The sequence below is a fragment of the Bufo gargarizans genome, unplaced genomic scaffold (genome assembly GCF_014858855.1).
Source record: "Bufo gargarizans isolate SCDJY-AF-19 unplaced genomic scaffold, ASM1485885v1 fragScaff_scaffold_591_pilon, whole genome shotgun sequence".
NCBI lineage: Eukaryota > Metazoa > Chordata > Amphibia > Anura > Bufonidae > Bufo > Bufo gargarizans.
Window position 1 is genome coordinate 99,425 of NW_025334146.1, and position 144,179 is coordinate 243,603.

Sequence of the window (144,179 nt, forward strand, 5' to 3'; positions counted from 1 at the left end):
GAGAGCCGCTGGTCCCGGTATTCGGACCTCCGCTGATCAGATAGATCATCAGTTAGAAAATGGCGGACGACCCCTTTAAACCTTATTTATTGGAATAGAGCTTCTGACATTTCATGAATTTCTTCACGTGAATATTTATTGCTCTGTGTATTCAATAACTTAATCGTAAAAAATCTAGGAATCTGTCCTCACGAAGCGTTAGAGAAGCTCTGGATGTATGTACTGGAGATGCCGAGAATCCTGTGCAAGTCTAACTGGGTATAAAAGAAACCTGTGGCGCTGCCGTGTCCAGTGCTGGGAGTAGGTGACCGTATACAGCAGGCCTCTGCCACGGGAAGATCCATACTTACCTGCTATCCGCAGCCCTGATCCTGCGCCCCTGCTCCCGTCTGTCCATCTTTTGGTCCGCGGCTTGTTTACTTCATCTCCGGCATTATCATCCGCTCTGCTGCAGTCTATTGGTGTCCACAAGAGACACATCACCTCTGAAGCCAGTTATTGGCTGCAGTGGAGCAGAAGATCAGGGGGAATTAAACAAGCCGCGGACCGCAGGATGGACACATAGGAGTCAGCACGCAGGACTGGAGTGGCTGGAAGTAGGTAAAGAGGATTCTTTATCATAGCAGAGACAGGCTATGTTCTGTCTGCAGTTCCCAGATGACTGGAGGCATACCCAGTATTGACCAACCCCTGAGGAACTAGGGCAGATCTAAGCATGCGCAGCACAGGTTCAGACATTGTAACTAAGGTACTCGAGCAGCATGAAGTTACCTAGTATAAGGGACAGGAGAGGTGAGAACTGATTATCTATCATCACTAGAACACCCTGCTATCACTGTATATCAGGGGTCCTCAAACTTTTTAAGCAGGGGGCCAGTTCACTGTCCCTCAGACTGTTGGAGTGCCGGACTATAGTTTAAAGGGGTATTCCCATCTTGGACAATGGGGGCATATCGTTAGATGTGGGTCCCAGCGCTGGGACCCGCACCTATATAGAGAACGGAGCCCCGAAAGTGAATGGGAGCGTACCGCGCATGCACTGCCCATGCTCCCATTCATTTCTATGAGGCCGACGGGAATAGCCGAGGCTAGTTTTCGGCAGCCCCATAGAAATGAATGGAGGGCAGCTGCGCATGCGTAGTGCGCCCTCCTTCACTTTTGGGGCTCCGTTCTCTATGTAGGTGCGGGTCCCAGCGGTGGGACCTGCATCTATAGGACAATGGGGGCATATCCTAGCGATATGCCCCCATTGTCCAAGATGGGAAAACCCCTTTAACTATGAACAAATTCCTATGCACACTGCACATATCTTACTTTGAAGTGAAAAAACACATTTCCCTACCCCTGAACGTCTCCGTCTCCTTTCTTCTTCTCCGGACTTTCTGTGAGGTTCACAGGTCTGGAAGGAGGTGCGCCTGCGCGGCAAGGCGAATAGAACCAGTGGCGGATCCAGAGCTCCCCAATACTATACTGCAGAAACAGATAATACCACTGATAATATTAGTGCCACACAGAGCCCCCCATATAAAATACCCCTTCTTTGTGGCCTCAGTAAATGTCCCCATAGTGCCCCCCAATAATGTGCCAGCAAGAGGTGCCCCCATAGATGCCCCCCAATCATGTTCTAGTGAAAAGTGCCTCTCCCCCCACTCATGTAGCAGTAATAAGTGCCACTCTCCTCTCCCCCCCACTCATGTGCCAGTCTCCTCTATGCTGCCACCCTCCCATGTGCTAGTAATAAGTGCCAATTCTCCCCCCACCCATCATGTGCCAGTCTCATCTCTGCTGCCACCCCCCATGTGCCAGTAATAAGTGCCAATTCTACCCCATCATGTGCCAGTCTCCTCTCTGCTGCCACCCCCCCATGTGCCAGTAATACGTGCCAATTCCCCCCCCATCATGTGCCAGTCTCCTCTCTGCTGCCACCCCCCATGTGCCAGTAATACGTGCCAATTCCCCCCCCCATCATGTGCCAGTCTCCTCTCTGCTGCCACCCCCCCATGTGCCAGTAATAAGTGCCAATTCTCCCCCCATCATGTGCCAGTCTCCTCTCTGCTGCCACCCCCCCCATGTGCCAGTAATACGTGCCAATTCTCCCCGCATCATGTGCCAGTCTCCTCTCTGCTGCCACCCCCCCATGTGCCAGTAATACATGCCAATTCTCCCCCCCCCCCCCCATCGTGTGCCAGTCTCCTCTTTGCTGCCACCCCCCATGTGCCAGTAATAAGTGTGGCAGAATAATTGCCCGATTTAATAAAATATAAAAACCACTCATACTTTCTCCTGCGATGCGGTGCGATGCAGGCCGCTTCTGGCCTGTGTCCCGCTCAGTACTGCTCAGACGGCGGGGGTGATGTCATCGCACCGCCTGCACTGGCCTCTGATAGGCTGCCGCCACAAGGCCCGCAGCTTATCAGAGGAACAGGGAAGGGAGACGCATCTCCCTCCCCTGCCACAGCAATCTGTATCACTGTCCTGAGGACGGCGATACAGATCACTATGGAGATGAGCGCAATGGAAGCGTAGCGCTCATCTCCTGCTGTGCCCTGCAGCCGCCACCGCTGCCTACAGAACTGCTGAAACGGCCAAAACACCTGGCGGGCCGGATCAGTGTCCTCGGTGGGCTGCATGTGGCCCGCAGGCCGTAGTTTGAGGACCCCTGCTGTATATAGTATAAGGAAAGGAAAGAACACAGGAGAGGTGAGAACTGATTATCTATCATCACTAGAACACCCTGCTTATCACTGTATATAGTATAAGGACAGGAGAGAATACAGGAGAGGTAAGAACTGATTATCTATCATCACTAGAACACGCTGCTTATCACTGTATATAGTATAAGGAGAGGAGAGAACACAGGAGAGGTGAGAACTGATTATCATCACTAGAACACCCTGCTTATCACTGTATATAGTATAAGGAAAGGAGAGAACACAGGAGAGGTGAGGACTGATTATCATCACTACAACATCCTGCTTATCACTGTATATAGTATAAGGAGAGGAGAGAACACAGGAGAGGTGAGAACTGATTATCATCACTAGAACATCCTGCTTATCACTGTATATAGTATAAGGAAAGGAGAGAACACAGGAGAGGTGAGGACTGATTATCATCACTACAACATCCTGCTTATCACTGTATATAGTATAAGGAGAGGAGAGAACACAGGAGAGGTGAGAACTGATTATCATCACTAGAACATCCTGCTTATCACTGTATATAGTATAAGGAAAGGAGAGAACACAGGAGAGGTGAGAACTGATTATCATCACTACAACATCCTGCTTATCACTGTATATAGTATAAGGAGAGGAGAGAACACAGGAGAGGTGAGAACTGATTATCATCACTAGAACACCCTGCTTATCACTGTATATAGTATAAGGAAAGGTGAGGACTGATTATCATCACTAGAACATCCTGGTTATCACTGTATATAGTATAAGGAAAGGAGAGAACACAGGAGAGGTGAGAACTGATTATCATCACTAGAACACGCTGCTTATCACTGTATATAGTATAAGGAGAGGAGAGAACACAGGAGAGGTGAGGACTGATTATCATCACTACAACATCCTGCTTATCACTGTATATAGTATAAGGAGAGGAGAGAACACAGGAGAGGTGAGAACTGATTATCATCACTAGAACACCCTGCTTATCACTGTATATAGTATAAGGAAAGGAGAGAACACAGGAGAGGTGAGAACTGATTATCATCACTAGAACATCCTGCTTATCACTGTATATAGTATAAGGACAGGAGAGAACACAGGAGAGGTGAGAACTGATTATCATCACTAGAACATCCTGCTTATCACTGTATATAGTATAAGGAGAGGAGAGAACACAGGAGAGGTGAGGACTGATTATCATCACTAGAACATCCTGCTTATCACTGTATATAGTATAAGGAGAGGAGAGAACACAGGAGAGGTGAGAACTGATTATCATCACTAGAACATCCTGCTTATCACTGTATATAGTGTAAGGAAAGGAGAGAACACAGGAGAGGTGAGAACTGATTATCATCACTAGAACATCCTGCTTATCACTGTATATAGTATAAGGACAGGAGAGAACACAGGAGAGGTGAGAACTGATTATCATCACTAGAACATCCTGCTTATCACTGTATATAGTATAAGGAGAGGAGAGAACACAGGAGAGGTGAGAACTGATTATCATCACTAGAACATCCTGCTTATCACTGTATATAGTGTAAGGAAAGGAGAGAACACAGGAGAGGTGAGAACTGATTATCATCACTAGAACACCCTACTTATCACTGTATATAGTATAAGGAGAGGTGAGGACTGATCAACACTAGAACATCCTGCTTATCACTGTATATAGTATAAGGACAGGAGAGAACACAGGAGAGGTGAGGACTGATTATCATCACTAGAACACCCTGCTTATCACTGTATATAGTATAAGGAGAGGTGAGGACTGATTATCATCACTAGAACATCCTGCTTATCACTGTATATAGTAGGGCTGAAACACTTATTCGAATAACTCGATTAAATCGAGTCAAAAAATTCATCGATGCAGTTTCCCTGCATCGAGGAATCGTTTAGATCACGTGATCACGGAGCGGGAGTGAAATTAAGCGTCTCACTCACCGCTTCCGTGTCCTCCAGAGGCCAGAGAGGCAGGACTGAGCGGCCGGCACAGCTGAGGAGGAGGAGGGAGTCTCTCCCTCCCCACTGTGCGCGGCTGCCGCTGAAGACCAAGTAGGAGGAGGAGGGGAGGGACTGAGTAGGAGGAGGAGGAGGGGAGGGGAGGGACTGTGGCCACTGCGCCACCAATGACTGTGCCGGCCATATCCCACAGGGTCCCCCTCCTCCCCCCAATCATTGGTGGCAGTGTCAGTTCCGATCGGAGCCCCAGCAGTGTAATGCTGGGGCTCCGATCGGTTACCATGGCAGCCAGGAGTCACGCTACTGAAGTCCTGGCTGCCATGGTATGTTAGTGAGCAGAGAGCAGCGCATTATACTCACGTGCGCTGTGGCCGGCGGTCGCTCCTTCTCATAGGTCTGTGCGGCGGATTGCTAATGCTGTAAGCATTAGCAATGCGCCGCACAGACAGAAGAAGGAGCGACCGGCGGCCACAGCGCACGTGAGTATAATGCGCTGCTCTCTGCTCACTAACATACCATGGCAGCCAGGGCTTCAGTAGCGTCCTGGCTGCCATGGTAACCGATCGGAGCCCCAGCATTACACTGCTGGGGCTCCGATCGGAACTGACACTGCCACCAATGATGGGGGGAGGAGGGGGACCCTGTGGCCACTGCCACCAATGATTAATACTGGGGGGGGTTGCGTTACCAGAGGGGGCAGATCAGAGGCTGGGGGGAGGGGGGGGGGCAGATCAGAGGCTGGGGGGAGGGGGATGAGGCAGATCAGAGGCTGGGGGGGCAGATCAGAGGCTGGGGGGAGGGGGGGGCAGATCAAAGGCTGGGGGGAGGGGGGTGAGGCAGATCAGAGGCTGGGGGGAGGCAGATCAGAGGCTGGGGGGAGGCAGATCAGAGGCTGGGGGGAGGGGGGAGGCAGATCAGAGGCTGGGGGGAGGGGGGAGGCAGATCAGAGGCTGGGGGGGGAGGCAGATCAGAGGCTGGGGGGGGAGGCAGATCAGAGGCTGGGGGGGAGGCAGATCAGAGGCTGGGGGGGGAGGCAGATCAGAGGCTGGGGGGGAGGCAGATCAGAGGCTGGGGGGGAGGCAGATCAGAGGCTGGGGGGGGAGGCAGATCAGAGGCTGGGGGGGGAGGCAGATCAGAGGCTGGGGGGGGGAGGCAGATCAGAGGCTGGGGGGGGGAGGCAGATCAGAGGCTGGGGGGGGGAGGCAGATCAGAGGCTGGGGGGGGGGAGCCAGATCAGAGGCTGGGGGGGGGAGCCAGATCAGAGGCTGGGGGGGGGAGCCAGATCAGAGGCTGGGGGGGGGAGCCAGATCAGAGGCTGGGGGGGGAGCCAGATCAGAGGCTGGGGGCAAGCAGATCAGAGGCTGGGGGGAGGCAGATGGAGAGAGAGTGGTTAATGGAGGCTGCAAGCACCACCTTGGCATGTATAAAGTTATTGGTTTAGAGAGGGGTTAATGAAGGCACCTCCAAGGTGCTTTCATTAACCTCTTCAGACCAATAACTTTATACATGCCTAATGCCAAGGTGCTTCCATTAACCCCTCCAAACCCAATGGGCATGTATAAAGTTATTGGTTTGGAGGGGTTAATGGAAGCACCTTGGCATTAGGCATGTATAAAGTTATTAACCCCTTCAAACCAATAACTTTATACATACCTAATTACGTACGTTATTTTAAGTAGCTTTTTCTTATTAGATTACTCGATGAATCGAGAAATATAATCGATAGAATACTCGATTACAAAAATATTCGTTTACTGCAGCCCTAGTATATAGTATAAGGAAAGGAGAGAACACAGGAGAGGTGAGAACTGATTATCATCACTAGAACATCCTGCTTATCACTGTGTATAGTATAAGGAGAGGAGAGAACACAGGAGAGGTGAGAACTGATTATCATCACTAGAACATCCTGCTTATCACTGTATATAGTATAAGGAGAGGAGAGAACACAGGAGAGGTGAGAACTGATTATCATCACTAGAACACACTGCTTATCACTGTATATAGTATAAGGAGAGGTGAGGACTGATTATCATCACTAGAACATCCTGCTTATCACTGTATATAGTATAATGAGAGGAGAGAACACAGGAGAGGTGAGAACTGATTATCATCACTAGAACACCCTACTTATCACTGTATATAGTATAAGGAGAGGTGAGGACTGATTATCATCACTAGAACATCCTGCTTATCACTGTATATAGTATAAGGAGAGGAGAGAACACAGGAGAGGTGAGAACTGATTATCATCACTAGAACATCCTGCTTGTCACTGTTTATAGTATAAGGAAAGGAAAGAACATAGGAGAGGTGAGAACTGATTATCATCACTAGAACACCCTGCTTATCACTGTGTAAAGTATAATGAGAGGTGAGAACTGATTATCATCACTAGAACACCCTACTTATCACTGTATAGTATAAGGAGAGGTGAGGACTGATTATCATCACTAGAACATCCTGCTTATCACTGTTTATAGTATAAGGAAAGGAAAGAACATAGGAGAGGTGAGAACTGATTATCATCACTAGAACACCCTGCTTATCACTGTGTAAAGTATAATGAGAGGTGAGAACTGATTATCATCACTAGAACACCCTACTTATCACTGTATAGTATAAGGAGAGGTGAGGACTGATTATCATCACTAGAACATCCTGCTTATTACTGTATATAGTATAAGGAAAGGAGAGGACTGATTATCATCACTAGAACACCCTGCTTATCACTGTATAGTATAAGGAGAGGTGAGGACTGATTATCATTAGAACATCCTGCTTATCACTGTATATAGTATAAGGACAGGAGAGAACACAAGAGAGGTGAGAACTGATTATCTATCATCACTAGAACACCCTGCTTATCACTGTATAGTATAAGGAGAGGTGAGGACTGATTATCATCACTAGAACATCCTGCTTATCACTGTATATAGTATAAGGAAAGGAGAGAACACAGGAGAGGTGAGAACTGATTATCATCACTGGAACATCCTGCTTATCACTGTATATAGTGTAAGGAAAGGAGGGAAAACTGGAGAGGTGAGAACTGATTATCATCACTAGAACACCCTGCTTATCACTGTATATAGTATAAGGAAAGGAGAGAACACAGGAGAGGTGAGAACTGATTATCATCACTAGAACATCCTACTTATCACTGTATATAGTATAAGGAGAGGAGAGAACACAGGAGAGGTGAGAACTGATTATCATCACTAGAACATCCTGCTTATCACTGTATATAGTATAAGGAAAGGAGAGAACACAGGAGAGGTAAGAACTGATTATCATCACTAGAACATCCTGCTTATCACTGTGTATAGTATAAGGAGAGGTGAGAACTGATTATCATCACTAGAACATCCTGCTTATCACTGTATATAGTATAAGGAGAGGAGAGAATACAGGAGAGGTGAGAACTGATTATCATCACTAGAACATCCTACTTATCACTGTATATAGTATAAGGAGAGAACACAGGAGAGGTGAGAACTGATTATCATCACTAGAACATCCTGCTTATCACTGTATATAGTATAAGGAAAGGAGAGAACACAGGAGAGGTAAGAACTGATTATCATCACTAGAACATCCTGCTTATCACTGTGTATAGTATAAGGAGAGGTGAAAACTGATTATCATCACTAGAACATCCTGCTTATCACTGTATATAGTATAAGGAGAGGAGAGAACACAGGAGAGGTGAGAACTGATTATCATCACTAGAACATCCTGCTTATCACTGTATATAGTATAAGGAGAGGAGAGAATACAGGAGAGGTGAGAACTGATTATCATCACTAGAACATCCTACTTATCACTGTATATAGTATAAGGAGAGGAGAGAACACAGGAGAGGTGAGAACTGATTATCATCACTAGAACACACTGCTTATCACTGTGTATAGTATAAGGAAAGGAGAGAACACGAGAGGTAAGAACTGATTATCATCACTAGAACATCCTGCTTATCACTGTGTATAGTATAAGGAGAGGTGAGAACTGATTATCATCACTAGAACATCCTGCTTATCACTGTATATAGTATAAGGAGAGGAGAGAACACAGGAGAGGTGAGAACTGATTATCATCACTAGAACATCCTGCTTATCACTGTATATAGTATAAGGAGAGGAGAGAATACAGGAGAGGTGAGAACTGATTATCATCACTAGAACATCCTACTTATCACTGTATATAGTATAAGGAGAGGAGAGAACACAGGAGAGGTGAGAACTGATTATCATCACTAGAACATCCTGCTTATCACTGTATATAGTATAAGGAGAGGAGAGAACACAGGAGAGGTGAGAACTGATTATCATCACTAGAACATCCTGCTTATCACTGTATATAGTATAAGGAAAGGAGAGAACACAGGAGAGGTAAGAACTGATTATCATCACTAGAACATCCTGCTTATCACTGTGTATAGTATAAGGAGAGGTGAGAACTGATTATCATCACTAGAACATCCTGCTTATCACTGTATATAGTATAAGGAGAGGAGAGAACACAGGAGAGGTGAGAACTGATTATCATCACTAGAACATCCTGCTTATCACTGTATATAGTATAAGGAGAGGAGAGAATACAGGAGAGGTGAGAACTGATTATCATCACTAGAACATCCTACTTATCACTGTATATAGTATAAGGAGAGGAGAGAACACAGGAGAGGTGAGAACTGATTATCATCACTAGAACATCCTGCTTATCACTGTATATAGTATAAGGAAAGGAGAGAACACAGGAGAGGTAAGAACTGATTATCATCACTAGAACATCCTGCTTATCACTGTGTATAGTATAAGGAGAGGTGAGAACTGATTATCATCACTAGAACACCCTACTTATCACTGTATATAGTATAAGTAAAGGGGAGAACACAGGAGAGGTGAGAACTGATTATCTATCATCACTAGAACATCCTGCTTATCACTATATATTAATGTTTCTAAACTTTTCAAAATGTATATAAGTTAATAAGTAACACAATATTAATAATATTTTTTTTAACCTGGAGTCAGTCCATTTTTGCTGACTCCACCCAAAACTTAGTCTCCATAGCCCTGGTTGGAGCTGCTCTGTGCCCTGGGATGACGAGGGGTTGGCGCTATCTTGGGATTGTGAAGGTAGGAGCTATCCTGGGATGATTAGGGAGTAGGGTTTGCAGGCACCTGTATATTGCAGTGTTGTGTACCAGGCTGTCCTGCTCCCCGCCCGGGACCTGTGTACTTTACGTAGATAAGCTGATTACTGCGGGTTCAGAGGTCGCAGGTCTAGTTTGTCGGCGGATTATCATTATCCTCACGGCTGATATCCAGCTCCAGTGATCTGCAGGAAAAGTTTTTATACTTCCTTTACAGCTTTGGAATTTTTATTGTACAGAATTATTATCACAGAAACGTGTGCCATCACATTATGATCAGGGCATCCTGTCTGTTGGGAACAGCCTGACACCAGCTGCTGGGTCCTGGATGAGGAGGCTGCACGTCACGGGTAGGTGTTTTGGATGAGGAGGCTGCACGTCACGGTTGGGGGGCTTGGATTAGGAGGCTGCGCATCATGGGTAGTAGTCCTGGATGAGGAGGCTGCACATTGTGGGTGGGAGTCCTGGATAAGGGGGCAACATGTCACGGTTGGGGGTCCTGGCTGAGGAGCCTGCTCGTCATGGATAGAAGTCCTGGATGAGGAGGCTGCACATTGTGGGTGGGAGTCCTTTATAAGGAGGCTGCACGTCAGGGGTCAGGATTCTGGATGAGGAGGCTGCATGTGACAGATGGGGGTGTCCTGGATGAGGAGGGGGCTATTTCTGGTGCCATGATGGCTGAAGGGTCCATTCCTCTCAGCAGGGAGTCTTCTTCACATCAGCAGCTCTCTGCTCTGTCTCAACATGGCCATTTTTGGAGGGGGAATCGTTCATAGAACTTGCTATACATGTTATTCCTATGCTCTTCCTTTTCCTCTGTGTTCATAATGCAAATATCACACGCTTAGTACATGTGACAGTGGTTTATCCACTAGGACAGTACACGTTTACTACGTGTAATGGAAGTCTCCCTCCACAGGTCATGCTTACTACGTGTAACTAACAGATGTCTTCCTCCCCTCAGAAGGACATGTCTACTACATGTAATACAATTCTCCTTCTGCCTCCAGGACACAATGGCCGAGCCTCACAAATTACAGAGAAAGATGTCCCGGACAGGAACCTCCTTGTACAAGGTCCTGGGTTTGGAAAAGGGGGCGTCACAGGATGACATAAAGAAGGCTTACCGGTAAGACTTACCTGCGCTCTCCTCCCTCTGCCGGCCACGGTTTTGCAGCATTTTCGTCCTCATTCTACTGCACTGTGCTTTGGGGGATAGTCATTTTAGCTGGTCTGGCCCTCTCTAGTGTCCCCAGTGCCACCACTAATCTGCTCCACCTGCACAATACTGGTGATGTGAAGAATTCCAGAGTTCTCCCTCCTCATGGTGACCATTCAAAAAATGAAGGTGCCTGAGAGACTATGCTGATTGGCTGGGGAATATATGGGGCTCAGCATGCTAGTCCCTCATATTCTGGAGATGTCATTGGTGTGGTTCTCTCCCAATAGTGGCATGTAGCTGGTAGTAGGGTGAACACCACTCCATTATTGGGTGGACACCTTCTCGCTGATGACCCTCTGTTTTCTCAGGAAACTCGCATTACGGTACCATCCAGACAAGAACCCCGACAATCCTGAGGCTGCAGATAAATTCAAGGAAATCAATAACGCCAACACCACGCTGAGCGATGAAAACAAGCGCAAGATCTACGACGAATACGGCTCCATGGGCCTATATGTGGCCGAGCAGTTCGGGGAGGAAAGCGTCAAGTACTACTTCCTTATGTCCAAGTGCTGGTTCAAGGTGTGGGCAGTTATATGGAAACCTACGAATAACCCTGTGTGGCTGGGGCTCCTGTATATAATCCCAGCTATATAATGTTATATGATACAGGGCCTACAGAAAGTACTCACCCCCAACTGTGAAAATATGTGCATGGGGGTGAATGCTTTCTGTTTGACCAGGCAGGGATATGGGAAGGGGGTGTGATGTATTTCTATGGTCTGGTGGTATAGTCGGGATACAGCGAGGTTAATGCCCGTGTTGTATGTTCTAGGGCCTGGTCATCTGCTGCAGTATCTTCACATGTTGCTGTTGCTGCTGCTGTTGTGGTTTTTGCTGTGGTCGGTGTAAACCTTCTGAGGAAGAGGATGATTCTTACAAGTGTGTGAACCCCGAGGACCTGGAGGCCCAGATCAGGGAGGAGGACGGTGAGCAGCTCTTCACACCCTATTCTCACAAGCCCATGCGTTTCTGTTAACCTAATGAATGTGCTTGTCCTTTGGTAGGTGACGTAATCAACAAGCAGCCATGTCCAGGAGCCACCGTCTACCCCGAGAAGCAGGATTCATAGTGAAGTAAGTCTAGTTCATAAATGGTCCCCCTGTGCTTTCTGTAATTCTGCCTCTGTTCCTCAGTCATGCTGTTGTGTCTCTTCGCAGGTCCTTGTCCTTTGTAGAACAGCGGTTTTGGACAGGATTTCCCTTCTTCTGACTTCTGGGGACCCCAATTTAGTGCTCTTCTGGAAGGAGGAGAGAGGTGGTTCTACCTGACCCATAGCACTTTCTGCAGCATCGCCAGTTCTTCTCCTGGATGGACAGTCCCATCACCCTTCTGCTTCTTCCCCCAGACCGCAAGGAGGAAGAGATGACTTCTCACCAGGAATGGGAAGACCAAACATCTCTACCAAAGACTTGTCTGCCATCCTTCCATGAATGAAGCACAGAACTGCTGTGACTCGGGAGCCGGTCTTAGAGCTTTGGCTTCCTAATGGACATTTTCCTAGTAGCCCTTTCCGTCCCACCGATATGTTGAGAACTTCCTGCAGACTAGCTTGATAAGGGCTAATGTAGCAAACAAGGGGCATGAAATGATCCCACATCCCTGTTCCACAACGTGTCCCGCACCTCATTGGATCCAATTCTGGCTGAAGATTTGAGCAGTGGTTGAGGAGACCCACACGTGGCTGGGTCATTGTTTGCATTGAAGGGTTATAAACGTGATGCCAAACACTACTGTGGAACACTGGTGGTCGGAGGCCCTGTCCTCTTCATGTTCTGTGTGCAGCTGACCCCCACTACCAGCACACGACAACACTGCACACTGAATCTGTTCTTTAAAGTATTGGACTTTTTTTACAGGATCTTTCTGATGTTCGCACCTGTGTTTTTTCTTTTTCTTTTTTTTTTTTTTTTTTTTTAATCGGCACTTTTTATGTCGCCTGCACTGGGTGGTTCATGTCTTACCCGCTCCAGTATTGCAAGCGATGCAGCCGCTCATTCCCTCCCCCAGGATGACACTTGTGTTGTGTGGATTCCTGGGTGGCGCGGTGTACGGGAAACGGGAAAACACGTCCTTCACATTCTCATGGATCTGTGGTATTATCGTGTCCCGCACATGCGTTACGTCTCGTCTCCTTACCTTTTTATACACTTTCACTGTGACTGCGGCAATCATCGCTCGGCCGAGCCGGTGGTGATCTCCGTTCTGTACGGATGATTATAGAAAATCTTGTGTCGACTTTGCCAAATGTCTCATTTTGTCACCAGCACATGCTGTTGCCAATGAATCGGGTTCTTGGGCAGTCGTGCGCCGCTCTGGCTCCAGGTGGGAGAGGACCATCTCACTTATCATGAAGGTTTAATAAAAATGCAAGCGCCCCCTCACCCACCAGACTCCCATGTCTGTTCATTGATGACCTGTGGGTCAGTCGGCGGTATGTGAGGTGGTGACCGTCCGTCATCTGGATGACTTGGTGTGTAAGGAGTCTGGCACAGATGGGTTTACGACATTCACTCTTCTCCTTTTAGGTTGTATATTTGTGTCTGTTATTTTGTGTATCATTGTGTGACTCAGTGTCACCTGCTGTGTGTGACAGCTGCAGACCCCCCTGTCCCCTTGTCACCGTCTGTCCTCATCCAGCAGCTAAAAATACTCTTGGAATTCCTCGGCCCCCTCCCGGGTCTGATTATTAACACTGTCCATACTCCAAGTGGACGTTAGGTCTGGCAGATTGTATCTCTCTGGAAAGGAAGGGGTTGAAAGGGTCTCCTCCCGCCCCAGAGGGTACGATAAGAACATCTAAAGTTATTCTGTGTGCAGAGAGGTCTCATGAGAGAGAGCGCGGGTCTCGTGCAGCCGCCATCTGCCTTGTGTCTCGTCTGCCCAGCGTTACGTCCGGCAAAGGGATGAATTTTGCCGTAGGATTTAAGTCTTTGGGGGGGGACACTCAGACCATGGACAACCTGGAGAAGCAACTGATCTGCCCCATCTGCTTGGAGATGTTTACCAAGCCTGTGGTGATCCTGCCCTGCCAGCATAACCTGTGCCGCAAGTGTGCCAATGACATATTCCAGGTACTGACTGACGGCGTCCACGTTTGTCTGTTGCTATATGTTACACGTATGTGATCACGTGTTGAATGAGGCTTGTGGGGCGTCACTGGTCGTAGATGTATGTTCAGTGTCTAAAAGTGCTTGTGTAACCCGACATCTACATATCGCATGCAGACTGTAGGCTGTTGGGGTGTCCACACCCTATTGTATATGTAGGGTGTAGACTTTGGAGCCATTTATGAAGCCCTGTGATGTGTTTATGACAGGCCCATTATATATTAGTGCAGTGTCATCCTGGCGACATGTTTAGCGTGGAGCGATCTGAACAGAGCTCAGCCATTCTGTGCGAATCCCAGGCTAACAGCCATGGAACTGATTGGGTCAGGAGATATCCCCCCCACCATGTTTATTTTACATCAGCATTTCAGTTTTCCATCCGTTTCTTTGCACTAGTATTAGTCCTTTTATACTCTAGATGCAGACGGAGCATCCGACAATCTGTCATTGCTCTGCACACGTAGCTTTACCAGTATGCCCAACTTCAGGCGGAGAGTTTTCAGTCTTTTCCATCTGTGACACCAGTGGATTGACAGATTATACTTTTCATTTGTTGGTGTCATTGTGTTTCTTTTAACAGTCGGAGGGTAACAGTACAATCAGATATTAGAGTGACAAATTGCCAATTAAAACAGGGTCACAAGAGCTTACAGTCTGTCAGGAACCAGGGGAAACCCAAAAGGTAGAAGTGCTCTCTCCCCTTAATTGTCCAGCCACCTATTTGAGGTCAGGAGAAAGTTGCATGAGCCGGTTACAAGCCAGTGTCTCCAGAAAAGAAGTGTATTCGGGGCAAGGAGTGTGGAGAAAGAAGGGATGAACGTCTGAGGAATACTGGTGGAAAAATGTGATGGCCCTGATGTGTTTTTAAGCGTAAAAATGTCAGAAATGAATCTGGTCATCTTGTGGTGGTGTACAGCACGAGGAGAGGTTGGGATCATGAAATATCTTATATCATTGGCAGGCGAAGAACATTTGTAAGGTGATGGAGATGAGGGAGATGTTGGGGTGCAGCACTGGAGAGAGCTTTGTGGGTGAGAGTGATGAGTATAAATTGTATAGTGCATGGGCAACCAGTGCAGTGACTGGCAGAGGCATCTGCACTGTGGCTGGCACAAGGTGGATTCATTGGTGCAGCGCCTGGAGGCATCTGCATTCACTGGCACAGGGTGGAGGCATTGGCGCGGTCACTGGCACAGGGTGGAGGCATTGGCGCGGTCATTGGCACAGGGTGGAGGCATTGGCGCGGTCACTGGCACAGGGTGGAGGCATTGGCGCGGTCACTGGCACAGGCCGGAGGCATTGGCGCGGTCACGGGCATAGGGTGGGAGACATCGCTATTGGGCAGATAGTTGAGTCTCGTTGATGCGCTGAGATATATAGGGGCAGCATGAGTTTAGTGAGGGGAAGATTATTACGAATGAGTTACAGGAATCAAGACAGGAATGGATCAGAACAATGATGAGAGTTTTTGTTGTCTCCACAGTAAAAAAAAGCGGAGATTCCGGAGATTTTTCTGAGGTGTGGGTGACATGAGCGGGCGAGAGATTGAATGTAGAGGAAATCCCATTTGAATATAACACTATGACAGCAGGTGTGCTGCCTAGGCATGATGGTAGTGCCACACACTGAAAGGGAAATATCAGGGTTATGTAGGTTAGTAGATGGAGAAATGCCATCGTAGACGTGGTCCTGAGTCAAATCTTCTGGTTCTCTGTCCATTGAGGAGCTATGTAGGCCTAGGCCTAAACCCTGAGGAACCCCAACAGCAAGAGAGAGAGAGGAGAAGTAGAGCCAGTAAATTATGACACACTGAAAAAGCGACCAGAGACAGAGGATGGAAACCAGGAGGGACCAGTGTCCTTAAGGAGTTTGGGTTCATAGCTGAACCTGGACATATCTCAATTTTAACCCAAGCATAACCCCCCCCCCCCCCCCCTCCCCAGATATGAGCATCGGAGCATTTAATTTTTTTTTTTTTTAGATCTGGTGACATACGGGGCTCTCCATGGGGAAAGCCTGGCACTGAAACCGGTGACGTGACAGTCCCTAATGGGCGGCACCCCAACATCACTTTAGCGCCTATCCTGTAAAACGGCTAGGGCAGCACTAAAGCCCGCCCATCAGCCGGTGATGTAACCGTCAACACTGTTAGGTGGAAGCCTCCGCCTAGCAGTGTAAAAATATAAACAAAAAATCCCTTGCCCTGCACTGGATCCAGAAGAAACAGTTGAGATCCAGAAGACTGACTACATAGTAGTAGCCATCACATTTAGCGGTCGGATAAGGCTAGTTTCTGTATAGTGTGGAAACCAAATTATAAGGGGTTGAGAAGAGAGCTGTTATGGCAACAGTAGACCAGGGGTTCCAGGAGTTTATAGATGTTAGCAGTGCCGCACAAGTCAAAAGTGGGGTATCGGGGACATGCGGGCACTTCTTTTTTGGCTGTTATGACACTGTTGAAAGAGCCCCCTCTGCTCAGGATGTGGTCTTTACTGAGACTCTAGCAGCTCCAACTAAACTTCAGTTATCAATGTGTAGTTTAGTGGGTGCGGATTTCTAATCAATGATTTTTATTGTTATACTCATTCGCCTAATGAGTCACGTGATGGCACGGAGACCGAGTCTTGGAGTCCTCTCTGTTCTATGCTGGGCATGTGAGTATGAAGATAAAAATTATTTAACGGATTACTGTAGTTGAGTGGATGCTTCCAAGGTGATAAAGTCTCTAATACATAAAGAAACTGCCCCGGCACTGCAGCGGGCAGATACAGCCAACTTGCCTTGGTGATGATCTTCAGGGTCATGTGCCAACAATGTTGGTAGCAGAGTTCCTGCTGCCAGCATGACTGTGGCCACCTTGCTGCCAGCATGACTGTGGCCACCTTGCTGCCAGCATGACTGTGGCCACCTTGCTTCCTCGCTGTGCCATATATGCCATTAATCCCCTCCTGCACACAAAAAAAACAATGTATTGATCGTAATTGGTAATGTTTAACCAGCACATTGAGCCTAATTTTAGTTTTATGTAACACTGTCATGTTCTCATGCCTCACATCTGGACTGAATGCTGCTCCTGCTTACCAGGGAACCAGGGACAGGGTCCACCATGGGTAGAAGGAGCAGTGGTTGAGCAGTTAGTTTACAATCTTGAAGGGAGATGGACACAACTTGATTTTAATTTAGACAGAATCTTAATATTGAGAAATGAACAAAGGAGGAAAGATTTGGAGAAGGAAGGCGTTTGGGCAGGCAGAGAAGCAGATTGAGAGTGGAAGAAAGAGTCGATTGGAGAAATAAGAGCTGTAAAAGGGTCAAGGAACAGAAAACCTGAATGGACCACAACGTCACTCCTACACATCTCACTAAGACACAACGGCTCAGAGTCTGCCAGCTAACTTGGCCCAAAGAGTATAGAATTGTATAATGTTTACTTTACACTGGTTCCATCAGAAGACCGATGGCTGAAGTGAGAAGAAAAGCAGAAGTAGCTAACTTGTAGTAATAGTCATTCGGAGTACAAAGAATCTAGGCCCTTAAAATTCAAGCGACTGTGTTTTAGTATGGATTGGGCTTACTGCACTGTGGGTTTCAAAGGGTATGACTACTGTATGTAAAATGTGTGGAACCCCCCCCCCATGTTAGCTTTTGACGCTAATTCGGGTTTGTTGCCGATTTAACCCTATGCATGGCAAAGAATAAAATCTGTGGTGGAGATCCAAGGCAGAACTGGACATATTTAAAATCTGCACTGTAGGTCAATTTTCACTTCATGGCTACTGTCAGATGCTGTGGGTGTTCTGCCCTGCAAATTGTAGATGGAAAGATACAGATTCACATGAATTTGGGTCACTTTTACCTGCAGTGGGGCCGTGACATGCGACTAATATGGATGTAAAATACATCAGAAATAGTTGGCTCTGTAGAATAAGGATTGTTTTTATTTTTCCATCGATAGGATATGCAAAGATAAGAAACTGTATGATATATCTAGAAAAAAAACGCCTTTTTCCCCTCTTCTCCTCTAGCACTCAAATGCCGTGGGTAGTGGTGACCATGGAAAGGTGACCGTGCTCCAGAGGAATACATTGAATCTCCCATCGTCTGCATTCTTAAATGCAGCTTATGGGTGAAGCGATCAAATGAACGCATGTTAAAGTCCCTAGGGGAAATAAAAATAAATAAATATATGAAAAAAATATAAAAATTCATATCATCCCCTTTCCCCATATTAAAAAATATATAAACAAAAATAAAATGATCATTTGCACCCCCACATCCCAAAATACCTGTCCTATTAAAATATAAATGTATTTATCCCGTATGGTGAACGCCATAACGAAAAAAAAAAATCAAAATGGCCGATTTGCCATTTTTTTGTAACTTCACCTCCCCACGAAATTGAATAAACAGTGATCAAAAAGTCAAACAAACGTAAAAAAGGTATAAAAAGTACAGCTCGCCCGCCAAAATTGTGCCCATACACAGTTCTGTAAAAGTAACTATAAAAACATGGAGATCATAATTTAAAATGTATTTAAACTATAAAAATGATGTATAAATGTATCACTGTAATTGTACTGACCCGGAGAATGAAGAGAACAGGTCAGTTTTATCTCATAGGAAACGCTGTAAAAACAAACCCATAAAACTATATAAATGTGGTATCACTGTAATCGTACTGACCCAGAGAATGAAGAAAACAGGTCAGTTTTATCTCATAGGGAACGCTGTAAAACAAAACCCATAAAACGATATAAATGTGGTATCACTAATCGTACTGACCCAGAGAATGAAGAGAACAGATCAGTTTTATCTCATAGGGAACAATATAAAAACAAAACCCATAAAACTATATAAATGTGGTATCACTGTAATCGTACTGACCCAGAGAATGAAGAGAACAGATCAGTTTTATCTCATAGGGAACAATATAAAAACAAAACCCATAAAACTATATAAATGTGGTATCACTGTAACCGTACTGACCTGGAGAATGAAGAGAACAGATCCGTTTTATCCCATAGGAAACGCTGTAAAAACAAACCCATAAAACTATATAAATGTGGTATCGCTGTAATCGTACTGACCCGGAGAATGAAGAGAACAGATCAGTTTTATCTCATAGGGAACACTGTAAAAATAAAACCCATAAAACTATATAAATGTGGTATCACTGTAATCGTACTGACCTGGAGAATAAAGGGAACAGGTCAGTTTTATCTCATAGGGAACAATATAAAAACAAAACCCATAAAACGATATAAATGTGGTATCACTGTAATCGTACTGACCCAGAGAATGAAGAGAACAGATCAGTTTTATCTCATAGGGAACAATATAAAAACAAAACCCATAAAACTATATAAATGTGGTATCACTGTAACCGTACTGACCTGGAGAATGAAGAGAACAGATCCGTTTTATCTCATAGGAAACGCTGTAAAAACAAACCCATAAAACTATATAAATGTGGTATCACTGTAATCGTACTGACCCGGAGAATGAAGAGAACAGATCAGTTTTATCTCATAGGGAACACTGTAAAAATAAAACCCATAAAACTATATAAATGTGGTATCACTGTAATCGTACTGACCTGGAGAATAAAGGGAACAGGTCAGTTTTATCTCATAGGGAACAATATAAAAACAAAACCCATAAAACTATATAAATGTGGTATCACTGTAATCGTACTGACCTGGAGAATGAAGGGAACAGGTGCAGTGTCCATATATACAGAATAAGAGCAGATACTGAGGATTACACCCGGTATACAGGACAGGAGAAGTGGTACTGTGCAGTGTCCATATAGTGAAAATTGGTACCTGGAATTTTGCTTTCCATGAGTCCGAAGGCAGCACATGAAGGGTTAAGTCCGTCCCATTCCCGCCCTAGGACCGCCCAAGTAGATAATACAAACAAGGTAATTAGTTACTTAGGTTATATATATCTCCCCCTCTCCCAACCTCCGATGTGTTTTAAAAAATAGATTCAGACCAAATTGCAGTACAAAGAATTTTATTAGGGAGGGTAAGCATGTGCTGCCTTCAGACTCATGGAAAGCAAAATTCCAGGTACCAATTTTCACTTTCCCCTGACGTCCTCTGCAGCAAATGAAGGGATTTGCATAGATAATAAAGGGAGGGAACTAATGTAAGACTGCACTCAAAACCCCAGTGCCGAAGGCTGAGCTCTTAGCATCCATGTCCAGCCGGTAATGTTTCACGAAGGTTGATGGAGTGGACCAAGATGTTGCTCTACAAATGTCTTCCAGGGACACGTGCTTGTTCCACCCAGGATGCCGCTGTAGCCCTAGTAGAATGGGCTCTAATAGGAAACGGAGGAGACACGCCTTCCATGATGTAAGCTTCCATAATGACAGATTTTATCCATCTTGCCAATGAAATCTTAGACGCTTTGTGACCTTTATTCGGCCCAGAGTATAAAAGGAACACATTTTCATCCATCCTGAATTCTTCAGTTCTCTGCAGATAGATCTCTACTGCTCTTTTAACGTCCAAAGTGTGTAGACGAGACTGTTCCTCATCCGAAGGATCTGGAAAAAATATAGGAAGGAACGTTTCTCTGTTGACATTGACGGAGGAAGGTACTTTGGGAAAAAAGGCAGGTAGTGTGCGTAGAAGAACCCCGTCTGGAAGAATCCTTAAGTAAGGTGATCTAGCAGATAAAGCCTGCAATCCCCCGAGTCTTTTAGCCGTAGTGATGGCAATGATGAAGAGGACCTTGCAGGAGAGCCATTTCAGTTCCACATCCAATAAAGGTTCATGTCACGGCTGCGATGCCCGATGATGTTAACCTCTGCTTGGCCAGGACGACAGAATTAGGGAGCAGGTCACCTCCTAAACGCATCCCTAATCTGACCCTAACTCCTAGCTGCATAGGCCGACTTTTAAGGTAGGAGGACCCATGCTCAGGAACCTCGGATCCCTACTCACCCTCCGACCGGTCCCTGAACTAGGAGTGAAGGGTAAGACGACCTGTTCCTTCTGGACACGGAGGAACAGGAGTCTCACTGGCCAAGCTGCAGGGAAAAGGGGAAATACAAACAGATCTATGGATATGGCAGGTGAACTGAACCAGTTCCACCTACCTGCCACAGCCTTGCTGACTGGATCCCTGTGCTGGCAAGCTGAAGATCACAACGCATCCACACACAGGGACCCAGATCCATAGCTGCACAGAAAAACAAGGAAAACATCAAATAGACATCACACATAAACTTGACATAAACTTAAGAATGACAATTTGTTTTATGACCACAAGGGTGGCCCCCACTGGCAGATGGAGTTCACAGGAGGCTGCTCCAGCTAAGCATGGCTGAAGCTACCCACTGAGCCATGCCAAACACAGAGGCTTTATAGGCCTAAGTGGCCACACAGACACACCCAGTGTCTAACACACACAGAAAGGGAGTTAACCCTTCCACCACCAGGGAAGGGAAAACACCACTAAAAGGGGAAGTGCACACAATACATAAAACACAGTGCACACCATACACACACACCTAACATAGAGTTAGTCAGGTGTAACCGCATGCCACTGCAGCAAGCTGCCTAGCACCGCTCAGGCTGCTCTGCTGACACATACTCAACACAACTAGTTGCCCGCGGCAACCACAAGTGAGGCCACAAACCAGCGGCCCTCACCTGTGGTTGAACACCCAAACCAAACCGCAGGCAACCGCATGCGGTTAAGGAGTCACGGTCATGGCCGTGACACTCCCACCCCTCAAATCCCCCCCACCAAAAAAAAGGAAACTGGTGAGAGACACATAAAAGGGGATAGGAGAAGGGAACATCCACTCTCAAGAAATGGTTCCCAGAAAGTCGCTGCCAGCTGCATCCTCTCCCAGCACACACTAAGCCAGTCCAACGACGCCTGCAGCCAGCCACACCAACACGGGAGAGAACCACTGAGAGGTGGACGAGGGGACTCTCCACTCACGTCTCCACTCCAGTCGCTGCCAGCAGACACTCCTAACCAGCACGCAGCCGGACCACTAACGGAATGCTGCCAGCAAACGACCAGAGATGGGAACATGGAGAGGGACGAGGGATCACCAACACGGACGGTAAGGTGGCGGGGAATAAGCCACCAACCGTGCCGTTAGCGGTGATCCCCCTTAACGCTCTCCCTCCGGAGAACACGCATGCAGGCCACAAGCAGATGTCACTGCATGCTGCACCCTCTTACGAAGGTGTGCGCCCGCACACCAAACACCACGGTGCAATAAAAAATCAGGGGACACCAAGACAGAGCAGGGTGAAGGGATGGCGGGGAAAAGCCACTCACCGCGCCGTCAGCGGCGAAACCCCCACAACGCTCTCCCTCCGGAGAACGCGCATGCAGCCCATCAGGATATGGCGATGCATGCTTCACCCTCTTTCGAGGGATACACAAACAGATCTATCAAACAGATATGGCAGGTGAACTGATCCAGTTCCATCTACCTGCCACAGCCGTGCTGACTGGATCCCTGTGCTGGCAAGCTGAAGATCACAACGCATCCACACACAGGGACCCAGATCCATAGCTGCACAGAAAAACAAGGAAAACATCAAATAGACATCACACATAAACTTGACATAAACTTAAGAATGACAATTTGTTTTATGACCACAAGGGTGGCCCCCACTGGCAGATGGAGTTCACAGGAGGCTGCTCCAGCTAAGCATGGCTGAAGCAACCCACTGAGCAATGCCAAACACAGAGGCTTTATAGGCCTAAGTGGCCACACCCACACAGACACACCCAGTGTCTAACACACACAGAAAGGGAGTTAACCCTTCCACTACCAGGGAAGGGAAAACACCCCTAAAAGGGGAAGTGCACACAATACATAAAACACAGTGCACACCATACACACACACCTAACATAGAGGTAGTCAGGTGTAACCGCATGCCACTGCAGCAAGCTGCCTAGCACCGCTCAGGCTGCTCTGATGACACATACACAACACAACTAGTTGCCCGCGGCAACCACAAGTGAGGCCACAAACCAGCGGCCCTCACCTGTGGTTGAACATCCAAACCAAACCGCAGGCAACCGCATGCGGTTAAGGAGTCACGGTCATAGCCATGGCCGTGACAGTTCAAAGGGAGGTTCAGTCAATCTTCTCAGGACTAGTGATAAATCCCAAACAGGCATAGGATGTCTAAGAACTGGTCTTAGTTTTTTTACGGCTTTAAAGAAGCGATTTATTAAAGGATGATTTCCATACTTGCTTTCTGTCATGGCATTTATAGCTGTCATATGTACTTTTAATGTCAAACCCTTCTGAAATCCATCCTGAAGGAACTGAATAATTGCGGGAACCGTAATATTCGGACAATTAGTTTCCAACATCCAAGATGTAAACTTCCTCCATATTTTCTCATATTTGATATTGGTAGAAAATTTACGGGAGGAAAGCAAAGTATTGATGACCGGGCCGGAGAGACCCTTGCCCTCTAATCTGGACCTCTCAGACTCCAAGCTGTGAGATGAAGTCTCTTTAGATTCTGATGATACAGGCCGTTCTGTAAGAGTAGATCAGGGTGAGGAGGAAGTTTCCAGTCCTCTCGACAATTGGAGTAGAAGTGAGAACCAAGGCCTTTGCGGCCAGAAGGGAGTGATCAATATCGCTTGAGGCCTCTCCAGTAGAATTTTCTGTAGGACCTTCAGAATGAGAGGGACAGGCGGAAAAATTTAAACGTACTGGTCCTTCCAGCTTATTGAGAAAGCATCTATCGCTGTTGGTTTGTCGAATTTGTTCATTGAACAGAACATGGGTAGTTTTCTGTTCTGTCTGGAAGCCATCAGATCCAATGTTGGTGTCCCCCACCTGGCTGTAATCTGTAGAAAGTAATTCGGATTTAGTTCCCACTCTGCCTGATTCTCTTCCGGCTCAGAAGATCCGCTTGTATATTCAAAGAGCCTTTGATATGCACTGCTCTCAAATTTTGTAGGTACAGTTCTGCCCATGCAAATATCTTCTTGCATAATGAGAGGAGGGGAAGGCTCCTTGTGCCTCCCTGCTTGTTTATATAAAACACAGCGGGGAGATTGTCCGACTGTACCAGGACCGACTGGCCTTTTAGATCCGGTAGGAGGCCACAGCAGCATATCCACGAAATCCTCTTTATTCAAACGAGCGCCTCACGACAAGGCATAAAATTGACAGCGACGTTTCGGCTATGACTAGCCTTTATCAAACATGTGGCCTTTTAGATCCGTCTGGAAATGTTGCAATGCCAGCTCGATCGCCTTCAATTCCCTGAAATTCGAGGATAGTTGCCGTTCTGCGTAGGACCATGCACCTTGAACCCATTTGTTTTAAAGATGGGCTCCCCAGCCCAGGGCAGGCGCATCTGTGGTAATAATTACTGGAGGTGTAAACAGGAAGGATTTCCCTTTGGATAAATATCTCTCTTTCAACCACCATTTTAGATCCGCAATTGTGGATGGTCTCAACTTGATTCGAGCCGCAAGACTGTGACCGTGTTTCCAGACCCGTAACAGGTCCTGTTGTAATTCTCGGATATGGATCCGCGCCCATGGCACTGCATCTATTACCGAAGTCATATGACCCAGTGTTTTCATTACTCTGCGGACTATAGGCCTTTTGCAAGCAATTAACGTCCTTACTTCTGATGTTACTGTAGTTATCTTGGAGGGGGGAAGATAAAGGGTCATAGTGCACATGTTTATCCGGAACCCCAAAAATATTTTCAACGTTGATGGTTGAATGTCGGACTTCTCCCAATTGATCAGGAAGCCTAAGGTATGAAGAAGATTGATGACTCTCTGGAGATGTGAAGTCTGCAAGTCTCTGGTAGGTGCCACTATCAGCCAGTCGTCTAGATAAGGGAACACTACAGCAATAATCGCTATCTTCGTAAAGACCCTGGGTGCAGATGAGAGGCCGAAGGGCAGAGCTCTGAATTGTAGATGTTTTATTTTCCCCCCTGTGACAATAGCTATTCTCAGGAACCGTCTTAATGATCTTTTTATCGGGATGTGGAGATACGCATCTCTCAAATCTAAGGATGCCATTAAGTGCCCTTCCTAAAGCAGGGACGTGATTGACCTTATGTTCTCCATCTTGAAATGTATCTTCCTGATGTAATGATTCACATAACGGAGGTCTATAATCAGTCACCACTTTCCTTCTGATTTGGGGACTGGAAACACCCGGGAATATACTCCTGTTCCTTCTTGATGTTTTGGCACAGGTTCCAATGCACCTTTTTGAAGAAATTCCTCTACCAGACTTATGACACGAGGGTCTTCTCTTTGATTTAGAAGGAAACGGTCTCTCAGATGGTGAACAAATTCCAGCGAGTATCCTTCTCTCACAATCTCCAGAGCCCAGCTGTCTGAGGTAATCTCCTGCCAGGCTGTGTAAAACTGAGTAAGGCGAGCCCCTACTCTTCGGCTCTGGTGTCAGAAATCTTCCTTGGTGGATTTTTCCCTCCGGTCTCCTTTTGCCTTGTTCGGATGAACTGCCAAGGTATTTACGGTCAGATCTTCCTCTGCCCGAGAAAGTCTGATCTTTGAAAACGCTGTCTTCTATAAGGCCGAAATCCCCTTGACTGGACTCTACGCTTTGATAGAGGAAAATCCAGAGCCTTATCTTCCTTATTAGCTTCGAGAAGACTATCCAGCTGAGAGCCAAATAATCTACCAGGTTCAAACGGAAGAGAACATAGATTATTCTTGGAGGAGATGTCACCAGACCATAACTTCAACCAGATCAACCTTCTAATGGAGTTTGAGAGTGCCATATTCTTTGCTAGGCCTCTTAAAGTATCGACCGGGAAGTCGCAGAGAAACTCAGGCACAAGCTTCAAGGTTTGCAGCTGCTGAAGTAACTCATCTCTAGGGATGCCGTCTTCAATATCCCTTCCGAGTTGACTTAAGCATACTCTTAGAGCGCGGGTTACAGGAACTGCAGCCATAGAGGCTTTTTTAAGAGAGGCTAAATAGGTGTGGAGTCTCTTTAGAAGGTTGTCTGCCTTCCTGTCCATCGGATCCTTCAGTAATGTGGAATCATCAGATGGAAAAAAGGACCTTTTAGCCAGTCTAGCCACAGCAGGATTAAACCTGGAAGGTGTTTCCCACTTCTCCGATTCTGCCGGGTCTATTTTATACATGGCTCTGAACCTTCTGCCTGAATCCAACTTTCTCATAGGATGTTTCCATTTCTTCTGGATAATGGATTCTAGTACCGGGTGACTTGGAAGTATGCGAGCTTTTTTCCTCGGAAAATAAAATAAACTTCCTTCATCCTGATCAGCCGACGTCTCCTTTTTGGATTCAATTATGTGTTTTACATCTTTAATGAGACAGTTGACATCCTCTTTTCTAAATAAAAAATTATCTTCAGTGGCTAGTTCAGTTTCTGAGTTAGGGTCTGAGGAAATTTCGCCTTCTGAGCGTGATGACCCCTCCACTGATGTAGATGGGCTAGGATCAGCTTGCTTCTTTTTATGAGTCTTATGTTTCTTGGATTGAGACAAAACGGACTCAAGTAACGAGATAAGTTTCTTAGTATTTTCTTCGGACACGACTTCAGGTTGAGTACAGTCTGCACAGATATTGGAAGTGTAATTATCAGGAAGAGGCTTAATGCAAGATATGCACAGGGACTGCTTCTTCCATCTCTTTAAACGTCTGGGTGAGGATTCTGGAGAATGTGAAGACACCTTTAATTTACAGATCCCACAGTAATCATCAGGGAGAGGCTGGTTGCAGGATTGACACAGTCTGTGCCTGTGCTTTCTGGCTCTCTTCCCCCCATTGACTAGAATGGCTGGACATCTGTAGGGAGGACATGAATACATATAATTATATTATACATAATTATATCCTAGATGCTTCAACTGTAAGCCAGGGTAAGAGAACAACCTGGCCCAGGAGAAATACCTTGTGGATGAAGAGCTCGGCTGCCAAGGCACCAGGGCAGCCGAGCATACACACATACCGCTTAAATATTAGAATTTGCTGCAAAAACTGGGAGGGAGGGCGCTCGCTGATGACGTCAGACGCAGAGCGCTGCGTTCCACGGTGCGTTCCATTGCCTGCCTGAGCCGCCATTGCAGCGCAGCGATGTGCGGCAGAACTACTCCCTCGGGCAGCATGGCTAGCGGGCGGCACGCCAAACAGAGCAGCGCCAAGGAGCCCCCATGGCAAGCTGGACTCTGAGCCTTAAGCCTGGGACACCCCCCACGGCACGACGGCTCCAACGATCCGGTGGGCCTGTCCTTTCAGAATGAGGACAAATAAAAAACACATCGGAGGTGGGAGAGCGGGAGATATATATAACCTAAGTAACTAATTACCTTGTTTGTATTATCTAGGTGGGCGGTCATAGGGCGAGAATGGGACGGACTTAACCCTTCATGTGCTGCCGAGGACGTCAGGGGAAAAATAGAATATGAGCAGATACAGAGGATTACACCCAGTATACAGGATAGGAGGTGGTACTGTGCAGTGTCCATATATACAGAATAAGAGCAGATACTGAGGATTACACCCAGTATACAGGACAGGAAAAGTGGTACTGTGCAGTGTCCATATATACAGACTAAGAGCAGATCCTGAGGATTACATCCAGTATACAGGACAGGAGAAGTGGTACTGTGCAGTGTCCATATATACAGAATAAGAGCAGATCCTGAGGATTACACCCAGTATACATGACAGGAGACATGGTACTGTGCAGTGTACAGTACAGACCAAAAGTTTGGACACACCTTCTCATTCAAAGAGTTTTCTTTATTTTCATGACTATGAAAAATGTAGATTCACATTGAAGGCATCAAAACTATGAATTAACACATGTGGAACAACTGAAAATATGTCATATTCTAGGTTCTTCAAAGTAGCCACCTTTTGCTTTGATTACTGCTTTGCACACTCTTGGCATTCTCTTGATGAGCTTCACGAGGTAGTCACCTGAAATGGTCTTCCAACAGTCTTGAAGGAGTTCCCAGAGATGCTTAGCACTTGTTGGCCCTTTTGCCTTCACTCTGCGGTCCAGCTCACCCCAAACCATCTCGATTGGGTTCAGGTCTGGTGACTGTGGAGGCCAGGTCATCTGGCGCAGCACCCCATCACTCTCCTTCATGGTCAAATAGCCCTTACACAGCCTGGAGGTGTGTTTTGGGTCATTGTCCTGTTGAAAAATAAATGATGGTCCAACTAAACGCAAACCGGATGGAATAGCATGCCGCTGCAAGATGCTGTGGTAGCCATGCTGGTTCAGTATGCCTTCAATTTTGAATAAATCCCCAACAGTGTCACCAGCAAAGCACCCCCACACCATCACACCTCCTCCTCCATGCTTCACGGTGGGAACCAGGCATGTAGAGTCCATCCGTTCACCTTTTCTGTGTCGCACAAAGACTCGGTGGTTGGAACCAAAGATCTCAAATTTGGACTCATCAGACCAAAGCACAGATTTCCACTGGTCTAATGTCCATTCCTTGTGTTCTTTAGCCCAAACAAGTCTCTTCTGCTTGTTGCCTGTCCTTAGCAGTGGTTTCCTAGCAGATATTCTACCATGAAGGCCTGATTCACACAGTCTCCTCTTAACAGTTGTTCTAGAGATGTGTCTGCTGCTAGAACTCTGGGTGGCATTGACCTGGTCTCTAATCTGAGCTGCTGTTAACCTGCGATTTCTGAGGCTGGTGACTCGGATGAACTTATCCTCTGCAGCAGAGGTGACTCTTGGTCTTCCTTTCCTCCGCATGTGAGCCAGTTTCTTTGTAGCGCTTGATGGTTTTTGTGACTGCACTTGGGGACACTTTCAAAGTTTTCCCAATTTTTCGGACTGACTGACCTTAATTTCTTAAATTAATGATGGCCACTGGTTTTTCTTTACTTAGCTGCTTTTTTCTTGACATAATACAAATTCTAACAGTCTATTCAGTAGGACTATCAGCTGTGTATCCACCTGACTTCTCCACAACGCAACTGATGGTCCCAACCCCATTTATAAGGCAAGAAACCCCACTTATTAAACCTGACAGGGCACACCTGTGAAGTGAAGACCATTTCAGGTGACTAACTCTTGAAGCTCATCAAGAGAATGCCAAGAGTGTGCAAAGCAGTAATCAAAGCAAAAGGTGGCTACTTTGAAGAACCTAGAATATGACATATTTTCAGAATAAGAGCAGATACTGAGGATTACACCCGGTATACAGGACAGGAGAAGTGGTACTGTGCAGTGTTCACACTGTGTATACAGGACAGGATAAGTGGTTCTGTCCAATTGTTCAGAGAATGTTCCTGCAAGTTTTCATGTTTCCTGACACAATCCCCGATTCTCTCTATAGGCTTCAAATCCCCTCTGGCAGTCCCGCGGTTCCAGCACTGTATCTTCAGGAGGACGATTCCGGTGCCCTTCATGCCGACATGAGGTTGTCCTCGATAGACATGGAGTGTACGGGCTGCAAAGGAATCTACTGGTGGAAAATATCATCGATATCTACAAGCAGGAGTCTAGTAGGTAGGTGCCCCACCAGCGAGGGGTCACTATAGTGATAAGGTCAGTATTAGGCTACTTTCGCATTAGCGTTTTCAATTGAGATCCGTCATAGGATCTCAATAGCGGAAGAAAACGCTTGAGTTTTGTCCCCATTGCTTGTCAATAGGGACAAAACTGAACTGAATGAAACTGAATGCACCAAAATGCATTCCATTCCGTTAGGTTGTGTCCCCATCGCGGACAGAATAACGCTGCGTTTTTCTGTCTGCAATGTGGTGCGGAGTAAGACGTCCTGGCACACAATGTAAGTCAATGGGGACGGATCCGTTTTCTCTGACACAATAGAAACTGATCCGTCATGGCTATAGAGAACATAATACAACTGGATCTGTTCATGACAGATGCATGCGGTTGTATTATTGTAACGGAAGCGTTTTTGCAGATCCGTGACTGATCCGCAAAAAACGCTACTGTGAAAGTAGCCTTAGCTATATGCATCACACCTGTGCCCCTAGTTGTGGCTGCAGATATCAGTACTGGTTTTATACAACGGTATGCACTGAGCGTCCCCTAGTGGTGGCTGTGTACATTTCTGTGCAGTGAGCTGAGCGTCCCCTAGTGGTGGCTGTGTACATCTCTGTGCAGTGAGCTGAGCTCCCCCTAGTGGTGGCTGTGTACATCTCTGTGCAGTGAGCTGAGCGTCCCCTAGTGGTGGCTGTGTACATCTCTGTGCAGTGAGCTGAGCGTCCCCTAGAGGTGGCTGTGTTCATCTCTGTGCAGTGAGCTGAGCGCCCCCTAGTAGTGGCTGTGTACATCTCTGTGCAGTGAGCTGAGCTCCCCCTAGTGGTGGCTGTGTACATCTCTGTGCAGTGAGCTGAGCGTCCCCTAGTGGTGGCTGTGTACATCTCTGTGCAGTGAGCTGAGCGTCCCCTAGAGGTGGCTGTGTACATCTCTGTGCAGTGAGCTGAGCGCCCCCTAGTAGTGGCTGTGTACATCTCTGTGCAGTGAGCTGAGCGTCCCCTAGTGGTGGCTGTGTACATCTCTGTGCAGTGAGCTGAGCGTCCCCTAGTGGTGGCTGTGTACATCTCTGTGCAGTGAGCTGAGCGTCCCCTAGTGGTGGCTGTGTACATCTCTGTGCAGTGAGCTGAGCTCCCCCTAGTGGTGGCTGTGTACATCTCTGTGCAGTGAGCTGAGCTCCCCCTAGTGGTGGCTGTGTACATCTCTCTGCAGTCAACTGAGCTCCCCCTAGTGGTGGCTGTGTACATCTCTGTGCAGTGAGCTGAGCGTCCCCTAGTGGTGGCTGTGTACATCTCTGTGCAGTGAGCTGAGCGTCCCCTAGTGGTGGCTGTGTACATCTCTGTGCAGTCAGCTGAGCGTCCCCTAGTGGTGGCTGTGTACATCTCTGTGCAGTCAGCTGAGCGTCCCCTAGTGGTGGCTGTGTACATCTCTGTGCAGTGAGCTGAGCTCCCCCTAGTGGTGGCTGTGTACATCTCTGTGCAGTGAGCTGAGCTCCCACTAGTGGTGGCTGTGTACATCTCTGTGCAGTGAGCTGAGCGTCCCCTAGTGGTGGCTGTGTACATCTCTGTGCAGTGAGCTGAGCTCCCCCTAGTGGTGGCTGTGTACATCTCTGTGCAGTGAGCTGAGCGTCCCCTAGTGGTGGCTGTGTACATCTCTGTGCAGTAAGCTGAGCGTCCCCTAGTGGTGGCTGTGTACATCTCTGTGCAGTGAGCTGAGCGTCCCCTAGTGGTGGCTGTGTACATCTCTGTGCAGTGAGCTGAGCGTCCCCTAGTGGTGGCTGTGTACATCTCTGTGCAGTGAGCTGAGCTCCCCCTAGTGGTGGCTGTGTACATCTCTGTGCAGTGAGCTGAGCGTCCCCTAGTGGTGGCTGTGTACATCTCTGTGCAGTGAGCTGAGCTCCCCCTAGTGGTGGCTGTGTACATCTCTGTGCAGTGAGCTGAGTGTCCCCTAGTGGTGGCTGTGTACATCTCTGTGCAGTGAGCTGAGCGTCCCCTAGTGGTGGCTGTGTACATCTCTGTGCAGTGAGCTGAGCGTCCCCTAGTGGTGGCTGTGTACATCTCTGTGCAGTCAGCTGAGCGTCCCCTAGTGGTGGCTGTGTACATCTCTGTGCAGTGAGCTGAGCGTCCCCTAGTGGTGGCTGTGTACATCTCTGTGCAGTGAGCTGAGCTCCCCCTAGTGGTGGCTGTGTACATCTCTGTGCAGTGAGCTGAGCTCCCACTAGTGGTGGCTGTGTACATCTCTGTGCAGTGAGCTGAGCGTCCCCTAGTGGTGGCTGTGTACATCTCTGTGCAGTGAGCTGAGCTCCCCCTAGTGGTGGCTGTGTACATCTCTGTGCAGTGAGCTGAGCGTCCCCTAGTGGTGACTGTGTACATCTCTGTGCAGTAAGCTGAGCGTCCCCTAGTGGTGGCTGTGTACATCTCTGTGCAGTGAGCTGAGCTCCCCCTAGTGGTGGCTGTGTACATCTCTGTGCAGTGAGCTGAGCGTCCCCTAGTGGTGGCTGTGTACATCTCTGTGCAGTGAGCTGAGCTCCCCCTAGTGGTGGCTGTGTACATCTCTGTGCAGTGAGCTGAGCGTCCCCTAGTGGTGGCTGTGTACATCTCTGTGCAGTGAGCTGAGCGTCCCCTAGTGGTGGCTGTGTACATCTCTGTGCAGTGAGCTGAGCGTCCCCTAGTGGTGGCTGTGTACATCTCTGTGCAGTCAGCTGAGCGTCCCCTAGTGGTGGCTGTGTACATCTCTGTGCAGTGAGCTGAGCTCCCCCTAGTGGTGGCTGTGTACATCTCTGTGCAGTGAGCTGAGCTCCCACTAGTGGTGGCTGTGTACATCTCTGTGCAGTGAGCTGAGCGTCCCCTAGTGGTGGCTGTGTACATCTCTGTGCAGTAAGCTGAGTTCCCCCTAGGGGTGGCTGTGTACATCTCTGTGCAGTGAGCTGAGCGTCCCCTAGTGGTGACTGTGTACATCTCTGTGCAGTGAGCTGAGCGTCCCCTAGTGGTGGCTGTGTACATCTCTGTGCAGTGAGCTGAGCGTCCCCTAGTGGTGGCTGTGTACATCTCTGTGCAGTGAGCTGAGCGTCCCCTAGTGGTGGCTGTGTACATCTCTGTGCAGTGAGCTGAGCTCCCCCTAGTGGTGGCTGTGTACATCTCTGTGCAGTGAGCTGAGCTCCCACTAGTGGTGGCTGTGTACATCTCTGTGCAGTGAGCTGAGCGTCCCCTAGTGGTGGCTGTGTACATCTCTGTGCAGTGAGCTGAGCGCAGGGGCGGATTAAGTGCATGATAGGCCCGGGGCTGTCTACCCAACTTGGGCCCCCCCCCCCCCATACCTGTTACATCCAGTGACATCTCCTGTCATGTAGACCTTCTCTTTCCTCTTCTCCTCCGTTAGACCCAGACCACCATGGCAAAATCTTTTAGCTGCATCTCGTCTCTACAGTTTGTAACACAGACCCGTTAGACTTCTCAGTTTTTCCATCAACCTCCTCATCCTGGTGTCCCCACAGTGTCATCCTGCTGCCACCCCCAATACTGTGCCCGTTGTGCTCCCCGATGCCCCAGGAACTATACTGCTGAAAAAATAGTGACCCTTATAGATATAATTGGGGTAATTTATCAAACTGGTGTAAAGTAGAACTGGATTTCCAAAAGAGCTGTCAAATATGAAAGGTGGAATCTGATTGGCTGCTATGGGCAACTAAGCCAGTTCTGCATTACACCAGTTTGATGAATTACCCCAAATGTTCCTATAGTGTCCACAGCAGCTATAATGTCCACTAGAAACCCCCAGTAATAATACCACCCTCTATTGTGCTCCAGGCAATAATCCCTGTATAGTGTCCCCAGAAATAATAGAATTGCCCCTATAGTGCCTCCCCAATAGCAACACCCCCATATAGTAATTTCCACCACACTGCCCCCACATAGTAATCCCCCCATAGTAATTTGCCCCCACACAGTAATTTCCCCCAAACTGCCCCCATATAGTAGTTTGCCCCCACACAGTAATTTGCCCCACACTGCCCCATATAGTAATTTGCCCCACATAGTAATTTGCCCCACACTGCCCCCACATAGTAATTTGCCCCACACTGCCCCCACATAGTAATTTGCCCCACACTGCCCCCACATAGTAATTTCCTCCACACTGCCCCCACATAGTAATTTGCCCACACATAGCAATTACCCCACACTTTCCCCACATTGCAATTTCCCCCACACAATAGTTTCCCCCACATAGTAATTTGCCCCCACACTGCCCCATATAGTAATTTGTCCCCACATAGCAATTTGCCCCCACACTGCCCCATCTAGTATTTTGCCCACACACTGCCCCATCTAGTAATTTGCCCCCACATAGTAGTCCCTCTCATAATAATTTGCCCCCACATAGTAATTTGCCCCCACATAGTATTCCCTCTCATAATAATTTGCCCCCACACAATAGTTTTCCCCACACTGCCCCCACATAGAAATTTGCCCCCACATAGAAATTACCCCACACTGTCCCCACATAGAAATTACCCCACACTGTCCCCACATAGAAATTACCCCACACTGTCCCCACATAGAAATTACCCCACACTGTCCCCACATGGCAATTTCCCCCACACTGCCCCCACACAATAGTTTCCCCCACATAGTAATTTGCCCCCACATAGTCCCCACATAGCAATTACCCCCACACAATAGTTTCCCCCACACTGCCCCCAGATAGAAATTTGCCCCCACATAGTAGTCCCTCCCATAATAATTTGCCCCCACACAGCAATTTGCCCCCACACAATAGTTTCCCCCACACTGCCCCATCTAGTAATTTGCCCCCACATAGTAGTCCCTCTCATAATAATTTGCCCCCACATAGTAATTTGCCCCCACATAGTATTCCCTCATAATAATTTGCCCCCACACTGCCCCCACATAGCAATTTGCCCCCACACTGCCCCATCTAGTAATTTGCCCCCACATAGTATTCCCTCCCATAATAATTTGGCCCCATACAGCCCCCACATTCCCCCCCCCCCCATGTAATCGATTTATCTTCCCTAATAGGTCCTCCTGTGTCCCCCCCAAGTAGGCAAATGAAATAAAAAAAAAAAAATGAACAAAAAATGAAAAAATAAATACTCACCTATGTCCAGGGCCAGGCGCTTGCTCGCAGAGGAAGGCGGGCGGGATGAGTCAGGCGCGTCACAGTGCTGCGTCCCGACACAGGCGCGCGATGACGTCATCACGCACGCCTGCGCCGGGATTTCACTACCGCATAGGCCTCAGGCCTACAAGGCCTGAGGCCTATGCGCTGAATGCCGGTGATCGGCGACGGGACAGGGAGCTATGCGCTCCCGTGCCCCGTCGCAGTATGTGGGCGCTCGGGTCAGCGTTGGGCCCCCCAGCGGTGCTGGGCTCGGGGCTGCCGACCCGAACGTCCCTATTGTAATCCGCCACTGGCTGAGCGTCCCCTAGTGGTGGCTGTGTACATCTCTGTGCAGTGAGCTGAGCGTCCCCTAGTGGTGGCTGTATTAGGAGTACACATCTGTGTGTGCTGAGCTTCACCTAGTGGTGTCTGTATACATCTGTATGTATTATTCTCCTGAGCTCCCGCTATTAGTGGCTGTATATATCTTTACTAAGCTCCCCCTAGTGGTAGCTGTATACATCTCTGTGCAGCGAGTGCCCACTATTGGTGGCTGTATACATCTCTGAGCATTGAGCGCCCCCCTAGCGGTGCCAGTATTCATATGTGTGTGCTTAGCTTCCCCTTCTAGTGTCTGTACATATCTGTGTACGCTGAGCTCCCCCTAGTGGTGGTTCTATATATCTGTGTCTAGTAATCTCCTGAGATCTTTCTAGTGATGGCTGTATACATCTATGTGCACTGACCTTCTCTTAATGGTGGCTGTATACAGTTGTGTGCAGTAGGCTCCCTCTAGTGGTGGTTGTATACATCTCTATACAGTGAGCTCCCTCTAGTGGTGGTTCTATATATTTGTGTCTAGTAATCTCCTGAGATCTTTCTAGTAATGGCTGTATACATCTGTATACACTGAGCTCCCCCTAGTGGTGGTTGTATATATTTGTGTCTAGTAATCTCCTGAGATCTTTCTAGTGATGGCTGTATGCATCTGTGTACACTGAGCTCCCCCTAGTGGTGGTTGTATATATTTGTGTCTAGTAATCTCCTGAGATCTTTCTAGTGATGGCTGTACACATCTGTGTACACTGAGCTCCCCCTAGTGGTGGTTGTATATATTTGTGTCTAGTAATCTCCTGAGATCTTCTAGTGATGGCCGTATACATCTGTGTACACTGAGCTCCCTCTAGTGGTGGTTGTATATATTTGTGTCTAGTAATCTCCTGAGATCTTCTAGTGATGGCTGTATACATCTGTGTACACTGAGCTCCCCCTAGTGGTGGTTGTATATATTTGTGTCTAGTAATCTCCTGAGATCTTTCTAGTGATGGCTGTACACATCTGTGTACACTGAGCTCCCCCTAGTGGTGGTTGTATATATTTGTGTCTAGTAATCTCCTGAGATCTTCTAGTGATGGCCGTATACATCTGTGTACACTGAGCTCCCTCTAGTGGTGGTTGTATATATTTGTCTCTAGTAATCTCCTGAGATCTTCTAGTGATGGCTGTATACATCTGTGTACACTGAGCTCCCCCTAGTGGTGGTTGTATATATTTGTGTCTAGTAATCTCCTGAGATCTTCTAGTGATGGCTGTATACATCTGTGTACACTGAGCTCCCTCTAGTGGTGGTTGTATATATTTGTCTCTAGTAATCTCCTGAGATCTTCTAGTGATGGCTGTATACATCTGTGTACACTGAGCTCCCTCTAGTGGTGGTTGTATATATTTGTCTCTAGTAATCTCCTGAGATCTTTCTAGTGACGACTGTATACATCTGTGTACACTGAGCTCCCCCTAGTGGTGGTTGTATATATTTGTGTCTAGTAATCTCCTGAGATCTTTCTAGTGATGGCTGTATACATCTGTATACACTGAGCTCCCCCTAGTGGTGGTTGTATATATTTGTGTCTAGTAATCTCCTGAGATCTTCTAGTGATGGCTGTATACATCTGTGTACACTGAGCTCCCCCTAGCGGTGGTTGTATATATGTGTGTCTAGTAATCTCCTGAGATCTTTCTAGTGATGGCTGTATACATCTGTGTACACTGAGCTCCCCCTAGTGGTGGTTGTATATATGTGTCTAGTAATCTCCTGAGATCTTCTAGTGATGACTGTATACATCTGTGTACACTGAGCTCCCCCTAGTGGTGGTTGTATATATTTGTGTCTAGTAATCTCCTGAGATCTTCTAGTGATGGCTGTATACATCTGTATACACTGAGCTCCCTCTAGTGGTGGTTGTATATATTTGTGTCTAGTAATCTCCTGAGATCTTTCTAGTGATGACTGTATACATCTGTGTACACTGAGCTCCCCCTAGTGGTGGTTGTATATATTTGTGTCTAGTAATCTCCTGAGATCTTTCTAGTGATGGCTGTATACATCTGTGTACACTGAGCTCCCCCTAGTGGTGGTTGTATATATTTGTGTCTAGTAATCTCCTGAGATCTTTCTAGTGATGGCTGTATACATCTGTGTACACTGAGCTCCCCCTAGTGGTGGTTGTATATATTTGTATCTAGTAATCTCCTGAGATCTTTCTAGTGATGGCTGTATACATCTGTGTACACTGAGCTCCCCCTAGTGGTGGTTGTATATATGTGTGTCTAGCAATCTCCTGAGATCTTCTAGTGATGGCTGTATACATCTGTGTACACTGAGCTCCCCCTAGTGGTGGTTGTATATATTTGTATCTAGTAATCTCCTGAGATCTTCTAGTGATGGCTGTATACATCTGTGTACACTGAGCTCCCCCTAGTGGTGGTTGTATATATTTGTGTCTAGTAATCTCCTGAGATCTTCTAGTGATGGCTGTATACATCTGTGTACACTGAGCTCCCCCTAGTGGTGGTTGTATATATCTGTGTCTAGTAATCTCCTGAGATCTTTCTAGTGATGACTGTATACATCTGTGTACACTGAGCTCCCCCTAGTGGTGGTTGTATATATTTGTGTCTAGTAATCTCCTGAGATCTTTCTAGTGATGGCTGTATACATCTGTGTACACTGAGCTCCCCCTAGTGGTGGTTGTATATATTTGTGTCTAGTAATCTCCTGAGATCTTCTAGTGATGGCTGTATACATCTGTGTACACTGAGCTCCCCCTAGTGGTGGTTGTATATATTTGTGTCTAGTAATCTCCTGAGATCTTCTAGTGATGGCTGTATACATCTGTGTACACTGAGCTCCCCCTAGTGGTGGTTGTATATATCTGTGTCTAGTAATCTCCTGAGATCTTTCTAGTGATGACTGTATACATCTGTGTACACTGAGCTCCCCCTAGTGGAGGTTGTATATATTTGTGTCTAGTAATCTCCTGAGATCTTTCTAGTGATGGCTGTATACATCTGTGTACACTGAGCTCCCCCTAGTGGTGGTTGTATATATTTGTGTCTAGTAATCTCCTGAGATCTTCTAGTGATGGCTGTATACATCTGTGTACACTGAGCTCCCCCTAGTGGTGGTTGTATATATTTGTGTCTAGTAATCTCCTGAGATCTTCTAGTGATGGCTGTATACATCTGTGTACACTGAGCTCCCCCTAGTGGTGGTTGTATATATTTGTGTCTAGTAATCTCCTGAGATCTTTCTAGTGATGGCTGTATACATCTGTGTACACTGAGCTCCCCCTAGTGGTGGTTGTATATATTTGTGTCTAGTAATCTCCTGAGATCTTTCTAGTGATGGCTGTATGCATCTGTGTACACTGAGCTCCCCCTAGTGGTGGTTGTATATATTTGTGTCTAGCAATCTCCTGAGATCTTCTAGTGATGGCTGTATACATCTGTGTACACTGAGCTCCCCCTAGTGGTGGTTGTATATATGTGTGTCTAGTAATCTCCTGAGATCTTTCTAGTGATGGCTGTATACATCTGTGTACACTGAGCTCCCCCTAGTGGTGGTTGTATATATTTGTGTCTAGTAATCTCCTGAGATCTTTCTAGTGATGGCTGTATACATCTGTGTACACTGAGCTCCCCCTAGTGGTGGTTGCAGTTGAACAGAATATATAATCAGTGAGATTTCCTGTGGGCCCCTGAGATTTTCATAGTGGCCCCGATGAGTGATGCTATGCTCCTGACCTCTCATTGTTGTCTTCTAGACCTCTTAACACCAAAACAGAGCAGCACTTAATGTGTGAGGAGCACGAGGATGAGAAGATTAACATCTACTGCCTGACGTGTGAGACCCCGACCTGCTCCATGTGTAAAGTGTTTGGGGCCCACAAAGACTGTGAGGTGGCCCCACTCTCCAGCATCTACAAGAGACAGAAGGTACAGTCACCCCATCACTGAGAGCAGCAGGTACCCCACTCCTACCCGGTTTCCAGGCCATATCCTGACGACGAGGTCCTCGGTCAGTACATTACCTGGAGAAACCTTTTTGCCTCTAATTCCTTGCAATTTGTTAAAAGTGAGTCTGAAAAATCCATTCCTCTGATGTGTGCTAATAGCTGGGGGTCCTGGGCTCAGTATGTCCCCTGCAGGGTCCTAGCCTTATGTTGTATATATGTCCGCTCTGTGTCGCCCCACATTAACAAAGACTTGCTGCTCCATCCGTGTTTCTACAGAGCGACATCAGTGACGGCATCGCCATAATGGTGGCCGGGAATGACCGTATCCAGGCGATCATCACACAGATGGAGGAGATCTGCAAAAGCATCGAAGTAAGTGTTAAAATCCCCCCCCCCACCCCGGGTGTACTGACTGTGTGTATATGTGTGTGAGTATACAGTGTGCGTATATGTGTGCGAGTATATAGTGTGTGAGTATACAGTGTGTGTGAGTATACAGTGTGCGTATATGTGTGCGAGTATATAGTGTGTGAGTATACAGTGTGTGTATATGTGTGCGAGTGAGTATATAGTGTGTGTATATGTGTGCGAGTGAGTATATAGTGTGTGTATATGTGTGTGAGTATACAGTGTGTGTATATGTGTGTGAGTATATGTGTGTGAGTATACAGTGTGTGTGAGTATACAGTGTGCGTATATGTGTGCGAGTGAGTATATAGTGTGTGTATATGTGTGCGAGTATATAGTGTGTGAGTATACAGTGTGTGTGTATGTGTACGAGTATATAGTGTGTGAGTATACAGTGTGTGTATATGTGTGCGAGTATATAGTGTGTGAGTATACAGTGTGTGTGAGTATACAGTGTGCGTATATGTGTGTGTGAGTATACAGTGTGTGTGAGTATACAGTGTGTGTATATGTGTGCGAGTGAGTATATAGTGTGCGTATATGTGTGTGTGTATATGTGTGTGAGTATACAGTGTGTGTATATGTGTGCGAGTGAGTATATAGTGTGTGTATGTGTGTGTGAGTATACAGTGTGCGTATATGTGTGCGAGTGAGTATATAGTGTGTGTATATGTGTGAGTATACAGTGTGTGTGAGTATACAGTGTGCGTATATGTGTGCGAGTATATAGTGTGTGAGTATACAGTGTGTGTATATGTGTGCGAGTATATAGTGTGTGAGTATACATTGTGTGTGTATATGTGTGTGAGTATATAGTGTGTGTATATGTGTGCGAGTATACAGTGTCCGTATATGTGTATGAGTATATAGTGTGTGAGTATATAGTGTGTGAGTATACAGCGTGAGTATACAGTGTGCGTATATGTGTATGAGTATATAGTGTGAGTATATAGTGTATGTGTGAGTATATAGTGTGTGTATATGTGTGTGAGTATACAGTGTGTGTATATGTGTGTGAGTATACAGTGTGTGTATATGTGTGTGAGTATACAGTGTGCTTATATGTGTGTGAGTATACAGTGTGCGTATATGTGTATGAGTATATAGTGTATGTGAGTATATAGTGTGTGTGTGAGTATACAGTGTGCGTATATGTGTGTGAGTATATAGTGTGAGTATATAGTGTGTGAGTATACAGTGTGAGTATACAGTGTGCTTGTATGAGTATATAGTGTGTGTGTGAGTATACAGTGTATGTATATGTGTATGAGTATATAGTGTATGTGAGTATATAGTGTATGTATATGTGTGTGAGTATATAGTGTATGTGAGTATATATTGTATGTATATGTGTATGAGTATATAGTGTATGTGAGTATATAGTGTATATAGTGTATGTGAGTATATAGTGTATGTGTGAGTATACAGTGTGCTTGTATGAGTATATAGTGTATGTGAGTATATAATGTATGTATATGTGTGTGAGTATACAGTGTGCGTATATGTGTATGAGTATATAGTGTGTGAGTATATAGTGTGTGAGTATACAGCGTGAGTATACAGTGTGCGTATATGTGTATGAGTATATAGTGTGAGTATACAGTGTGAGTATATAGTGTATGTGTGAGTATATAGTGTGTGTATATGTGTGTGGGTATACAGTGTGCGTATATGTGTACGAGTATATAGTGTGTGAGTATACAGTGTGTGTATATGTGTGTGAGTATATAGTGTATGTGTGAGTATACAGTGTGCGTATATGTGTATGAGTATATAGTGTGTGAGTATACAGTGTGAGTATACAGTGTGCTTATATGTGTATGAGTATATAGTGTATGTGTGAGTATACAGTGTGCGTATATGTGTATGAGTATATAGTGTATGTGTGAGTATACAGTGTGTGTATATGTGTGTGAGTATACAGTGTGCGTATATGTGTATGAGTATATAGTGTGTGAGTATACAGTGTGAGTATACAGTGTGCTTATATGTGTATGAGTATATAGTGTATGTGTGAGTATACAGTGTGCGTATATGTGTATGAGTATATAGTGTATGTGTGAGTATACAGTGTGCGTATATGTGTATGAGTATATAGTGTGTGAGTATACAGTGTGAGTATACAGTGTGCGTATATGTGTAAGAGTATACAGTGTGCGTATATAGTGTGTGAGTATACAGTGTGAGTATACAGTGTGAGTATACAGTGTGCTTGTATGAGTATATAGTGTGTGTGAGTATACAGTGTGCGTATATGTGTATGAGTATACAGTGTGAGTATACAGTGTGCTTGTATGAGTATATAGTGTGTGTGTGAGTATACAGTGTATGTATATGTGTGTGAGTATATAGTGTATGTGAGTATATAGTGTATGTGTGAGTATACAGTGTGCGTATATGTGTATGAGTATATAGTGTGAGTATACAGTGTGAGTATATAGTGTATGTGTGAGTATATAGTGTGTGTATATGTGTGTGGGTATACAGTGTGCGTATATGTGTACGAGTATATAGTGTGTGAGTATACAGTGTGTGTATATGTGTGTGAGTATATAGTGTATGTGTGAGTATACAGTGTGTGTATATGTGTGTGAGTATATAGTGTATGTGTGAGTATACAGTGTGCGTATATGTGTATGAGTATATAGTGTGTGAGTATACAGTGTGAGTATACAGTGTGCGTATATGTGTATGAGTATATAGTGTGTGAGTATACAGTGTGAGTATACAGTGTGCTTATATGTGTATGAGTATATAGTGTATGTGTGAGTATACAGTGTGCTTGTATGAGTATATAGTGTATGTGAGTATATAATGTATGTATATGTGTGTGAGTATACAGTGTGCGTATATGTGTATGAGTATATAGTGTGTGAGTATATAGTGTGTGAGTATACAGCGTGAGTATACAGTGTGCGTATATGTGTATGAGTATATAGTGTGAGTATACAGTGTGAGTATATAGTGTATGTGTGAGTATATAGTGTGTGTATATGTGTGTGGGTATACAGTGTGCGTATATGTGTACGAGTATATAGTGTGTGAGTATACAGTGTGTGTATATGTGTGTGAGTATATAGTGTATGTGTGAGTATACAGTGTGCGTATATGTGTATGAGTATATAGTGTGTGAGTATACAGTGTGAGTATACAGTGTGCTTATATGTGTATGAGTATATAGTGTATGTGTGAGTATACAGTGTGCGTATATGTGTATGAGTATATAGTGTATGTGTGAGTATACAGTGTGTGTATATGTGTGTGAGTATACAGTGTGCGTATATGTGTATGAGTATATAGTGTGTGAGTATACAGTGTGAGTATACAGTGTGCTTATATGTGTATGAGTATATAGTGTATGTGTGAGTATACAGTGTGCGTATATGTGTATGAGTATATAGTGTATGTGTGAGTATACAGTGTGCGTATATGTGTATGAGTATATAGTGTGTGAGTATACAGTGTGAGTATACAGTGTGCGTATATGTGTAAGAGTATACAGTGTGCGTATATAGTGTGTGAGTATACAGTGTGAGTATACAGTGTGCTTGTATGAGTATATAGTGTGTGTGAGTATACAGTGTGCGTATATGTGTATGAGTATACAGTGTGAGTATACAGTGTGCTTGTATGAGTATATAGTGTGTGTGTGAGTATACAGTGTATGTATATGTGTGTGAGTATATAGTGTATGTGAGTATATAGTGTATGTGTGAGTATACAGTGTGCGTATATGTGTATGAGTATATAGTGTGAGTATACAGTGTGAGTATATAGTGTATGTGTGAGTATACAGTGTGCGTATATGTGTATGAGTATATAGTTTGTGAGTATACAGTGTGCGTATATGTGTATGAGTATACAGTGTGCGTATATAGTGTGTGAGTATACAGTGTGAGTATATAGTGTGTGTGTGAGTATACAGTGTGCGTATATGTGTATGAGTATATAGTGTGAGTATACAGTGTGAGTATACAGTGTGAGTATACAGTGTGCTTGTATGAGTATATAGTGTGTGTGAGTATACAGTGTGCGTATATGTGTATGAGTATATAGTGTGAGTATACAGTGTGCTTGTATGAGTATATAGTGTGTGTGTGAGTATACAGTGTATGTATATGTGTGTGAGTATATAGTGTATGTGAGTATATAGTGTATGTGTGAGTATACAGTGTGCGTATATGTGTATGAGTATACAGTGTGTGTGTGTGAGTATACAGTGTGTGTGTGTGAGTATACAGTGTGTGTGTGTGAGTATACAGTGTGTGTGTGTGTGAGTATACAGTGTGAGTATATAGTGTATGTATATTTATACAGCAGGGGCGTTGCTAGGGTCTCAAAAGATCCGGGGCCCAAGCACCCAATTCTCTAAGTTGAACTACCTGTCACATGCAGGGCCTCCAGGTGACGTCTCCTCGGATGTAGATCTTCTCTCTCTCATCTTCTCCATTCGGTCCGGACACTTCTCTCGGCCGCCTCGTCTCTACAGAGTGTGACACACAGACATCTTAGCTTCCTCACTTTTCTGTACCACCAAATACTATCCTGAAGAAGAATGAGTGCCCCCATAGTAATAGTGCTCCTCATAGTCCAACCAATAGTAATTCCCTTCTAGAATGCTCTCATTAGTAATACTGCCCCCTACTGGACCCAACAGTGATAATGCTCCACTAGTGCCTCCATTAGTAGAAGAGCCTTCCAGTATTAATACCCTCACAGAGCCCCCAGTAGAACAGGCCCCCTATTGTTTCCCCAGTGTTAATAAAGCTCTCTACAGGCCCCTCAGTAGTAATAAGGCCCCCATAGTGCTCTTAGTAGAAATAATGCGGATCCCTCCTATAGAGCTCCCAGTAGTAATAAGAACGCCTAATGTCCCCAGTATTTATACTGCCCCAAAAGTGCCCCCAGTACTTATATTGCCCCCTACTGTTATAATGCTCGGCCTGAAACGCCCCAAGTATTTATAATGCCTCCTGCAGTGCCCCCAGTATTTATACTGCCCCCTACTGTTATAATGCTCGCCCTGAAGCGCGCCCAGTATTTATAATGCCGCCTGCAGTGCCCCCAGTATTTATACTGCCCCCCTACTGTTATAATGCTCGGCCTGAAACGCCCCAAGTATTTATAGTGCCGCCTGCAGTGCCCCCAGTATTTATACTGCCCCCCTACTGTTATAATGCTCGCCCTGAAGCGCGCCCAGTATTTATAATGCCGCCTGCAGTGCCCCCAGTATTTATACTGCCCCCTACTGTTATAATGCTCGCCCTGAAGCGCGCCCAGTATTTATAATGCCGCCTGCAGTGCTCTCTGTAGTTATATTCCTCAGTTTAGTGTCCTCATAAATTATAATTCCTCAGCACCTCCGCCATACAGTCCCATGTAAATAACGCTATTTCCCTTCCTCCGCCATAGAGTCCCATATACACTTACCTAAAGAATTATTAGGAACACCTGCTCTATTTCTCATTAATGCGATTATCTAGTCAACCAATCACATGGCAGTTGCTTCAATGCATGTAGGGTTGTGGTCCTGGTCAAGACAATCTCCTGAACTCCAAACTGAATGTCAGAATGGGAAAGAAAGGTGGGCTACAACAGCAGAAGACCCCACCGGGTACCACTCATCTCCACTACAAACAGGAAAAAGAGGCTACAATTTGCACGAGCTCACCAAAATTGGACTGTTGAAGACTGGAAAAATGTTGTCTGGTCTGATGAGTCTCGATTTCTGTTGAGACATTCAAATGGTAGAGTCCGAATTTGGCGTAAACAGAATGAGAACATGTATCCATCATGCCTTGTTACCACTGTGCAGGCTGGTGGTGGTGGTGTAATGGTGTGCGGGATGTTTTCTGGGCACACTTTAGGCCCCTCAGTGCCAATTGGCCATCGTTTAAATGCCACGGGCTACCTGAGCATTGTTTCTGACCATGTCCATCCCTTCATGACCACCATGTACCCATCCTCTGATGGCTACTTGCAGCAGGATAATGCACCATGTCACAAAGCTCGAATCATTTCAGATTGGTTTCTTGAACATGACAATGAGGTCACTGTACTAAAATGGCCCCCAAAGTCACCAGATCTCAACCCAATAGAGCATCTTTGGGATGTGGTGGAACGGGAGCTTCGTGCCCTGGATGTGCATCCCTCAAATCTCCATCAACCGCAAGATGCTATCCTATCAATATGGGCCAACATTTCTAAAGATGCTATCAGCACCTTGTGGAATCAATGCCACGTAGAATTAAGGCAGTTCTGAAGGCAAAAGGGGGTCCAACACCGTATTAGTATGGTGTTCCTAATAATTCTTTAGGTGAGTGTAAATACCATCACACCATCTCTCCTGCCCCTTCCAACATACAGTCCCATGTAAATAACATCACTCCTCCCCAGCTACCTTGAACATACAGTCCCATGTAAATAACACCACCTCCTCAATATTCAGTCCCATGGAAATAAAATCACCCCCTCCCACAGCTGCCTTCAACATGCAGTCCCATATAAATAACATTACCCCTCAACATACAGTCCCATGTAAATAACATCACCCTACCCCAGCCACTTCCAAATTTCAGTCCCATGTAATTAACATCACTCCACCTCACTGTCCCATGTAAATAACTTCCCTCCCTTGAACCCTAACATACAGTCCCAGTTAAATAACTACAACTCCCAACATTGCTCTGCCTCTCACACTGAGTAATCTTCACTTAGGGTACTTTCACACTAGCGGCAGGACGGATCCGACAGGCTGTTCACCCTGTCGGATCGGTCCTGCAGCTATTTCGCTGTGACGCCGCTCTGTTCCTATTAACTATAATGGGGACGGGGGCGAAGCTCTGGCGCAGCACGGCAGTGCACGGCGGAAAGCCACCGGACTAAAAAGTCGGACATGCAGTACCTTTATTCAGGCGGCCTCTCACCGCGCACTGCCATGCTGCCCCGGAGCTCTGCCCCCATCGCCATTATAGTCAATGGGGATGGAGCGGTGGTCCGGCGAAATAGCGGCAGGACGGATGCGACAGGGTGAACAGCCTGTCGGATCCGTCCTGCCGCTAGTGTGAAAGTAGCCTTACCTCTCCTCATGTAGCAGGCCTCACCTCAGCCTCTTCCCAGGACTTCTCTTCACTGCTGAGCCATCCTCTCCTGCACTGGTCACATGATGGTGACATCATCGCAGGTCCTTTTCAGCTACTGCATTTAGAACTGGTCACATGACCTGTGAGGTCATCACAGGTCCTTCAGCTCTTGCAGGGCATTCGATTCAATTGTATTGCCGTCCTGAGGATGGCAATACAGTTATATCTAACAGGCAGGCAGGACATTCGGGGCCTGGGACAAAACATCCGGGGCCCAGGCCTCGAATGTTTTGACCTAGCAACGCCCCTAGTATATAGTGTGTGTGAGTTTACAGTGTGGGCTTCTTCATCGTCATCAGAAGAGGGTAGCAGCTTGCGCGTGAGGCAGCGGCTGAGCCAGCAGGGTGGTAGTGTGGCCGTGAGTCAGCAGGGTGGCAGCAGTGGGAGGTCGGGAGCCAAAGGTGCCCGGGGTAGACCACCCGCTACGCAGGAGCCGACCTGGCCGGAGAGAAGTAGCGGTGCAGGGGTTCCTGGAGGCAGCGGTAGCAAGCAGTCAGCACGGAGTGGTGGGGGAAAAATGCCATACTCTGCGTTGTGGCAATTTTTCATCAAGCCATTTGCAGAATCTGTGTCTGCTAATGTTCACTGCAGCGCCGACGTGTGGAGCTGTAACTACGGTCAAGGACAATATATGTCCTTTACGGCCCACTGGGTAAATGTGGTTTCTGCCCAGCCACACCAGCAACTTGGCCAGGTGACCGCACTGCCGCCATCACGGTCTCAAGCTTTGGGTCCTGCGCCAATGTCCTCTGCTGCCTCCTCATCCTCCACATTGTCCTCAACCTACTCTGCAGGCACAATTCGGAGTGCTCCTCCAGCATACCTTATGTGCAGGGCACAGAGGTGCCACGCTGTTCTGCACCTAGTTTGCCTGGGCGAGCAGAGTCACAAAGGGAAGGAACTGCTACGCTTCCTCCATCAAGAAATCGAATCCTGGCTGTCTTCTCGAGAACTAAATATCGGAACCATGGTCACCGACAACGGGAAGAACATCGCGTCGGCGCTGCGTCAAGGAGGGCTGAGCTATGTGCCCTGCATGGTGCACATGGTTAATCTGGTTGTAAAGTGGTTCCTAAAGTCTTCCACCCATCTGCAAGACATTCTGCAAAGCACACTCTCCTTGAGCTGCAAAGGCAGAATGGCGTTGCCCAACATCACCTTATATGCGACGTTTCCACCCGTTGGAACTCCAGCATCCACATGTTGGGCCGACTATATGAACAGAGGAACGCCATAAATGATTTCTTGATGATACAGGCGGACAGGAGCACTCCCCTGTGTAACTTTGACGTTAGCCAGTGGCAGCTCATGCGTGACACTTGCCGTTTCCTCAGGCCCTATGAGGAGGCTACTTTATTTGTCAGTCACCAGGACTACAGGATGAATAACATCATTCCACTGCTTCATGTCCTGGAACAGATGCTGCTAAATCTGGCTGGCCAGAGGACAGGAGACGTGGGGCCTACATATCACGGCCACCTGAGCCCTTTGGGGGATGAACTGGAGGACATTCACGCACAAGCGATGTATACAGAAATGGGTGGTTTTTCTGCAAAATTGACAGGAGAGGAGGGGCTATAGGGTGACGAGGAAGACCAGGCAGATGATCCTGAGACACAGTGAGAGTATGCAGTGGAGATGTATGCCCAGTTGCTTTCGTTGTGACAGCTGAATTGTCACAATTCGGCAGAGGGATGACTACTGGCTTTCCACCATGTTAGACCCTCGCTACCGGTCCAAAATGGGGGCCTTTTCTACATCTGCCGAGAGGGAGGATAAACTTAATTACTATCGAGACATCCTATGTAGTCAGTTGGCCGCTGCCTATGTGCGTCATTGCCCATCTTCACAAATGTCTGATGGGGGGCCCTCTGCGCTGACATTCCACTGCCATGGCTGCTGATGCCACACACCTGCTGCCATTTGCTCCTACTGCCACCCACCATCTTGTGTGTTGTGCAAGCGGGTGTGGACCCACTGCACCACTGACTGGCTATACTCCGAAGGAACTTGACTAAGCAACTACCTGGTCTTCACTAAAGCCTCTGATGGTCAGGATAGGCTTGGGCTCTTATGGTAGTTGCCAGGTGCTACTCCAGAGCAGTCCCCGAGTCAGTGGCAGCTGACCAGGGGGTCAGAGATACTGGTGCAAGCACCAAGGGGAAGTATGTGGTCAGGAAGTCCGGGGTCAGGGCAGGCAGCGATCAAGCAAGGTCTATAAACGAAGTCCGAGGTCAGAGGCAGGCGGCAAACAGGCAAAATACTATAATTCCAAAAGCAGGGTCCGGTACACAGCAAAGCAGAACTTGAAAAACACCTCTTCACACTTGGAACTACACAAGCTAGTGACCATGAGTTGCTCAGGCAACTTCCTGTGGTAGGAAGCGCCTTTAAATACTTCCTGCAATCCAGCCATAGTCTGGTGAGATAAAGGGCATGTATGTGCTGCCTCACAAGGGAGGAGAGACGCACCCATGCAAGCCCTAACAAACAGTATAGGTCTCCAGCAGGAGGTAAACTCTGGCATGGAGCTCAGATGCAACAGTTAAGCTACCTGCACTTGTCAGCACGGCGCATGGCAGCAAGAGGGAAAGAGGGAGCCCGGCGGCTAGGCCTGCGGGTAGGGGCAGCATCGCCACTATGTGACTGGGCCACTGTGTTGACTCCGCATTCTGTTGCCACCCTCAACACTCTGTGACTGGGCCACTGTGTTGACCCCTCATCCGGTTGCCACCTCACCACTCTATGACTGGGCCATTGTGTTGACTCCTCATGCAGTTGCCACCTCACCACTCTATGACTGGGCCATAGTGTTGACTCCTCATGCAGTTGCCACCCTCCCCATAATGTAACTGGGCCACTGTTTTGACTTCTCATGCGGTTGGCACCCTCCCCACTCTATGACGGGGCCGCTATTGTCCCTGTTTGGCTGTGTTGACATCACCATTTTTTTTACCCTTCTTCTGATCTGTCAGAAGGACGGAAAAATGAAACACAACGGATCCTGTGTTTGGAGCAGCTGTAAGGCCTGTATCGTACGGTCCCTAGATTGCATCAGGATTGGATCATCATTTGGAAGCCAAAAGCAGGAGTGGGTACAAAACACAGAAGATACGCAAACATTCCATTCAAGTGTCATCTCTGCTTTGGATCAATCCTGTGTATTTTTGGCCTTAGCAATATTGATGGATTACTGACCAAATGCTGACCATGTGAAGGAGGATGCTCAAAAGACAGGATCCGTTTTTTGGGGTTGTTCTTATGACGGATCAGAAAAAGGGCAAAATTAACAGTGCCGGCAAATTAAAATTACTGCTGACACCCTCCCCACTCTGTCAGGGGGACATATCTATACTGCGTATACTTTACCCGCTCTATATCTACACTGCGTATACTGTACCCACTCTATATCTACACTATACTGTACCCACTCTATATCTACACTATACTGTACCCGCTCTATATCTATACTGTGTATACTTTACCCACTCTATATCTACACTATACTGTACCCGCTCTATATCTATACTGCGTATACTGTACCCGCTCTATATCTACACTTTACTGTACCCGCTCTATATCTACACTGCATATACTGTACCCGCTCTAAATCTATACTGCGTATACTGTACCCGCTCTATATCTACACTGCGTATACTGTACCTGTTCTATATACTGCATATACTGTACCCGCTCTATATCTATACTGCATATACTGTACCGGCTCTATATCTACACTGCGTATACTGTACCCGCTCTATATCTACACTGCGTATACTGTACCCGCTCTATATCTACACTGCGTATACTGTACCTGTTCTATATACTGCATATACTTTACCCGCTCTATATCTATACTGCGTATACTGTACCCGCTCTATATCTACACTGCGTATACTGTACCCGCTCTATATCTATACTGCGTATACTTTACCTGTTCTATATACTGCATATACTGTACCCGCTCTATATCTATACTGCATATACTGTACCCGCTCTATATCTACACTGCGTATACTGTACCCGCTCTATATCTACACTGCGTATACTGTACCCGCTCTATATCTATACTGCGTATACTTTACCTGTTCTATATACTGCATATACTGTACCCGCTCTATATCTACACTGCGTATACTGTACCCGCTCTATATCTACACTGCGTATACTGTACCCGCTCTATATCTATACTGCATATACTGTACCCGCTCTATATCTACACTGCGTATACTGTACCCGCTCTATATCTACACTGCGTATACTGTACCCGCTCTAAATCTATACTGCGTATACTGTACCCGCTGTATATCTACACTGCGTATACTGTACCTGTTCTATATACTGCATATACTTTACCCGCTCTATATCTATACTGCGTATACTGTACCCGCTCTATATCTATACTGCATATACTGTACCTGTTCTATATCTACACTGCGTATTCAGTACCCACTCTGTATGCTGCATATACTGTACCCACTATATATATATATATATATACTGTCCCCATTCTATATCTACACTGCGTATACTGTACCGGCTCTATATCTACACTGCGTATACTGCACCCGCTCTATAGCTATACTGCATATACTGTACCCGGTCTATATCTACACTGCATATACTGTACCCGCTCTATATTTATACTGCATATACTGTACCCGCTCTATACTGGGTATACTGTACCCGCTCTATATTTATACTGTGTATACTGTACCCGCTCTATATTTATACTGCATATACTGTACCCGCTCTATACTGCGTATACTGTACCCGCTCTATATTTATACTGTGTATACTGTACCCGCTCTATATTTATACTGTGTATACTGTACCCCCTCTATATCTATACTGGGTATACTGTACCCGCTCTATATCTATACTGCGTATACTGTACCCCCTCTATATCTATACTGCGTATACTGCACCCGCTCTATATTTATACTGCGTATACTGTACCTGCCCTATAGCTATACTGCGTATACTGTACCCGCTCTATATATATATATATACTGTGTATACTGTACATCCTCTATATCTATACTGAGAATACTGTACCTCCTCTATATCTATACTGAGAATACTGTACCTCCGCTGTATCTATACTGAGTATACTGTACCCACTCTATATCTATACTGCGTATACTGTACCCGCTCTATGCAGGTGCGCTGTTGTAATGGGGTGGGGTGTTGTAGTAATGGGGTGGGAGGCTGTAGTAATGAGGTAGGGCGCTGTAGTGATGGGATGTGGTGCTGGAGCCAGTAAAGATACTAATGAGAAGAATGGGGCGCCGCATTTGCAGTATCAGTAGTAAACTAATGGGTTTTAGAAACACGCAATTGTGCTTACCAGGCGATGATGTGAAAAGTCACTGTAGATCGCTTTACCAGTTATTTGCAATCCCGACCAGTGGGCGGTTATCCTGGGCTGCAGCCGTGGTCCTCTGTGTTGCCCCCAGGGCAAACGGCAGGTATATATTGAAAAAAAGGTCAGGATCACTGAAGCAAGGGGAGGTGGGCTGCTGTAGTAATGAGGTGTGCTGCTGTAGTAATGGAGGTTGTCGCTGTAGTAATGGGGTGGGGCGTTGTTATAATAGAGGTTGGCGCTGTATTAATGGGTTGGGGGGCTGTAGTAATGGGGGTTTGCACTGTAAAGGGGTGTGGTGCTGTAGTAATGGGGTGTAGTGATGTAGTAATGGGGTGTTGTGCTGTAGTAATGGGGTGTAGTGATGTAGTAATGGGGTGTTGTGCTGTAGTAATGGAGTGTAGTGATGTAGTAATGGGGTGTTGTGCTGCAGTAATGGGGTTTGCACTGTAAAGGGGTGTGGTTCTGTAGTACAGAGGTGTAGTGATGTAGTAATGGGGTGTTGTGCTGTAGTAATGTAGTCTGGCGCTGTAGTAATGGGGTGGGGTGCTGTAGTAATGGGGGTTGATGCTGTAAAAGGGTGTGGTGCTGTAGTAATGGGGTTTAGTGATGTAGTAATGCGGTGGGGCGCTGTAGTAATGGGATGGGGCGCTGTAGTAATGGGGGTTGACGCTGTAAAAGGGTGTGGTGCTGTAGTAATGGGGTTTAGTAATGTAGTAATGGGGTCTGGCGCTGTAGTAATGGGGTAGGGCGCTGCAGTAATAGGGGTTGGTGCTGTAAAGGTGTGTGGCTCTGTAGTACAGAGGTGTAGTGATGTAGTAATGGGGTGTTGTGCTGTAGTAATGTAGTAATGGGGTCTGGCGCTGTAGTAATGGGGTGGGGCGCTGTAGTAATGGGGGTTGACGCTGTAAAAGGGTGTGGTGCTGTAGTAATGGGGTGTAGTGATGTAGTAATGGGGTGGGGCGCTGCAGTAATGGGGGTTGGTGCTGTAAAGGTGTGTGGCTCTGTAGTACAGAGGTGTAGTGATGTAGTAATGCGGTGGGGTGCTGCAGTAATGGGGGTTGGCGCTGTAAAAGGGTGTGGTGCTGTAGTAATGGGGTGTAGTGATGTAGTAATGGGGTGGGATGCTGCAGTAATGGGGGTTGGCGCTGTAAAGAGGTGTGGCGCTGTTGTAAATGGGTGTGGCACTGTAGTAATGGGGTGTAATGATGTAGTAATGGGGTGTGGCTCTGTAGTAATGGGGTGGGGCACTGTAGTGATGGGGTGGGGTCTAATAAAATGAGTTTGTCAATAGCAGAAAAATAAAAGTTGCTACTGTTACATACTGGTAAATCTAATTTCCTGACAGGTGATACTGGCACTGGTGTATCTAAGCTTCTCACATGGATACTGCCTGCTAAGCCTATGTAGAAGAAGCTTCTGCCTTTATAACCCGCCTTTCTCCCTCCCGTCCATCTCTCGGTGACAGGACAGCAGCCGCCGGCAGAAGCAGCTCCTCAGTCAGCGCTTTGACTCCTTATACAACATCTTGGAGGAGAGGAAGAAGGAGCTTCTGCAGATGATCACCCGAGAGCAGGAGGAGAAGCTGCTGTACGTCAGGGGTCTGATCCGCCAACATGGAGACCACCTGGAGGTCACATCTAAGCTAGTAGAGACAGCCATACAGTCTATGGATGAACCACAGATGGCACAGTTCCTGCAGGTGAGATTTTGGCAGAGGAGCCTCGGTGGAGGGGTCGCCATATACCATGTCTCATGTGTCCTCTCTCTTCTTACAGCACGCAAAGGAACTGATCAAGAAGTGAGTATTAGCCTGGGAGAAGCAAGATGTCTCCAATGGACAGTCATGTTCTGTGATGTTATGTCTCCTCATGTGCAGCCGTGTCCCATCCTGTCTGGTCACGTCCCTTCCATGTTCCTCTGTCATGTCTCATCATCTTCTTCTAGATCCCATCATGTCTTTTTAGGATCCATCATACCCAAAATCTCAGCATTAGTTATGGACGAACATCGTCCGGGACAATTCGCGAACGCGATCGAGCGATTAAATGTTCACGAACATCAAGTTCGCTGCGGGCCCCATTCACTTTAATGGCAGGCGAACCTAAAAAACCTTGAGGTCAAATTTGCAGCCACCAAACACTTAGTAAAAGTGCACAAATAGTCCTACAACATGGACAGTGACATACCAGAGGGGGATCAATGGCAAAAATTCCCCCCAAAAATAGGGGGGGGGGGGGCATTTTTATGCGTCTTAAAGGGAAATTCTCAGAAATGTGCCCTGCTGGAGCCTAGAAATTTTTTATTTTAGGCCACGGGAGTACAGGCCCCAAAAATTTGGCATTCACCTGACGGAAAACATCAAGTAATTATGTGGCTGGAGGTACAGTACAGACCAATAGTTTGGACACACCTTCTCATTCAAAGAGTTTTCTTTATTTTCATGACTATGAAAATTGTAGATTCACACTGAAGGCATCAAAACTATGAATTATCACATGTGGAATTATATACATAACAAAAAAGTGTGAAACAACTGAATATATGTCATATTCTAGGTTCTTCAAAGTAGCCACCTTTTGCTTTGATTACTGCTTTGCACACTCTTGGCATTCTCTTGATGAGCTTCAAGAGGTAGTCTCCTGAAATGGTCTTCCAACAGTCTTAAAGGAGTTCCCAGAGATGCTTAGCACTTGTTGGCCCTTTTGCCTTCACTCTGCGGTCCAGCTCACCCCAAACCATCTCGATTGGGTTCAGGTCCGGTGACTGTGGAGGCCAGGTCATCTGGCGCAGCACCCCATCACTCTCCTTCATGGTCAAATAGCCCTTACACAGCCTGGAGGTGTGTTTGGGGTCATTGTCCTGATGGAATAGCATGCCGCTGCAAGATGCTGTGGTAGCCATGCTGGTTCAGTATGCCTTCAATTTTGAATAAGTCCCCAACAGTGTCTCCAGCAAAGCCCCCCCACACCATCACACCTCCTCCTCCATGCTTCACGGTGGGAACCAGGCATGTAGAGTCCACCCGTTCACCTTTTCTGCGTCGCACAAAGACACGGTGGTTGGAACCAACGATCTCAAATTTGGACTCATCAGACCAAAGCACAGATTTCCACTGGTCTAATGTCCATTCCTTGTGTTCTTTAGCCTAAACAAGTCTCTTCTGCTTGTTGCCCGTCCTTAGCAGTGGTTTCCTAGCAGATATTCTACCATGAAGGCCTGATTCACACAGTCTCCTCTTAGCAGTTGTTCTAGAGATGTGTCTGCTGCTAGAACTCTGGGTGGCATTGACCTGGTCTCTAATCTGAGCTGCTGTTAACCTGCGATTTCTGAGGCTGATGACTCGGATGAACTTATCCTCCGCAGCAGAGGTGACTCTTGGTCTTCCTTTCCTGGGGCGGTCCGCATGTGAGCCAGTTTCTTTGTAGTGATTGATGGTTTTTGTGACTGCAAAGTTTTCCCAATTTTTCGGACTGACTGACCTTCATTTCTTAAAGTAATGATGGCCACTCGTTTTTCTTTACTTAGCTGCTTTTTTCTTGCCATAATACAAATTCTAACAGTCTATTCAGTAGGACTATCAGCTGTGTATCCACCTGACTTCTCCACAACGCAACTGATGGTCCCAACCCCATTTATAAGGCATGAAATCCCACTTATTAAACCTGACAGGGCACACCTGTGAAGTGAAGACCATTTCAGGTGACTACCTCTTGGAGCTCATCAAGAGAATGCCAAGAGTGTGCAAAGCAGTAATCAAAGCAAAAGGTGGCTACTTTGAAGAACCTAGAATATGACATATTTTCAGTTGTTTCACACTTGTTTGTTATGTATATAATTCCACATGTGTTAATTCATAGTTTTGATGCCTTCAGTGTGAATCTACAATTTTCATAGTCATGAAAATAAAGAAAACTCTTTGAATGAGAAGGTGTGTCCAAACTTTTGGTCTGTACTGTATATTAGACAGTCATTGGATATACATTTTACTGCAGGCCAGTACAAATAGATGTCAAATACATATGTTTAAAAGAGCAAAAAATATAAAATTGGATTAAGAACATGGCTAACGTAATCCCCCCTCTTGAAAAAACCCCAAATGATAATAGTTGAAATTCGATAACACGTGGTCATCGTCAACAGGTGTTGAATTCCTCAGAGGTCCCAAACATTAGGCATTCACCGGACAGAAAAGAATAAGTAATAATGTGGCTGGAGGTATTTTAGAAGGTCATTCAATATCAATTTTACTGCAGGCCAGTGTAGTACAAGCCACAAACATTAGGCATTCACTGGACAGAAAAGAACAATTGATAATGTGGCTGGAGGTATTAGGCGATCACCATATAACAATTTTACTGTTGGCCAGTTAGATTACAGGCCCCAAAAACTATGCATTTAACTTACATAAATGATCAAGTGATTATGTGGCCGGAGGTATATTAGACGGTCAATGGATATCAATTTTACTGCAGGCCAGTGGACTACAGGCCCCAAAAATTATTCATTCACCGTACAGAAAAGCACAATTGATAATGTAGCTGGAGGTACATTAGGCGGTCACCGTATAACAATTTTACCGTTGGCCAGTTAGATTACAGGCCCCAAAAATTATGCATTCACCGTACATAAATGATCAAGTGATTATGTGGCTGGAGGTATATTAGACGGCCATTCAATATAAATTTTACTGCAGGCCAGTGTAGTATAGGCCCCAAATATTAGGCATTCACCGGACATAAAAAGAACAAGTGATTATGTGGCTGGAGGTATATTAGACAGTCATTAGATATCAATTTTACTGTAGGCCAGTACAAATACATGTCAAATACATGTTTAGAAGAACAAAAAAATATAAAATTGGATTAAAAACATGGCTACCTAAATCCCCCCTCTTGAAAAAAACCCAAATGATAATAGTTGAAATTCAATAAGACGTGGTCATCACAGGTGTTAAATTCCTCTGAGATCCATGCCTCATAAATTTTTAGAAATGTGAGGTAGTCCATACTGTTGTGAGCTAGGCGAGTGCGCTTATCGGTCACAATCCCCCATGCTGCGCTGAACGTCCTTTTGGACAGGACACTCGACGAGGGGCAAGCCAAGAGTTCCATGGCAAATTGTGCAAGCTCTGGCCAGAGGTGAAGCCTGCCCACCCAGTAGTCAAGGGGTTCCTCGCTTCTCAGAGTGTTAACATCGGCCGTTAACCCGATGTAGTCCGCACCTGTCGGTCTAGGCGTTTCCTGAGGCTGGATCCGGAGGGTGGCTGTCAATGGGTTGGCTGCAAGAATGATCTCATATCCGAAGTGACCAACACATCTTCAAATCGCCCTCTTCTTGCATGCGCTGTAGGATTGGTACCTGCACCTGTTTCTATGTGAGTGGAAATTCCTCTGCCAGCGCCCGCAAAAGCAGAAATGCAGCAAGGCCTGGAAATGCTGCATTCTGACAGCCCTCTGTGATGGTGGTAACATGTCCGCCATTCTGTGTTTGTTTTGGTCTAAGTACGTTGCCACCCAGTACTGGTCCTTTTACAGAGTTCGTACAGGTAGTCATTAATGGCACGTTTCTGCTGGAGCAGCCTATCAAGCAGATAAAAGGTGGAGTTCCAGCGCGTCGGGCAGTCACAAATCCGACGTCTGATGGGCAGGTGGTATCGCCGCTGAACGTCAGCAAGGCGAGCCATGGTCGTATAAGATCTTCTAAAATGGCCAGAGATTTTCCTGGCCTGCCGCAAGACGTCCTGGACCCCAGGGTATTTGGCAATCTATCGCTGCACGACTACGTTCAGGACGTGTGGCATTTTGCCCCGTTTCAGCGTGCTCAGAAGATTGGCACCGTTGTCGCACACCACTTTACCAACTGTCAAATTGAGCGGGGTTAGCCACTGATCGGCCTGTGACCGCAGAGCTGAAAGGAGTGCAGGACCGGTGTGGCTCTTGGCTTCCAGGCACAACAGCCGCAGAACAGCATGGCAATGTCTCACCTGGCATGTCAAATAGGTTCTGGGGAGCTTGAGGGGTGCAGCGGAAGAGGCGGTAGCAGTGGAAAAGGAGGAGTCAGCCAAGGAGGAGAGGGAGAAGGAGGAGAAGAAGAGGCAGGCCTGCATTCAATCCATCACGGTAACACCAAATCCACACGGGTTACATGCTTGACGGCCGTAAGCACCTAGTGGGTAGTAAAAGTTATTTTTTACCTTCCCTGCCCGTGTTTGTGGTCAGATGTATCTTGGCACTGACACTGTGTGCCAGAGATATATTAACTTGCCGCTGAACGTGGCCATATAGTTCAGGGATGCCCTTCTGGGAAAAAATATTTCCTCCCGGGGACCTTCCATTGTGGTGTTCCAATGGCCACAAAGGCCTCCGAGTCCACCAATTTATATGGCAATAGTTGGCGGGCTAGCAGTTCTGACAAGCCAGCGGCCAGCCGTTGGGCAAGAGGATTATCCGGTGTCATCATTTTTTTTACACTCATTTGGGCTAGGGAAACCTGCCTTGTGCCAGATAAACGCGACGCACGGTGGAAGGTGGAGTGGAGGACAAATGGGAGGAGAGACGAGAAGGAGAAGAGACAGAACATTGAGCGCCAAAAGTGTGGCTTTGTGGGTTCTGACGGCGTTGCTCCCACTGGGCTTGGTGATGGGAGGCTAGGTTCCTTCTTAAGGTGGTCGTTTTCAGTAGTATTGAACCACCATTCATAACCGATAACTCTAAACTTGCTATTGTGCCTTTGATTTAGGACAGCCCCAAGTCCTTCTTGAGATGCATCACAGTGAAGTATAAATGGGTTGGTATCCGGATACCCCATCACTGGTGGCTTAACTAACAAATCAATCTGTCTCTCCAGTATTTTTGATGATGGGCAGTCCCGTTGATGGGCTGATGTGCAGGAAGTTAACTTTTGCCCTTCTGTTTAGATTTATCTCTTTTTGATTTCTTTTCTGTGGTTGATGGTGAACTTGTAGATCATACTGTGGAGCGCCAATCCCAGAGAAATTCTGAATATATGTCCGGTAGTAGGACAGAAGACCTAGTCTTTTTTTCTAAGCTCTCCCACTGTTGATGGAGGTTAGTTTTTCAACGCCATTACTGGATCAATTTCAGCTGGATCCATAGTGTAGCCATCACCAGACACAATCTTACCTAAGAAACAGACTTGTCTTTTGAACAGCTCACATTTCTGTTGGTGTTAGCTTGATTCCATGCTGTTGATAGCGCCGAAGCACAGTCTGTACATGTTCTACATGTTCAGTGAAAGACTTACTATGAACCAGGTTGTCATCAAGATATGGTTGACAGATAGTATCTCTCAAGCCTTCCAAGCATTCATCCATGTTTCTCTGAAATTCTGCAAGGAGCTGAGCAGAGCCCAAAAGGAATACAGATCCATTCATATAATCCCCAAGGTATTATGAAGGCTGTCAAAGGCCTACTGGATCCCTCCATAAATCCTTGGTGGTAGGCTGTTCCTTGATCAAACACAGAAAACCAAGAACGTCCTGATAAGCTATTCAGTATATCTTGGATTCTAGATATAGGATGACGGTCAGGAACGGACTTCTAGAGTCACAGCAGTTCAGATCTTTATGAAGTGGTTTAGGCATAGCAGTATATGTCTTTGTAACAGGCGTGGTATCTTTTAGATTAGTCTTTAATTGTAATGAAGGAATATCAGACTGATCTCTGGAGAACGCATGACATTCTTCTCTTAACATCTGCTCTACTATGCACTGTTCTTCTGCATCAAGATGGTCTATAGGAACCGGAGGAACCCGTTCCTCTTTAACTGAAGACACTCTCTGGTTTGTCAACATTTTCCAATGATTGAATGGTTGTGCTGAAAGAAGAAACCTGAACAGATTTTATGCCAGCTCAGTATACTGCACTGACTGTTTCCATGTGACCCAACACAGTATTTGGATCTGTGTTGGGGTGTGGCTTAAATTGGCCGGTATTTTTTGTTGGGAAAGATGGCGACCCTACTTGAGATAGATGGTCCCACTCTAGTGTCATATTACAGGACCTCGCTTCTCCTAGTAAACTGGTGTGTACTACAGTAAGTGTCCCCCAGAAACACTCCCCTGAAGATAGATGGTCCCCCTCTGGTGTCATATTACAGGACCTCCCTTCTCCTAGTAAACTGGTGTGCACTACAGTAAGTGTCCCCCAGAAACACACCCCTGAATTAGATGGCCCCGCTCTAGTGTCATATTACAGTACCTTGCTTCTTCTAGTAACCTGGTGTGCTCTACAATAAGTGTCCCCCAGAAACTCTCCCCTGAAGTAGATGGTCCACTCTAGTGTCATATTACAGGACCTCCCTTCTCCTAGTAAACTGGTGTGTACTACAGTAAGTGTCCCCCAGAAACACTCCCCTCAAGATAGATGGTCCCCCTCTGGTGTCATATTACAGGACCTCCCTTCTCCTAGTAAACTGGTGTGTACTACAGTAAGTGTCCCCCAGAAACACTCCCCTGAAGATAGATGGTCCCCCTCTGGTGTCATATTACAGGACCTCCCTTCTCCTAGTAAACTGGTGTGCACTACAGTAAGTGTCCCCCAGAAACACACCCCTGAATTAGATGGCCCCGCTCTAGTGTCATATTACAGTACCTTGCTTCTTCTAGTAACCTGGTGTGCTCTACAATAAGTGTCCCCCAGAAACTCTCCCCTGAAGTAGATGGTCCACTCTAGTGTCATATTACAGGACCTCCCTTCTCCTAGTAAACTGGTGTGTACTACAATAAGTGTCCCCAGAAACACTCCCCTGAAGTAAATGGTCCACTCTAGTGTCATATTACAGGACCTCCCTTCTCCTAGTAAACTGGTGTGTACTACAATAAGTGCCCCCAGAAACACTCCCCTGAAGTAAATGGTCTACTCTAGTGTCATATTACAGGACCTCCCTTCTCCTAGTAAACTGGTGTGCACTACAGTAAGTGTCCCCCAGAAACACTCCCCTGAATTAGATGGCCCGCTCTAGTGTCATATTACAGTACCTTGCTTCTCCTAGTAACCTGGTGTGCTCTACAATAAGTGTCCCCCAGAAACTCTCCCCTGAAGTAGATGGTCCACTCTAGTGTCATATTACAGGACCTGTATATTGCTATTCTGGCACCTGTTCACATTACCATTTTATGAGGGAGGGTCTCTTCACATATCTCACACGTTTCATCCTGTTCCATTGCATCTTGTAGAGTGAGCCAAGCTCCATTGTGTGGTCTGTCTTCTCCCATCTCCGCCATGTTTCATCCTCTCCCCCATGTTTTGAGTGTATTCATCCATATTGTTTCCACAGGATCACAGATATGTCCAAGGTTTCCACGATAGACCGTCCAGACCCCGGCTATGAGAACATGGATCACTTCTGTGTTAATGTGGATCTTGTGTCCGAGATGCTTAGGACCATCGATTTCCACCCCGGTGAGGGCAGTCTGCACCGACAACATGATTTACTGTGGAGGCAAAATACACCGCGGTCCTGTGCTGATATCCAGTCCTGAGATCCCCGTGTAATATCACACATGTAATACACACCTCCCCGTGTAATATCACACATGTAATACAGACATCCTCGTGTAATATCACACATGTAATACAGACATCCCAGTGTAATATCGCATATGTAATACACACATCCCTGTGTAATATCACATATGTAATACACACATCCCTGTGTAATATCACACATGTAATACAGACATCCCCGTGTAATACAGACATCCCTGTGTAATATCACATATGTAATACACACATCCCTGTGTAATATCACACATGTAATACAGACATCCCCGTGTAATACAGACATCCCCGTGTAATATCACACATGTAATACACACATCCTTGTGTAATATCACACATGTAATACAGACATCCCAGTGTAATATCACATATGTAATACACACATCCCCGTGTAATATCACATATGTAATACACACATCCCTGTGTAATATCACACATGTAATACAGACATCCCCGTGTAATACAGACATCCCTGTGTAATATCGCACATGTAATACACACATCCCCATATAATATCAGACATGTAATACAGACATCCCCGTGTAATATCAGACATGTAATACAGACATCCCCGGGTAATATCACATATGTAATACAGACATCCCCATGTAATACAGACATCCCTGTGTAATATCACACATGTAATACAGACATCCCCGTGTAATATCAGACATGTAATACACACATCCCCATGTAATATCACATATGTAATACAGACATCCCCGTGTAATATCACACATGTAATACAGACATCCCAGTGTAATATCACACATGTAATACAGACATCCCAGTGTAATATCACACATGTAATACAGACATCCCCGTGTAATATCACATATGTAATACAGACATCCCCGTGTAATATCAGACATGTAATACAGACATCCCAGTGTAATATCACACATGTAATACAGACATCCCCGTGTAATATCAGACATGTAATACACACATCCCCATGTAATATCACATATGTAATACAGACATCCCCGTGTAATATCACATATGTAATACAGACATCCCCGTGTAATATCACACATGTAATACAGACATCCCAGTGTAATATCACACATGTAATACAGACATCCCCGTGTAATATCACATATGTAATACAGACATCCCCGTGTAATATCAGACATGTAATACAGACATCCCAGTGTAATATCACACATGTAATACAGACATCCCCGTGTAATATGACACATCTAATACAGACATCCCTGTGTAATATCAGACATGTAATACAGACATCCCCGTGTAATATCACACATGTAATACAGACATCCCCGTGTAATATCACATATGTAATACAGACATCCCCGTGTAATATCAGAAATGTAATACAGACATCCCAGTGTAATATCACACATGTAATACAGACATCCCCGTGTAATATGACACATCTAATACAGACATCCCCGTGTAATATCAGACATGTAATACAGACATCCCCGTGTAATATCAGATATGCATTACAGACATCCCCGTGTAATATCAGACATGTAATACAGACATCCCTGTGTAATATCAGACATGTAATACAGACATCCCTGTGTAATATCAGACATGTAATACAGACATCCCCATGTAATATCACATATGTAATACAGACATCCCCGTGTAATATCACACATGTAATACAGACATCCCCGTGTAATATCACACATGTAATACAGACATCCCCGTGTAATATCACACATGTAATACAGACATCCCCGTGTAATATCACACATCTAATACAGGCATCCCTGTGTAATATCAGACATCTAATACAGGCATCCCTGTGTAATATCAGACATGTAATACACACATCCCCATGTAATATCACATATGTAATACAGACATCCCCGTGTAATATCAGACATGTAATACAGACATCCCCGTGTAATATCACACATGTAATACAGACATTCCCGTGTAATATCACACATCTAATACAGACATCCCTGTGTAATATCACACATGTAATACAGACATCCCCGTGTAATATCAGACATGTAATACAGACATCCCTGTGTAATATCACACATGTAATACAGACATCCCCGTGTAATACAGACATCCCTGTGTAATATAGCACATGTAATACACACATCCCCATATAATATCAGACATGTAATACAGACATCTCCGTGTAATATCAGACATGTAATACAGACATACCTGTGTAATATCACACATGTAATACAGACATCCCCGTGTAATATCAGACATGTAATACACACATCCCCATGTAATATCACACATCTAATACAGACATCCCTGTGTAATATCAGACATGTAATACAGACATAAGCAAAAAAATCCAAGTGGAAGGGGTATATATATATAAAAATATCACTTTATTCTCAAATAATAATTACGGAAAAAGACAGGATGGAAAACAGTATTCAGAGAGCCATAGGGACGTACACAAAAATGGAATCATGTACAATCATGCAATTAAGCATGGATAATCTACAGGTGCAGATAATATTGGCACATGGATGATCGGAATCCTATGTACTAGCATATGGGAAGCAGCACCCAAGTGAGTATGCAGCCCACCATAAGACTGCATCCCATATTACAATAACAAGGGGACTACCGATCATACATGAACCTCACATCAGCAAGGAAAACATAATAATATATACACTTGCAAGGATTCAGTATGGGTAATATAATAAATAGGATCACTATGTATCACTATAAAACCCCCCCACAACTAGTATTGTGGATCTAGTGTGGATGCCAACTGGAACCAAAACGTGAGTACGCCCAGTGATATACTACTAAGCGAAAACTGTACCTGAGGACATGGTGACCATGATTGTGAGCCCCTAGAGCGCAAACCTCGACGCGCGTTTCGCCTGAGCGGCTTCGTCAGGAGGTGTCAAGAAACAAATTAGCAGGGTATATATAGTCTATGTGACTGTCCAATTAGGGTACCTGGATTGTGTGCACCTGCGGTCCAATGTAGTGGGCGTGGAAACATCATGATGCGCGGCGCCATCTTTCAGCGCATCACCGTCCACCCGCCGCGCATGCGCGGCGCGTGTGGACGTCACGGAGCGCGTTCAGATGACGTCGCACGGCGCATGTATGGACCGCGACCCGTTGGAACGCAGGTGAACCGCAAATAGGCGGGAGGCGGATCCTTTAACTACAGAATAGCTATGGTCGATAGGTAACCTATACGACTATGTTAATCTAAAGGAAGGTAATAGCACGTGATCCAGCTTACATCCACACCAGATCCACAAACCACCATGGTGTGACAGTGAAATGACAATTACAAAACATCTAAGAAGACATTGCGTCATAATAAGTAAAACGCAATGATAATGGCATGAGCCCATAAGTCATTGTAGTCATACATAGGACAAGCTTAATATATAACATTTATAAATAAGTGAAAAAAACACCACACTAAGACAGTGTAGTATAAAATAACATTGATCTTGTGGCAGCACCCACATCATGTACAAGGCATCAATTATATATAACCACACGTTAGAAATAGTGAAGGTAAAAAATAATACATGAATAAAAAATTAATTAATCATCTGTGTTATTCATATAATAATATCATGGTAAAATTATCACCAAGTGAATGATCGAAGACAAAGGGGAGAATTACACCCCTATGGCCCGAATTGCGATATCATCTGCACCCTATACGGGTGCTAGTATATATATAAAATCGTGACCTATGTGAGTCACCAACATATGTGGGGGTGGGATATCGCGGATGACCATGTAGGCAACAAAGAAATGCCCAAAGGGTCACACGGGATATCCCCACCCCACTCGAAATAACCTCAAAAGGTCGTGTATATGAGAAACTAACAAGTGCAATAGGGTATGATGGCTACAGCCTAGGATGCTGGAGTCTCCCGGTTCGATCCCTGACACAGTCTTCATGTCATAGCAGAGAATCAGGCTTCACGTCAGCCAAAACTGTAACAGTCCATTGGCATATATTTAGGCCCAGCACCCAGGCAGAGGAGGGAGGTCCCGTAACAGAGAATCTGGCTTCATGTCAGCAGAGAATCAGTCTGCATGTCATAGCAGAGAATGAGGCTTCACGTCAGCCAAAACTGGTACAGTCCATTGTCATATATTTAGGCCCCGGCACCCAGACAGAGGAGAGAGGTCCCATAACAGAGATTCAGGCTTCACGTCACCCAACACTGGAACAGGCCACTGTCAGATATTTTAAAACCGGCATCATACCCTATTGCACTTGTTAGTTTCTCATATACACGACCTTTTGAGGTTATTTCGAGTGGGGTGGGGATATCCCGTGTGACCCTTTGGGCATTTCTTTGTTGCCTACATGGTCATCCGCGATATCCCACCCCCACATATGTTGGTGACTCACATAGGTCACGATTTTATATATATACTAGCACCCGTATAGGGTGCAGATGATATCGCAATTCGGGCCATAGGGGTGTAATTCTCCCCTTTGTCTTCGATCATTCACTTGGTGATAATTTTACCATGATATTATTATATGAATAACACAGATGATTAATTAATTTTTTATTCATGTATTATTTTTTACCTTCACTATTTCTAACGTGTGGTTATATATAATTGATGCCTTGTACATGATGTGGGTGCTGCCACAAGATCAATGTTATTTTATACTACACTGTCTTAGTGTGGTGCTTTTTTCACTTATTTATAAATGTTATATATTAAGCTTGTCCTATGTATGACTACAATGACTTATGGGCTTATGCCATTATCATTGCGTTTTACTTATTACGACGCAATGTCTTCTTAGATGTTTTGTAATTGTCATTTCACTGTCATACCATGGTGGTTTGTGGATCTGGTGTGGATGTAAGCTGGATCACGTGCTATTACCTTCCTTTAGATTAACATAGTCGTATAGGCTACCTATCGACCATAGCTATTCTGTAGTTAAAGGATCCGCCTCCCGCCTATTTGCGGTTCACCTGCGTTCCAACGGGTCGCGGTCCATACATGCGCCGTGCGACGTCATCTGAACGCGCTCCGTGACGTCCACACGCGCCGCGCATGCGCGGCGGGTGGACGGTGATGCGCTGAAAGATGGCGCCGCGCATCATGATGTTTCCGCGCCCACTACATTGGACCGCAGGTGCACACAATCCAGGTACCCTAATTGGACAGTCACATAGACTATATATACCCTGCTAATTTGTTTCTTGACACCTCCTGACGAAGCCGCTCAGGCGAAACGCGCGTCGAGGTTTGCGCTCTAGGGGCTCACAATCATGGTCACCATGTCCTCAGGTACAGTTTTCGCTTAGTAGTATATCACTGGGCGTACTCACGTTTTGGTTCCAGTTGGCATCCACACTAGATCCACAATACTAGTTGTGGGGGGGTTTTATAGTGATACATAGTGATCCTATTTATTATATTACCCATACTGAATCCTTGCAAGTGTATATATTATTATGTTTTCCTTGCTGATGTGAGGTTCATGTATGATCGGTAGTCCCCTTGTTATTGTAATATGGGATGCAGTCTTATGGTGGGCTGCATACTCACTTGGGTGCTGCTTCCCATGTGCTAGTACACAGGATTCCGATCATCCATGTGCCAATATTATCTGCACCTGTAGATTATCCATGCTTAATTGCATGATTGTACATGATTCCATTTTTGTGTACGTCCCTATGGCTCTCTGAATACTGTTTTCCATCCTGTCTTTTTCCGTAATTATTATTTGAGAATAAAGTGATATTTTTATATATATACCCCTTCCACTTGAATTTTTTTGCTTATAGATTGGATGATATCAAGTGATGTGTTCTGTTTAGACTAGACAGAGAGGTTTTTCTTTTGTAGGTTTAAATGTAATACAGACATCCCCGTGTAATATCACAAATATCTGATGATTTACCCTCCGGTGAGAACTCGTTTGTCACATGTTTCTGTTACGTGTTTTGTAGCTGCTCAGGGGGATGAAGAAGAAGAGATATTTGATGTGGATGAGGTGGAAACTGAAGAGGAGAGGCCTGTATCTACAGAGGGTGAGAGCTGAGGACACCTCACTTATCTCCTGCTTCAGATGTGTCACTCCTCATGTAAAAATAAATGGCGGTGTGCCCAAGTCCTCATGCATCCCTGGCCGTTGTGCCGTTTTCAGTTTTTTTTCGCTGACCCATTGACTTTCAATGGGTCCGTGGAAAAATCGGAAAATGCACCGTTTTGCAGCCGAGACCGTGATCCGTGTTTCCTGTCCGTCAAAAAAATATGACCTGTCCTATTTTTTTAACGGACAACGGTTCACGGACCCATTCAAGTCAATGGGTCCGTGAAAGAACACGGATGCACACAAGAGTGGCATCCGCGTCCGTGATCGGTAGGTTACTTTCATACAGACGGATCCGAAGATCCGTCTGCATAAAAGCTTTTTCAGAGCTGAGTTTTCACTTCGTGAAAACTCAGATCCGACAGTATATTCTAACACAGAGGCGTTCCCATGGTGATGGGGTCGCTTCAGGTTAGAATATACAACGAACTGTGTACAAGACTGCCCCCTGCTGCCTGGCAGCACCCGATCTCTTACAGGGGGCTGTGATCCGTCCAATTAACCCCTCAGGTGCTGCACCTGAGGGGTTAATTGTGCGTATCATAGCCCCCGATCGGTAACCATGGCAACCAGGACGCTACTGCAGTCCCGGTTGCCATGGTTACTTAGCAATTTGTAGAAGCATCATACTTACCTGCGAGCTGCGATGTCTGTGTCCGGCCGGGAGCTCCTCCTACTGGTGACAGGTCTGTGCGGCGCATTGCTTAATGATCTGTCACTTACCAGTAGGAGGAGCTCACGGCCAGACACAGACATCGCAGCTCGCAGGTAAGTATAATGCTTCTACAAATTGCTAAGTAACCATGGCAACCGGGACTGCAGTAGCGTCCTGGTTGCCATGGTTACCGATTGGAGCCCCTGCGATTAATCTGGGACTCCGATCGGAACTACGCTGCCACCAATGATAGGGGGGAGATTTTAATTAGGAGGGGGAGGGAGGGGGGGCCCACTGGCCACCAATGAATCTACAGTACTACAGGGGAGGGAGGGGGGGCAGGCCGCACTGGCCACCAATGTGTTAACTACAGGGGAGGGAGGGGGGGCCGGCCGCACTGGCCACCAATGTGTTAACTACAGGGGAGGGAGGGGGGACAGGCCGCACTGGCCACCAATGTGTTAACTACAGGGGAGGGAGGGGGGCCCACTGGCCACCAATGTGTTAAATACAGGGGGGGTCTGCCCCCTGCTGCCTGGAAGCACCTGCCAGGCAGCAGGGGGCAGTCATGTACACAGTTCTCAGTATATTCTAACTTGAAGCGTCCCCATCACCATGGGAACGCCTCCGTGTTAGAATATACTGTCGGATCTGAGTTTCACGATCTAACTCAAATCCGATGGTATATTCTAACATAGAGGCGTTCCCATGGTGATGGGGACGCTTCAAGTTAAAATATACCATCGGATTGGAGAAAACGCCGATCCGATGGTATAAAAGGGACTCCTGACTTTACATTGAAAGTCAATGGGGGACGGATCCGTTTGCAATTGGACAATATTGTGTCAACGTCAAACGGATCCGTCCCCATTGACTTGCATTGTAATTCAGGACGGATCCGTTTGGCTCCGCACGGCCAGGCGGACACCAAAACGGACCCCGTTTTTGCGGACCTTCAAAAAGAAACGGTTGTGTGCATGAGGCCTAAAGGACAGAGCAGTGATGTCATCAGTGCTTCCTGGAGGGTCCCCATGTGCTGGAGATAGGCCCCGCCCCTCATTCATTATCTCTGTATTATAATACACTGTATATGGAGCAGAGGTAAGTGACTCTCACATGAGACTAACTGACTGTTTTCTCATCTGCTTCCAGACTCTGGTCCCAGGCAGAAGACAGCGACCCCTCAGCATGGCGGGGTGTAGGGTGTCGGGGGTGACCGTGGATAATTCTGTAATAACATTATAATAGAGTGAAATAAATCTCAAAACCTGTGACTATGAAGTCTCTGCTGTCACCGCCACATCACACAGGGGTCATGTGACATCTTCTGTGCTGACCATTCACACGTCTGGCCTCCAACACGTTACACGGGGGTCATGTGACATCTTCTGTGCTGACCATTCACACGTCTGGCCTCCACCACGTTACACGGGGGTCATGTGACATCTTCTGTGCTGACCATTCACACGTCTGGCCTCCACCACGTTACACAGGGGTCATGTGACATCTTCTGTGCTGACCATTCACACGTCTGGCCTCCAACACGTTACACGGGGGTCATGTGACATCTTTGGTGTTAACCATTCACACGTCTGGCCCCGACCATGTTACACAGGGGTCATGTGACATCTTCTGTGGTGACCATTCACACGTCTGGCCTCCACCATGTTACAGGGGGCCCCAGTAGCTTCTAGTTGTGTGTTCCTGGATGAAGATGCCATCTTCTAGAAATCAGAGCCAGCGTCAGTCCACATGCCACCCACTCGTCTTCCCCGCCCCATGTAGCCTTCCTCTGTTGGCATTCCTATTACCCATAGATTAGCTCCACCATATGGATGACGGTCATCTTCCTACAGCCATCGATGAAGAGCAGCGGACGACCTCTGGATCACTGCATGTTATATAGATGTGCAGTGACCCCTGAAGAGCCGGTGCAGAGGGTGGGAGTAGTAGTGGCCCTTATGAGGTGTTGTGTCACGGTGTACTCCCTCAGGCCGTTGCACCCTGGGGATTGGTGCAGTATAAAGGTAGTTTGAAGAATCAGGCCAGAAGTAAACGTATAGCAGTCTCTGTTTAACACCCAGCAGTATAAAGTACAAAGTGCAGTTTCTGGCACCAGCTGAGGAGGTATGGTAAAAGGTTGGATGGCTATTTAGTGGCACTTGCAGATATAGGTGTCCACTGTGTGATTCAGGCTTGATGTTAGCCTGGCCTAGTGGTGGTTTGAGTGATGGGTGTCTGAGCCACGGTCTATCACATGCAGCAGTGTCTGTTATGCTGTAATTTCACTGATCACTCTGCAGTCTTCAAGCACTGTTGCTTTTGGAAGCTGTGTTCTGAATAATGAAGATGTCATAGGAGAATTGGATAAGGCTCCCAGAAGTAGGAGCTCTGACATGTGCTTCCTCTCCCTTTACTAGCAGGACTAGAACTCCCCCTCCTGGCAGGAAGTAGGAGCAGCCCACTCCTACCAAGAGGGGAACAACAGGGTGGTTATCCCTGTTCCTGCCAACCATTACCTCCTCTGCTGGGTATGAACAGCCAAAACATAACAATACATAATAAAACACAATAATTGCAGATACTCCCAGGTCTGGGGTACTGCATACCCCCTGGATGAAAGGCATGCCATCCTCGGGCTGTGCTTGTGGTACCTCCCAGCAACAGGTGACCAAGCTGGCTCCCTCGTTCCCAATACTTTGGAAAGAAAAGGTTAAAGCATAAGTGCATACATATATACAAAACAAGGACTAGGCTAAGAACTCTAGCTACCAGGGGAATGTGAGAGTACTACAGTCCTAAGGGGCAGTCCATGTTGGTACCAAGGAGGTGGAATTTCTAACCTAACTTCCCTTGCTGCAGGGCTCAGACTTGTTAGAGTCCTGTTAGCTGCAGCAGGGTAGCAGCAATCTTAGGTTTGCAGCACTTGGTGAGAGTCCCGGTAACGCAAACTACAGGCACGCCACTGCTCATATATGAAAGCCCACGTGGCAGGTACAGTCCTGAAATGTTACATAAACCGGGTGGTTTCCCCACTTGCGGTTAGGCCAACAAGTGTCTCGTAAACACAAATTGCGTTCAAGGAGCTCTGGTACTTTAAAGTCTATTCCTTGGGTAGATTACTTGAATGTTGCAACACCCCCAATGATAAGATGATGACAATAACCTGAGAAAGTGTTGGTGTGGCACAATTTGGACTTCTGTAGTAGGAGTCCTTCAAGACATGAAGCCGGAGAGCAGTGGTTCAGAGCCCAACAAGAAAAAACACACACAAACAGAGGCCAGTTCCAATCTTCTCACCCTCCTGGTGCTCTTAGGGCTCCTATATCTTCAAATCACGGAGAAGAATTCTTAAGGAAGGAACCCACCGCAGCTGGCTTGTCATCCTCTGGATACTTGATGCAGGTCCTGTAAGGCTGGGTTATCCTGGTCAGCTGTACCTCTGGCGACCTCCAGTGGTGGAATCTGGAAATGCAGGATCTACATTTTCTGGAAGGTCCTCTATAGATCTTTCCTCATAGGTAACAGATTCTCTGGACAGCAGAAGGAGGTGGCGCGTAGATTTCTCCTAGCAAGGAGCTCATCGATTGATGGTGGCTCCAGAGTACATGGAGCCGTATCTGTTGATTCATCACTAGTGGATTGGTCACTTTCGGAAGTTAAAAGGTCTGGTAGTGTCCACGTGTTGGATCCACACTGACCCCAGCGGTACTCACACTTGACATAGTAGAGCTGGACTGTGCAGCAGCGAGGCGCAATCACTTCCAAGATGGCGGCCTCCTTGTGGGAGCATTGATCTCTCCGTCCATCCCGCTTCTTTCTTGAGAGCCTTTGAGGCTTGATGTTAGTCTGGCCTAGTGTTGGTATCTGAGCTGTGGTCCCTCACATGTAGGTGATGGGTGTCTGAGCCTTAGTCCCTCACCTTCCCAGTGTCTGTAAAGCTGTATTTCGCTGATAACTGTGTTCTTGATGCTGATGATCTCTCTGGACTGTTGGTCTCACAGGAGAATACGATCTGGCTCTGAGGAGCAGGAGCTCTGACATGTGCTTTCTCTCCCATTGCTTTCTGAACAGGAACTCCCCCTCCTGGCAGGAAGCTGGACCAGCCCACTCCTACCAAGAGGGGGGAACAGGGTGGTTAGCCTTGTTTCTTCCAACCATATCTTCCCTAGCTGGAATACTCGGCCAAACCGTGAAAAATACATAACAGGAACATGACCATACATAATGAAACACAATCAGGGGCAGCGCTAAAGGCTCATGGGCCCTGGTGCAAGAGTTTAGCATGGGCCCCCCTTCCCTCAGTGCTTTGTGGCCCGGGAAGCACATAGCCTTCAAGCTACCTGAGGTAAAACTTGAAACGACACCTCCGGGTGTCTTAATATGCACCACAAGGGTTGATACGGCACCACGGCTGCTGATATAGAGCACAGCCACCAGGGGGCAGCAGTACGACTGCTGATATAGAGCACAGCCACCAGGAGGCAGCAGTACGGCTGCTGATATAGAGCACAGCCACCAGGAGGCAGCAGTACGGCTGCTGATATAGAGCACAGCCACCAGGGGGCAGCGGTATGACTGCTGATATAGATCACAGCCACCAGGAGGCAGCAGTACGACTGCTGATATAGAGCACAGCCACCAGGAGGCAGCAGTACGGCTGCTGATATAGAACACAGCCACCAGGGGGCAGCAGTACGACTGCTGATATAGAGCACAGCCACCAGGAGGCAGCAGTACGGCTGCTGATATAGAGCACAGCCACCAGGAGGCAGCAGTACGGCTGCTGATATAGAGCACAGCCACCAGGAGGCAGCAGCACGGCTGCTGATATAGAGCACAGCCACCAGAGGGCAGCAGTGCGACTGCTGATATAGAGCACAGCCACCAGGGGGCAGCAGTACGGCTGCTGATATAGAGCACAGCCACCAGGAGGCAGCAGTACGACTGCTGATATAGAGCACAGCCACCAGGAGGCAGCAGTACGACTGCTGATATAGAGCACAGCCACCAGGAGGCAGCAGTACGACTGCTGATATAGAGCACAGCCACCAGGAGGCTGCAGTACGACTGCTGATATAGAGCACAGCCACCAGGGGGCAGCAGTACGACTGCTGATATAGAGCACAGCCACCAGAGGGCAGCAGTACGACTGCTGATATAGAGCACAGCCACCAGGAGGCAGCAGTACGGCTGCTGATATAGAGCACAGCCACCAGGAGGCAGCAGTACGGCTGCTGATATAGAGCACAACCACCAGGGGGCAGCAGTACGACTGCTGATATAGAGCACAGCCACCAGGAGGCAGCAGTACGACTGCTGATATAGAGCACAGCCACCAGAGGGCAGCAGTACGACTGCTGATATAGAGCACAGCCACCAGGAGGCAGCAGTACGGCTGCTGATATAGAGCACAGCCACCAGGAGGCAGCAGTACGACTGCTGATATAGAGCACAGCCACCAGGAGGCAGCAGCATGGCTGCTGATATAGAGCACAGCCACCAGGAGGCAGCAGTACGGCTGCTGATATAGAGCACAGCCACCAAGAGGCAGCAGTACGGCTGCTGATATAGAGCACAGCCACCAGGAGGCAGCAGCACGGCTGCTGATATAGAGCACAGCCACCAGAGGGCAGCAGTGCGACTGCTGATATAGAGCACAGCCACCAGGGGGCAGCAGTACGGCTGCTGATATAGAGCACAGCCACCAGGAGGCAGCAGTACGACTGCTGATATAGAGCACAGCCACCAGGAGGCTGCAGTACGACTGCTGATATAGAGCACAGCCACCAGGGGGCAGCAGTACGACTGCTGATATAGAGCACAGCCACCAGGGGGCAGCAGTACGGCTGCTGATATAGAGCACAGCCACCAGAGGGCAGCAGTACGACTGCTGATATAGAGCACAGCCACCAGGAGGCAGCAGTACGGCTGCTGATATAGAGCACAGCCACCAGGAGGCAGCAGTACGGCTGCTGATATAGAGCACAGCCACCAGGAGGCAGCAGTACGACTGCTGATATAGAGCACAGCCACCAGGGGGCAGCAGCACGGCTGCTGATATAGAGCACAGCCACCAGAGGGCAGCAGTACGACTGCTGATATAGAGCACAGCCACCAGGAGGCAGCAGTACGACTGCTGATATAGAGCACAGCCACCAGGAGGCAGCAGTACGGCTGCTGATATAGAGCACAGCCACCAGGGGGCAGCAGTACGACTGCTGATATAGAGCACAGCCACCAGGGGGCAGCAGTACGACTGCTGATATAGAGCACAGCCACCAGGGGGCAGCAGCACGGCTGCTGATATAGAGCACAGCCACCAGGGGGCAGCAGTACGGCTGCTGATATAGAGCACAGCCACCAGAGGGCAGCAGTACGACTGCTGATATAGAACACAGCCACCAGGGGGCAGCAGTACGACTGCTGATATAGAGCACAGCCACCAGGGGGCAGCAGCACGGCTGCTGATATAGAGCACAGCCACCAGGGGGCAGCAGTACGGCTACTGATATAGAGCACAGCCACCAGGAGGCAGCAGTACGACTGCTGATATAGAGCACAGCCACCAGAGGGCAGCAGTACGGCTGCTGATATAGAGCACAGCCACCAGGAGGCAGCAGTACGGCTGCTGATATAGAACACAGCCACCAGGGGGCAGCAGTACGGCTGCTGATATAGAGCAGAGCCAACAGGAGGCAGCAGTACGACTGCTGATATAGAGCACAGCCACCAGGGGGCAGCAGTACGACTGCTGATATAGAACACAGCCACCAGGAGGCAGCAGTACGACTGCTGATATAGAGCACAGCCACCAGGAGGTAGCAGTACGACTGCTGATATAGAGCACAGCCACCAGGAGGCAGCAGTACGGCTGCTGATATAGAGCAGAGCCACCAGGGGGCAGCAGTACGGCTGCTGATATAGAGCACAGCCACCAGGAGGCAGCAGTACGACTGCTGATATAGAACACAGCCACCAGGAGGCAGCAGTACGACTGCTGATATAGATCACAGCCACCAGGAGGCAGCAGTACGGCTGCTGATATAGAGCACAGCCACCAGGAGGCAGCAGTACGGCTGCTGATATAGAGCACAGCCACCAGGAGGCAGCAGTACGGCTGCTGATATAGAACACAGCCACCAGGGGGCAGCAGTACGACTGCTGATATAGAGCACAGCCACCAGGAGGCAGCAGTACGACTGCTGATATAGAACACAGCCACCAGGGGGCAGCAGTACGGCTGCTGATATAGAGCACAGCCACCAGGAGGCAGCAGTACGACTGCTGATATAGAGCACAGCCACCAGGGGGCAGCAGTACGACTGCTGATATAGAGCACAGCCACCAGGAAGTAGCAGTACGACTGCTGATATAGAGCACAGCCACCAGGGGGCAGCAGTACGACTGCTGATATAGAGCACAGCCACCAGGGGGCAGCAGTACGACTGCTGATATAGAGCACAGCCACCAGAGGACAGCAGTACGACTGCTGATATAGAGCACAGCCACCAGGGGGCAGCAGTACGACTGCTGATATAGAGCACAACCACCAGGGGGCAGCAGTACGACTGCTGATATAGAGCACAGCCACCAGAGGGCAGCAGTACGACTGCTGATATAGAGCACAGCCACCAGGAGGCAGCAGTACGACTGCTGATATAGAGCACAGCCACCAGGGGGCAGCAGTACGACTGCTGATATAGAGCACAGCCACCAGGAGGCAGCAGTACGGCTGCTGATATAGAGCACAGCCACCAGGGGGCAGCAGTACGACTGCTGATATAGAGCACAGCCACCAGGAGGCAGCAGTACGGCTGCTGATATAGAGCACAGTCACCAGGAGGCAGCAGTACGACTGCTGATATAGAGCACAGCCACCAGGGGGCAGCAGTACGACTGCTGATATAGAGCACAGCCACCAGGGGGCAGCAGTACGACTGCTGATATAGAGCACAGCCACCAGGAAGTAGCAGTACGACTGCTGATATAGAGCACAGCCACCAGGGGGCAGCAGTACGACTGCTGATATAAAGCACAGCCACCAGGGGACAGCAGTACGACTGCTGATATAGAGCACAGCCACCAGAGGGCAGCAGTACGACTGCTGATATAGAGCACAACCACCAGGGGGCAGCAGTACGACTGCTGATATAGAGCACAGCCACCAGAGGGCAGCAGTACGACTGCTGATATAGAGCACAGCCACCAGAGGGCAGCAGTACGACTGCTGATATAGAGCACAGCCACCAGGAGGCAGCAGTACGACTGCTGATATAGAGCACAGCCACCAGGGGGCAGCAGTACGACTGCTGATATAAAGCACAACCCTCAGGAGGCAGCAGTACGACTGCTGATATAGAGCACAACCACCAGGGGACAGCAGTACGACTGCTGATATAGAGCACAACCACCAGGGGGCAGCAGTACGACTGCTGATATAGAGCACAGCCACCAGGGGGCAGCAGTACGAATGCTGATATAGAGCACAGCCACCAGGGGGCAGCAGTACGAATGCTGATATAGAGCACAGCCACCAGAGGGCAGCAGTACGACTGCTGATATAGAGCACAGCCACCAGGAGGCAGCAGTACGACTGCTGATATAGAGCACAGCCACCAGGGGGCAGCAGTACGACTGCTGATATAGAGCAAAGCCACCAGGGGGCAGCAGTACGACTGCTGATATAGAGCAAAGCCACCAGAGGGCAGCAGTACGGCTGATATAGAGCACAGCCACCATGAGGCAGCAGTACGACTGCTGATATAGAGCACAGCCACCAGGAGGCAGCAGTACGACTGCTGATATAGAGCACAGCCACCAGGGGGCAGCAGTACGGCTGCTGATATAGAGCACAGCCACCAGGGGGCAGCAGTACGACTGCTGATATAGAGCACAGCCACCAGGAGATAGCAGTACGACTGCTGATATAGAGCACGGCCACCAGAGGGCAGCAGTACGACTGCTGATATAGAGCACAGCCACCAGGGGGCAGCAGTACGACTGCTGATATAGAGCACAGCCACCAGGAGGCAGCAGTACGACTGCTGATATAGAGCACAGCCACCAGGGGCAGCAGTGCGGCTGCTGAAATAGAACACAGCCACCAGAGGGCAGCAGTACGATTTAGCGCAGGGCAAAGGAGAGCATTGGAGCATGAACTGCTCCGATGCTCAAGTCAGGGGGGCTGCCTGGGTGAAATGATGGGTATATTTGGGTTTAGCGTTGGACAACCCCTTTAAGTCGGGACTCACATTGGGACGTCACTTTAAATCTTTATAACAGGGGGCAGACCCTGGCAGCACGTCTGGAGCGCTGTATGGCGTGACGTCACGTCATCAGCACTGCTGCATGAGTGAGTGCCGACTGTTATAACTGCAGCATCCTCAGCCCCGGAGCTCCTCATCCAACCCAACATGGCCACACCATCTCCCCGCGGGAAAATTACTATTTTCCAGTATTTGCGGTAAGAGGGTCTGGGAAGGTGTGATGGTGACGGTGTGCTCTACGAGCTGCCTCACACACAGTTCCGGGGCGCGGGGCTTGCGCAGTGCTTTATCTCCATGATGTGCTGTCTCCACAGGTGTGCTCAACGAGCTGCCTCACACACAGGCCCGGGGCGCGGGGTTTGCGCAGTGCTTTATCTCTATGATGTGCTGTCTCCACAGGTGTGCTCTACGAGCTGCTTCACATACAGGCCGGGGCGCGGGGTATGCGCAGTGCTTTATCTCCATGATGTGCTGTCTCCACAGGTGTGCTCTACGAGCTGCCTCACACACAGGCCCGGGGCGCGGGGTTTGCGCAGCGCTTTATCTCTATGATGTGCTGTCTCCACAGTTGTGCTCTACGAGCTGCCTCACACACAGGCCGGGGCGTGGGGTTTGCGCAGTGCTTTATCTCTATGATGTGCTGTCTCCACAGGTGTGCTCTACGAGCTGCCTCACACACAGGCCCGGGGCGCGGGGTTTGCGCAGCGCTTTATCTCTATGATGTGCTGTCTCCACAGGTGTGCTCTACGAGCTGCCTCACACACAGGCCGGGGCGCAGGGTTTGCGCAGTGCTTTATCTCCATGATGTGCTGTCTCCACAGGTGTGCTCTACGAGCTGCCTCACATACAGGCCGGGGCGCGGGGTTTGCGCAGCGCTTTATCTCTATGATGTGCTGTCTCCACAGGTGTGCTCTACGAGCTGCTTCACACACAGGCCCGGGGCGCGGGGTTTGCGCAGCGCTTTATCTCTATGATGTGCTGTCTCCACAGGTGTGCTCTACGAGCTGCCTCACACACAGGCCGGGGCGCAGGGTTTGCGCAGTGCTTTATCTCCATGATGTGCTGTCTCCACAGGTGTGCTCTACGAGCTGCTTCACATACAGGCCCATGGCGGGGGGTTTGTGCAGTGCTTTATCTCCATGATGTGCTGTCTCCACAGGTGTGCTCTACGAGCTGCCTCACACACAGGCCCGGGGCGCGGGGTTTGCGCAGCGCTTTATCTCTATGATGTGCTGTCTCCACAGGTGTGCTCTACGAGCTGCCTCACACACAGGCCGGGGCGCAGGGTTTGCGCAGTGCTTTATCTCCATGATGTGCTGTCTCCACAGGTGTGCTCTACGAGCTGCCTCACACACAGGCCGGGGCGCGGGGTTTGCGCAGTGCTTTATCTCCATGATGTGTGCTATCCCCATGTGTAACAGTGAGTTACCGTTAGGATGCCTCATTCATTGTGAGTCACTTGACAATATAAGTCTTTGCTCACATTATGTATTTTATGCATTATAGATAAGGAAAACTGGATGGAAAGGTGTCGTATACAGCGCATTTCCATCCCACAGAGACCAGTAAAAAAAAGACTCTGTATTGACATATTTTTTCTTTTGCCGGGCACTTACTGGGAGAGGGGCGTGGTTTAGCAGGTTCGGGGTGTCATAGGGCGTCATCTCATGGAATCCTATAGTTCCCTCCATCCCGTGTCGCCCTGCAGTGGGCGGAGCTGACTTCTGCAGTGCCCTAAGTCACGGTGTGCCCTGGAAGCTTTGATTTTGGAAGGACACTTTGTAGGACATCCTGACCTCAGTAGTGGAGGCTGATGACATATGGAGATAAGTTGCAGTAAATGGATGTGTCGTCTGGGTGCCGGGACACAGATAAAATGGGCGATGATTCGGGAGAGTGGACATCAGCCGTGTCCGCTGTACTGAGACTCATCAATCTGTGTCAGAGGTCTGTGGATAGAGATGTGATGAGGAGGCCGGAATGCGTCAGCTGTAATCCACTTATCCAGAGCCTTCCTCGGTCACAGCTCAGTCTAACTCCATTATCCCTGTGACCGAGAAGTCCTCATCCATTACACCTCGTCCTCACCCGCACAACGCCCCCTGCTGGAGAAGGAGAAGGTCAGCAGCCCGAGAGGTACAGGAGATCCAGTGAACATTGTTTCAGAAGTCCTGCTGTGTCCCAAGTGTTCATCTGTAATCTGTAGCCTTCCTCTGATGTTCCTTCTGGCACCTCCATGTACATTGTATGGAGAAAAGTATCATGGCCACATGTCGTTATCATTGACTTCACATTTACCACATCCAGCCCCATTACCACAGTGTATAACATCCAGCCTCTAGCCGTGCAGTCTACCATTACCACAGTGTATAACATCCAGCCTCTAGCCATACAGTCTAACATTACTACAGTGTATCACATCCTGTGGGAGGAGCTGTGTTTCTTCCTCTGTGCTGCACTGTGAGAGGATCGAGAGCCTGACATCGTGTGCTGGGGGATACGCTGCCCTTTCCCCAGGGGGTGGCGTGTTCTCCCGGTATGGATCCTCGAGCCCCTGACTGCCGCCGTTTATCTACACGTGCCGGCAGCCATAGTGGAACCCCGCGTGCGGCAGGAAGACCTCCTGAAACTGGAGACTTACCTCCTGATTCTCCAGCATCGAGAAACAGCGGCAAGGTGACACCGGCGGCCGGTGGTAAGCCTCAGAGAACCCCGCAGCGTGCGGCTGCAAAGCCGCAGGGAGCAGATGACAGCCCCGCTCAGACTGCGGGCAGGAGAGGAGCAGCAACCAGGAGCAGCAGAGATCCACTGCAGGAATCCCTGTGTGACTCCAGCAATGCACCGGGTGTGGTCAGGAGATGTCCTGGGAGGAAAACAAGCCTGGGATCCTCTCTGAGCTCCTCTTCAGAGCAGATAACTCTGCACCCGGGAAAGCTGGATGGGAAAGAAAGGCCGGCTGCTAAGCAGGCAGCGGGTGAACAGAGAGCAGAGCCGGCGGGTCAGGTTGCTGAACAAGCAGCCTGTGAAGTCTCTGGACCAAGGAAAGCTGCAGGAATGGAGCCTGGAACCCCAGAGGGTGAGGTATGTGAGGCTGGGAGTAGTGATTCTGTGCCTCAGCCCAGAGGGGGGGCTTCAGGTGTAACTAGCAGTGACTTAGCTCCTGGTGTGGTTGCTGGTGTTTCTGGTTCTCCTGGTATCTCCTCTGGTGTACAAGCTGCAGAGGCCAGGAGACTGTTTAATTGGGGGGTCATGAGCCCCACTGAAACCCCCTCATTGTACTCATCAAGGGTGGCGTATTTTCTAAATCAGCTTGAGGAAGTAAAGAAGAAATTAAAACAATTTAAATTGGAACAGAGGAATGTGAAAGCTCAGGCCATGTTACCAAAAAGTAAAAGAGCGGTCCTCTCCTCCAGGCTGGAGAAGCTGGAGGAGGAGATTGCGACTTTGGAGGAAAAGAGGGCCTCCATAGTGAAAAATGGAGGGCCGTTTATGGAGAAATTCAAGAATGACTGTCGCTTTGAAAGCATGTCTGGCTCCAGTCCGTCAGGGCTGCGGTCTGGAAGCCAGAGGAAGGTGAAGGAGTTGGCGGTGGAATCAGAGGTGGACTCATTACCGGGTGGCCAAGGGGACCCCTCTGAACCAGTTATGTCATCCTCTGGGGATGAAGGCAGGTCTGGGGGGAGACTAATGGTGGAGATCAGACAGCTGGAATCCCCAGTGGGCAAATTGTATTTCGGTGACGAGGAGGTCCCAGAAGATGAGGTGGTAAGAGAAAAGAAAAAGAAGATCATAAAGGAAGAAGTGTTACGTTTTGTGCCTTCTGAACCCATTGCTGAGCCCAGCGCGGTTCCTGTAGTGGAATCGGGCCAAACAGCATGGGAGAATGAATCTGAGATGGTGGCAGCAGGTGTCCCCCTTTCCTGCAGTGGAAAGGAGAACACAGGGGCAGACAGGGTTAAAACCCCTGACAGTGTTGCGGACAAGGTGAAAGATGGAATGGCTGCGGACAAGGCTCAGAAAAAGACAGTTGAAAGGACCAGAGCAAAATCTGGAAGGTTTATAAAGAAACCAGCAAATAAACCATTAAAGTCTGTGGATGTTGCAGAATCTTCAGGGACTGTGCGGGCTGCAGAGAGGGTGAGGGGTGTGGGGGATAGGAAGTCCTCCGCAGTTCCTGAAATGGGGGGCCCTTCAGACCCTGCCCCCAATGACTCCAGTACTCCTCTAGGGAACCCGACCAGTCTGAGGGGAGTGAAGAGCGATGGGATTGTAAGTATGGTAAATGATGTTGCGAGTGGTAACTTAGGAAGAGACGCAAATGAGAGTATGAATGAGAGTATGAATGAGAGCATGAATGAGGACGTTGTTACAAATAAGGATGTAAATAGGGAAATGAATGGTGAGGCAAATGAAGATATAACTGGTGAGAGTATGAATGAGGAATTGGTAGTTGCTTATGCAGCAGATACGGAAGTCGAGGAGGAAGAGGCTGATGGGAGGAGGCAGGTTGCAAGGGAAGCAGGGGATTGTGTAAATAGGAGATCATATGCTAGTGTGGCTGCAGGTGACTCTTTGCCCAGGGAATCAGGTAATGGTAACTTGCAACGGCGCCTCTTGGAGGCTCTGAGGAAGGGGAAAGAGACTTCCATGCAGGTGGAGGGTGAACCGGTTAAACTGTCTTTTTGGACAGAGAGACATGGTCTGAGAACCTTCCGAGAGGAAAGAGCGGGAGAGACCGTTTGGTCTCTCCCTACATCCGGGGGGAGCCGTAGGAATGTGGCCCGTCTCTCTTGGAGGAGTGAAGAAGCAACGCCTTCTAGGAAAGACGTTGTGGAGCTTCTCCTGGGGATGGGCTTTGTGGCAAATGACATCTTTGCCCTAATCCATCCCTACGGCACCAAGAGTTTCGATGTTAGTTTTGTTAGACCAGAGGGGCTTGAGCTCTTCTGGTCTAAATATGAACTGGCAAAGAACACCCCGGCCTGGCGGGGATTTTCTGTCCAGGCTATAACCCGCCAGACGATGGTCAAGAAAGTGACGGTATTAACCTGTAACGAATCACTTTCTAGTGTGGACATTATGACATGGCTCAGTCGTTATGGCGAGGTTGGACAATTCCCCGCCAAAGTTTTGGATGATCACGGCATCTGGTCAGGTGCCTGGACCTTCAGCGTAAAGCTGAGGGCACAGGGCAACTCAGTTGCTCATATCCCCTCCTCTGCTTTCTTGGGTCGAGATAGAATTATGGTTTTCTATCAGGGACAGCCGAAGGTCTGCTATAGGTGTGGTAGTCCCACTCACTTTAGCGCACAATGCGATGTTCGCAAGTGTGCAAAGTGTGGTGACATTGGCCATCTTGCCGCATCCTGTAGGCGGATTCGGTGTAACCTGTGTGGGGACCTGGGTCATCCCTTCAGTCGTTATCCGCTTGCCTTTTCCAACAAGGCTCAGGGCCGGGCCCGGACTCAAGCGGATGCTAGCCATGAAGCTGGGTCTGTTGTTGAAGAAGGGCCTGCTGCCGGGACTGGGCCGGTTGGTGAAGGGACGAGTGCCGGTGATACCAGCACTGGAAGAAGCAGACAGGGTACAGTTAAGAACTTAAGGCCTTCCAGGATTAAACGGCAAGAAAAACGCCGTAGGGATAGGGAGCAGGCGGCAGCTGGTCCCTTAGTTGATTCTCCGGCAGGCCTTTTAGTTGGGGATCCAGGTTGTAGCGACCCAGGGTACAGCGATGAGGAGGGAGGACCTGGGGTTCAGCCTGAGGAAGCCAACCCCTCTGCTACATCCGCATCCTCGTACGGCGAAAGCATGGACGAGGATTACAGGAGGTGGTTGGGGGATAGGAGGAACAAACGGAGCAGGAGGAAAAAGAAAGGAGAGGGTCGCAAGCCCTCTCTGGAGTGGGATTCATCTGTCCCACTCACCCTTGACCAGATGCCAGAGGAAGAATTAGTCGGGGCCCCTCCTGTGGATCTCTCCAACCGGTATCAGGTCCTTGACGAGGATCCCCCAACTCCAGTTGGGGAGGAGGAGGATGTGGTACCAGAGGGCGCAAAGGCCTCCTCGCAGGTTGCCGGGCCCTGCCCTCCTTCTTCTGGAGGGGGGGCTAAGCCTGATTCCGTGGGTAAACAGAACGGTATGGATGTATCAGTGTGTCTGAAAAGGCAAAAGGAAAATGAAGGATCAGGAGATAATGATGAGGAGAGTGGTGGTGGAGGGGGGAAAAAGAAAGCTATCCAACTCGATCATGTATGATGGCGGAACTCACCCTGTTGACGCTGGCAAGTATTAATGTTGCTAGCATTAAGTCAGACGTGGCCCGTTTTATGGCCTTTGATTTTTTCAGCCGTATTGATGCTGATATTTTATTTTTGCAAGAGACCTGGTTAACAAGTGTTGAGTTGCTGGCGAAAGCCAAGCAGGAATGGCGGCTCGGTCCGTCATTCTGGTCTCTTGCGGCCGAGCCACGTAGCGGGGTGGCGGTCCTTTTTAAAACCGCCGAAAGAGTAGAATGCAGGAGGATTATCGAGTTGGAAATGGGAAGGTGCCTGATTCTAGATGTCCTCATGGGAAGACAAGAATTAAGATTAATCAACATCTATGGACCACAAAGTAGGTGGGACCGTAAATGTCTTCTTATGAGGATTAAGCCTTTTCTTTTTACCAGCCGACAAGTGATCTTTGGAGGAGACTTTAACAATGTGACTAGAGTCTGTGATAGGGGGGTCCCCAGAGGTGGGCTGGATACTGATGGCATCGTCTTGAGTAGAATAGTTGAGGAAGCTCGTCTGGTGGATGCTCATTTACGGCACAAACCGGATCACGTGGATTTCACCTTTAATAAGGGAAATCGTAGGTCTAGAATAGATAGGTTTTATTTGAAGGAGGAGGCTGTTTTTTCGGCTTTACAAGCTGAGGAAGTGGAATTCTCCGATCACTGTTTAATTAGTTTCTCTCTGAATGTTACAGAGACTCCCCGCATGGGAAAAGGAATATGGAAGTTGAATTCGTCTCTCCTGGAAGAAGCGATGGTAAGACAATCCTTTGAGGATTTCCTTCAGAGCCAGGAACCTTTGGTGGACATGTGCAACAGTAAGTCGGAGTGGTGGGAGATGTTTAAAAAAAGGACGGCGAGGTTTTTCCGAAAGCTCTCTAACCTCAGGAGCTGGGACAGATACCGTCTGTACCAGGAACTGAGGAAGAAACTTGAAAGACTTGTGTCGACGGGAGATAGCCGCGAGGATATCTCTCGTGTAAAATCCTTGCTCAAGAGGTGTCAGTATGATAGGTACGCCTCTTTGGTTGCCGAGAGGGATTTCGGGAAATACCGCTCGCCCGACCCTTACGGGAACTGTAAGATGGCAGTAAGAAGTAAACTAGTGATGGGCCTGGTTGACAGTACAGGCTCCCTGAATAGGTCCAAATCAGGGATCCTGGAGGTCGTTAGGTCCTTCTACTCTCACCTCTTTGGTAGGAAAGAACTGAATCGGGACAGTCTTTCAGCTTTCTTGGCTGGGGCGATTCCCGGGGCGGGAATGGACCCCTCTCTTGATATTTTGACAGAACCTATCAGGGAAGAGGAAGTGAGACTGGCCATTGATGGGCTCAGGCCCAAAAAATCGCCAGGTCCGGATGGCTTAACATCCGAGTGGTATAAGACTTTTAGGGAACAATTAGTTCCTCTCTTGACCGAGGTGTATAACGAGTGTCTTTCCTCGGGCAATCTGCCAAGGTCAATGGGAAAGTCCGCCCTGATTCTTCTGACAAAGGGTAGGGATCCATCCCGCATTGAGAATTGGAGACCCATATCGCTTCTCAATGTGGACAGAAAGATTTTGGCAAAAATACTCTTCTGCAGACTGGCGAAATTTGCGCCGAAGCTCCTTTCGGGGTCCCAGCATTGTTCAGTTCCCGGGCGGAGCGCTTTTAGCGCCGTTCTCAGTGTCCGGGAGGCCGTGGAACGGGGCAGGGCGGGTCTTTGGAAGGGGCTTTTGTTATCCCTGGATCAGGCTAAGGCTTTTGACCGAGTGAATCACGAATACCTGTGGTCTGTCCTCTTGTGGTATGGTCTACCCGGGAGGTTTGTAGATTGGCTAAAAACCTTGTACAAAGGGGCCGAGAGTTTCCCGTTGGTTAATGGTTGGCTGGGTCGTCCTTTTGAGGTGGCTTCCGGTGTCCGCCAGGGATGTCCTTTAAGCCCTCTGCTGTACGTGTTTGCGATCGATCCTTTCATCAGAAGTGTAGATCGCGGACCGTTGGCGGGGGTGAGGATGGAACTGGCGGTGGGGGGGCCATCTCTGAAGGTGGTAGCGTACGCTGATGATGTCTATATTTTTACCTCTTCGGAAGAGGAGGTGGGATGGGTGATGTCGGAGGTGAATCGCTATTCGGAAGTTTCCGGGTCCCAGATTAACCGGGACAAATGTGAGACTCTCTGGCTGGGGGAAGGGGATCCTGTCTTCGATCTCCAGGGCACTCTTCCAGAACCCCAGAAATCAGTAAAGATCTTAGGCATCAACTTTGGCCAAGATGAGGATTATCATCAACAAAATTGGGAGGGTAGACTGAAAGATGTCGCCCAAAGGGTGGACCGCTGGAAGGGGTGGTCTTTATCCCTCAGGGAAAGGGTTCACTTGTGCAAAGCTTACCTGATTCCTGTGCTTTTATATCTGAGCAGTGTTTGTGTCTTGCCAGGCTCTCTCTGGGCAACGGTCTACAGCCTCTTTTTCCAGATGTTATGGGGAAATAGGCTGAACCTAATCAGGAGAGAGGTGACTTACCGCACAAGGAGACTAGGCGGGTTGGATATGGTCAACCCAGTGGTATTTTTTAACAAATACCTTCTTGAAAATAAACATTGCAAACCTCTGGAAAGAGAGGGCTCCTTTGTGGGTAATTTCCTGTAGGGAATGGTTCCGGCCCTTCTTCCAGGAATGGGAGACAGGAGGGCGTGTGAAAGACCTGCGTGCGTCACATGGACATCTCCCGGCTTACGTTGCTCCGGTTCTGAAGATCATAAGGCGGTGGGGCCTGAGAAGGACTGAGATAGAGACCATGTCGAGGGGTTCCCTTGACAGGGGGGTCCTGTCTTCTTTCTTCCAGGCGCCGCTGGCCTTGAAGGATTGCCCAAGTCAGGATCTGGAGGGTGGGCTACTTTTGCTTAATTTAGAAAGGATCCCTAAGAAGGTTTGGGATGTGACTTGGCGCTGCTTTCATGGAAAGCTATATGTAAGGGATAATATGAAGTGCAGGAACTCCGAGGAAAGGGGTTGTCCCCGGGAGGAGTGTGGGGGCGTGCTAGAAAGCATGGACCACTTCCTGCTTCACTGTCCCTTTAATATAGAGGTGTACAAAAAGGTGGGGTCTTCCATCGGTTGGCCCAGGCTGGCCACCTTGTCTTATGCGGAATGGGCCTATGGCGCATTCAAAGACCTTGGTGGCAGGGACCGTCGCACTTTTTTTTTAGTTAGTGCAGTGGTTAGGCATCACATCTGGTGTGCACGGTGTCTAGTTTCGACGAGTCGTAAAATCCTCCCAGTGGAAACGGTACATAGGAACATTATGGGTGACCTGGTGAAGGTGCGCTCTCTGGAGTATGAAAAGTGGGGGGACCCCAAGGCCTCTCGCCTGTGGAGGGGCTTTTGTTTTGGGGTTCCCTGACTGAGTAATACTCCTTGTCCTGGTGGTGGGCTGATCTAGAAGACACAGTTAGAGGTTTTGTTTTGTTTTGTATAAGAATAGGATGAAAAGGCTTACGGGCTACTGAACCATAGCCGACAAGTTGTGGGAAGTGTTCGGTGTTGTAGATTTTGGAAAGTAGTTAATTTGTACTGTATTATATCATATTATATTATGTTATGTTGTATTATATTAGTAGAGGTGTAGTGGGGCTTAGTTAGGTTGGGAGGGGGGGGTGTGGGGGGAGGAGGGGGGATATATATATATATATATATATATAAAAAAAGTTAAATAAAAGGAAAATATATAAAAAAAATTTTTGGGGTGTGATACAAACTGATCGACCCCAGTCCAACTGGGAATGAACTTACGGACTGACAGAGCTCAGGGTTTTCTTTTCCCTTTGAACTTTGAGGGTGATCAGTTTGTCTGTTTGCAGTGGGGGTTGGTAAAGGGTTTAATAGTTAGTATTTAAGTTAAGGTTTCTGCTTGTGTTTTATATATTTGTTTGGCATATAATTATTACATTTGTATATATGTTTTGTATAAATGGATTTTAGATGAGCATGAAAGCATTTTAATATGTAAATATGTAAAATAGGGGGTTTTGGGGTGGGAGACTGGTCGGGTAAGGGAATAGTATTTTTGCTAGACTCTGTGTTATGTCACTTGTTTTGGTTTATTGCTATGTTTGGATACGTTTTCCATTATGTAAGTTATTTATTTATATTTTAATAAAAAAGTCCAGCCTCTAGCCATGCAGTCTACCATTACCACAGTGTATAACATCCAGCCTCTAGCCGTGCAGTCTACCATTACCACAGTGTATAACATCCAGCCTCTAGCCGTGCAGTCTACCATTACCACAGTGTATAACATCCAGCCTCTAGCCATGCAGTCTATCATTACCACAGTGTATAACATCCAGCCTCTAGCCATGCAGTCTACTATTACCACAGTGTATAACATCCAGCCTCTAGCCATGTAGTCTACCATTACCACAGTGTATAACATCCAGCCTCTAGCCATGCAGTCTACCATTACCACAGTGTATAACATCCAGCCTCTAGCCATGCAGTCTACTATTACCACAGTGCAAAAACAGGTATGTTTGCAGCTCTCACCTGTGTTCCTTTGCAATGAGCACGAACACAGCCCCTGGAAAGTGCTGGCAATCACAAATTCAACAACTTGAAAAAGTCCAGCTTCAATTGCCAAAGTAGAGAAAAATATCTTTATTTCAGCGACTTTGTAAAAATAACAGGACAAATTGTTACGCGTTTCGGACCAGTTTAGTGGGGGTCCTTCTTCATAACAATACAAAACTTAACTGACCATGTTATATATATATATATATACCATCCCCCCAAATCCACACCAATAAGGCTCCTGATTAGGAACAGGTGTAGGGAGAGGCACAAACAGCATGGGTTAAAATCACATGTAATACTGGAGAAAATTATACAAGTAGATGTGCTTCATTTAGACCTCATAAAAATACATATAAGTAAAAAAAAAAATCTATATAATTAAAGCAGCACAATGCATTGGCACAGCCCAAAGGTGGATTACATAAATATAATATGCTATTAATATTGCAGAATACGACCGCATCTCCTGTTTAAACCCTGCGGATAGCGAGTGGCCAACTGGGACATCCGGTAAGCCTCCCTGTTCAATAGTTTCCTTCTAGGATCGCCTCCGCTGATGGGGGCCATCACTCTTTCTATACCCTGTGCACACAATCCGGATGTGTCTGTCACGGCTGAGAATGGGGAAAACCCTCAGCCGTGCGGTATCAGCAGATGGATGGTCAGAGCATGGCCAGGACAGGAATCAGTTCACCTCCTAACAATCCCTAATTCTGACCCTGTCTCCTAGCCTGTATGAGCCAACCCTGATGGTAGGAGGGCTCATACTCCGGAACCTGATATTCCTGCTAGCCCTCAGGGTGGCCCTGGACTAGGAGCAGGGTAAGACGACCTGTTCCTCCTAGACACAGAGGAACAGGAGTCTCACTGGCCAAGCTACATAGAAAGGGGAACATAAACAGACATATGGCAATGACAGGTAAGTGAGACTAGTACCACACCTACCTGCCACAGACACACAACCTGGAACCCACGTACAAGTGCTGCTGTCCACAACAACACAAAGGACACAGCACACACCAGACATCACACGGGAAACCAGGAAACCATATGCTGCAATAAATAAAGACCAAAGAAACATCTACTAAACACCATACATAAGGCTTATGACCACAAGGGTGGCCCCCACTGGCAGATGGTAACACACAGGCGGATGACTCCAGCAACCATGGCTGAAGTACCCCACAATCTACTGCTCTCAGCAAAGGCTAAATAGCCCATGTAGCCACACCCACACAGACACACCCAGTGATCACACACACAGAAGGGAGTTAACCCTTCCAACACAAGACAAGGGAAGACGGCCACTTAAAGGGGAAGTACACACATAAACACACACTTCACCTGTTGCCGCGAGCAACGGCATGCGTGGCTTCCATGTCCTGGGGATCAGCCATAGGGCTGAGACACTGCCACCACATGCACACAACACCACACGTTGCCACGGGCAACCAAGCGAAGGAAAGTGTCACAAAACACACCATAGGCCGTGACAGTGTCCTCACCATGACAAAACGCAAAGTGCATGCTGACGACCGCAGACACGTTGCGGTTCTCATGATGGGGCACATCCGAAATGTGCTTGCGGTCCTTGCGGACCCTGGATTTGAGTTGGCAGAAGTACAGCCGACGTATTGTACAGGTGATCAAATAAATTACGTGTTTAGTGTTGCAGTTTAAATAAGATTTCATCTCAAATTCTTTATTATTGTCAAACATAAAAAAAAAATTGTCTTGGTTTTTAGACACATATAGTGACTACACAAGGGAGCTCTAGGGGTATATGGGCACGGTCACTGACTTCCTCCTCCTTTACAGGTGTCGGGGTGTCGATGGAGGCTAAGTTCTCTTCCTTTATAGCTAATATATTCATGGCGTGGTGAGAGAGAAGCTTCCTCCTCATCGACACCCACCCATTCTATGATTGCGTGCAGTGGTATGGTCGCTACATGGATGACCTGCTGATCCTATGGTCTGGTGATGTGGCGGCCATACCGAACTTTCAGACGGGAAGGTGATCTGGGGCAGCCCGGGGTGCTTCTTTCCCCCTCAGTAAGCCACAGGGAGCCATGTCTGTGGGTTCTAGTGACTGACTGGAGGTGAGAGAAGCCTCAGTCAGTGAGTTTGTGCCGGCAGCTCACTCTCAGACAGCACAGTGCTGCTGTCTGAGAGTGAGCTACTGAAAAGGACATCCCTGCGTCCGCCCAGGCCCTGCGCCGGACGGAGAACAGGGAGTCTGAAAGGCGGACTGTCCGGCCTAAAACCAGACACAAACAACAAATCCAGCTCACCCTATATGTCGAATTCCCAGTGCACGGATCCAACCAGGTCGGTCTTGGATTCACAACAAAAAGGAAAATTGATCCAGCACTTGTGGTATAGGTGCTCCCACTTTATTGGCGGATTGTCAATCACATACAGTGGACCCCTCTGCACGCCGACACCCCTTCAGTTTACGCGTTTCGACCACTCCTCGGTCTTAATCATAACTCATCTGGCCACTCTACTTGAGCCTGTTAGTGCCTAACCTGAACCTATTAGTGCCTAACCTGAACCTATTAGTGCCTCACCTGAGCCTGTTAGTGCCTCACCTGAGCCTGTAAGTGCCTCACCTGAGCCTGTTAGTACCTCACCTGTGCCTGTTAGTCCCTCACATATGCCTGATTGTGCCTTACCTGAGCCTGTTAGCGCCTCACTTGATCCTGTTAGTGCCTCACCTGATCCTGTTAGTGCCTCACCTGATCCTGTTAGTGCCTCACCTGAGCCTGTTAGTGCCTCACCTGAGCCTGTTAGTGCCTCACCTGATCCTGTTAGTGCCTCACCTGATCCTGTTAGTGCCTCACCTGATCCTGTTAGTGCCTCACCTGAGCCTGTTAGTGCCTCACCTGAGCCTGTTAGTGCCTCACCTGAGCCTGTTAGTGCCTCACCTGAGCCTGTTAGTGCCTCACCTGAGCCTGTTAGTGCCTCACCTGAGCCTGTTAGTGCCTCACCTGAGCCTGTTAGTGCCTCACCTGATCCTGTTAGTGCCTCACCTGATCCTGTTAGTGCCTCACCTGATCCTGTTAGTGCCTCACCTGATCCTGTTAGTGCCTCACCTGATCCTGTTAGTGCCTCACCTGAGCCTGTTAGTGCCTCACCTGATCCTGTTAGTGCCTCACCTGATCCTGTTAGTGCCTCACCTGAGCCTGTTAGTGCCTCACCTGAGCCTGTTAGTGCCTCACCTGAGCCTGTTAGTACCTCACCTGAGCCTGTTAGTCCCTCACCTGAGCCTGTTAGTGCCTCACCTGATCCTGTTAGTGCCTCTCCTGATCCTGTTAGTGCCTCACCTGAGCCTGTTAGTGCCTCACCTGAGCCTGTTAGTGCCTCACCTGAGCCTGTTAGTGCCTCACCTGAGCCTGTTAGTGCCTCACCTGCGCCTGTTAGTACCTCTCCTAAGCCTGTTAACAGGAATTGCAATTGATCTGAAGTAAATGTGCTTTATATGGATTATAACTACCTCTGCCATGTACATGAACTTGCACATCTACCTCAAGGGAACTGATTATCAGTGAAAGTTCCTGTTATTTATACGAACTGACTCCTCTTCATTTCTACACCTTCTTTGCACCCAAAGATGCTGGCGTCACGAACACCAGGGACTAGGGTTGTCACAATACCAACATTTTGATTCGATTTCGATACCATAAAAAGTATTGCGATACTCGATACCACGTGAAAAAAATAAAACACCAAAAATGCTGCGTGCATTCCGCATTTTATGGAACGTCTGGCCCATAAAAGGACAGTCCAATACTATTTTTTTGGGGGACAAGGTGACAAAAAAATGGCGATTCGCGCGGTTTTTATAAAAAATAATTTCTGTTATGGCATTCACCGCATAGGAGATATTTTTTTATATTTTATTAGTTCACACTTTTTCGGGCGTGGTGATATGTAATATGTTTATTTATTTATTGTTTATATATTTTATATGTAAAATTGGGAAAGGGGTGATTTAACCGCCTCCGGACCGCCTAATGCAGGATTGCGGTCCGGAGGCGGTCGACTCAGGCACCTTCACGCGCCGGCGAGTCATCTCGCGAGAGGCGAGAATTCCTGTGAACGCGCGCACACAGGCACTGCAGGTAAACGGGCTGATCTCCAGCCTGCCAGCGGCGATCGTTCGCTGGCAGGCTGTAGATGCGATTTTTTTTAACCCCTAAAAGGTATATTAGACGCTGTTTTGATAACAGCGTCTAATATACCTGCTACCTGGTCCTCTGGTGGTCCCTTTTGCTTGGATCGACCACCAGAGGACACAGGTAGCTCTGTAAAGTAGCACCAAACACCACTACACTACACCCCCCCCCTGTCACTTATTAACCCCTTATGAACCCCTGATCACCCCATATACACTCCCTGATTACCCCCTGTAATTGATCACCCCCCTGTAAGGCTCCATTCAGACGTCCGTATGTGTTTTGCGGATCCGCGGTGTCCGTGTTTTACGGATACGCAAAACACATACGGACGTCTGAATGGAGCCTTACAGGGGGTGATCACCCCATATACACTCCCTGATCACCCCCCTGTCATTGATCACCCTCCTGTAAGGCTCCATTCAGACATTTTTTGGGCACAAGTTAGCCAAAAAGTTGGGAAAAGTTGACTTTTAGAGAGATATTTCTCTCACCCAGCATGGGTATATGTAAAAAGACACCCCAAAATACATTGCCCAACTTCTCCTGAGTACGGCGATACCACATGTGTGACACTTTTTTGCAGCCTAGGTGGGCAAAGCGGCCCAAATTCCAAAGAGCACCTTTCGGATTTCACAGGCCATTTTTAACACATTTGGATTTCAAACTACTTCTCACACATTAGGGCCCCTAAAATGCCAGGGCAGTATAACTACCCCACAAGTGACCCCATTTTGGAAAGAAGACACCCCAAGGTATTTCGTGATGGGCATAGTGAGTTCATGGAAGTTTTTTTTTTTGTCACAAGTTAGTGGAATATGAGACTTTGTAAGGGAAAAAAAACAAAAAAAAAACATCATTTTTTGCTAACTTGTGACAAAAAAATAAAAAGTTCTATGAGCTCACTATGCCCATCAGCGAATACCTTAGGGTGTCTACTTTCCTAAATTGGGTCATTTGTGGGGTTTTTCTACTGTCTGGGCATTGTAGAACCTCAGGAAACATGACAGGTGCTCAGAAAGTCAGAGCTGCTTCAAAATGCGGAAATTCACATTTTTGTACCATAGTTTGTAAACGCTATAACTTTTGCGCAAACCAATAAATATACACTTATTGCATTTTTTTTTATCAAAGACATGAAGAACAATAAATTTATATAGAAATGTAGTTTAGTTTGAAAAATTTTACAACTGAAAGTGAAAAATTTCATTTTTTGGAAAATATTTTGGTAAATTTCGATTATTAACAAAAAAAAAAGTAAAAATGTCAGCAGCAATGAAATACCACCAAATGAAAGCTCTATTAGTGAGACGAAAAGGAGGTAAAATTCATTTGGGTGGTAAGTTGCATGACCGAGAAATAAACGGTGAAAGTAGTGTAGTGCAGAAGTGTAAAAAGTGGTCTGGTCATTAAGGGGGTTTAAGCTAGCGGGGCTGAAGTGGTTAAACGTAATATTTTGGTGGTTTTTTTTTATTTATTTTTTTTACTTTTATTTAAATAACTATTAGCCCCCTTAGGGGCTAGAACTTGGGATATTTAAATCCCTTGTCCTATTGGGGGGTGAATAGGACCTCACACTGTCCCTGCTGCCCTGGGCTTTGTACACACGGCAGCAGGGAGCTTACCATGGAAGGCTTCAGCAGCATCCTGGCTTCCATGGTAACTGATCGGAGCCCTACGGTTACACTGCTGGGGCTCCGATCAGAAGCTACCACTGCACCCCCAATGAAGAGGAGGGGACCCTGTGGCCACTGCCACCAATGATTATAATACTGGGGGGTTGGGGGGGAGGGTGCACTGCGCCACCAATGAAGATAACTAACCTTTTAATACAAATACAGGCGGCGGGCACCGGCGGCAGAATCACATAGCCCGCACCCGACCTCTATGACAGGGCTCTGCGATCTACGGCAGTTAATCCCTGCTGAACAGCAGAACAGTGTAACACAACTAAATTTTCCTGAAGGTCCTTTGCAGTCAAGTGGGGGTTTTGATTTGCCTTTCTAGCAATCCTATGAGCAACTGAAAATATTTCTTAGTCTTCCAGACCTTCCCTTGACCTTTTTTTTTATTTTTATTATATGCAAAATATTACTGTTAATATTGTTTGTAATGTTTATTATACGTTTTCATCATTTTTATTATGTTTATTGTATAATATGGTATATTAAACACAAATGTGGTACTATATAGTGTGAATATCACATAATAGAGTATGAAACAGTCACCGTCCACTCCAGCTTTCGCATCCATCATTAGCCCTATATAAGACGTGAAGTGTCCCTCTTTTTAACATACATAGCTACTGAGAAAGAAACCGCACGGTTTCGAAACGCGTCTGGCGTTAATAGCTGCGACTTAATAAAATTATCCTGCAACATCACGGGAGTCTATCATAAGATACATAGAATTACGTTGAAGTCCTTTTCCACCTCTGTAATTGCTGACATCACAGCTCTACCACGCACTACAGCTCGTTACCGTCACATTTGTCCTGCCCTCTTCTCAGGCATGCCTCGCAGGGGCTGAGCTGGAACTTACCACAACCGCCTCATCACTAGTACTGTATATCTTGTTGCAGCTGTGGCACGCTTTACAGACTTCTTTGAGGTTCCTTCTTCTTCACACCATGTGGCCTCAGCCACACACTGACTCACATCCTGCCAGCAGCACCTTCTATAACCTCTTAGTTTCTGTAGCAATAGCGACATCTAGTGTCAACAGTTACCATTACAATGTATGCAGGTATACACTGATTACAGACAGACAAGGTGATAGCACAATAGAGTATAACATGTTATACACATGAAAGCAGCAAAATAACATTAGTGGGTATGCTAAAAAGGATATGCATGCAGTTTTTAGGTAAGGGGAGCATATGAAGTTTATCTCCTTTACAAATGCCTGCATAAGTGATGGAAACTACACAGTCAAGTCACATTATTCTGAGCAGCAGGTAATCTCCAGAGTAACCACCATGTGCAGCACGGACAGCAGAGAAATCTGAGCCCAGTGCTCAAGTGTCTCTGACAGCCCCATAGAGTTGAACGGAGCAGCAGTGTACATGCTCGAGCATTGCTCCTGGAGTCTGGGACCCCATTTGTGTTCTAAGTATGGGTGAGACACCCATCAATCAGAATGTTATCAATATTGCACCAACCCAGGGCTAATAAGGTCTTAAAATATCTTAAGGGTGGACCAGGAAGAACCAGTTGTCAGCCAGTCGCGCACATCCTGGACCTGGGTTTCAGAGGGATCAGTGCGGGGCTCAGAAGAATAAGTGTAGGCACGCTTGTCCAACACGGTGCAGACCAGATTATCTCATCCGGTTACTGCGCTCCTCTTCAATCCCCATTCCAGGAAATTTCTAAGAAGGTTGAAAATGTCACGTCCCCTCTTACAAGGAAATGTGTGCACCACTGAGTATTCATGCCGTGTCTAAGATGTATATTGTGAGGAGAGAAGTCACTGGTGGCCTCCGAAAAGAGGATAACGCCCTCAGGGAGGATGTTGATGGATGCTGCAAATTTTTATGTGAAACGGCAGTGTGATTAATGTAAATCGCACATGAATACGGAGAAACTGTAACCGCACTGCAATGCCAGGGCCAAACCTAAGGGCGTCCTGTGGTATTAACCCTTTAACCTGCTTACGTGGATCTGAACTTTGCTGCCCTGGAACTACCAGGCTGCTACCTCCAGGGATAATCCTGATGTGGTTGACAGCTGACCCACGGGGGTCAGAGACACAGGTGCTGGGGACACAGAACCAAAGGAGGGTTAACCTTTGTAATACTGCAGAATGAAGTGAGGTTCACTGAAGAAAGTCTGCAATAGACACATAGGACACGGGCACCTGGACCCACTGCCAGAGTGCTGGAACTGACACAAACACAGGGTGAGTGGAGCAGCAGCCATGCCCACCCGAAGTAGTTGGGCAGAGGCAGACACTGGTCACCAACGTAGCAAAGCTGCTGAGGGAACCCTTTTGTTCAGAGCCATTTGTAGTGAAGACACTTCCACAGCCACTGATCTAGAGAGGACCAGAAGCACTGTCTCATAGTTAGCTAGAAAGTTGAGGTGAATGACACTGTCAAATTGGTTGATTACCCTAGGAACGTAGGTAGAGGTGGGGGCAGCAACACCTGCCATGTGAGACATACTTTATGCTAAGTAGAGACTCTCAACAAGTACAAATAGCTATGGTGTGCCGCACCCGAGAACTGTGATTAAGCCTGTCTAAAGAGTACTCTGTGTGGCCTAGACCAAGTAGTACACTACGTGCAGAATTATTAGGCAAATGAGTATTTTGACCACATCATCCTCTTTATGCATGTTGTCTTACTCCAAGCTGTATAGGCTCGAAAGCCTACTACCAATTAAGCATATTAGGTGATGTGCATCTCTGTAATGAGAAGGGGTGTGGTCTAATGACATCAACACCCTATATCAGGTGTGCATAATTATTAGGCAACTTCCTTTCCTTTGGCAAAATGGGTCAAAAGAAGGACTTGACAGGCTCAGAAAAGTCAGAAATAGTGAGATATCTTGCAGAGGGATGCAGCACTCTTAAAATTGCAAAGCTTCTGAAGCGTGATCATCGAACAATCAAGCGTTTCATTCAAAATAGTCAACAGGGTCGCAAGAAGCGTGTGGAAAAACCAAGGCGCAAAATAACTGCCCATGAACTGAGAAAAGTCAAGCGTGCAGCTGCCAAGATGCCACTTGCCACCAGTTTGGCCATATTTCAGAGCTGCAACATCACTGGAGTGCCCAAAAGCACAAGGTGTGCAATACTCAGAGACATGGCCAAGGTAAGAAAGGCTGAAAGACGACCACCACTGAACAAGACACACAAGCTGAAACGTCAAGACTGGGCCAAGAAATATCTCAAGACTGATTTTTCTAAGGTTTTATGGACTGATGAAATGAGAGTGAGTCTTGATGGGCCAGATGGCTGGATTGGTAAAGTGCAGAGAGCTCCAGTCCGACTCAGACGCCAGCAAGGTGGAGGTGGAGTACTGGTTTGGGCTGGTATCATCAAAGATGAGCTTGTGGGGCCTTTTTGGGTTGAGGATGGAGTCAAGCTCAACTCCCAGTCCTACTGACAGTTTCTGGAAGACACCTTCTTCAAGCAGTGGTACAGGAAGAAGTCTGCAAGGTAAGAAAAACATGATTTTCATGCAGGACAATGCTCCATCACACGCGTCCAAGTACTCCACAACGTGGCTGGCAAGAAAGGGTATAAAAGAAGAAAATCTAATGACATGGCCTCCTTGTTCACCTGATCTGAACCCCATTGAGAACCTGTGGTCCATCATCAAATGTGAGATTTACAAAGAGGGAAAACAGTACACCTCTCTGAACAGTGTCTGGGAGGCTGTGGTTGCTGCTGCAAGCAATGTTGATGGTGAACAGATCAAAACACTGACAGAATCCATGGATGGCGGCTTCTGAGTGTCCTTGCAAAGAAAGGTGGCTATATTGGTCACTGATTTGTTTTTGAATGTCAGAAATGTATATTTGTGAATGTTGAGATGTTATATTGGTTTCACTGGTAAAAATAAATAATTGAAATCGGTATATATTTGTTTTTTGTTAAGTTGCCTAATAATTATGTACAGTTGTTTTTTAGATCAGACGGTCAATCAAACTACAAGAAACCAACACGACGCGGAGGTAGAAAACACCACCGATACCACCAACATAAAAACCAGGAGCAAAAAAACCTTTGTGAAAAAACTGATCTGACTCAATCTAACATTGTGGTAAATATTTCATCACATGTATTATCTGATGTACAATTGAAAGTGTTATCCAAGGGATTGAGCTTTTGCCCCAATAATAAGACCGATTGGCTCCAATTGGAGGCGGATTTACATCAATTTTTCCGCAGGGTAAAGCTCAAAACCTGGTTTAACACACACTCTTTTAAAAAAAATGTAGGCACTAAAATTACTGAGATGCGATTGTGTGATTTTGGTTTATTTAACAAGAGTGACTTCATACCACCTTCATCCTCTCCTGCTATCGATGTTTTCATAGAGGCAGTAATGAAAGATATAAATGCTTTAAAATCTAATAGTAACAGTAAATTTAGACATCCTAATATGACCCAATCAGAATGGCATGCTATTGATGAGTTAGCCCATGACCACAGTCTCACCATCAAATCTGCGGATAAGGGTGGTGCGATTGTGGTCATGGACACTCATCAGTACATAGCAGAAGCACAGAGGCAGCTTGACGATAGTGACGTATACCAAAGACTTAACACTGATCCCAGATGGGATATAGAGAGAAAGATTCAAGGGGTTCTACAGGAGGCCTTACAGGCAGGCCTCATTGACGACAAACTTAAAGATTTTCTTTCTGTTATACATCCTATGACTCCCTTTCTGTATCTACTTCCTAAGATACATAAAAATGAAAAGACCCCCCCAGGTAGGCCTATAGTCTCAGGGAGGGGTTCTCTTTTATGTAATATATCCATCTTTTTGGATAAGGTATTAAGACAGTATGCCTTGACTGCTCGTTCGTATATTCAAGACACTTCAGACTTTCTTAACAAATTAACTAATGTTTCTGTACCGGGTGGGGCCATCTTAGCCTCCCTTGACATTACTAGTCTATACACTTCCATCAGACATGATTTTGGCTTAGCGGTAGTGACAAAGGCCTTGGTTGATTCTGGATACTCAGCGGAGTGTCAGGATTTTATTTTACAGCTATTACATCTGGTCTTGACATGTAATTATTTTTTATTTGGTGATCATTTTTACCTTCAGAGGAAGGGGACCGCCATGGGGTCTAATGTGGCGCCGACCTACGCAAACATGGCGGTCTCCTTCCTTGAGGACACACACATCTATGTATCGCCCCACTTCCGTCATGTTCTGAGGTGGTGGCGATACATAGATGATATTTTTTTGATCTGGACAGGTCCTGAGTCTTTGCTTCTTGAATTTTTTCAATTTTTGAACACAATAGATGCTGACATTAAATTTACTCTTGAATATTCAAAGACACAAATACATTTCCTTGATACATCTATTACATTGACAGGACAGTCACTTTCCACAACAGTGTACCGTAAACCAACGGATCGAAATACTTTATTGAGTTTTAACAGTGCACATCCCAGGGCGATGGTTAAGTCACTACCGCTAAGTCAATATTTACGTGCAAAACGTATAGTAAGTGATGACAGTGAACTTGTGGGCACACTTGAGTGCATGACTCAGAATTTTAGAGACAGAGGATTTCCATCATCATTGTTAAGTGAACATCTTGAGACCATACAACACAGACCTCGCAATCAGTTATTAGAAAAAAGGAAAGCATCTATAAAGAATAGGAATAGAATTCCACTAGTCAGTACATATACTGAAAATAGCAAACAGGTTCAACAGATAGTGTTACGGCATTGGCCTATCCTGAGAAGTGGATTCAATGAGATTGAGGAATTTAAACACCCTCCCCTTATGTCATATAAGCGACCAAAAAACTTGAAGGATAAATTAGTGCACACAGATATTGGTCCACAACGACCAAGTGGACAAACATATTTACGCTGTCCCAAACTGGGCAGCTTTCCTTGCTTGAACTGTGTGAACTGTCGCTATATGCATAAGGGCAGTGTGTTTATACATCCTATGACACAAAAAAAGTACACAATTAGACATTTTCTAACGTGTGACTCTGTATATGTGGTATATGCATTATGGTGTCCATGCCAACTACTGTATATTGGTGAAACATCATTGGATTTTAAATCTAGAATTAACCAACATAGGTACACGATCCGTAAAAAACGAATGGATCTTCCTGTCCCCAAACACTTTGTTGATTTGGATCATCATGAACGCGATCTGAAGTGTATGTTGATAGATCATATACCTACTCCTAGAGGAGGTGGTAATCGACAGCTCCTTTTGAAACAACGCGAGATTCTTTGGATCTCCAGACTGAATACGTTAAAACCGGCAGGATTGAATGTAGACGTCAGACCGTGGATCTTATCCTAATGGCATTGTGGATGTTGCTGACTTTTTGTTCCTGGGGTGAGAGATATATATACTAGTGCCCCCTGTTTAAATATTGTGGGTGATATACCATGTAACTATATTGTGTATATATTTTTGTCTCCGCAGTTTACAATCCAAGTTTGGTCCGTAATATGAAAGGTGGATGTGAAAATATAATCAAGTTGGACAAGCAGACCATTAATTGAACATGGAATACAATTATAATTTTTTTATGATTATGACTCTATGTTTGAAAAATTTCTTTTAACACAAAAAATTATAATAAATCCCTATACTTGATAACTTGTTTTTTGATCAGTTGCTCGCTGTGGGTGTCGTGCCGTTCGCGGTCTATACTTTCGGCCATGGTGTTTGTCATGGACAAACGGATGCAGCAGGTTGGGTGTTACATGTCTGGATGTGTTTAAAACTGGGAGTTTGGCTTTGGCCCATTATGATAGAATCTTATTCCCCGTAATCTAGAGGATGTAGCTATCAATTTGCCATGTTGACCCCCAGGGATGGGTGTTCACTGACAATTGCGGCAATTCGATACTGTGGACTTGTGTCACACACACAGGATTCACAGTTACGACTCCTCGTAAGACTAGGGGATATACCATATACTCGGCCAGTTGGTCATATACGATATATTGATTATCTAAGGTGTACCATACGCTCTTATAATCATTGATTTGATTCAGATATTTTTAAAGATACATTGTTACATTTGATTTCTCCCGGATCTGATTTCACATCCTAGATTGTACTCCCACATGCTGTTTCTGTGATATGCTGTGGCCTTAGCCGTGCCGTTGAGTGTGTGCCGTGAGGGTTCGATACCTAGTAGCGATCGCTGGTCTCCATGGGGATGCGTGCGCGTCACTTGTAAGTGTAGCGCTTGTATTCCTTCTATACAAGTGACGTCCTGCGCTCCACGCTGGAACGCATGACGCTATCGCAAGAGAGGGCGTGAACTTAAACATCATGACTTCAGCGATCATGTGACCAAAACATAGATCACATGATGAGCTGGATCTTTAAGGTCCTTTGACATGCGCAGTTACATTATTGATACGCCGAACTCCATGCGGTCTGTGTCCCACCTCCACCGAAGGACCTTCTTGGATTGTGAATGTTTTTAACAGGTACACCTGCACAATTCACTATTGCTAATCATGATCAGATGGATATAATCATGAATCATGTCGATTTGTATTGTATTTATTATAATATGTTATTTTTGATATTAATTGTATATCTCATATATATGGGACACATGATTGACACAATTTATTGGTTCACTTGTCTGTATTATGCTTTTTTATTATTTCACGAATATATATCAATTGAGAAATGTTTATTGATTAATGACACTAAGTTGTATAAAAAGCACGCTATGCTAGTATATGTTCACTGCTTGAGAAAGATCCCAGAGAGAAGGATCGAAACGTTGCTGTCTGGTAAATAATAAAAAAACTTTTCTTCATTTTACGCCTTGGAAGTGCTGCGGAATTTCTTTTTATTATTATGCACAGTAATAGTCACCTGCACACACAGATATCCCCCTAAAATAGCTAAAACTAAAAACAAACTAAAAACTACTTCCAAAAATATTCAGCTTTGATATTAATGAGTTTTTTGGGTTCATTGAGAACATGGCTGTTGTTCAATAATAAAATTAATCCTCAAAAATACAACTTGCCTAATAATTCTGCACTCCCTGTATAGCCGCCTTTGTCTCTGCCACTAAGAGGGAGACTTCCCAGCAGAGTTGTAAACCCTCATCTAGTTTGGTGCAACACCAAAGAGCGAAAGAGTAAGTAGAGACTATTGTGAGACTTGTAGTGTTGGGCGAGCATGTTCAGCCGAACACCAGTTCGGCTCGAGCATTGCTATGCTTGGCCGGATATCGCGTGTGCTCGAGTCAGTGCATTTAAATCTAATTTAGCCTCTATTTCTGAAAAGTTTCTGGCGGGATTCGAACTCACAACCTTCTACATTACAGCCAAGAATGTTAACTATTACACTATAGAGCTGCATGGCCACTTACTATTGGTTTTATATTTTTTTTTGTAATTGTAAAAAATGTGTACTTACTATAAAAAAAAAAAATATATATATATATATATACAGTACAGACCAAAAGTTTGGACACACCTTCTCATTCAAAGAGTTTTCTTTATTTTCATGACTATGAAAATTGTAGATTCACACTGAAGGCATCAAAACTATGAATTAACACATGTGGAATTATATACATAACAAAAAAGTGTGAAACAACTGAAAATATGTCATATTCTAGGTTCTTCACAGTAGCCACCTTTTGCTTTGATTACTGCTTTGCACACTCTTGGCATTCTCTTGATGAGCTTCAAGAGGTAGTCACCTGAAATGGTCTTCCAACAGTCTTGCAGGAGTTCCCAGAGATGCTTAGCACTTGTTGGCCCTTTTGCCCTCACTCTGCGGTCCAGCTCACCCCAAACCATCTCGATTGGGTTCAGGTCCGGTGACTGTGGAGGCCAGGTCATCTGGCGCACCACCCCATCACTCTCCTTCATGGTCAAATAGCCCTTACACAGCCTGGAGATGTGTTTGGGGTCATTGTCCTGTTGAAAAATAAATGATGGTCCAACTAAACGCAAACCGCATAGAATAGCATGCCGCTGCAAGATGCTGTGGTAGCCATGCTGGTTCAGTATGCCTTCAATTTTGAATAAATCCCCAACAGTGTCACCAGCAAAGCCCCCCCACACCATCACACCTCCTCCTCCATGCTTCACGGTGGGAACCAGGCATGTAGAGTCCATCCGTTCACCTTTTCTGCGTCGCACAAAGACACGGTGGTTGGAACCAAAGATCTCAAATTTGGACTCATCAGACCAAAGCACAGATTTCCACTGGTCTAATGTCCATTCCTTGTGTTCTTTAGCCCAAACAAGTCTCTTCTGCTTGTTGCCTGTCCTTAGCAGTGGTTTCCTAGCAGATATTCTACCATGAAGGCCTGATTCACACAGTCTCCTCTTAACAGTTGTTCTAGAGATGTGTCTGCTGCTAGAACTCTGTGTGGCATTGACCTGGTCTCTAATCTGAGCTGCTGTTACCCTGCGATTTCTGAGGCTGGTGACTCGGATGAACTTATCCTCTGCAGCAGAGGTGACTCTTGGTTTTTCTTTCCTGGGGCGGTCCGTATGTGAGCCAGTTTCTTTGTAGCGATTGATGGTTTTTGTGACTGCATTTGGGGACACTTTCAAAGTTTTCCCAATTTTTCGGACTGACTGACCTTCATTTCTTAAAGTAATGATGGCCACTCGTTTTTCTTTACTTAGCTGCTTTTTTCTTGCCATAATACAAATTCTAACAGTCTATTCAGTAGGACTATCAGCTGTGTGTCCACCTGACTTCTCCACAACGCAACTGATGGTCCCAACCCCATTTATAAGGCAAGAAATCCCACTTATTACACCTGACAGGGCACACCTGTGAAGTGAAGACCATTTCAGGTGACTACCTCTTGAAGCTCAGCAAGAGAATGCCAAGAGTGTGCAAAGCAGCAATCAAAGCAAAAGGTGGCTACTTTGAAGAACCTAGAATATGACATATTTTCAGTTGTATCACACTTTTTTGTTATGTATATAATTCCACATGTGATAATTCATAGTTTTGATGCCTTCAGTGTGAATCTACAATTTTCATAGTCATGAAAATAAAGAAAACTCTTTGAATGAGAAGGTGTGTCCAAACGTTTGGTCTGTACAGACGGTTGACAACATGGTCTCTAAATTCAGACAACGGGGTTATCCTAACAAATTACTTATTGAGCAAAAACAGAAAGTGTTGGCCATGGACCGTGATATTGTATTGCGGGGCAAGGTCAACAAAGATAGACCAGAGAAAATTACGTTTGTCTCTACGTACACTGAGTACAGTGACTCCATCAGCAAAATCATAAAAAGACATTGGCCTATATTGGGTAGTTGCCTCCAAAAGATACCTGAATTTTTAACCTCTCCCATGTGCGCCTACCGTCGACCTCGTAACATTAGAGACCAACTAGTGAGGGCCGATTTGGGTCCGAAATCCAGGATGATACAGACCACATTGGCACCATTGGGCACGGGGTGTTACCCGTGTCTACATTGTGTCAATTGTGGCTTGATCCGGAGATCTAGGACATTTGTACACCCTGAGACAGGACAAGTATTTGCCATTAAATTCCATCTAACCTGTGATACCCCATTTGTTATCTATGTGCTATCCTGTCCATGTGAAATATTATACGTAGGAGAAACATCCACAGACCTGAAAACTAGACTAAATAACCACCGTCATTCAATTAGGAAAGGCCGTAAGGACCTACCAGTCCCAAGACATTTTGGGTTACTCAAACATAAGGAGAAAGACCTTAAGTGTTGGATCATAGACCATGTTCCAATGCCACGGAGAGGTGGGGACCGGATAGCTTTACTAAAGAAAAAGGAAATGCAATGGATCCAAACTTTAAAAAGCCTTCACCCTGCAGGTTTAAACATTGACCAGAGGCGTACATAGGAATCACTGGGCCCCATAGCAAAAATCTGAATTGGGCCCCTTAACCCCGCCCACTACCCACCATGGCCCCTCCCACTTCCTGACTTTGCTCCTCCCATGCCACACCCCCATTAAATACATTTATACATGACCTACAGAAACTGTTAGGGGTTTCCTGGGGGTGACCTGTCACATGGGATATCTGCTGCAGCCTGCAGGTCTCCTTATTTGGGGTGCCATGTTAGGCTACTTTCACACTTGCGTTCGGGTCTCCGCTTGTGAGTTCCGTTTGAAGGCTCTCACAAGCGGCACCGAACGGATCCGTCCAGCCCTAATGCATTCTGAGTGGATGCGGATCCGCTCAGAATGCATCAGTATGGCTCCGTCTGTCCTCCGCTCAGCAGGCGGACACTTGAACGCTGCTTGCAGCCTGGCCGTGCGGAGGCGTGCGGATCCGTCCAGACTTACAATGTAAGTCAATGGGGACGGATCCGTTTGAAGTTGACACAATATGGCTAAATTTTCAAACGGATCCGTCCCCCATTGACTTTCAATGTAAAGTCAAAACGGATCCGTTTGCACTATCATGAACAAAAAAAAAAAATGTTTTTTTTTTTTGTTCATGTTAATGCAAACGGATCCGTTCTGAACGGATCTAAGCGTTTGCATTATAGGTGCGGATCCGTCTGTGCAGACACCAGACGGATCCGCTCTGAACGCAAGTGTGAAAGTAGCCTTAAAGGGAATCTGTCACTAGCAATTTACCCCCAATTTTTTTTTCATGAATCCATGTTTAACAGAGAACCTGTTTTCCATCTGTCTTGTTCTTTTGATTGTGAGTCTTGTCATGTCTTCAAAAAATCGATTCTTATGATATGTAAATGGCGCTGTAAGGAGCCCAGAGGGGCGTTATTCTTTCTCCACGGTGCCCAGGAACGCCCCTCTGAAGTGCCGTGCCCGGCTAAGTTTGAAAACTAATAACGCCTCCAAGTTCATCTAAATCGCCTCCCAGAGGCGCGGCTAAGTGCTCAACACCCCCCTCCTCAGTGCCGCGCTCTGCGGCAAACACCCCGATCCTCCTCTCGCCGGCATCCCAAATCCCGCGCAGGCGCAGTGCCGTCAGTCATCTTATCATAGCGCAGGCAATCGCCGGCACTGCGCCTGCGCGGGATTTGGGATGCCGGCGAGAGGAGGATCGGATTTGGGAGGCGATTTAGATGAACTTGGAGGCGTTATTAGTTTTCAAATTTAGCCGGGCACGGCACTTCAGAGGGGCGTTCCTGGGCACCGTGGAGAAAGAATAACGCCCCTCTGGGCTCCTTACAGCGTCATTTACATATCATAAGAATCGATTTTTTGAAGAAATGACAAGACTCACAATCCAAAGAACAAGACAGATGGAAAAAAGGTACTCATGGATCCATGTTTAATAAAGTACCTTTTTCCATCTGTGTTCTTCTTTTCCATGTCAGTCTTGTCCTTTCTTCTAAAAATCGATTCTTGCTGTAAGCCGGACTGGAGCCCAGAGGGGCGTTTTTCTTTCTCCACGGTGCCCAGGAACGGTGCCCCTCTGATTAGTGCCGTGCCCGCCTAAATATGAAAACTACTAACGCCTCCATCATTTAGCTGAATCGCCTCCCAGAGGCGCGGCTAAGTCCTCAACACCCGCCCCCCTCCTCAGCGCCGCGCTCTGCAAACACCCGATCCTCCTCTCGTCGGCGTCCCAAATCCCGCGCAGGCGCAGTGCCGGCGATTGCCTGCGCTCTGATAATACGGCTGAGGGCAACAGCTTCAACATCGTCACTGGGCTCGGCGCATGCCCAGTGACGATGTTGAAGCTGTTGCCCTCAGCCGTATTATCAGAGCGCAGGCGCAGGCAATCGCCGGCACTGCGCCTGCGCGGGATTTGGGACGCCGACGAGAGGAGGATCGGGTGTTTCAGAGCGCAGCGCTGAGGAGGGGGGCGGGTGTTGAGGACTTAGCCGCGCCTCTGGGAGGCGATTCAGCTAAACATGGGGGGGGGCCCTGGGGAGAAAAGCAGCCGCATAGCCGGCTGCAGGTCATCAGTGGGCGGGGCCTTATCTGCGCTACGGGCCCCCCAGTGCCGCTGGCCCCATAGCAGTGGCGTGGTCTGCCTCTATGGGCGGTACGCCACTGACATTGACTATAGGTATGGTGGGATTACGTGAGGATAGCAGCTTGCCCTGGTGTACCATTTATGAACTTTGTGTAAAATCCTGTGTGTAGTATTGAAACATTGGTTTTATATAGAAAAAAATTTAAAGTATTTTTAACACAATCTAATTCACACAGTCACTAACACATTTCTTATTGTCTCTTCAGACAAATCTGATGCCGAAGGTACTTTGGAAGATGGATGAACCTGAGAGTGGATGACAAGCCCCAGAATAAGTTATTAATTTTTGATCTGCTAATTTAGTTTGATTTACACAATTTTACATTCTTTGTGCAGTCCAGACGTTTATTCCATCCAGCTGTAATATGCATTAAGGGGGAATGGATCTTATTCTTTTTATATTATTCTTATGTGGACAACGCTCTGATGTAATGAGGAGCACCCTCATAGTTGCTCAATGAAGCTGGGTTTGATCCCATGGGGCCAACGACACTGACGTGCCGGGGACCGATGTGGGATCTTTGGACGTGCGTTCATCATTTTGGGCAAAGATGATGACGCACACCACCTGCTGTATTGTGGCAAGTGACCACAGCAACTGTTATTACAGAACGTTCCTTTGTTACTAAGATGTACAGTGAAGATCCTTCCCCGATAGGATTCCCTCAACCAATATGGTGGATATAGGGTGATGAGAACAGTGCGCAGGCGCGGCCTTTTGCTGACATCGGTGAGCGTCATCAAGGTGCGGCTGATGTCATCAGTGGGCGGCGACCTGGCGCTTGGATGCGGCCTCTACCGATGACGCTGGCTGGCTGGAACATGCGCATTGGACTGCACAGGACGCGCCGATTGGCGCTACAGTATATGTGGGCTCCATCCATCTATCAGGGTAAAATTCATTAATCTTCTATATTGCTGCACTTGGTTACCATTCCAGCTAATATACTAATGATATGTTAATTAGCTACAGGTGCAAACAATCATGTATTCTTTGGTATTTCTTTGTAATACTGCACATTTTTTGACTTTTTGTCATTTTATTTAGCACATGTCACTTGATGTAATATTAATGATGTGTGTTTTTTGCACATGTATGCATTATGTACAGATGCCATTTGTAAAGTACCAATTATGTGATTATATTGATTATATATGTGATACACCTATATATACTTGCCATGCACTGTTCACCAATGCTTGAGAAAGGCTCAGTTGGAGCCGAAACGTCGCTTTGCCATAGATGGGTGAATAAACTAAGATTTTCTTCACGAATTGCTGGGAGTGCAGTCCAATTTTTGTATCTATATATATATATATATATATATATATAAAATCATACTTCTGATATATAGGAGTGCATAATATGTGGGAAACTACTACTGATATTTTAGCCATAATATATTTACATACAGGTCCTTCTAAAAGAATTAGCATATTGTGATAAAGTTCATTATTTTCTGTAATTACTGATAAACATTAGACTTTCATATATTTTAGATTCATTACACACAACTGAAGTAGTTCAAGCCTTTTATTGTTTTAATATTGATGATTTTGGCCACAGCTCATGAAAACCCAAATTTCCTATCTAAAAAAATTTACATATTTCATCCGACCAATAAAAGAAAAGTGTTTTTAATACAAAAAAAATTCAAATAATTATGTTCAGTTCTGCACTCAATACTTGGTCGGGAATCCTTTTGCAGAAATGACTGCTTCAATGCGGCGTGGCATGGAGGCCATCAGCCTGTGGCACTGCTGAGGTGTTATGGAGGCCCAGGATGCTTCAATGCGGCGTGGCATGGAGGCAATCAGCCTGTGGCACTGCTGAGGTGTTATGGAGGCCCAGGATGCTTCAATGCGGCGTGGCATGGAGGCAATCAGCCTGTGGCACTGCTGAGGTGTTATGGAGGCCCAGGAGGCTTCAATGCGGTGTGGCATGGAGGCAATCAGCCTGTGGCACTGCTGAGGTGTTATGGAGGCCCAGGATGCTTCACTGCGGTGTGGCATGGAGGCAATCAGCCTGTGGCACTGCTGAGGTGTTATGGAGGCCCAGGATGCTTCAATGCGGTGTGGCATGGAGGCAATCAGCCTGTGGCACTGCTGAGGTGTTATGGAGGCCCAGGATGCTTCAATGCGGTGTGGCATGGAGGCAATCAGCCTGTGGCACTGCTGAGGTGTTATGGAGGCCCAGGAGGCTTCAATGCGGTGTGGCATGGAGGCAATCAGCCTGTGGCACTGCTGAGGTGTTATGGAGGCCCAGGAGGCTTCAATGCGGTGTGGCATGGAGGCAATCAGCCTGTGGCACTGCTGAGGTGTTATGGAGGCCCAGGAGGCTTCAATGCGGCGTGGCATGGAGGCCGGCGTGGCATGGAGGCAATCAGCCTGTGGCACTGCTGAGGTGTTATGGAGGCCCAGGATGCTTCGATGGCGGCCTTAAGCTCATCCAGAGTGTTGGGTCTTGCGTCTCTCAACTTTCTCTTCCCAATATCCCACAGATTCTCTATGGGGTTCAGGTCAGGAGAGTTGGCAGGCCAATTGAGCCCAGTAATACCATGGTCAGTAAACCAGTTACCAGTGGTGTTGGCGCTGTGAGCAGGTGCCAGGTCGTGCTGAAAAATGACATCTTCATCTCCATAAAGCTTTTCAGCAGATGGAAGCATGAAGTGCTCCAAAATCTCCTGATAGCGGCTGCATTGCCCCTGCCCTTGATAAAACACAGTGGACCAACACCAGCAGCTGACATGGCACCCCAGACCGTGATAAAAAATAAGGTATTGGAATCGCACTCACCAGATCTCACGGTCAACCGGAATGCAACAGCGCACCTGGAGTCCAAGATTCTTTAGGGCTCCCTCATGATGAATCCGAAACAAAGCAATGGAGGCAGCATATCCGGTAAAAAAAACCCTTTATTGGGTCCAGCCAAGTGAACTTGACGTGCAAAAAAGTTGTGACGTTTCGGCCGCTTCACAGCCTGATAAAGGCTGTGAAGCGGCCGAAACGTCACAACTTTTTTGCACGTCAAGTTCACTTGGCTGGACCCAATAAAGGGTTTTTTTTACCGGATATGCTGCCTCCATTGCTTTGTTTCGGATGGCACCCCAGACCATCACTGACTGTGGGTACTTGACACTGGACTTCAGGCATTTTGGCACTTCCCTCTCCCCAGTCTTCCTCCAGACTCTGGCACCTTGATTTCCGAATGACATGCAACAGTCCAGTGCTGCTTTTCTGTAGCCCAGGTCAGGCGCTTCTGCCGCTGTTTCTGGGGAATGCGGCCCCTGTAGCCCATTTCCGGCACACGCCTGTACACGGGGGCTCTGGATGTTTCTACTCCAGACTCAGTCCACTGCTTCCGCAGGTCCCCCAAGGTCTGGAATCGGTCCTTCTCCACAATCTTCCTCAGGGTCCGGTCACCTCTTCTCGTTGTGCAGCGTTTTCTGCCACACTTTTTCCTTCCTACAGACTTCCCACTGAGGGGCCTTGATACAGCGCTCTGGGAACAGCCTATTCGGTCAGACATGTCTTTCTGTGTCTTACCCTCTTGCTTGAGGGGGTCAATGATGGCCTTCTGGACAGCAGTCAGGTCGGCAGTCTTACCCATGATTGCGGTTTGGAGTAATGAACCAGGCTGGGAGTTTTTAAAAGCCTCAGGAATCTTTTGCAGGTGTTTAGCGTTAATTAGTTGATTCAGATGATTAGGTTAATAGCTCGTTTAGAGAACCTTTTCATGATATGCAAATTTTTTGAGATAGGAATTTTGGGTTTTCATGAGCTGTATGCCAAAATCATCAATATTACAACAATAAAAGGCTTGAACTACTTCAGTTGGTGTGTAATGAATCTAAAATATATGAAAGTCTAATGTTTATCAGTAAATTACAAAAAATAATGAACTTTATCACAATATGCAATTTTTTTTAGAAGGACCTGTATATTATAATATATACTGTAAATGTCCCCTTCTCTACCTAATCCTTGCAAGGTTCTAGATCATAAGTATAACTCTAACCATAATCCTTAGCTGTGGAGTGCATCGAGAACGTTGGCACCTTCAGAATGGCAGCAGCAGGGGATGGGCAAGGTAAGTATAAGTTCTGTTATTTTTACAGCATGTCAAGCTTTTGTATTTGCCCCGGAATACCCCTTTAGGCCAAAGTTTGTCCCTAAGTCTACTCAGAAACCCACCCATCCTCGATGAACTGTGTCTCTATGATGGAGCTCACCCTACGTGGTTTTTAAGTGTCTTTTACTTGTCTCTTCTTCTGTAACGCTGCTGTTTATCCTTGTGGAGACTGCCATCTGGCATAGGGAGTATTTCAGGCAATACTCCCTGGGAAAAAGTATGCAGATTAGCTCTCCTGCAAAGACCCTGACTTGGCAAAATCCCTAGTCTTGTTTCGAGGTTCTTTAATAGGTCAGAAATTAATTTACAGAGGAGATACCTATCGGTGGCTTCAGAGGCACTGTTTTCTTTCTTCTGGATCAGAGCTAATTTGCAGAACTTCCTTTTTGTTTTGAAATGTTTTTTGAATAATAAAATGTAATTTTTCATGAATGAGTGTAGGCGCCTTGGTTTCCTCCCATATGGGCTCATAGAGCTGGTCACATGTCTGTGCTCAATCACACCAATAAACAGGACATCAACCAAACAAAACACTTCAAGTAGATTACAGGAAATGCTGCCATCACTGCCCTAGACCACCAGGAGGTTATCAGTAACCCCATCACTGCCCTAGACCACCAGGAGGTTATCAGTAACCCCATCACTGCCCTAGACCACCAGGAGGTTATCAGTAACCCCATCACTGCCCTAGACCACCAGGAGGTTATCAGTAACCCCATCACTGCCCTAGACCACCAGGAGGTTATCAGTAACCCCATCACTGCCCTAGACCACCAGGAGGTTATCAGTAACCCCATCACTGCCCTAGACCACCAGGAGGTTATCAGTAACCCCATCACTGCCCTAGACCACCAGGAGGTTATCAGTAACCCCATCACTGCCCTAGACCACCAGGAGGTTATCAGTAACCCCATCACTGCCCTAGACCACCAGGAGGTTATCAGTAACCCCATCACTGCCCTAGACCACCAGGAGGTTATCAGTAACCCCATCACTGCCCTAGACCACCAGGGAGATTCCACGAGAGAGGTTTCTATTAAAGGGGCAGAATTACACTGTCACAGCCACAGACCCCCAGAAAGCTTATCATTATTCCCTTTACTACTCTAGACCACCATGGATGTTATCATTAACTTCTTCACTGCCCTAGAACAACCAGGTTACTACTGACTGCATCACAACTGTAGGCCACCAGTTTTAAGAAAGCCATGGACTCTTCCTAGACCTGTGATGTCACGGTCATTGGTCACATGGCCTAGATGCAGCCCAGTACCATTCAAGTCAATGGGTCTGAGCTGCAATACCAAGCATAGCCACTATAAAATGGATGTGCTTGGTGAGCTGTGAGATGGGCAAGGTCCTCACCGGAGTATTGTAGCTTCCTCAAATAGATGATCGGTGGTGGTGCCGGATGTCGGACCTCCACCAATCACATATTGATAACCTATCCTAAGGATAGGCCATCAATAGGAAATTCACAGAAAACCCCTTTACACTGTCCAAGTCTTTGATCACCAGGGAAGGTATTAACTTGAATATTGTCCTAGATGACTAGGGAGGCTATCATGAATCCTATTTTTACCTTAGACGACCAGGAAGGTTATTATTAAGCTCCGCACTGTCATAGACCAACAGGGAGGTTACTATCTACCACATCCCTGCCTGGGACCATCAGGGAATGTATTAATTCCCCAGAACAACCAGAGAGGTAATGCTTAACTCCTTCACTGCCCTATACCCCAAAACAATTATCACTGCCCTATACCACAGAACAATTACCACTGCCCTATACCCCAGAAGAATTATCACTGCCCTATACCCCAGAAGAATTATCACTGCCCTATACCCCAGAACAATTATCACTGCCCTATACCCCAAAACAATTATCACTGCCCTATACCCCAGAACAATTACCACTGCCCTGTACCCCAGAAGAATTATCACTGCCCTATACCCCAGAACAATTATCACTGCCTTATACCCCAGAACAATTATCACTGCCCTATACCCCAGAACAATTATCACTGCCCTATACCCCAGAACAATTACCACTGCCCTATACCCCAGAACAATTATCACTGCCCTATACCCCAGAAGAATTATCACTGCCCTATACCCCAGAACAATTATCACTGCCCTATACCCCAGAACAATTACCACTGCCCTATACCCCAGAAGAATTATCACTGCCCTATACCCCAGAACAATTACCACTGCCCTGTACCCCAGAACAAGTATCACTGCCCTATACCCCAGAACAATTATCACTGCCCTATACCCCAGAACAATTATCACTGCCCTATACCCCAGAACAATTACCACTGCCCTATACCCCAGAAGAATTATCACTGCCCTATACCCCAGAACAATTATCACTGCCCTATACCCCAGAACAATTATCACTGCCCTATACCCCAGAACAATTATCACTGCCCTATACCCCAGAACAATTATCACTGCCCTATACCCCAGAACAATTACCACTGCCCTATACCCCAGAAGAATTATCACTGCCCTATACCCCAGAACAATTATCACTGCCCTATACCCCAGAACAATTACCACTGGTGGTGCCGGATGTCGGACCTCCACCAATCACATATTGATAACCTATCCTAAGGATAGGCCATCAATAGGAAATTCACAGAAAACCCCTTTACACTGTCCAAGTCTTTGATCACCAGGGAAGTTATTAACTTGAATATTGTCCTAGATGACTAGGGAGGCTATCATGAATCCTATTATTACCCTAGACCACCAGGAAGGTTATTATTAAGCTCCGCACTGTCATAGACCAACAGGGAGGTTACTATCTACCACATCCCTGCCTGGGACCATCAGGGAATGTATTATTCCCTAAACAACCAGAGAGGTAATGCTTAACTCCTTCACTGCCCTATACCCCAAAACAATTATCACTGCCCTATACCCCAGAACAATTACCACTGCCCTATACCCCAGAAGAATTATCACTGCCCTATACCCCAGAAGAATTATCACTGCCCTATACCCCAGAACAATTATCACTGCCCTATACCCCAAAACAATTATCACTGCCCTATACCCCAGAACAATTACCACTGCCCTGTACCCCAGAAGAATTATCACTGCCCTATACCCCAGAACAATTATCACTGCCTTATACCCCAGAACAATTATCACTGCCCTATACCCCAGAACAATTATCACTGCCCTATACCCCAGAACAATTACCACTGCCCTATACCCCAGAACAATTATCACTGCCCTATACCCCAGAAGAATTATCACTGCCCTATACCCCAGAACAATTATCACTGCCCTATACCCCAGAACAATTATCACTGCCCTATACCCCAGAAGAATTATCACTGCCCTATACCCCAGAACAATTACCACTGCCCTGTACCCCAGAACAATTATCACTGCCCTATACCCCAGAACAATTATCACTGCCCTATACCCCAGAACAATTATCACTGCCCTATACCCCAGAACAATTACCACTGCCCTATACCCCAGAAGAATTATCACTGCCCTATACCCCAGAACAATTATCACTGCCCTATACCCCAGAACAATTATCACTGCCCTATACCCCAGAACAATTATCACTGCCCTATACCCCAGAACAATTATCACTGCCCTATACCCCAGAACAATTACCACTGCCCTATACCCCAGAAGAATTATCACTGCCCTATACCCCAGAACAATTATCACTGCCCTATACCCCAGAACAATTACCACTGGTGGTGCCGGATGTCGGACCTCCACCAATCACATATTGATAACCTATCCTAAGGATAGGCCATCAATAGGAAATTCACAGAAAACCCCTTTACACTGTCCAAGTCTTTGATCACCAGGGAAGGTATTAACTTGAATATTGTCCTAGATGACTAGGGAGGCTATCATGAATCCTATTTTACCTTAGACGACCAGGAAGGTTATTATTAAGCTCCGCACTGTCATAGACCAACAGGGAGGTTACTATCTACCACATCCCTGCCTGGGACCATCAGGGAATGTATTAATTCCCCAGAACAACCAGAGAGGTAATGCTTAACTCCTTCACTGCCCTATACCCCAAAACAATTATCACTGCCCTATACCACAGAACAATTACCACTGCCCTATACCCCAGAAGAATTATCACTGCCCTATACCCCAGAAGAATTATCACTGCCCTATACCCCAGAACAATTATCACTGCCCTATACCCCAAAACAATTATCACTGCCCTATACCCCAGAACAATTACCACTGCCCTGTACCCCAGAAGAATTATCACTGCCCTATACCCCAGAACAATTATCACTGCCTTATACCCCAGAACAATTATCACTGCCCTATACCCCAGAACAATTATCACTGCCCTATACCCCAGAACAATTACCACTGCCCTATACCCCAGAACAATTATCACTGCCCTATACCCCAGAAGAATTATCACTGCCCTATACCCCAGAACAATTATCACTGCCCTATACCCCAGAACAATTACCACTGCCCTATACCCCAGAAGAATTATCACTGCCCTATACCCCAGAACAATTACCACTGCCCTGTACCCCAGAACAAGTATCACTGCCCTATACCCCAGAACAATTATCACTGCCCTATACCCCAGAACAATTATCACTGCCCTATACCCCAGAACAATTACCACTGCCCTATACCCCAGAAGAATTATCACTGCCCTATACCCCAGAACAATTATCACTGCCCTATACCCCAGAACAATTATCACTGCCCTATACCCCAGAACAATTATCACTGCCCTATACCCCAGAACAATTATCACTGCCCTATACCCCAGAACAATTACCACTGCCCTATACCCCAGAAGAATTATCACTGCCCTATACCCCAGAACAATTATCACTGCCCTATACCCCAGAACAATTACCACTGGTGGTGCCGGATGTCGGACCTCCACCAATCACATATTGATAACCTATCCTAAGGATAGGCCATCAATAGGAAATTCACAGAAAACCCCTTTACACTGTCCAAGTCTTTGATCACCAGGGAAGTTATTAACTTGAATATTGTCCTAGATGACTAGGGAGGCTATCATGAATCCTATTATTACCCTAGACCACCAGGAAGGTTATTATTAAGCTCCGCACTGTCATAGACCAACAGGGAGGTTACTATCTACCACATCCCTGCCTGGGACCATCAGGGAATGTATTATTCCCTAAACAACCAGAGAGGTAATGCTTAACTCCTTCACTGCCCTATACCCCAAAACAATTATCACTGCCCTATACCCCAGAACAATTACCACTGCCCTATACCCCAGAAGAATTATCACTGCCCTATACCCCAGAAGAATTATCACTGCCCTATACCCCAGAACAATTATCACTGCCCTATACCCCAAAACAATTATCACTGCCCTATACCCCAGAACAATTACCACTGCCCTGTACCCCAGAAGAATTATCACTGCCCTATACCCCAGAACAATTATCACTGCCTTATACCCCAGAACAATTATCACTGCCTTATACCCCAGAACAATTATCACTGCCCTATACCCCAGAACAATTACCACTGCCCTATACCCCAGAACAATTATCACTGCCCTATACCCCAGAAGAATTATCACTGCCCTATACCCCAGAACAATTATCACTGCCCTATACCCCAGAACAATTACCACTGCCCTATACCCCAGAAGAATTATCACTGCCCTATACCCCAGAACAATTACCACTGCCCTGTACCCCAGAACAATTATCACTGCCCTATACCCCAGAACAATTATCACTGCCCTATACCCCAGAACAATTATCACTGCCCTATACCCCAGAACAATTACCACTGCCCTATACCCCAGAAGAATTATCACTGCCCTATACCCCAGAACAATTATCACTGCCCTATACCCCAGAACAATTATCACTGCCCTATACCCCAGAACAATTATCACTGCCCTATACCCCAGAACAATTATCACTGCCCTATACCCCAGAACAATTACCACTGCCCTATACCCCAGAAGAATTATCACTGCCCTATACCCCAGAACAATTATCACTGCCCTATACCCCAGAACAATTACCACTGGTGGTGCCGGATGTCGGACCTCCACCAATCACATATTGATAACCTATCCTAAGGATAGGCCATCAATAGGAAATTCACAGAAAACCCCTTTACACTGTCCAAGTCTTTGATCACCAGGGAAGTTATTAACTTGAATATTGTCCTAGATGACTAGGGAGGCTATCATGAATCCTATTATTACCCTAGACCACCAGGAAGGTTATTATTAAGCTCCGCACTGTCATAGACCAACAGGGAGGTTACTATCTACCACATCCCTGCCTGGGACCATCAGGGAATGTATTATTCCCTAAACAACCAGAGAGGTAATGCTTAATTCCTTCACTGCCCTATACCCCAAAACAATTATCACTGCCCTATACCCCAGAACAATTACCACTGCCCTATACCCCAGAACAATTATCACTGCCCTATACCCCAGAAGAATTATCACTGCCCTATACCCCAGAACAATTATCACTGCCCTGTACCCCAGAACAATTATCACTGCCCTATACCCCAGAACAATTATCACTGCCCTATACCCCAGAACAATTACCACTGCCCTATACCCCAGAAGAATTATCACTGCCCTATACCCCAGAACAATTATCACTGCCCTGTACCCCAGAACAATTATCACTGCCCTGTACCCCAGAACAATTATCACTGCCCTGTACCCCAGAACAATTATCACTGCCCTGTACCCCAGAACAATTATCACTGCCCTGTACCCCAGAACAATTATCACTGCCCTGTACCCCAGAACAATTATCACTGCCCTATACCCCAGAACAATTATCACTGCCCTGTACCCCAGAACAATTATCACTGCCCTGTACCCCAGAACAATTATCACTGCCCTGTACCCCAGAACAATTATCACTGCCCTATACCCCAGAACAATTATCACTGCCCTATACCCCAGAACAATTATCACTGCCCTATACCCCAGAACAATTACCACTGCCCTATACCCCAGAACAATTACCACTGCCCTATACCCCAGAACAATTATCACTGCCCTATACCCCAGAACAATTATCACTGCCCTATACCCCAGAACAATTACCACTGCCCTATACCCCAGAACAATTATCACTGCCCTATACCCCAGAACAATTATCACTGCCCTATACCCCAGAACAATTATCACTGCCCTATACCCCAGAACAATTACCACTGCCCTATACCCCAGAACAATTACCACTGCCCTGTACCCCAGAACAATTATCACTGCCCTGTACCCCAGAACAATTACCACTGCCCTATACCCCAGAACAATTATCACTGTCCTATACCCCAGAACAATTATCACTGCCCTGTACCCCAGAACAATTACCACTGCCCTATACCCCAGAACAATTATCACTGCCCTGTACCCCAGAACAATTATCACTGCCCTATACCCCAGAACAATTATCACTGCCCTATACCCCAGAACAATTATCACTGCCCTATACCCCAGAACAATTACCACTGCCCTATACCCCAGAACAATTACCACTGCCCTATACCCCAGAACAATTACCACTGCCCTGTACCCCAGAACAATTATCACTGCCCTGTACCCCAGAACAATTACCACTGCCCTATACCCCAGAACAATTATCACTGTCCTATACCCCAGAACAATTATCACTGCCCTGTACCCCAGAACAATTATCACTGCCCTATACCCCAGAACAATTATCACTGCCCTGTACCCCAGAACAATTACCACTGCCCTGTACCCCAGAACAATTACCACTGCCCTGTACCCCAGAACAATTACCACTGCCCTGTACCCCAGAAGAATTATCACTGCCCTATACCCCAGAACAATTATCACTGCCCTGTACCCCAGAACAATTACCACTGCCCTGTACCCCAGAACAATTACCACTGCCCTGTACCCCAGAACAATTACCACTGCCCTGTACCCCAGAAGAATTATCACTGCCCTATACCCCAGAACAATTATCACTGCCCTATACCCCAGAACAGTTATCACTGCCCTATACCCCAGAACAATTGTCACTGCCCTAGACCACCACTGAGGTTATCATGAACCCCTTCACTGCTATAGACCACTAGGAAGATGCCCTTCAGCTGAAAGGGCATCATTAACCTCATCACTGCCCTAGACTACCAGGGAAGTTATTATTAACCCTATAACTACTCTTGATCACCAGGGAAGTTATTATTAACCCTATAACTACTCTTGATCACCAGGGAAGTTATCATTATCCCTTTCACTGCCAGAGAGCAGCAGAGAGATCATCATTAACCTCTTCACTACCTAGCTCACCTAGGATGATACTCATCACTGCAGAGGGAATTAGTATTACATTTTACTACTTTTGAATCATTAATAGCCAAGGCTGACACCTGTAAAACCACCCACTTGGGAACCCTCCCTTCTCCACCAGACTTTACAGCTGGCACAATGCAGGCAGGTGACTTTTGCCTGGCATTAACCAGACTTGGCCATCAGATCACCAGGTAGAGAAGGGTGATTGGTCACTCCACAGAAGACATCCCCACTGCTCCAGGGTCCAGTGGTGGTGTGCTTTACTCAACTTCATCCCACACTTGGTTTTGTGCTTGGTGATGTAGGATTTGCCTGCAGCTGCTTGGCCATGGAAATCCATGCCATGAAGCTCCTGGCACAGCACAGTTTTTGTGCTGATGTTAATGGCAGAGGAGGTCTGGGCTCTGCAGTTATGGAGTCAGCAGAACATTGGTGACATCTATGCACTAAACTCCTCAGCACTCCGCGATCCCGCTCTGTAACTTTACGTGGTCTCCACTTTGTTTCTGAGTTGCTGTGGTTCCTGCCACTTTACAATAATACCACTCCCAGGTGATGGCAGAATATCTAGGAGGGAAGATATTTCAGGAAGCGACTTGTGTCAGGGATGACTCCTATTTAATCACCAACCCAATGCAACGTTTCGACCAGAATGTTGAGAAAGACCATACTGGTCGAAACGTTGCATTGTGTTGGTGATTAAATTGTGAAGAACTGAAGACAAGTAAGTGCTGCGGTTTTTTGACAAATTTCATGTGATGTAGGGGGAGCTTCAGACTGGCGCCCAACACTGCTGGCACCACCACTAAAAAGGACTTTTTTCTTTCTTTTTGTTGTTTTTTGTTGTTGTGCTGCTACAAACCTATCTATCTCTATTCCTATTACAGAACAACGCTGGAATTGAGGGAGATCTTTACAATGAGCCGTTCTTTCACTAGTGTCTGTGCAGGCAAATACATGGCTAGGGGCTGGATGTTATACACTGTAGTAATAGAAGAGTGCATGGCTAGAGGCTGGATTTTATATACTGTGGTAATGGCAGGCTGCATGGCTAGAGGCTGGATGTTATACACTGTGGTAATGGGAGACTGTGTGGCTAGAGGCTGGATGTTATACACCTGTGGTAATGGCAGACTGCATGGCTAGAGGCTGCATGTTATGCACTGTGGTAATGGGAGACTGCATGGCTGGAGGCTGGATGCTATACACCTGTGGTAATGGCAGACTGCATGACTAGAGGCTGGATGTTATACACTGTGGTAATGGTAGAGTGCATGGCTAGAGGTTGGATGTTATACACTGTGGTAATGGCAGACTGCATGGCTAGAGGCTGGATGTTATACACTGTGGTAATGTTAGACTACATGGCTAGAGGTTGGATGTTATACACTGTGGTAATGGCAGACTGCACAGCTAGAGGCTGGATGTTATACACTGTGGTAATGGTAGACTGCATGGCTAGAGGCTGGATGTTATACACTGGTAATGGTAGACTGCATGGCTAGAGGCTGGATGTTATACACTGTGGTAATGGTAGACTGCACGGCTAGAGGCTGGATGTTATACACTGTGGTAATGGTAGACTACATGGCTAGAGGCTGGATGTTATACACTGTGGTAATGGTAGACTGCATGGCTAGAGGCTGGATTTTACACATCTGTGGTAATGTCTCCCCCAAAAGATGGAGCTCACCAACTAATGCTGTCAGTGGGATCCAGTGGGGCCAGACTAATCTATACACCAAGAAGAATGAATGCCCCCCCACCTAGTAAAAAACAATCAAATACCAAAAGTCAATATCTTTATTAAATAATGCAAATTGTGAACATATAAAAACAGCCACATACATGTACAAGCGAGGAGGATACATTGGTACTGCAGTAAATGGTTATATATATTCAATGAGCTACTTCCATCTCTCAGTCTATCTCAGGATCACACAATTTTTATACATAAATACGTATAATGTGCATAGTGCAAGTAGAAATACATAGTAAAAATAATACATGTCCCAGAAAGAGAATAGAACAAAAGGACAGCTAAACAAGCGAATTACATCACATACTAACAAGCCGGAATGTAACCTGTAATAATCAAAAGCGTACAGACCACAGTGCCTCCAATCCCGACGTACGTTTCACTATACGCTTTTTTGTGTCTGAAAAAGACTGATCTGCCACCATTGACTTACATGGTTTTTGTCGCCAGATCCGTCTTGTTCAGTTTCCCATGCTGCTCGCAGCGAATTTGTGTCCGGCATGGGAACGTAACAAACCAGAACAGATGCATTCTGGGGCACTCTGTTCCGGTTTGGTCAGTTTTGTCCCCATTGGAATGGGGACAAAACTCAAGTGTTGTTATGCTTGGTGCGCTGGATCTCAAAACCGGACAGCACAACGCTGCTTTGAAAGTAGCCTAAACGTCCAAAAGAAGCAGGCGGAGGAGCGGAGGATACCAAAAGGATTTCTTTATTGCACATATAACGCGTTTCCAAGGCGTGCCGCCATCTTCATCAGAGGCAGTCAATGCACAATAAGAAGCACAATTGATAGGAATCCAAGCAACGTAGAAAAGTTGGACCGGATGATAAAACCCAGTCCGGGTTTTCTATGTTGCTTGGATTCCTATAAATTGTGCTTCTTACTGTGCATTGACTGCCTCTGATGAAGATGGCGGCACGCCTTTGAAACGTGTTATATGTGCAATAAAGAAATCCTTTTGGTATCCTGTGCTCCTCAGCCTGCTTCTTTTGGACGTCTGCAACTTCAGGGATCCTTTGGATTACCAGCAGGTGGTGTTGCGGTTACCTATGTTCCGTCCTCTGGAGGGCTTCATGTGCTTCTCAGTTGTGCCTGCACTTACATAACTCTATCTGGTGAGCCTCAATGCTTACGTATTGTCCTAGGTCTTCTTTACATGTGCAGTGACCGGGTTTGGGGTGGTCGTAACGCTACGCTGGGTCCCCTGGACACCGTTGAGGTGTCACCACGTGTTGCTACTCTCCAGAAGGGATTGTAAGGCGTGGTGCACCCCGATGGGAAATAAGTCCAGAGAGTCATGGTCTGCAGTAACCAGTATGCTTCTTTACTGGAGGGATTCAGGTGCAAAACAATACAGGCGAGGCATTGGGCTGGCTTCTCCAGTCTCCTCCTTGGCAGAAGAAGGGTTTGATGCTGAGGAAAGGCCTGAGATAGCTGTCCCTCTATCTCGTCAGAAGGCTGGCACCCTGGTCCAAGGCTGGTGATCCAGGGTCTGTGGCAGCGTATCCCCATCTCATTTTTTTTCCTCTGGTCACTCATTCAGACTGGCAGACTCTCCCCTCCAATCACTGGTCCCTAACTGCAGCACACTGGGGGCTCTGACTGCTCTCCTTATATACCATTTCTAGCTAGACTGGGACCTTCTAGAGGGAGAGGTGGAGTGGAGAAACTCAGCACAAACAGATACAATGTTACAACTCCTGCCTGTCATAGACTTACATTAGAGCTTCAATGACACTCAATGGCAATGACACAGCAGGTTTTCCAGACAAAAACTGTTTCCAGACAGAACAACAAAGCTAAAACCAGACACTCCAAAGGTCAGGCTGTCAGGTTTTGGTGATAAACAAGTCTGGCTTTTTCCATCCAATACACGGTCTTCTTTAAACCCTATGGTAACTGTGAACAATTACCAGCTTCTCATTCAAAGTCCCAAAGGTCTCTGAGTATTCATTAACCCTTTCCACAATACCATGCATAAAAAGTGCAAATTAGCAGAATATACAGTATATCACAGCTTACATATAAAATTCATTTACACAATAATAAGCAGTGTAAGTCAATGCAAGTTAACCCTTTAAAGAGAAATAAAGTGAAGAGTTGATGGCTTTGCATAGGGGAAACAGGGGCAACTGTCCACAAATTTCCAGACTTGTACCCCTGCTGCAGGGCACTACACATGTGGTACATCACCATTGTGCTGCTACGCAGTTGAATCTATATAGTTTAATTCATTGAACCATTCATATATTCTATATTTGGTTATATGCTCCCATCTAGTGGCTATTTTTAGTAATGCACTTGTTTTTCTGGTTCGTCATATCTGTCATTCATTTCATTGCTCCACCCCTTCTTCTGTGTACATCACTTCCTGTTTCTTCATACTGCTCCAGGCATTTGCACAGGTACACATGTATTCTCATGTAAGCTTACAAAATCATCATCTTTTGACCGCACAATACCGGAATCCATCTGTTCTGCTGTACTCTGTTATCTGGCTTACAGAATAAAGCAACTTACACGGATAAACTCGGTGTTGGTGAGTTCAAGCTATCTGATGAGGATTGTCCGCAGTGAATATATCTGCTCATACGGCCAGGCATAGAGGTCTCACTAGGGATAAATCGCTATTACAGCAATTGGAGTCAGAATAGTCAAAAGAGGCATAGAATTCTTACAGCCTGCTGTGTATATGTGTGTGCCTAATCTGCAATCAAGCTCAGTGCCATCCGCCATCTTGTGAAAGCATATGGTCGCACAAGCTTACTGCACTTCAAGTAAATGTTCAAAACCGTTTCTCTACATTGCACTGTGTTACCTTACCTGTCTTCTTAAAGAGACAGTACCATTTTTTGCAAAACCGTAAAAAATGTCTAGACAAGGCTCTCAATACTCTTTTATGGCTGAACCAACGCAGATACATCATGCCTCTGAACCGGAAGACGTACAGGGAGCAGATTCTGCAGATATTATTGAACAGAGTGTAAGACCCAAACGTACAATAAAACCAACACAGAAACTCAGAGAAAACTATGAAGCTACTAGGGATGAGATCTCCAGTAATCTGTCAGACCTCTGGGACAGAACCTCACACTGCATGTCAGTTTTGTCACACACTAATGATTAACCAGCTGAAATAAGAGACTCTATAAATCACCTATTTGCTGTGTATGTACGATACCAGCAGCTGTTTGAAAAATACTCAGCCTTCTTGCAGGACTCTAGTATAAAGGATTCTTCAGCAGAACTGATGCATTGAACCAACAAAGAAATCTCGCAGTGCAATGCTAAGTTTAAGGCAGAACTCCTCATTACTCAACTGCAGGAGACCAGTTCTCACAGATCCACCACAACCAAGCGCACTGCACTTTCTTCCAGATCCTCTCGTTCCAGAAGATCAACATTAAGCGACAAGTTAATAGAGGCCCGTGCTGATGCCAAATCAAAAAAGGCGCAAAGCTCCTTTACCAGAAAGCAAGCAGAGATGGAAGCTCAAAGGGCAGCTCAACAAACAGAGATGGAAGCTCAAATGGCAGCTCTTCAAGCCAATATGGAAGCTCAAAGCAAAGTTCTCCAAGCAGAGGCAGATTCACAAATAAGATTCTGCAAATGGAAAGGGAGGAAGCAGCTTTCCTAGCAAGGCTGAAAGTCCTTGAACAAGCAATGGGACAAAGTACTAATTCAGACTGCCTTATCCCAGCAAAACTGGAAGATGCAGCTGAACGCACCAGTGAATACGTTCTAAAGCATAACATCTGTAAAGATACAGAGTCATCTCCTGTACCTCCTACTAACAACACTGTTCTGACTCTCAACGCAGAAACTTCTCAGCTCTATATGTCTGAGCCTCTTCAAGTCTACAACGCAAGTACATCTATGCAGCAAACCGGATCAACTCATGTCAACAACAACTTCCGGTGATAAGTAGAGTTGAGCGAACACCTGGATGTTCGGGTTCGAGAAGTTCGGCCGAACATCCCGGAAATGTTCGGGTTCGGGATCCGAACCCGATCCGAACTTCGTCCCGAACCCGAACCCCATTGAAGTCAATGGGGACCCGAACTTTTCGGCACTAAAAAGGCTGTAAAACAGCCCAGGAAAGAGCTAGAGGGCTGCAAAAGGCAGCAACATGTAGGTAAATCCCCTGCAAACAAATGTGGATAGGGAAATGAATTAAAATAAAAATTAAATAAATAAAAATTAACCAAAATCAATTGGAGAGAGGTTCCATAGCAGAGAATCTGGCTTCCCGTCACCCACCACTGGAACAGTCCATTCTCAGATATTTAGGCCCCGGCACCCAGGCAGAGGAGAGAGGTCCCGTAACAGAGAATCTGGCTTCATGTCAGCAGAGAATCAGTCTTCATGTCATAGCAGAGAATGAGGCTTCACGTCAGCCACCACTGCAACAGTCCATTGGCATATATTTAGGCCCAGCACCCAGGCAGAGGAGGGAGGTCCCGTAACAGAGAATCTGTCTTCATGTCAGCAGAGAATTAGTCTGCATGTCATAGCAGAGAATGAGGCTTCACGTCAGCCACCACTGCAACAGTCCATTGGCATATATTTAGGCCCAGCACCCAGGCAGAGGAGGGAGGTCCCGTAACAGAGAATCTGTCTTCATGTCAGCAGAGAATTAGTCTGCATGTCATAGCAGAGAATGAGGCTTCACGTCAGCCACCACTGCAACAGTCCATTGGCATATATTTAGGCCCAGCACACACACAGGCAGAGGAGAGAGGTCCCGTAACAGAGAATCTGGCTTCATGTCAGCAGAGAATCAGTCTGCATGTCATAGCAGAGAATGAGGCTTCACGTCAGCCACCACTGCAACAGTCCATTGTCATATATTTAGGCCCAGCACACAGGCAGAGCAGAGAGGTCCCGTAACAGAGAATCTGGCTTCATGTCAGCAGAGAATCAGTCTGCATGTCATAGCAGAGAATGAGGCTTCACGTCAGCCACCACTGCAACAGTCCATTGGCATATATTTAGGCCCAGCACACACACAGGCAGAGGAGAGAGGTCCCGTAACAGAGAATCTGGCTTCATGTCAGCAGAGAATCAGTCTGCATGTCATAGCAGAGAATGAGGCTTCACGTCAGCCACCACTGCAACAGTCCATTGGCATATATTTAGGCCCAGCACACACACAGGCAGAGGAGAGAGTTCCCGTAACAGAGAATCTGTCTTCATGTCAGCAGAGAATTAGTCTGCATGTCATAGCAGAGAATGAGGCTTCACGTCAGCCACCACTGCAACAGTCCATTGGCATATATTTAGGCCCAGCACACACACAGGCAGAGGAGAGAGGTCCCGTAACAGAGAATCTGTCTTCATGTCAGCAGAGAATTAGTCTGCATGTCATAGCAGAGAATGAGGCTTCACGTCAGCCACCACTGCAACAGTCCATTGGCATATATTTAGGCCCAGCACACACACAGGCAGAGGAGAGAGGTCCCGTAACAGAGAATCTGTCTTCATGTCAGCAGAGAATTAGTCTGCATGTCATAGCAGAGAATGAGGCTTCACGTCAGCCACCACTGCAACAGTCCATTGGCATATATTTAGGCCCAGCACACACACAGGCAGAGGAGAGAGGTCCCGTAACAGAGAATCTGGCTTCATGTCAGCAGAGAATCAGTCTGCATGTCATAGCAGAGAATGAGGCTTCACGTCAGCCACCACTGCAACAGTCCATTGGCATATATTTAGGCCCAGCACACACACAGGCAGAGGAGAGAGGTCCCGTAACAGAGAATCTGTCTTCATGTCAGCAGAGAATTAGTCTGCATGTCATAGCAGAGAATGAGGCTTCACGTCAGCCACCACTGCAACAGTCCATTGGCATATATTTAGGCCCAGCACACACACAGGCAGAGGAGAGAGGTCCCGTAACAGAGAATCTGGCTTCATGTCAGCAGAGAATCAGTCTGCATGTCATAGCAGAGAATGAGGCTTCACGTCAGCCACCACTGCAACAGTCCATTGGCATATATTTAGGCCCAGCACACACACAGGCAGAGGAGAGAGGTCCCGTAACAGAGGATCTGGCTAGATGTCAGCAGAGAATCAGTCTGCATGTCATAGCAGAGAATCAGGCTTCACGTCAGCCACCACTGCAACAGTCCATTGTCATAAATTTAGGCCCAGCACCCAGGCAGAGGAGAGAGGTCCCGTAACAGAGGATCTGGCTTCATGTCAGCAGAGAATCAGTCTGCATGTCATAGCAGAGAATCAGGCTTCACGTCAGCCACCACTGCAACAGTCCATTGTCATAAATTTAGGCCCAGCACCCAGGCAGAGGAGAGAGGTCCCGTAACAGACAATCTGGCTTCATGTCAGCAGAGAATCAGTCTGCATGTCATAGCAGAGAATGAGGCTTCACGTCACCCACCACTGCAACAGTCCATTGGCATATATTTAGGCCTAGCACACAGGCAGAGCAGAGAGGTCCCGTAACAGACAATCTGGCTTCATGTCAGCAGAGAATCAGTCTGCATGTCATAGCAGAGAATCAGGCTTCACGTCAGCCACCACTGCAACAGTCCATTGTCATAAATTTAGGCCCAGCACCCAGGCAGAGGAGAGAGGTCCCGTAACAGACAATCTGGATTCATGTCAGCAGAGAATCAGGCTGCATGTCATAGCAGAGAATCAGGCTTCATGTCAGCCACCACTGCAACAGTCCATTGGCATATATTTAGGCCTAGCACACAGGCAGAGCAGAGAGGTCCCGTAACAGACAATCTGGCTTCATGTCAGCAGAGAATCAGTCTGCATGTCATAGCAGAGAATGAGGCTTCACGTCAGCCACCACTGCAACAGTCCATTGGCATATATTTAGGCCTAGCACACAGGCAGAGGAGAGAGGTCCCGTAACAGACAATCTGGCTTCATGTCAGCCACCACTGCAACAGTCCATTGGCATATATTTAGGCCTAGCACACAGGCAGAGGAGAGGTTCATTCAACTTTGGGTAGCCTCGCAATATAATGGTAAAATGAAAATAAAAATAGGATTGAATGAGGAAGTGCCCTGGAGTCCAATAATATATGGTTATGGGGAGGTAGTTAATGTCTAATCTGGACAAGGGACGGACAGGTCCTGTGGGATCCATGCCTGGTTCATTTTTATGAACGTCAGCTTGTCCACATTGGCTGTAGACAGGCGGCTGCGTTTGTCTGTAATGACGCCCCCTGCCGTGCTGAATACACGTTCAGACAAAACGCTGGCCGCCGGGCAGGCCAGCACCTCCAAGGCATAAAAGGCTAGCTCTGGCCACGTGGACAATTTAGAGACCCAGAAGTTGAATGGGGCCGAACCATCAGTCAGTACGTGGAGGGGTGTGCACACGTACTGTTCCACCATGTTAGTGAAATGTTGCCTCCTGCTAACACGTTGCGTATCAGGTGGTGGTGCAGTTAGCTGTGGCGTGTTGACAAAACTTTTCCACATCTCTGCCATGCTAACCCTGCCCTCAGAGGAGCTGGCCGTGACACAGCTGCCTTGGCGACCTCTTGCTCCTCCTCTGCCTTGGCCTTGGGCTTCCACTTGTTCCCCTGTGACATTTGGGAATGCTCTCAGTAGCGCGTCTACCAACGTGCGCTTGTACTCGCGCATCTTCCTATCACGCTCCAGTGCAGGAAGTAAGGTGGGCACATTGTCTTTGTAGCGTGGATCCAGCAGGGTGGCAACCCAGTAGTCCGCACAGGTTAAAATGTGGGCAACTCTGCTGTCGTTGCGCAGGCACTGCAGCATGTAGTCGCTCATGTGTGCCAGGCTGCCCAGGGGTAAGGACAAGCTGTCCTCTGTGGGAGGCGTATCGTCATCGTCCTGCCTTTCCCCCCAGCCACGCACCAGTGATGGACCCGAGCTGCGTTGGGTGCCACCCCGCTGTGACCATGCTTCATCCTCATCCTCCTCCACCTCCTCCTCATCCTCGTCCTCCTCGTCCTCCAGTAGTGGGCCCTGGCTGGCCACATTTGTACCTGGCCTCTGCTGTTGCCAAAAACCTCCCTCTGAGTCACTTCGAAGAGACTGGCCTGAAAGTGCTAAAAATGACCCCTCTTCCTCCTCCTCCTCCTCCTCCTGGGCCACCTCCTCTTCCATCATCGCCCTAAGTGTTTTCTCAAGGAGACATAGAAGTGGTATTGTAACGCTGATAACGGTGTCATCGCCACTGGCCATGTTGGTGGAGTACTCGAAACAGCGCAACAGGGCACACAGGTCTCGCATGGAGGCCCAGTCATTGGTGGTGAAGTGGTGCTGTTCTGTAGTGCGACTGACCCGTGCGTGCTGCAGCTGAAACTCCACTATGGCCTGCTGCTGCTCGCACAGTCTGTCCAGCATGTGCAAGGTGGAGTTCCACCTGGTGGGCACGTCGCATATGAGGCGGTGAGCGGGAAGGCCGAAGTTACGCTGTAGCGCAGACAGGCGAGCAGCAGCAGGATGTGAACGCCGGAAGCGCGAACAGACGGCCCGCACTTTATGCAGCAGCTCTGACATGTCGGGGTAGTTGTGAATGAACTTCTGCACCACCAAATTCAGCACATGCGCCAAGCAAGGGATGTGCGTCAAATTGGCTAGTCCCAGAGCTGCTACGAGATTTCGCCCATTATCACACACCACCAGGCCGGGCTTGAGGCTCACCGGCAGCAACCACTCGTCGGTCTGTTGTTCAATACCCCGTCACAACTCCTGTGCGGTGTGGGGCCTGTCCCCCAAACATATGAGTTTCAGAATGGCCTGCTGACGTTTACCCCGGGCTGTGCTGAAGTTGGTGGTGAAGGTGTGTGGCTGACTGGATGAGCAGGTGGAAGAAGAGGAGGAGGAAGCCGAGTAGGAGGAGGTGGCTACAGGAGGCAAAGAATGTTGCCCTGCGATCCTTGGCGGCGGAAGGACGTGCGCCAAACAGCTCTCCGCCTGGGGCCCAGCTGCCACTACATTTACCCAGTGTGCAGTTAGGGAGATATAGCGTCCCTGGCCGTGCTTACTGGTCCACGTATCTGTGGTTAGGTGGACCTTGCTACAGATGGCGTTGCGCAGTGCACACTTGATTTTATCGGATACTTGGTTGTGCAGGGAAGGCACGGCTCTCTTGGAGAAGTAGTGCCGGCTGGGAACAACATACTGTGGGACAGCAAGCGACATGAGCTGTTTGAAGCTGTCTGTGTCCACCAGCCTAAATGACAGCATTTCATAGGCCAGTAGTTTAGAAATGCTGGCATTCAGGGCCAGGGATCGAGGGTGGCTAGGTGGGAATTTACGCTTTCTATCAAATGTTTGTGAGATGGAGAGCTGAACGCTGGCGTGTGACATGGTTGAGACGCTTGGTGACGGAGGTGGTGGTGGTGGTGTTGGTGGTACATCCCCTGTTTGCTGGGCGGCAGGTGCCAACGTTCCTCCAGAGGCGGAGGAAGAGGCCGAGGCGGCAGCAGCAGAATAGGCCGAGGCGGCAGCAGCAGAAGAGGTAGCAGGGGGAGCCTGAGTGACTTCCTTGTTTTTAAGTTGTTTACTCCACTGCAGTTCATGCTTTGCATGCAGGTGCCTGGTCATGCAGGTTGTGCTCAGGTTCAGAACGTTAATGCCTCGCTTCAGGCTCTGATGGCACAGCGTGCAAACCACTCGGGTCTTGTCGTCAGCACATTGTTTGAAGAAGTGCCATGCCAGGGAACTCCTTGAAGCTGCCTTTGGGGTGCTCGGTCCCAGATGGCGTCGGGCAGTAGCAGGCGGAGTCTCTTGGCGGCGGGTGTTCTGCTTTTGCCCACTGCTCCCTCTTTTGCTACGCTGTTGGCTCGGTCTCACCACTGCCTCTTCCTCCGAACTGTGAAAGTCAGTGGCACGACCTTCATTCCATGTGGGGTCTAGGACCTCATCGTCCCCTGCATCGTCTTCCACCCAGTCTTGATCCCTGACCTCCTGTTCAGTCTGCACACTGCAGAAAGACGCAGCAGTTGGCACCTGTGTTTCGTCATCATCAGAGACATGCTGAGGTGGTATTCCCATGTCCTCATCATAAGGAAACATAAGTGGTTGTGCGTCAGTGCATTCTATGTCTTTCACCGCTGGGGAAGGGCTAGGTGGATGCCCTTGGGAAACCCTGCCAGCGGAGTCTTCAAACAGCATAAGAGACTGCTGCATAACTTGAGGCTGAGACAGTTTCCCTGGTATGCATGGGGGTGATGTGACAGACTGATGGGCTTGGTTTTCAGGCGCCATCTGTGCGCTTTCTGCAGAAGACTGGGTGGGAGATAATGTGAACGTGCTGGATCCACTGTCGGCCACCCAATTGACTAATGCCTGTACCTGCTCAGGCCTTACCATCCTTAGAACGGCATTGGGCCCCACCATATATCGCTGTAAATTCTGGCGGCTACTGGGACCTGAGGTAGTTGGTACACTAGGACGTGTGGATGTGGCAGAACGGCCACGTCCTCTCCCAGCACCAGAGGGTCCACTAACACCACCACGACCATGTCCACGTCCGCGTCCCTTACTAGATGTTTTCCTCATTGTTATGGTTCACCACAACAACAAAAATATTATTTGGCCCAATGTATTGTATTCAAATTCAGCGGGATATAAATTTGAGGCCTAGTATTTAGGCGCTGGGTGACCGGTATGGATTTAGTGACAGAATTAGACTTGGAAATACACAGTAGCGGGTGTGTGTGAAGTTATTCTGAATGACCCAATGTGCACCTTGAATATTATATACCCTTTTAGGGATAGATTTCAAATAGCTCTGATATAGCAGAAACCACTAAATTTTTAAATTGCTAAATTGGGAATTGTATTTCAACCCAGAACAAAAAATGTGCTTTGACGGACACTAAATAACTTTCCCAGCCACAACAGGACAGCGGTAACGAGAGATTTAGCGGGATATAAATTTGAGGCCTAGTATTTAGGTGCTGGGTGACCGGTATGGATTTACTGACAGAATTAGACTGGGATATGGCCAAAAAATAACCACACTATTGCTGGTTAAATGCACTTGGTGATGGGCGCAGCTTGCCCCTGATGTAGTATATGGCCAAAAAATGAACAGACTATTGCTGGTTAAATGCACTTGGTGTCACAGCTTGACCAACCACACTACTGAGGGTTAAATGCACTTGGTGACGGGCGCAGCTTGCCCCTGATTTAGTATATGGCCAAAAAATGAACAGACTATTGCTGGTTAAATGCACTTGGTGACGGGCGCAGCTTGCCCCTGATTTAGTATATGGCCAAAAAATGAACAGACTATTGCTGGTTAAATGCACTTGGTGTGACAGCTTGACCAACCACACTACTGAGGGTTAAATGCACTTGGTGACGGGCGCAGCTTGCCCCTGATGTAGTATATGGCCAAAAAATAAACAGACTATTGCTGGTTAAATGCACTTGGTGTGACAGCTTCACCCTGATGTAGGCTTTAGCCAAAAAACAACCACACCATTAAGGGTTAAATGCACTTGGTCGCAGCTTGTGCTGGCGCACCACAAGACACAAAATGGCCGCCGATCACCCCAGAAAAATGTGACTGACAAACGGTCTGGGCAGCCTAAAAACAGTGAGCAATTGAGGATCAGCAGCTCAATGATCCACAGCTGCAGATCGATCAGTTAATCAAGTCCTTTGGAGGAGTTAATCTGCCTAATCTCGCCCTACTGTCGCAGCCGCAACCTCTCCCTACGCTAATCAGAGCAGAGTGACGGGCGGCGCTATGTGACTCCAGCTTAAATAGAGGCTGGGTCACATGGTGCTCTGGCCAATCACAGCCATGCCAATAGTAGGCATGGCTGTGATGGCCTCTTGGGGCAAGTAGTATGACGCTTGTTGATTGGCTGCTTTGCAGCCTTTCAAAAAGCGCCAAGAAAGCGTCACAAAAGCGCGAAGAAAGCGACGAACACCGAACCCGAACCCGGACTTTTACGAAAATGTCCGGGTTCGGGTCCGTGTCACGGACACCCCAAAATTCGGTACGAACCCGAACTATACAGTTCGAGTTCGCTCATCCCTAGTGATAAGCTCAAACCAAGGCCAGCACAAGCCTTAGAGACTACACCACAGTTAAACGCTCATGCAATATCATTTTACCCTGATAAACCTCACCCTACATCACCAGAGAACTTTCACACCCAAGGGTTTCCACAAGTTACTTTCACACCAAGGAGTGAGAGACCAGACATGAATGACTTTGCCAGATACATGGTACGCCGTCAGCTCGTTAACACCAGCCTCTCAAGGTTTGACAACTGTCCAGAGAGCTACAGGGTCTGGAGATCAACCTTCAAGGCTACTATTGCCGATCTCAACCTTACTGCTAAGGAAGAACTTGATTTGCTCAAAAAGTGTTTGGGACCAGATGCAGGTCTTGTTGCTGCATGGGCAAGACTTGAGCAAGCCTATGGTAGCTCTGAAGCCATAGAAAGCGCTCTATTCAAGAGACTACAAAACTTCCCAAAAATAGGTAACAAAGACTACCGCAAGCTCCAAGATCTAAGTGACCTCCTCGCGGAGCTAGAGTTGGCAAAGACTGACCCATGTCTACCAGGACTAAGCTTCCTGGACACCGCTCATGGTGTCAACCCAGTGGTGTCTAAACTGCCATATGGCCTACAAGAGAAATGGGCAGAACAGGGCTCAAGATACAAAATAGACTATAATGTATCCTTTCCTCATACTTCTGCAGGTTTCCTTAATGATCAAGCCTGGATGAGAAATGATCCCAGCTTCAGCTTCAGTGAACCCAACCTGCCTTCTTCATCCTCACCATCATCAAGGTATGATAACACAGCAGCTAAACGTAGAGACTTAAATAGAGCAATATCTGTTAAAAGCACAGACGCTAAAGACTGTAAAGTTGTCATCAAGTGCTCAGAATGCGGTAGCGACACACACATTACAGTCATGCATCTTACTCCACTTCTAGACAACCCACAACAGCTTCCTACCTCCACTCCGGTCTCAAAACATAGCAGGGAGCAACAAGGTCATGTCTCTTCTTCATGTACAGAAGTCTGTGGAGAAGGCAAGGACCACAAATGCTGTGCCAAGATATGCCTAGTCAAGATATACCCAAGGGATCATCCTGAGAAAGCTGCTAGGATGTATGCCATAATAGATGAACAGAGCAACAGATCTCTGGTTAAGCCTAAATTCTTTGAGATCTTTGGCATAGAGGGTCACGCAACACCATATACTCTCAGAACCTGTTCTGGTCGTGTAGAGACTTTCGGCGGAAGGGTTGATGGATTCATGGTCTCTCATATCAACGAGGGAGAGGGCATACCCCTACCAACGTTAGTCGAGTGCGACCTGATACCAGACAAAAGGGTAGAGATTCCCACTCCAGAAGCTGCGTATCAACATCCTCATTTAAGGCACCTTGTTGATGAGATTCCTGCAATGGACATGAGTGCTGAAATCTTAGTCCTGTTAGGAAGGGACATTTTCAGAATACATAAAGTACGCGATCAGTGCGATGGGCCTGACAACGCCCCTTATGCACAAAGACTTGACCTAGGCTGGGTAATAGTGGGCGATGTATGCTTGAACAGGATGTGTACGTCATCTGAGATCCATTCCTTCAAGACTTACGTGTTGGGAAACGGACGTGCATCCCACTTCAAATAGTGCCTTCACCATTATGAAGTAAAGGAGAAGCTTCTTGACATCATCCAAGTACCTGATTTTACTCCTGTCCCTTGTGATGACAACCTAGGTACCACAGTGTTTTTTACTACAAGTGAGGACAACAAAATAGCCTTGTCAGTTGAAGACAGAGCATTCATCAAAATAATGGATAAGGAATTCTTTCAGGATGAGTCTAACAGCTGGGTTGCATCCATTACCTCTTCGTGCTACAAGGGCCAAACTCCCAACCAATCGTGAACAGGCTTTATCCAGAATCAACTGACTTCAACGAACACTAAGGAACAGGCCTGAAATGAAGGACTATTTCATTGCCTTTATGAAAAGGACCTTTACAATGATCACGCCGAACCAGCGCCACCACTACAAAGACAAGATGAGTGCTGGTATCTGCCTTTCTTCGGAGTGTATCATGCACGTAGTCCAAAACAAATCAGGATAGTATTTGACTCCAGTACCAAGCATCAAGGTGTATCCCTAAATGATGTTCTTCTCACTGGCCCGAATTTAACCAAAAACCTTGTGGGCGTACTTATGAGATTTAGAAGAGAACCAGTTGCCATAACTGCTGATATTAAACAGATGTTTCATTGCTTCATTGTATGCGAAGACCATAGGAACTTTCTAAGGTTTCTGTGGCACCGTGACAACAACATGGACAATGAGATTATTGAATACCGCATGAAAGTACATGTTTTCGGAAATAGTCCCTCACCCGCTGTTGCAACATATGGTTTATGAAGGACTGCCATTGATGGAGAAAAGGAGTATGGCGCGGATGCTCGACACTTCGTTGATAGAGATTTTTATGTTGACGATGGACTTAAGTCTTTACCTACAGACAAAGAAGCCATAGACCTGCTCCAAAGGACACAATGTATGCTTTCTGAGGCTAACCTCAGTCTACACAAAATTGCCTCAAATAGTGTTGCTGTTATGAAAGCCTTTCAACCTGGCGATCATGCCACAGGGTTTAAGGACTTAAATCTGGGAATGGACATGCCACCTATACAGAGAAGTCTGGGCCTATGGTGGGACTTATTAAAGAACACTTTCAGCTTTCAAGTCAGCTCTGCAGACAAGCCATTTACCAAGCGTGGTGTTCTGTCAGTGGTAAACAGCCTATACGATCCAATGGGATTTGTGGCACCCATCACCATATAAGGCAAAGCCTTACTTAGACAGCTCTCAGAGTCTATTAAAGATTGGGAAGCTCCACTGCCATCTGACAAGCTTTCAAAGTGGGAGTCCTGGAAGCAATCTCTACACGCCTTAGATGGAATCCATATACCACGCTGCTACACCTCAGCTTCCCTTCCTACGAGCCCGAGAACAGAGCTTCACATCTTCTCAGACGCATCTACTCAAGCTATAATGGCTGTTGCCTACCTCAAGGTGAGAGACTTTTCTAATCAAACCCACATAGGGTTTCTGTTTGGGAAAGCTAAGTTAGCACCTAAGCCTGAACACACAATACCTAGGCTTGAACTTTGTGGGACTGTGTTAGCTGTAGAAATTGCTGATTTCATATTACATGAGCTAAACACATGAGATAGATGACACCAAATTCTACACAGACAGTAAGGTTGTTCTGGGCTACATATACAACCAGACTAAACGTTTCTATGTCTACGTCAGCGACCGTGTAGAAAGAATCAGGAAATCATCTAAACCTGAACAATGGCATTATGTCCCATCTGAAATTAATCCTCCAGATCATGCTACTAGGCCAGTGTCTGCAAGTGTATTTGCAAATTCTTCCTGGTTAACAGGTCCTGAATTCCTGCTGGATCACACGGCTGAAGTCTTCGGTCTTCTAGAACCTGACAAAGATCCAGAGAACCCAACTATTCTTACCCCAGCTACCCTTCTTACCCAGAAGCTTCGGTCTGTTCCTGTTCCACCTGGAAACTTTAAAGATGGAAATCTGTGCTATGATCAATGGAAGCGAGTACAGAACCTTGCCAACCGCTTCTGGAATCGTTGGAAGATGGAGAATCTTTCCACTCTGCAAGGACTCAGAAAAAGACAACGACAGGACTCTAACATACAAGTTGGAGATCTCGTTCTGCTGAAGGACCAGCAAGCCGAAAGATTTGAGTGGCCTATGGGACTTATTGTTAAAAGCGTTCCTAGTGATGACGGTAAGGTTCGCAAGGTGGAGGTGAAAGTTGCAAGACAAGTGACTGTAAAGACTTTCATCAGGCCTATCACGGAACTTGTTCTGCTCTTACCCTTTGGAGAATGAACTTATATCCTAGGCTGCTGAATCCTACTTGAAACTTCAAGCAAGAAGTGTTTGAACTTGATACACTTGAAGCCTTACATTTTTGTTGTTGCATTATATGCCTGTTCTCTTTATGTTTTTCAGGTCCTCGGACGTCAAGCAAATTACACTGTTGTTTATTTGCAATTCTATAACTACCATTATGGTTTAAATAGTGACATTTGTAATGCCAGACGGGGAGTGTGGTGCTACGCAGTTAAATCTATATAGTTTAATTCATTGAACCATTCATATATTCTATATTTGGTTTTATGCTCCCATCTAGTGGCCGTTTTTGGTAATGCACTTGTTTTTCTGGTCCGTCATATCTGTCATTCATTTCATTGCCCCACCCCTTCTTCTGTGTACATCACTTCCTGTTTCTTCATACTGCTCCAGGGATTCAACAGGTACACATGTATTCTCATGTAAGCTTACTAAAGCATCATCTTTTGACCGCACAATACCGGAATCCATCTGTTCTGCTGTACTCTGTTATCTGGTTTACAGAATAAAGCAACTTACACGGATAAACTCAGTGTTGGTGAGTTCAAGCTATCTGATGAGGATTGTCCGCAGTGATTATATCTGCTCACACAGGCCAGGCATAGAGGCCTCACTAGGGATAACTCGCTATTACAGCAATCGGAGTCAGAATAACCATGCTTTGTGATTTTACTCTTTCATCATTAGTGATGGTGACCCCTCCAATACTGACCCCTGTGGTACCCCACTAGTGACAGTGATCCCCCCAATACTGACCCCTGTGGTACCCCACTAGTGACTATGACTCCTCCAATACTGACCCCTGTGGTACCCCACTAGTGACTGTGACTCCTCCAATACTGACCCCTGTGGTAACCCCTAGTAATAGTGACCCCTCCAATACTGACCTGTGGTACCCCACTAGTGATGACGACCCCTCCAATACTGACCCCTGTGGTACCCCACTAGTGACAGTGATCCCCCAATACTGACCCCTGTGGTACCCCACTAGTGACAGTGATCCCCCAATACTGACCCCTGTGGTACCCCACTAGTGACAGTGATCCCCCCAATACTGACCCCTGTGGTACCCCACTAGTGACAGTGATCCCCCAATACTGACCCCTGTGGTACCCCACTAGTGACGACTCCTCCTCCATTACTGACCCCTGTAGTACCCCATTAGTAACAGTGACCCCTTTAATACTGAACCTTGGTACCCCATTAGTAAAAGACCTCTCCTATACTGACCCCTGTGGTATCCCACTGGTGATGGTGACCCCTCCAATATCGACCCCTGTGGTACCCCATTAGTGACAGTAACCCTTTCAATACTGAACCCTGTGGTACCCTGGTGGTACACCATTAATGATGGTGACCCTTCCAATACTGACCCCTGTGGAACCTCACCATTGACGGTGACCCCCCATACTGAACCCTGAGGTAACCCACTAGTAACAGTGACCTCTCCAATACTGACCCCTATGGTGCCCTACTAGTGATGATGACTTCTCCAATACTGACCCCTGTAGTACCCCACTAGTAACAGTGACCTCTCCAATACTGACCTGTGGTACCCTGTTAGTGACAGTAACTCTTCCAATATTGAAACTTGTGGTACCCCACTAGTAACAGTGACCCCTGCAATAATGACATTTGTACCCCATTAGTGACAGTGATCCCCCCAGTACTGATCCCTGTGGTACCCTACCAGTAACAGTAAGCCCTCCAATACTGATCCCTATGGTACCCTATCAAGGAAGGAAAATACCTCAAATACTGACCCCTGTGGTACCACACTAGTGATAGCGACCCCTCCTATACTGGTCCCTGTGGTACCCCACTAGTGATGGTGACTCTTCTAATACTGACCCCTGTGATTCCCGAGCACCGCTGCCAACTGTCCCAAATTTGCTGGAACTGTCCCTGATTTTCAGAGACAGTCCCGGCAAATATGCACTTTCCCGGGCTGAGAATGGGCGGTGCTTATACAAACCGCGCCCACAAATAGGTGTTTCTAGCCGGGTCAGTGGGGTTCCCGTGAGTAGGTCGTATCTGCACCAATTTTACCAATTTAAATGTTGGTAAGTATGCCCCAGTAGTAGTAACTCTGATGCCTCCAATACTGACATATGGTACCCCATTAGTGACAGTGACCCCCCCCAATACTGATCCCTGTGGTACTCCACTAGTAACAGTAACTCCTCCAATACTGACCCGTGGTACCCCATTAGTGACAGTGACCCCTCTAATACTGAACTCTGTGTTACCACACTAGTGATGGTGACCCTTTTACTTCTGATCCCTGTGGTATTCTACCAAAGAAGGGAAACCCATCCAATACTGATCCCTGTGGTACCTCACTAGTGGCAGTGACCTCTTGAATACTGACCTCTGTGGTACCCCACTAGTGAGAGTGACCCCTCCAATACTGACCCCTGTGGTATTCCACTAGTGACAGTGAACCCTTCAATACATACCCCTGTGGTACCCCACTAGTGACAGTGACCCATCCAGTACTGACCCCTTTGGTACCCCACTAGGAACAGTGGCCCCTCCAATATTGACCCCTGAGGTATCCCACTAGTGAGAGTGAACCCTTCAATACATACCCCTGTGGTACCCCACTAGTGACAGTGACCTATCCAGTACTGACCCCTTTGGTACCCCACTACGAACAGTGACCCCTCCAATACTGACCCTTGCAGTGCCTCACTAGTGACTGATCCAATATTGACCCATGTGGTACCCCACTAGTAACAGTTACCCCTCCAATACTGACACTTTTGGTAACCCACTAGTGACAGTGACTGATCTAATACTGATCCCTGTGGTACCCCACTAGTGATGGTGACTCTTCCAATACTGAGCCCTGTGATACCCCAACTAGTAACAGTGACCCCTGCAATACTGACCTGTGGTACCCCATAAGTGACAGTGACTAATCCAATAATGACCCCTGTGGTACAGTACTAGTAACAGTGACTCCCTTTAATACCGATCCCTGTGGTATGTACCATTAAAAACAACATGGCACCCGGCACTTTGCTGCCTTCTCTGTATTCAGCTACACATGATGGTGTGGGATCCTTCAGCAGAAGTAATCATTGTTTGACCCTTCATGAAGAGACAATATGGTTGTCATATTCTAAGGATCCCTTGGTCAAGTGACTATTGGTGGTGGAAAAGTCCAGCAGAGTCTGGTACATGTACACCGTCAGCGAAACACATAGAAACCACCAGTTTCACACAAGTCTCATTTATTTCTTAAACTCATATATTTGTGAAATCACAGTATTCGATTTCATGATGATGTCACTGAGTTTGGTAAGGTGATGTCATCATGTTTGGTAAGGTGATGTCCCCAGGTTTGGGTAAAGTGATGCCACTGGGTTTGGTAAAGAAGCTCATATCTGACATCCAGCTTTATTGCATATGATATGGTACAACCTCTAGTGGGATACATCAGCTCGGGTGGACTATGGCACTGAGTGCGTTCCACGTCCTGACCAATGCTTACAGTATTATCTACATGTCTATGGAGATTACATGTGACGTAGCCCAAAATAAAGATAACATTAATCTGCCTCAGAAGAGGGATCCGAAGCTGGTGCCCCATCCATGTGTGGGGCGAATGTCCTCCCAGAGATGTTCTCACCCTTCCCCTATTTGTTCCCCTATGGTCCCACCATCTTCTGAACACCTGTTTTGGCTCATGTGTGAATGTGGGGGTTGTGGTTTATTGATATTTTTGGCCTTGGTCATGTACATTATTGGGGTAATTCAATGAAACCAGAGCTGGTATCTGTCATGGTGGGAAGTGTCTACAACATCTCAGCATGAGGAAAACACAAAGAGAAGTGAAGACCATAATGAAATCAGAAGTTCATATTTGGAGACCTGTACATAAAGGACAACCCCCCTCATCCATATACCTCCCCCAGTCCCATCAGTCCGTGTGCTGGCTCAGAGACCACCCTACCACCATGTAGACACGTGTGGTCATTGCAGGACATTGTGGACATCAAGGGGACATTTCTTCTTGTTTGGGATGGCTCTAAGATTTGTTACTTCCCTACTGAGTCAAATATGATGCGGTTCTGTTCCGCCTGATGCTTCTGGTTCTGAGTCTTTGCCATGTCAATCATATGCCGGAGGATATGATAAGTCAAGTCTATGGAGATTGGGGGGTCTTCTCTCTTCAGGCGGTCAGAAAACACCTCCAGGAAGGTCCTGGCTGACTCCTCTGGCCGAGACTCTTGGAAGACTGTCTGAAGGATGCTGAGTACTGGGGCCAGATCCTGGGATGACATCTGGTGCCCAGTGGAGAGCGACCCCTGGTTCAGCCTCAGCTGCAGATGGGGGTCACCTAGCTCCAGCTGCGGCGCTCTTTCCCTTATAAAATATAACAGAGCCTGGGCGCTCTCATCACTCAACAATCCATCGAGACTGAGCCTGGGGCCCTGAAAGTAGCTCCTCTCCAAGGGGTGGGCCCCTGCCGGTCCTGTGAAGATCAGAAAGCAGGCGAGCAGAGTGACTGACGATGATGAGGCAGCCTTCATGGTGACCTAAAATAGAAAAAATCCAATAATCTATAGAGAGCTCAGGATTTTCAATAAATAATCCAATAATCTAGAGATTTTAGTATAATCAATAATCCAATAATCTATAGAGAGCTCCAGATTTTCAATAAATAATCTAATAGTCTAGAAATTTCAGTATTATCAATAATCCAATAATCTATAGAAAGCCTAGGATAATCAATAATCTATAGATAGCTCAGCATTATCAATAATCCAATAATCTATAGATTATTGATTATCCTGAGCTCTCTATAGATTATTGGATTATTGATAATGCTGAGCTATCTATAGATTATTGATTATCCTAGGCTTTCTATAGATTATTGGATTATCCTGAGCTCTCTATAGATTATTGATAACCATGAGCTCTCTATAGATTATTGGATTATCCTGAGCTCTCTATAGATTATTGATTATCCTGAGCTCTCTATAGAGAGCTCAGGATAATCCAATAATCTATAGAGAGCTCAGGGTTATCAATAATCTATAGAGAGCTCAGGATAATCCAATAATCTATAGATAGCTCAGGATAATCAATAATCTAATAATCTATAGATAGCTCAGGATAATCCAATAATCTATAGAGAGCTCAGGATTATCAATAATCTATAGAGAGCTCAGGATAATCAATAATCTATAGAGAGCTCAGGATGATCAATAATCTATAGAGAGCTCAGGGTTATCAATAATCTATAGAGAGCTCAATATAATCCAATAATTTATAGGGAGCTCAGGATAATCCAATAATCTATAGAGAGTTTAGGATAATCAATAATTTATAGAGAGCTCAGGATAATCAATAATCTATAGAGAGCTCAGGGTTATCAATAATCTATAGAGAGCTCAGGATAATCCAATAATCTATAGAGAGATCAGGATAATCAATAATCTATAGCGAGCTCAGGGTTATCAATAATCTATAGAGAGCTCAAGATAATCCAATAATCTATAGAGAGCTCAGGATAATCCAATAATCTATAGAGAGCTAGGATAATCAATAATCCAATAATCTATAGCTAGCTCAGGATAATCAATAATCTAGAGATAGCTCAGGATGATCAATAATCCAATAATCTATAGATAGCTCAGGATAATCCAATAATCTATAGAGAGCTCAGGATAATCCAATAATCTATAGAGAGCTAGGATAATCAATAATCTATAGATAGCTCAGGATAATTGATAATCCAATAGTCTATAGATAGCTCAGGATAATCCAATAATCTATAGATAGCTCAGGATAATCCAATAGTCTATAGATAGCTCAGGATAATCCAATAATCTATAGATAGCTCAGGATAATCCAATAGTCTATAGATAGCTCAGGATAATCCAATAATCTATAGAGAGCTCAGGATAATCCAATAATCTATAGAGAGCTAGGATAATCAATAATCTATAGATAGCTCAGGATAATCGATAATCCAATAGTCTATAGATAGCTCAGGATAATCCAATAATATATAGATAGCTCAGGATAATCCAATAATCTATAGATAGCTCAGGATAATCAATAATCCAATAATCTATAGATAGCTCAGGATAATCAATAATCCAATAATCTATAGATAGCTCAGGATAATCCAATAATCTATAGAGAGCTCAGGATAATCCAATAATCTATAGAGAGCTAGGATAATCAATAATCTATAGATAGCTCAGGATAATCGATAATCCAATAGTTTATAGATAGCTCAGGATAATCCAATAATCTATAGAGATCTCAGGATAATCCAATAATCTATAGATAGCTCAGGATAATCGATAATCCAATAGTCTATAGATAGCTCAGGATAATCCAATAATCTATAGATAGCTCAGGATAATCCAATAGTCTATAGATAGCTCAGGATAATCCAATAATCTATAGAGAGCTCAGGGTTATCAATAATCTATAGAGAGCTCAGTGTTATCAATAATCTATAGAGAGCTCAGTGTTATCAATAATCTATAGAGAGCTCAGTGTTCTCAATGATCTATAGAGAGCTGGTAACCCACATCATCTCTGCACCACACAATATAAAAGCATCTCCATCTTCTTTTTCCAGCAGCCCAATATATAGGGATCCCACAGCAGCACAGAGTATATAAGCACACCTCAGAGTATAGAGCCATCCCCCAGCAGCACAGAGTATATAAGCACACCTCAGAGTATATAGCCATCCCCCAGCAGCACAGAGTATATAAGCACACCTCAGAATATATAGCCATCCCCCAGCAGCACAGAGTATGTAAGGAGCCCTCTTACCTGGCTGAGCTGCAGCTGTGCT

The 144,179-nt window shown here is 46.7% G+C and overlaps 3 protein-coding genes across 4 annotated transcripts; 2 read left to right on the forward strand and 1 right to left on the reverse strand.

Moving 5' to 3' along the window:
- The first annotated feature begins 9,632 nt into the window (after window positions 1-9,632).
- On the forward strand, window positions 9,633-13,413 carry LOC122922671 (dnaJ homolog subfamily C member 5-like). Of its 2 annotated transcripts, none has more exons than XM_044273367.1 (6): window positions 9,633-10,363; window positions 10,818-10,936; window positions 11,338-11,551; window positions 11,805-11,958; window positions 12,037-12,105; window positions 12,190-13,413. In XM_044273367.1, the coding sequence occupies exons 1-5, from the start codon at window positions 10,346-10,348 to the stop codon at window positions 12,099-12,101; spliced, it is 570 nt and encodes a 189-aa protein (XP_044129302.1). In that variant the 5' UTR covers window positions 9,633-10,345; the 3' UTR covers window positions 12,102-12,105; window positions 12,190-13,413. The 2 variants fall into 2 exon arrangements, with proteins under 2 accessions (XP_044129302.1, XP_044129303.1); XM_044273368.1 differs by having other exon boundaries at window positions 9,639-10,157.
- A 337-nt stretch (window positions 13,414-13,750) lies between these two features.
- On the forward strand, window positions 13,751-69,511 carry LOC122922674 (tripartite motif-containing protein 54-like). Its single transcript, XM_044273371.1, has 9 exons — window positions 13,751-14,103; window positions 29,482-29,654; window positions 38,876-39,047; window positions 39,344-39,439; window positions 53,451-53,684; window positions 53,761-53,783; window positions 61,283-61,407; window positions 67,440-67,520; window positions 69,390-69,511. The coding sequence occupies exons 1-9, from the start codon at window positions 13,936-13,938 to the stop codon at window positions 69,437-69,439; spliced, it is 1,122 nt and encodes a 373-aa protein (XP_044129306.1). The 5' UTR covers window positions 13,751-13,935; the 3' UTR covers window positions 69,440-69,511.
- Window positions 69,512-141,328: 71,817 nt separating this feature from the next.
- Window positions 141,329-141,888, reverse strand: UCN (urocortin). Its single transcript, XM_044273370.1, has one exon. The coding sequence runs from the start codon at window positions 141,886-141,888 to the stop codon at window positions 141,394-141,396; it is 495 nt and encodes a 164-aa protein (XP_044129305.1). The 3' UTR covers window positions 141,329-141,393.
- Window positions 141,889-144,179: the final 2,291 nt, after the last annotated feature.

Bases quoted from the DNA above. Each gene is read 5' to 3' on its own strand.
- LOC122922671 (XM_044273367.1), top strand. The intron at 10,937-11,337 runs GTAAGACTTACC...CTGTTTTCTCAG, and splicing joins GACATAAAGAAGGCTTACCG to GAAACTCGCATTACGGTACC. The intron at 11,552-11,804 runs GTGTGGGCAGTT...TGTATGTTCTAG, and splicing joins TGTCCAAGTGCTGGTTCAAG to GGCCTGGTCATCTGCTGCAG.
- LOC122922674 (XM_044273371.1), top strand. From the start codon at position 13,936: ATGAATTTTGCCGTAGGATTTAAGTCTTTGGGGGGGGACACTCAGACC. The intron at 14,104-29,481 runs GTACTGACTGAC...TTCTCTCTATAG, and splicing joins GTGCCAATGACATATTCCAG to GCTTCAAATCCCCTCTGGCA. The intron at 53,784-61,282 runs GTGAGTATTAGC...TTGTTTCCACAG, and splicing joins GCAAAGGAACTGATCAAGAA to GATCACAGATATGTCCAAGG.
- UCN (XM_044273370.1), bottom strand. From the start codon at position 141,888: ATGAAGGCTGCCTCATCATCGTCAGTCACTCTGCTCGCCTGCTTTCTG.